Source organism: Perissodus microlepis, chromosome 4 (assembly GCF_051167445.1).
Source record: "Perissodus microlepis isolate ML-2025 ecotype Zambia chromosome 4, ASM5116744v1, whole genome shotgun sequence".
NCBI classification, from domain to species: Eukaryota; Metazoa; Chordata; class Actinopteri; order Cichliformes; family Cichlidae; genus Perissodus; species Perissodus microlepis.
This window is the reverse complement of record NC_140464.1, coordinates 32,830,613-32,974,791: the sequence shown is the minus strand read 5'-3', so window position 1 is coordinate 32,974,791 and position 144,179 is coordinate 32,830,613. Positions and strand designations below refer to the sequence as shown.

The 144,179-nt window shown below is 41.5% G+C and overlaps 5 protein-coding genes across 12 annotated transcripts in view; 1 reads left to right on the top strand and 4 right to left on the bottom strand.

Moving 5' to 3' along the window:
- The first annotated feature begins 26,815 nt into the window (after window positions 1-26,815).
- Window positions 26,816-82,298, top strand: LOC146389342 (NLR family CARD domain-containing protein 3-like). The gene is made up of 10 exons (XM_084927171.1): window positions 26,816-26,944; window positions 31,756-31,896; window positions 42,542-42,643; window positions 43,338-43,416; window positions 54,034-54,238; window positions 54,402-56,199; window positions 56,707-56,880; window positions 72,191-72,364; window positions 81,257-81,303; window positions 81,450-82,298. The coding sequence occupies exons 2-10, from the start codon at window positions 31,778-31,780 to the stop codon at window positions 81,989-81,991; spliced, it is 3,240 nt and encodes a 1,079-aa protein (XP_084783297.1). The 5' UTR covers window positions 26,816-26,944; window positions 31,756-31,777; the 3' UTR covers window positions 81,992-82,298.
- A 483-nt stretch (window positions 82,299-82,781) lies between these two features.
- Window positions 82,782-85,512, bottom strand: LOC146389341 (uncharacterized). Of its 3 annotated transcripts, XM_084927186.1 has the most exons (5): window positions 85,060-85,512; window positions 84,701-84,802; window positions 83,623-83,701; window positions 83,275-83,461; window positions 82,782-82,891 (listed from the first exon to the last, which is right to left on the bottom strand). In XM_084927186.1, the coding sequence occupies exons 1-5, from the start codon at window positions 85,176-85,178 to the stop codon at window positions 82,782-82,784; spliced, it is 597 nt and encodes a 198-aa protein (XP_084783312.1). In that variant the 5' UTR covers window positions 85,179-85,512. The 3 variants fall into 3 exon arrangements, with proteins under 3 accessions (XP_084783312.1, XP_084783314.1, XP_084783313.1); XM_084927188.1 differs by lacking the exon at window positions 84,701-84,802 and having other exon boundaries at window positions 85,060-85,510; XM_084927187.1 differs by lacking the exon at window positions 82,782-82,891 and having other exon boundaries at window positions 83,249-83,461; window positions 85,060-85,510.
- Window positions 85,513-95,344: 9,832 nt separating this feature from the next.
- On the bottom strand, window positions 95,345-102,833 carry LOC146389340 (uncharacterized). Its single transcript, XM_084927182.1, has 2 exons — window positions 96,803-102,833; window positions 95,345-96,725 (listed from the first exon to the last, which is right to left on the bottom strand). Exon 1 carries the CDS (start codon window positions 98,721-98,723, stop codon window positions 97,629-97,631), a length of 1,095 nt encoding a protein of 364 aa, XP_084783308.1. The 5' UTR covers window positions 98,724-102,833; the 3' UTR covers window positions 95,345-96,725; window positions 96,803-97,628.
- A 15,795-nt stretch (window positions 102,834-118,628) lies between these two features.
- LOC146389339 (chaperone Ric-8A) lies at window positions 118,629-137,994 on the bottom strand. Of its 2 annotated transcripts, XM_084927180.1 has the most exons (14): window positions 137,362-137,994; window positions 136,899-136,997; window positions 135,998-136,045; window positions 135,261-135,278; window positions 133,764-133,853; window positions 133,022-133,578; window positions 132,538-132,673; window positions 131,700-131,888; window positions 126,631-126,725; window positions 126,355-126,505; window positions 125,753-125,848; window positions 125,534-125,678; window positions 121,500-121,770; window positions 118,629-121,414 (listed from the first exon to the last, which is right to left on the bottom strand). In XM_084927180.1, the coding sequence occupies exons 2-14, from the start codon at window positions 136,986-136,988 to the stop codon at window positions 121,267-121,269; spliced, it is 2,034 nt and encodes a 677-aa protein (XP_084783306.1). In that variant the 5' UTR covers window positions 136,989-136,997; window positions 137,362-137,994; the 3' UTR covers window positions 118,629-121,266. The 2 variants fall into 2 exon arrangements, with proteins under 2 accessions (XP_084783306.1, XP_084783305.1); XM_084927179.1 differs by having other exon boundaries at window positions 136,899-137,994.
- A 105-nt stretch (window positions 137,995-138,099) lies between these two features.
- The window catches only part of prr12b (proline rich 12b), a 73,501-nt gene continuing 67,421 nt past the window's right edge, over window positions 138,100-144,179 (bottom strand). For 4 of the 5 annotated variants that reach the window (XM_084927165.1, XM_084927167.1, XM_084927168.1 and 1 more), the window contains 3 exons: window positions 144,094-144,179; window positions 141,173-141,268; window positions 138,100-139,165 (listed from right to left, as the gene is read on the bottom strand). The exon at window positions 144,094-144,179 is cut by the window's right edge and continues 46 nt beyond it. In XM_084927165.1, the coding sequence (XP_084783291.1) occupies window positions 139,031-139,165; window positions 141,173-141,268; window positions 144,094-144,179 (317 nt within the window). In that variant the 3' untranslated portion in view covers window positions 138,100-139,030. Of the gene's footprint in view, window positions 139,166-141,172; window positions 141,269-142,957; window positions 143,752-144,093 lie in introns of those variants that run through there. The other variant, XM_084927169.1, reaches the window with a different exon arrangement.

Sequence of the window (144,179 nt, the reverse complement as noted above, 5' to 3'; positions counted from 1 at the left end):
GGGAGGAGTCAAGAAAGCCTATAAAAGGAGGGGCAGAGAGAAGTCTCCTTCATTTGAATTTGGCCACTGATGCATGAGCACAGCCTGAAGAAGGCACAACACCGCCGAAAGCTAGCGCAAGCCATGCATCATCAATAAAAATGTTTTGTTTGTTGTTTTAGTTTGTTATTTTAGTTTGTTATTTTTGGGGGAGGTTTATTTAAATTTTATTCATTTCATGTTTATTTATGGCCTAGAAACTAATTTAAAACCTAAGATTGGGATTTCATAAAAACAACACGGAGACAAAAATCATTGGAAAGTACAAAATTTATTAAAAACACAGTCTGAATACACAATTATTAAAAACATTTAAAAACAATTGAAAACCTGAAAGAAAAATGAAAATTAGAACAATTTGATTAAAAAACAATTGAAATATGGTACTTACCTGAGAAGCCTAATTAAGGAAGGTACTTACCTGAATTTGGACCTGGAGAGTGACAGACATGGAAGACGGAGTGGCAATAACGTAGTGGGCCTTGGGAAGGGTCACAGTATGGCCCGTGCACCGCTCCTGCCCTCCTCGTGCAGGGAGGAGCTTCATATCCCTTACCTAACCCTAACCCCTAACTAACCCTAACCAGAGGGAAACCCTTAAAAAGCAAAGAAATGCAAAACGATGAAAAGAAAAGACAAGAATGTCAAACAAAAAACACAAGTACAAAGACAAGAAAGTCACAAAGAAGAAACAAAGCCAGAAAATAAGTTTAAAGAGAAAAACAAAGAATAACGTACACGAAATAACGGAAAGGACTTAAAGGAAGGGGGTGCCATAAACACAAATGGAGTGAACAAAGGACGGGATGTCAAACAAGACAGGGGGTGCCATTAAAAGACAAAGACAAACAAAGTGATGAAAGAAAACAAAGAGAAAAACAAGTGTAAACAAAGAGAACAACAGTGAGACAAACAAAGATATGAAAGAAAACAAATACAGAAAAAGAAGTGAAAGACAAAGAGAAAAAAAGTCAAAGGAAAAAGGAACCAAAGATAGAAAGCAAAGTGAAAAGACAAGTAAGTCACGAAAAAAGAAAAAGAGAAAACCCAAGAAATGGGAGGAGATAAGCAACACTATAAAAGCCAAGATGGCACACAACACAGACACACTGAGCTCGGCCTGAAGAAGGCGAAGGAACGCCGAAACGTCGCGAAGAGCTCAGTAGATGCGCATTAACCCAAGATGGGCAATTTTTGCAACTGGGGCAGGGGTACCACCATCCTGTCCCACGGTGGAGAGTGCATCTCAGGGAACCGCCAATTGCTGGTGCCCTGATCTTTTTTCAACACCCTATCCAGCCAGGTCCTCGTGGGATGGGAGGTGCCCCTGCCCTGTCTAACAGACACAGCCACAGCATCGGACTTTTAACAATAATTTATTCACAGCAATGGTGCCACGGTTCTGGGTCAGTTTTGACCCAGTATTTTGAGTTTCTCGTGTCTTGGTTTAATTTTGTATTTTGGATTGCATTTTGATTCTTTTACATTGTTGACCATTATGAGAATTATAGGTTTCTGTTTATTCATGTTTTAGGATGTGCTTCTTGGTTGTGTTCTCATGTTTATTGCAGGTTTAGTTCAGTGTCTAGTCTGTCTCTCAGTGTCGTGTCTGCGTCTTTGTTTAATGATTCATGTTTCCTGTTTTATTGTGAAAGTCTATGTCTTATGTTAGTGTGCGCAGCTTTGCTCCCCCTGTCTCGTTAGTCCAATCCCTCCCAGCTGTGTCTCCCTCCTGTTGCCCATTTCCTGATTACCACCCTGTGTATATTAGCCCTGTGTTTTCCTGTGCTCAGTGTTGCGTTGTACCATCAGATTATGCCTGTGTGTTTCTGTTCTCAGTATTCAGTGTTCACTTCATGTTTTTCTTTCATGCCAGCAATAAAGCTGAGGTTTTGAGTTGTATTCAGTGTCCGAGTCTCGCATTTGGATCCTCCTCTCCATCCGCCTGCACACAGAGCCCTGACAAATGGCACTCAGTACACGGTAGTGGGAGTGTATGATTTCAGGGTGAGCTAAGGCCAACACAACAAACAAAACCCAACCTAGGCTTCGGTTCACCTTTGACCTGTTCAAGGAAAAAAAACAAAGAAATGACACAGTCTGACCTCCCTGGTCTAACAACACAGGAAAAAACAAGGCTTCCCAAAATAATCGGCAGCTCACCCCTACTTGCTCCGCACTTCACACACATGCCCGAATTTAACTAAATAGCTATGGCTGCGGCTGCTCCGTCTGGACCGGAGGCAAGAAACAAACAAACCAACAACACACGCACGTAACAATATATATATATATATATATATATATATATATATATATATATATATATATATATATATATATATATATATATATATATATATATTTTTTTTTTTTTTTTATACAATACAGTTTTATACAATACAACTTTTTGGAGTTGTTGCATTGTAGAGGTATTCAAGGATAAAAACAATAATAAAAACAGTTGCAATGTTTTGGTTCTGTAACATTTTCTATCATTACTTTATCATGGACTAGGTGCAAAAGTTGTTAATTGTAGAGAATAATGGTGTTAAATAATAGATTAATGCGATAAATTGTGCATTTTTCTCAGATAAACAGCAAGAGAGGGTGATAATTCAGATGAGGAGATGGAAGGAGGAAACGAGGCAAAAACTGAGTCACACGTAGAGCCTAGAGACAATGTAGAGGAGAGGGCAAGCCAGGATAAAGAGGCTGGAGTGAGATAGTCAGAGAGTGAGACAGAGCCCAGAGAGGAGGAGGTGAAGCTAGTGAAGCCACAGAGAGGACATTCTCAAACCTATTTGGATTTGCACACTCAACTGATCCTGCCCATGTCATGCAATTCCACAGACAGTATGATGAGGCCTTTATTCAAATGTGTGATAATATTGGACCCTGCCAACCAGTCCTGTCATCATATTGTAAGAATGAAGAGGGACGATCGTTTCAAAAGAAGTGGTATGAGAATAATCATGGCTAGAGTATTCTCCAAGTGCTGATGCTATGTTTTTTTTCAGCTGCCGTCTTTTCTTAAATGATGAAAAGTACACAAGTCGCAAAACCTGGAAGGGTTCACTTGGTGGAGAAGGGCTTTAGGAAAGATTAAAGAGCACAGTGCCTCAGAGTCTCACATGTGTGCTATGGTGAGGTGGAACTCAGTGTAAAAACCTTGGAGGCAGCTGTTGAAGTGGCTGACCAAGTATCACAAACTGCAAAAGACAAAGAGAGAGAAACAGAGAAATGTTGTCTCGTTTGACATCACTCTTTACCTACGAAGACAGGCTATGCCTTTCAGGGGAGATGATGAGGCCTTGTCAAGTCAAAAGTGAGGAATTTATTTTAGAGTTAGCTGAGTTGTTCATCAAGTATGACGGTATGAATAAATTACACCTTGATACCATAAAAGAGCGACAGGGACCTGGAAAAAGACCTCTCGTCTCGCTCCTCTCAAACAGAAGTCAGAACGACATAATCAAAGCTTTGGCCACATCAGTAAGACGTGTCATCCAAGCAGAAATGCAACAATGTGAAACCTTTTCTATACTGATGGATGAAACCACAGATGTGTCGCACACAGAGCAGGTTTCCTTTGTTGTCTGATATGTGCACAACATGGAAATCAAGGAGCGCTTCCTTCAGGTGTGTAATGTCGAGTCAACAGATGCTCTTGAAAAGCTAGTGATGGCTCTACTGAAAGAAAATAATCTGAAGATTGACAGCATCCGGGGTCAAGGTTATGATGGGGCTACAAACACGAGCGGGCGCTTTAAGGGACTTTAGTCAAGAATACAAAAAAAAATCCAAAGGCCCTATATGTCCACTGTCAGGCACACTGCCTTAATCTGGTTTTAGTAGAGAGCGCAAACATGTGTTTTGTCAGCTTTTTCAACCTAATTGAAAAGCTTTACACTTTTGTGGCCAATCCATCTAAACGACACTCTGCATTTATTAAAATGCAGGAAATAAAAATAAAAACAAAAAAAGGAAAACTAACTAAAACTGTAACGAGTGTTCACAAAACTAACTAAAATTAACTGAATTTATAGCAAAAATGTGTTTAGTTTTCGTTGATGTGTGTGTGTCAAACAATAGTCAAGGGTGAAAATGAAGTTTAGTTTCCAGATATTTTCTTGCTGTCTCATTATGCCAGCAGGTGGCAGTACGTTAGTCGAGTCGTCTGTGTTGCTGCTCCGTCCACGCGCAGAATCATGTCAGGAAAAGTCGGGAGAAAGCGCCAGAGTCCAATTTGGGATTACTTTGAATATGACTGTGTTTTGGATAAAGCACGTGTCTTGTAGTGGAAAGAGACAAATTATGAGAGACATTTCTAAAGGGAAAACAATCCCACAAACCTTAAAGTGCACTTGAAAAGCTCACACAAGAAGGCTAACCTAGCTTACCTTGAGAAGGGAGCACACTCAACCCTCATCCCCAGAAAACAGAAGCTAACCCCAGGCAAGGCAGCGTGATGCATCCCGAGACAACAGGACGGGGACATCTACATAACTGTGTGAGTCAATTGCCTTCAAAAAGTTTATCAATTCACTTGCTGCAAGAGTTAATAGTCTCATTGGGGCCAAGATATACATTTTATAGTTGCCTGGTATCAACGGTTGTTCATCTGCCCTAATTTATTTATTTATTTATTTAAAGAACCCATAGGTGGGAATGTGAGTTGTCTGTCTCTGCGTGTTAGCCCTGCGACAGACAGGCGACCTGTGCAGGGTGCAGGGTATGGTAGCTGGAATAGCAACATACCCAAGGATAAGCAGAAGAGCATGACTGATATGATGAAACTGGGATTTTGTTACACTTAATTATTGCAAACACAACTAAAACTATAACTGAAACTAATCAAAACTAAATTGAAACTAAGGATTTTCAAAAAAATAAAAACTAAACTAAACTAGAAGACAATTGGTAAAAACTAATTAAAACTGATATAAAATTGAAAATCTGAAGTCAAAACTAAATAAAAATAAAAACTAATGAAAATTGCAAAACTATTAAAACCCTGCCCCTGCCTTTAGGACTGCAAGTATCCAGGGTCAGGAGAGGGTAAGTGGGAAGCCCACTGTTGCCACTTGGCCCTGGTTTGCCCTCATGGACGAGGTAATAGGACAGAGGCTGTCCATCAGGCCCCCTGTCCTACTGTCCACTCTCCCTGAGGACACTCCAGGGCCAAGTTCAGCAGTGGGTGACCAGAACGTAGCAGAATCTGACACTGATGACGGAGACAGTCAGCCACCGACAACAGCAAGGAAGAGGAAACGGGATCGGAATGACGAGCTGCTCAACCTCATCAGGGAGGACATGCAGCAACAAAGGGAGGCTGAGGAGAGAAGGGCGCAGGAGAGCAAGGAGCAAATGGACATTGCAGACGCTTTCCTTTAAATTATTTTGTTACATTGTGCCCTTTGTGTTGGACGTTACAAGTCTTATTTTCGCAATAAATAGAATCAAACAGTAATAGTCACTGAATCCATTTAATCAACAGGTATTGACATGATGCCAAGTCATAATTACAAATGGACATTCACTCAAAAACAGAGTACATATCAGGAACAACAAAAAAACAAAAACAAAAAAAACAAATGTGCAATGCATAAGCAGCATTTGAAGACTACAATATTTGCAGCTATGTACATGTGTTCACACAATATTAACCTGAGTGTCCTGTTCCCGGACCATTTCTTTCACAACTCCAATACATGCCAGGAAGTGTTATGTGTGGCTGTGTGCAGACAGGAATAGGACCCAAGGTGCAGACTCCGGAGACAGTCGTGAACTCAAAACAGCTTTAATATAGAACTCAAAATATAACATAACTGGAAAAACTCAAAATCAACTTAAACCGGAGGACTGACAGAACACACAGCTAAGTAAACGGTAGATCGCGACACAGACACAAAGAAACACAGGGCTTAAATACACAGAGGGCGCAATCAGGGAATGGGTAACAGGAGGGAAACACAGCTGGGGCAAATCAGAACTGACGAGACAAGGAAGCGTAAACTGAACACACTGAGATGAGACAGAGACCTTCAAAGTAAAACAGGAAACACAAAACACAGACTGAACAAAAGACAAAGACTCACATGCAGGCACTACAGAGGGAACAGAGACGTGGGACCAGGGCAAACACAGACACTGACTGGACACGGGGATATAGCAACTAAGGATACACAGAGACGCGAACTAGACAAGGGGATATAACTGACAGGGGAGACAGAGCGACTAGAGAAGACAGAGACATAAACCAAAAGACAGAACTCTAACAAAGAAACCAAAGACTAGAATTTATAAATAATAATAAACTCACAAACCCTGGGTCAACGACCCAAGCATCCTAACAGGAAGTCCCTGGCAGTGTTGCTGGATCTGCTGAAGATAGATCAGACATGGATGGGGTGCTGCAACTATGACCTGTGGTTTGTCTCGTCTAGTCAGCGAGTGGAGAATCACACAGGGTGGTCTGCAAAGAGAGCTTAAGGATGCATCCTCCCACTGCCCACTGCAACGTCCATCCACAGGTTTGCAGGGCTGGCTGAAGCGCTGGGTTCCCACACCTCGGACTGGCCTCTTGTAGGGTGTGTAGGGGGAGTGGACGTTGGAGGCATGGGTACCCTCCATCTGCGAGGATGAAATGTCCTGGAGGAGGGTAGACTGACTGTCTGTACAGTGGGCTGTGGCGGAGCACCCTGGAATCGTGCACCGAACCAGGCCAGCCCACGCAGGTGTCGATGAAGCAGCCCTGATGGTCACAAACTGCCTGCAAGATGATAGATGGAAACAGTTTCCTGTTTCTGTAGCACTGACCATCAGGGCCGCTTGGACACTTGATGCGGATGTGGCAGCCGTCGATTGCACCCACCGCTTTCAGGAAGGCTCTGTGGCGTGCCAGCCCTGCAAACCCACGGGACACTGCCTCCGGGTCCTCTGGTGTCTTTGGGAGGTGGATGACCTGGTGGCGAATGGCCACCACTTCTTCTGTGACACGGTGGACAATGGTGTGGACAGTAGAACGAGGCATCCCAAACACTCTTGACACCACCCTGTAGGATGCTCCACTTGCCAACCAGAAAATGAACACCAGGATCTCAATTGTGGCACCCCAACCATGGCGTCGATCCTGGTCCAGGAGATTTAGCAACACTGCCAGGGACTCCCTGCTTAGCCGAAAATCGGGTCTCGTGTCCTCCTGGTTGAAGAAACGGTCCAGGACAGGAACACTCAGGTTGATCCTGCAGTATACGGTTCTTGTCTGCTTGTATGAAAGGTGGAGAACTACATGTACAGTTATGGTGGAAGGGTATGGTTTCATTTATTTTGAGGGATCCAAGCATTATTCTGATTATTATGCTTATGTGACATGTACTACTGCACTGTGACAATACTTATGCTTTCATACATATACAGTTCATCTGTGTACGCATGACTGGCTATCATTCAGTTATTGACATTATCCATTGGACTTAACAGTTGATTCTGTTCATTTGGACGTCGCGTTTTCAGTGGGGGACACGTTTTGATCACTCATCCAAGTGACTTCTTCAGTCTCAGCTGACTGCTGGTTTCCCTGGCTGGGATGGCTGAGTGATTCCTAAATGTGTGTAGTTTAGGGTGGGTAATTTTACCTGGATGTGACTGGCTCTGATGAGCCTGAGGTACCACACATGCCGGCGACGTTGGTGCTGGTTTTGTAGCTCCTCTTGGATTAGCACAGTGCACATGGCACGGAGCAACATTATCCGATCCATTTTTCCAGTTTTCGCACGTGGTGTTAGCGATCGGTAAAAACCTTGAATTCAGGGCGGACTCGAACGACGGCAGGTTGTCCACAGCCATTTAGATGTTGTGACTCATTTTTTTTTGAATAAAGTTTTGACAGAGAAAAAAAAAAGGGAGCTGTCCACAACCGCTCACTTCCTGACTACCCATCCGTCTAAGGACACTACCTTGTGACATAGGTAGGTAGGGTCCTTATGAGCATCCTTCCCCTGAATTCGGACACAGCCACTAAGTCAGAGCTCAGGACGGGTCGGCCTCGTTAGTCCAGCTGTGAGTCCGTTACCGTGAACTATGGAGCAGGGTTTTAATAGTTTTGCAATTTTCATTAGTTTTTATTTTTAATTAGTTTTGACTTCAGATTTTCAATTTTATATCAGTTTTAATTAGTTTTTACCAATTGTTTGCTAGTTTAGTTTAGTTTTTATTTTTTTGAAAATCCTTAGTTTCAGTTTAGTTTTGATTAGTTTCAGTTATACAGGGTGGGCCATTTATATGGATACACCGTAATAAAATGGGAATGGTTGGTGATATTAAAGTCCTGTTTGTGGCACATTAGTATATGTGAGGGGGCAAACTCCTCAAGATGGGTGGTGACCATGGTGGCCATTTAGAAGTCGGCCATCTTGGATACAACTTGTGACACATCAAACTTATTGGTAATGTCACAAGAAAAACAATGGTGTGCTTGGTTCTAACGTAACTTTATTCTTTCATGAGTTATTTACAAGTTTCTCTTTGTACACAGCCATTGACATGTCGAAGAGGTTAACACGTGAGGAGCGGATCGAAATTGTGTTGATATCTGGTGAACGCAGTAACCGGGTCATTGCAGCAGATTTCAATGCAAGACACCCTACGAGACCACCCATCTCCCATGCTACAGTTAGCAAACTGCTCGCTACGTTTGGTGAAACTGGTTCAGTGTTGGATTTGCCAAAATGTGGATGCAAGAAAACTGTGACTAATGAAGAAACATCAGTGGCTGTCCTAGCTTCATTCAGCAAGAGCCCACAGTGTAGCACTCGCCGCATGTCACTGGAGAGTGGCATTAGTCGAACATCCCTTCGGCGGATATTAGCTACTCACAAATGGCACCCTTACAAACTCCAGCTACTGCAGCATCTCAACGAGGATGACCCAGATCGGCGCACAGAATTTGCAGAATGGGCAAAACAAAAATTGGAACAGGACCCTCAGTTCACGCAGAAGATTTTGTTTAGTGATGAGGCAAACTTTTATGTGAATGGTGAAGTTGACAAACAAAACCACCGCTATTGGTCTGACACTAACCCACATTGGATGGATCCCTCCAAGACTGTTGGAACAACAAAAGTGATGGTTTGGTGTGGTATATGGGGTACAACGATAGTGGGTCCATTCTTCATCAATGGAAACCTCAAGGCCACTGGATATTTGAAATTGCTACATGATGATGTGTTTCCCTCTTTATGCACTGAAGCTGGCACGTTCCCTGAGTTTTTCCAGCAAGATGGTGCACCACCACATTATGGGTGCCAGGTCCGAGCATTCCTAGATGAACAGTTTCCTGGACAGTGGATTGGTCGTCGTGGGCCAGTTGAATGGCCCCCAAGGTCTCTCGATCTGACCCCCTTAGACTTTTATCTTTGGGGTCATCTGAAGGCAATTGTTTATGGTGTGAAGATACGAGATGTGCAGCACCTGAAACTACGGATACTGGATGCCTGTGCTGGCATTTCTCCTGCAGTGTTGCTATCAGTGTGTGATGATTGGGAGAAGAGTGTTGCATTGACAATCCAACACAATGGGCAGCACATTGAACACATTTTATAAGTGGTCAGAAACTTGTAAATAACTCATGAAAGAATAAAGTTACGTTGAAACCAAGCACACCATTGTTTTTCTTGTGACATTACCAATAAGTTTGATGTGTCACATGGCCCTCTTCCTATTAAAAAAACAAAAGTTGTATCCAAGATGGCCGACTTCTAAATGGCCACCATGGTCACCGCCCATCTTGAGGAGTTTGCCCCCTCACATATACTAATGTGCCACAAACAGGACTTTAATATCACCAACCATTCCCATTTTATTACGGTGTATCCAGATAAATGGCCCACCCTGTACAGGCAGTCCAAGAGAAACTGCCTCTGCCATTTTCTTCTTCTTAATCTTTGATTTTTTCTCTTCACTTTCCCCATTGGGTCTGTTTAGACGCACTTTCTAGAAAGCAGCAACATTTTTTGTGCCCCACTTTTCACATTGTGCATCTTACTTCAGCTTAATGTGTTTACTGTTTTGTTTTTACACAGGTCATATTAAAAAAAAGTGTATGACATTCAAAAATCCTACCAGAGGCTCGACAAAGCTGAACTGAAAGACAACATGGGCACTAATCATAGCGGCACATAACTTAAACAACCATTGCAAGAGCTTGGCTGGCATAGCTGGCAATAAGTCGGACTCGTTTCTGGTGGGTGATGGGCTCCGCCAGGGCTGCCCTTTGTCACTGATACTGTTCATAATTTTTATGGACAGAATTTCTTGGCGCAGCCAAGTGGTGGAAGGCTTTCACCTGGGTGGTCTCAGAATCTCATCTCTGCTTTTCACGGATGATGTGGTTCTGTTGGCTTCATCGGGTGATGGAACGGTTTGCAGCCAAGTGTGAAGCGGTGGGAATGAGGGCTGTTCCTGGTTAATATTCTGTGTTTGCTAACAGTATTACAGACCCAGGCCTAATCTGTCATCTGTTAACACGTCCAATATCTCCTCATTTATTGGTGGATAATCCACTAACATGCTTTAATGCACATGTTAATGTGATTTCTGTGTGCCGATAACAATGGAAATAAAATAACTCAATGAAACCAGACGAGGCCATTTCTGGAGAAGTTGTGGTGGGATTGTTGCTCCTGCCGGACTCAGTCTGTGGCTCGCTGTTGCTAATAAAAAGTTGGAGGTAAACAGGTCGCTAAAAAAGCTGAAGGGAGATGGCTCATAAACAAGTGACCGCCACTTTATTAGGTCACAGGTGTACTGTACCTGAGACAGTGGCCACTGTGTACCTAATAAAGTGTCTGCCATGTTAAATGTGTTTCCAAGAGGAGAAAACCAGCTGGCAGCAAAGGCAGGGAGGTGTCCTTTCCAACGAAACAGAAGATATAAAGATAATGAAGGTGACAGTTTGAATCAGTCATATTTCATTCAATACAGTGATGTACTGATCTAGGATCAGTCCAATCATCAGCAGTTTGATCCACGGATGGATTGAAGTGTATCTGTGAAAATGTTGGACTGTTCCTTTATCAGTGTGTAACAGTGTGTGTGAGAGCCATGTAATGTGGAGAGAGAGAGTTTTGATACATGAGAGATTTGTGATGTTTAGCGTGTTTGGAGGCTGCAGTTAGTGTGTAGTTGGTGTGTAGTTGGTGTGTAGTGTAGTGGTTGTGTTGTGTGTCAGTTCTACTAGTGACTGTCACAGTTGCTGCCTTAAAGCCACCAAAGGCAGATTGCAGTGTAAACACTGTCTCCACATGGAAAACAGGAGTGATCCATCTCCTGCTGCCAGACCTGCAGGTTTATCCCTGTGCTGTTCTCCTCTGTCTTATAGTGACACAAACTATTTTTTGCAGCGGCACAAATCATTTGTGTGCCTTCTTATTTGATGCAGAACAGCTGATTGTTCTGTAAATAGTTTGAAATGGTTATATAAAAACCGCCTGAGGCCTCGGCTGCATTTTTATGGAAATAGTTGCAGAGTTGTTCTTTGCAAAACTTGTGCATCATTTTTAAGATGTACAAAATGATTGGTTAAACATGTTTGTGGTTTTTCCAGTAAAAATGTGACTTTTTTCTCCTCTGATATTTCCTCCAATGACTGGAGATATGGTGTTGATGAATGTGTCAGAACTAATCCAAAGATATAACCCTGTTCAGTCTGGAGTAATGGCATCATCCAGTCTGTCCTGTTTCCATCAATCACTGTCTGGTTGGCCTCAGTCATGAAGCATGACGGGGCCACACAATAAGGTCTTTAGAGAGGCTCATCTGTGCTGTCTTTCCTCCATCCAGGACCTGTAAAGGTCCAGAATGAGGGACAAACAAATCTCTGCAGACCTTTCACATCATGGAGATAAACTGTTCACATGTCTTCCTTCAGGCAGACGATACAGAGTGTTGTTGACAAAAAAAACAGACACCACAGACAATTCATTCCCCCGGGCTTTCACTTTGATGAACACTGTGAATGTTCATGTGTATGAGAGCCATGTAATGTCCATGTGTGCATGCTGACTGTGCTGCTCTGACCCCCCTCCTCCTTTCAGGGTGGAGCCTGCTGGAGTCCGATGGTTGACACCAGGTCTGAGGAAGTGTAAGTGTGTTTTTAATGGGATTCATGAAAACAAAGCAGCACACATTCAACCATCTTCATCATGTCAGGAGTCATCATCAAAGTGTCAATCAATGAACAGATGATGGATCAATAACTGCAGCTGGATTGTGTTTGTTCTCTCCATCAGATTCCTGTCAACTCACAATCGACACAAACACAGTGAACACAAAGCTCCAACTGTCTGACAACAACAGGAAGGTGACACATGTGGAGGAGGTTCAGTCATATCCTGATCATCCAGACAGATTTGATGTTTGTCAGCTGCCAGGCCCTGTGTCAGCCTTCTCTCCCCCTTTTTTTGTTTTTTCTCACAATATAATTAACTCATAACCCACCAAGTTGACAGGACAACACAGGTACATGTTAAAATTCTTAAAATCATGTTTAAAAGCACAGTAATCACTTGTATTATTCAATCAGCAGAAAACATCTCATAATTTGAGTCTCTTAACCACTAAATTTGTTGTGTCATCACTGGTTGGTCAGACCAGTCTCTTTCTTTTTGAAGTTAAGTTGTTGTCCTGCAACCCAGAGAGTTTATTTGTTAGTAGTGGATAAACTTCATCATTAAAACAACAGGTGTATGTTAATTTTTGCTGCTTTAACCTTGCTGGAAAATCTTCACGTGTTCATGAGTGTAAGCTGTTTTTTCATTTGCGTGTGTGTGCGTTTGTAGGCAGGTTAATTTTAACTTTTTCTCAAACAAGGCATTTCCCTAACAGGTGCCTTTCTCATACATTTCTCTGGTTGTGTGTGTGTTTTTTATATGTTTCTTTCGCAGTGTTTCAGACTCCTTCGCAATTCTCCAACTTAAGCCGTCAGTGTTTTTCCCAAGATTGCTAACCAAAATTTTGATTTCCCACCTTAAATAACAGCATTCCTTGTCTTCAGCCAGGAGTTAGAGCTTGCTTGTGTCAGGGACACATGGCGCTATCAACAATTCAGCCAAAAACTTGCCTGAACATTTCCAGTGATGGTAACCGATAACCGAATGAGAAATTGTCCTTTAAGCTTCTTCTCAGGGTGGGGACAAAGTGAGAGGTCAAGCTGTAATTTTGAGCCAAAGCTTGGCCTGTCTGTCATCCCAATTCTGTTAATCGATCTTTTTGCCGCTGTACTCGGGTTTCCAGGTTGAGAGAAATTCACCTGTATTAACACACTAAAACATTCACTTAGTATTTCTTTTCTTAAGACATCCTTTGGCTTCATCTGCCTAGATTTTACTCTCTCTCTCTCTGGGTGCATAGTTCACACAGTCAGGCAGTTGCCTTTTATGGGCATGCAGAGTTCCTGTCACACATACACAGCTACTCACACCCAGCAGCTGCAAAGCCATCTTCACGTTATCTATCCACACACTCAGCCACAATCCTCCACTCCTCAATATAAATGTATAAAACCAGTAGTAATTATCCCTAGAAACACACCCTGAAGAAAATTCACTGTATCTAATCATTTATTCATACTCACTGTGACATATGCATATCAAAACCCAGCCAAACATCAAACATTCACCGTAATCAATCAAAACTTTATTTGTAATGTTATAATCAGCAAAATCAGCGTCTTAATTACAAGCATGTGACAATATTTGCAATCGTGTTTATACAGCCGCTAATACTCTAAGCGTTTCACCGCCTCCTCATTTGCATTTACACACACACCGTCTAAAAATAGCCTGCAGCACTGCAGCGCGCTGTCGACACACACAGCCTCCTCTCACACCAAACTCTCTTATTTTATATTACAAAGACGTCTTATATTTACAAGCACTCTCAGGCCTGACAGCTTAGCGCCTACACAATTTCGACAAATTTAAATTAACGGTCCAACCGATAATGTCCAACTTTTTGTTGGATCGTGTCTGCCCATCTGACCACCCTCTGGACCCCGGATTTCTCCGTCCAAGCTTCCAACTCACTCCTTTAATAACTGGACGGGCCCCCAAAATGTTAAAAACGGGTTCAAATATTGAGGGAGAGTACAAAAATAACAATTGGTCCAGAAGAGTCGGTCAAACAATGATTTTAATGAACACACGCGTGGGGAGATGAACACTGCACCATCAGCATCAATCTCCGCCCAATAACACACAAGCAGTTGTTTTATAACATCAGGGTATTGTTTATGACGCCCCCTCATGCGTAAAGCAGATACAATACACGCATAAGTTTCAAAAAACACACACGTACTGTTGACAACTTTTGACACATTTAAAAGGACATCATCTTCTTCCCGAGGCCAGGTCCTTCCTGGTAATCTTCTAACTCTGCTTATCCCCTAGAACAAACTGTCCCTTATGCAAACATAATCTTACAGTTACAAGGTTTTGCAAACTATTATTTGAATATTTGAACTTTTACCTAAACATGAGTCTAACTACTGTTTGTGTGTGCGAGTGTGTCACGACCTCAGCATCCACTCGGCCTCACCCCGCCCGTTGACGCTTCTGACCTTTTGCCAGACAGAAGCTCTCTGTGCTATGTGTAATAATCTTAACTAAGACCATATGTAATCTATTGGATAAATGCTTCACCAAAATGCCACTACTCAAAGCTTAATAAAAAGGATATAAATGAATATAAGAAATACTAATGGATAACCTGATATATGTGTTTTGTAAGCGTGCTCTTTCCATAGCTCAAAGACTGAGCTTCAACTCTTCATGAAATGCAATATGTGTATACAATAATTATAGCTGCACCTGCAATAAAAATGTTAATATGAGATTATGACAATACTTGTAATACAAGTTTTAACATAAGGCCAACCGCTTCAATAAATGCTTTGATGAAATGATAATTAATGCAATGGTAATGATGATTGTGAATAGTAGCAGCAAAATATTTATCTAAACTCCACAATGTCTGGAGTCTTGATCTCCTCCATACCTGCTTCATGCCTGGAGGACGGGGCTGTGGCCCCCCCACACCCTCTAGCAGATCATTACATGAAGGAACCTTTTAAAAACAAGCGCGTCCATGCTCACAGGTGCACACACGGGTGCTCACACACACAAACTACACCCTTTTTGGCTCCTACCTCAAAGCACACTGTGCGCTGTCGATATTATGTGCTGCACAATAATGTTTAATATTTAGTATTTGCTGTCATATTCACATAGATCATCGTGATGTTGTTTATTATGTTGCTCTCTTTTTCTGCTTGTTCTCTCTTTTTTCTTTCTCAACAGGTGATCCAGGTGATTGATAGATGTATTTTTTGTCTGCTTATTTAGTTGGTTTTTGTTTTTTTGCCCTTTATCCCCGTCCCTCTTCCCCGCTGTTTTTCTTTCCTTTCTTTCTCCCCTTTCTTTTCCCCAGTCAAGTCCCGTAATTAACAAGTGAAAATAAATAAAATAAACAATAAAAGGTGAATCAAATAGACCATTACGGCAAGGCTGGGATGGTCCATTTGGTAAAGTAAATCCGTTGGGCATCTTTCTTCACCTTTAGACAATAATTCTGATGGCAAAAGAGCCTAATGGGACAGGCAAAAAAAAAAAAGAAAAAAAAAGATAAATGTAAGCAGATGTGACTTCAGATAATGGCAGTTATTATGTAAAACATGTATCTTGAAACAGGATAACATTCATTAGTAGGAAAACTTCTTTTTACCTTTGTCAGCCACTTGGCTGTGATAGTAAATGGTAGACAGACAGTAGACACTTATGTGGCTTATTGAGTCTTTTGGACTGTGTTCAGCACAATATTAATTAGCCATTAATTGGAAGAAGAGCTGTATTGCTGATTTGTCTACTCAGTCAGCAAACAAAGCAGAACCACTTCATGCTGAAGAGACAAAGAGTGAAAGCTGTTAAATAAACTCATTGCTGCAGCAAAGAGCAGCACAACAGTGAGACAGAATTTTAGCTTCAGTGTTCTTATTCTCCACTAAGTCATTGCTTCTGTCACTAATTAGCTAACATAAACTAATCTATGTCTATTAGCAATATAACCAACTCAAAGAGTTCATGTTACTAACAGCTCACCTCTCTGCAGCAGACACAGGCTGGACTTTAAAATCAATGGGATGATCTTTAGACTGGTCACTCTGTAAGGACACAGAGCTGGGTGGAGGTCCAGGCTGGTTCCTGTGAATAATGATGGAGCAGTGATGTGAGTGCTGAGCTGTGACATGGAGAAGAGTCGTGGACAGTTAGAAATGGTCATCTCACCTCTGAGCTTTGGTCTGGCTCTCATGTTCCCCACACAGAGTGGTTTTAGAGGGAGGGGCTCCCTCCTCTCTGTCCTCACACTGATCCATGCTGCTCAATTCACATCAGCTCACACACACTTTCTACCTTCACCTGCAGAGGAAACACAAATCATTCATGTGCACATCAACTGAAATCCTCCTTTCCATCATGTGTGCTGTCCAAATATCAGCTGCTTCTTTCCTGCTTCATCTCAGTGTCAGCTGAATGCAGTCAGACAGCAGTGTGAGGCAGAGGAAGCTGCCATCAGTGCTCTACTATCAGTCCACTAGATGGAGCCTGAAGCACACACGATGCATTCACTGACACACACTGATTCACTGTGACTGGAAGCCTCAGTCAGTCCAACACGTGTGAACAACATTTGAAACATTTCAGCTGATCCATGATTCAAAGAGGATCAGCAGAGTTAAAGCTTCACACTAATTCTTCCTGCTGAGTTTGCAGAGAACTGCACACACACTGATTTACTGCTGATGAGAAGCTTCTTCCATCCAGTGATGATGTTTCAGGAGTAATGTGGACAGACCATAGAGCTAAACATTGCTTTCTATTTTTGTGTGGAATTTATCTTCTAGACAGTTTTTTCCATCAAATATCAGTTAGATGTTAAATACATATTAAATATCTAATATTTGTGTGTGAATGTGTTCAGCAGCTGAATGCATTCAGTTTAGTGTCATGAACAAGAAAAATCCATTAAACTGTGAAAGCAGAAATGATTTTACTAAAGGACAAAAGAACCTCGCCGACTTATTTTTGACCTGCTTCTGCGTCTAAGGGTTAATGGAGAGATGACGGTTTTGTTCCTGGAAATACAAACACACGCATTTTTTTGTTTGAAGAAATCAAACATGAGCTGAACAAACAGTAAAGTTCCTAAAGACAAACTGTTAAAGGAGGAAACAAAGCAAACTTACAGTTTTTTCACACACATAGACACCAACAAAAAGCTCCACTCCACACCTGGACACTAAACATGGACACACAGGTGAGCTGCTTTCTGGAAGGAGGTGGTATTCCACCTGAAGCAGGACAGGTGGGAGGGCAGAGGAAGGGCAGCAGTTATGTTCATTTATCAACATCGTTAAAACTCCTGAACTGATTTAAATTGTGAAAAGTGAAGCTTATCTCTGGCATCCTTTCACCATGACCTGTGAGCTTGTTTCTGGTACGACTCTGAGATCTGACTGTAAACACTGAAACCTGATGTTCCAGTTTGAGGATCATGAACCCTGAAGGTGATTGTTTTTCTTACTTTTTCACTGCCATATACAAAGTTACCTATGTACCTACTACAACTTTAACACTTCAATTCTGAAGTGAGTGAGTCACTCTTAGAAGCTTCTTCCTGCTCCTGGTGCTGTGTGATCTACTTGTTCATGCCCCCTAAGTTTAATTCCATACTGCAGTTTGTCTCAGGTCCCTGAAGCATATACTCAGTCTTTATTACAAACATGTTCACTAACATAAGTGAAGTGCAGCTGTGATGAAGTTCACTTATTAACATGATACCTTGTACCTTCAGCCGTGTTGTGTAAACCACTGGAAGTCCCAGGCTTTTCTAACCCTCTGTCAGCCAAGTGGAAGCTAAATTGGCTAGTCTTTTAGCATCAATTCATATGTAAATTATACCTGAGAAGTGGGGGAGTGTGAATGATTGCTGATTTCTAACTGCCAACTGCCTCTTTGTTTGTGTGTGGGGGTGGGGAGCTGCTAAAAGCTGTGAACTTCCTTTTGTGTTGAGGTGGATGCAATTGTCATCTTGCGGGGGGTTACTAGGGTTCCATCACTACATGACTGCTGGTCAGCAAACCTGGGAAACCCACAGATCATTGGAACTATGCCGCGAAACCGCTTCCAAGACATCATGCAACACCTACGCTTTGATGACAAGTCCACCCGCAGTGATCGAGCAAAGACTGATAAGTTCGCTGCAATTTCCAGTGTGTGGGGATCATTTGTCACCAACTGCATCACGTGCTACAACCCTGGTCTACATATCACCGTTGATGAACAGCTTTTCCCATCAAAGACCCGGTGCTGTTTCCTGCAGTATATTGCAAGTAAACCTGACCAGTTTGGGATGAAGTTTTGGGTGGCTTGCGACCTAAAATCCAAGTACATTTGCAATGTCTTCCCATATCTTGGCAAGGACCCCAATCGTCCCAGTGGGGAGAGACTGTCTGAAAATGTAGTGATGAGGCTGATGGAACCATTCCTAGACAAGGGCAGAAATGTTACCACGGACAATTTCTTCACATCACTTTCACTTGCGCAAAAACTTCTTAGACGGAAAACCACCATCCTCGGCACAGTCAACAAGAGTCGCCGGGAAATGCGATGTGTTCACTGCTACAGATACACATGTGGTAAATGCAGACTACAGATACCATGGCAGTGCCAGGATTGTGAGGGATTGCTGAAAATGTTGAAATGTACTCACTCACTTTTTATTATTATTTGTAAATATGTGTACAAATGGTTGGGGTTTTTTTGTACTGTTTTTATCAATAAATCTTAGCAACAAAGGAAATACACCCATGTGTGTTGATTTCTCCCTAAGATGGTAAACTGAAACACAAGTTTCCTTGTGGCTCAGGAAACTAACCACTCCAAGTTGGTGACTTTTGGAGATTTATTTTCCTGGATGATTGAGAATGCATCAAGACGAACACAAAAGGAAGTTCACAGCTTTTAGCAGCCCCCCCCCCCCAGACAAACAAAGAGGCAGTTGGCAGTTAGAATTCTCAGGTAACAACCTAATTTACATATAAATTGATGACTAGCCAATTTAGCTTCCACTTGGCTGAAGCTAAAGCCTAGCTAAAAGCCTACCAGCCATTTGGCTGGAAGGCGGGTTTTAAAAGGTAGAAAAGCCAAATGGCTGCTCTCTGGGACTCTAAGTGGTAAACAAGCAGAGAAACTGAACTCACAGTTTGTTTATGGTACAGCTCCAATATTTGACTGTAAACACTGAAACCTGATGTTCCAGTTTGAAGATCCTGAACCCTGAAGATGATTCTTACTTTTTTCTGTCAGATACAAAGACAACAAACTAACATTCTTCTACAGTTATCAATAGTGTTTTTAACAGAAGAATACAGTTAGTCGCTCGTATATGTTTCTTCCTTTTCCTGCACTCAGCTCAAAGGCACAGTGGGATTGACTCATTGATGTCCCCTGAGTTTAATTCTATATTGCAGTTTTTCTCAGGTCCCTGCTGCATACACTCAGTCTGTATTAGAGACATGTTTTCAAACTTAACCAACCAGAGTGCAGCCGTGATGAATCCAATCTGCTACCTTACTCCTTTCTCAGTGGTTGCAGCTCAAGTGGTTGAGCAGGTCAGCTGCTAATCAGAGTGTTGGTGGTTCATCCTCGTCTGTTTCAGTCTTCATGCAAATCTCTTTGGGCAAAATACTAAACTCACCAAGCTGCTCTCTGATGCATCATGGTGTGTTTTTGGTTTAATTCTGAATGTACTTCATTAATCTGACTTTTAGAAATTTCACAGATTATTAACTTTCTCACACACATTAAAAAACATAAGTCATCTGTACTCCACCTCATGATTCAAAAACAACAAACACTTTATTAAGTTATGGCTCACAGTTTCTCCAACTAAAACAAGTCATCATATCACAGTATTTATGGAAAGTAAAAACAATTAATGGAGAATTATTAAATCAGTCTGACATGTTTAATGGTTTACGATCACCTACAGACTTTACTGTGTAGAAACAGATCTTTGGTTTTATAATTTAATGTTAGTCTGACTGCAGCTTCTGACCCTCATCAGTGTGTTTGACTTAAGGCTGGTTCAGACAGAAGTTCACTTGTTAACATGAAACCTTGTTGTTTGCTTTGTTTGGAACAAAACTTTTTAGGGATCTGAAATCACATGAGATGTTAGTGGTGCTCACTTGAATCCTGTGATGAAAGATTTATTTCACTGAATGTTTCTTCAAAGCTCATTTCAACCTGTTGAAGTCATGAATGAAAGTGCAGACTGAGAGTGGATCACATGTTTAAGGTGTGTCATATGACATGTTCAGTATTGTCACACGTGTCTAGATTGTCCCTGATATCATAACTGCTCAAACACTGATGATTATATTTGAAGAATTATTACTGATGGCAGCAAAGTTTGAATGGAGCTCTCTGTCTGTGCTGATTTGTCGTCCTCTGGAGGTCAAAACACAAACTGCATGATGTCACTGAAACCACCAGTTACAGGAAGTGTTTTTAAATGACTGAAACACTGAAATGATGCTAACGGCTCACTGAGTGCAGTGCTGATGTGTTCATGTCAAACACTGGCTCAGGTCAGACGCCTTCATCCTTCTCCAACGTGAGGCCGCCCTCAGACCCACAGGAGCTCTGACCTTTGACCTCCTGTACACAGCTCGTTCTCTAAACTCCATTTATAACTCAAATATATTTCAGATTTCTGAGCTCTGCTTTGAATCTGTGCCAGTATTCACTGACATCACAAAGTTCTCATAAGACTCGACACAAGAAATAATCCTGATTTAATCCTTATTTAAGACTCAGAACATGAGACAAAGTTCAGCCAACAGCACTGAGACCTGATCCTGAACCATGAAGCCCTGCAACTCATTTCATCGCCACCTGAAAACAAAATCCTACATTTGTGAGCCGGTGCGAGAAAATCCAACGGCACAAACTGAGAATCCAGGCTGTGCACAAAAACAGCCATACAAGGACACAATTAAGGACAAGAGGACTTTGCAGCATCATGTCTATTAGCTGGGATTCTTAAATGAAATGATGGACGTGGACCCGTCTCAGCAAGCAGCTTCTTCCCTCATGGATGTCCACAAGCATCAGTCCAGCTGCTTTAGCCTCAGGGCCCAGCAGGTGGAGCTGTTGTAATGCTGGCAGAGGGTGTGTCTTAGTAACTCTGTGAGGTAGAACTGGATCAAACATTGTGGATGTGTTGATGTTGGAGCCATTAAGATTCTCGGGCCACACTGTAGGATTTCCCTTTGATTCACTGCGGGGGCATTTTGGAGTCTGTCAATGAAACTCTTCATATTTGTGTTTGACACCAGTTTATAGAAACAGAGAAATGTGTCATGCTTTACACACATTTGTTCATTGGTTGGACTTTTTGTAAGGAGACACATTGAAAACCATGTTAATAAGATCTAGTTGTTTCCTGTGGATCCGACACAGAGAGTGGACTTCAGACAGAAACCGTGGAAGAGATTTTAGAGGCCGTGTGTGGCAACAGGAAGTTTCTGTATGTTTGCTGATCTTACATGTGGAAAACAACATGTGATGTTTGTGAAGTTCTACAATGATCATTGTTCTCACAGCATTTTGAGTGGGAACAGTTCAAACTGAGAGTCGTGGGAGTTATTTACTGATTGAAACAAGCTGAATGTTTCTGTGACGATGAAGATCAGCAGCTCAGCTGATCAATGAATTGACATCTATCAGTCATTTCATGAGATGAAGTCATCAGCAGACATTTGTTCTAACTGTGTGATAAATGTCAGAACGTCAGGGCTCTGCTTTAGTCACTGCTTGATGATCATTGGCTCATTGTTGAATCCAGTGGCCCAGTCTGACCTCTGACCCTTTGCTGCAGGTCTTCTGTGTTATCTCCACTTTCATGTCTGATCTTCTGCTGTATCGTCCAAAATAAACATCTGAATCATTTCCAACACTTCAGCAGATCTTTAGTTTGGGCAGTACAGTACAAAATAACACATATTGTACTATACTGCCCACTTCCTGATCTTATTGGGTCTGTGTGTGAGGTTGGTGAAGGAAACACATGTTTACTGAGTGAATCGCTGCCATTAGGAACTAGTTTTTATATCACAGCCTAGAAATCACACAGGACCATTTCTGCAGGTGCAAAGTCCTAATTGGAGGAAAATAATTGTAGAGTTTGTGCGACTCTTGTTTGTAAATGAAGAATTGTCCCAACTACATGTGCTGCTGACCTTTGACCTTTTCTTTAGGTGCACAGAGGAGTCTGTGGAAACATCCAGAACTGAGGCAGTGCTACAGATGTCTTCAAATAAAGTGGTGTATTATCCATGTTTCCTATGGATCACATCCAGTATCCTGATCTAACGAGCCCCCTTTTTGTGGATTTTAGAGCCTCTGACTTTTGCTGCGTCTGCGTCTCATTTCAAGCACAAGAGCAAGAAGTGGATGAAGAAATGGGGCGAGTGGGGTCAGTGTGGTGCATGTCAGCTGTGCTCACACATGCTTTCACAAAGAACATGTGTGTTCATTGGCAGCATTAAGGTGCACTTTAGTCTTCATAATAATAAAGTATTCTGACTTTATTATTGTGAATCCTCACAGTCATGTTGCAGCTCTGCTTTGCTTTAAGAAAATGTTCTACCAGGATGTTACTTTCCTAAACGTGTTCTCCAAATGTTCCCAAAGACTTTGTTCTAAGTGGTTCTACATGATGAAACATTCACACTAAGTTTAAGAAGGACACACAAACACCATCTGTCCTTTCATCATGTGTGCAAACGTGTTCAGATGTCAAATGTACCGTGAATGGATGCAAATGTGGATCGTTCCAATAAAATGAGACAGTTTTGTAAGTGGATCACAGTTTGAAGTTCATTGAAACCTATAAGAACATGTTATTCAAACCAACTTTATCCAACAGGAAGCAGCATCAGGGGAACAGGAAACACTCAAACATGTTTACTGTAAGAACTGCACAAAGGAAGGAAAACAATCCTACACACGACCACTTTAAAATGGACATTTAGCTTTTCAAACATCAGGGAGTGCTGCAATAACAACACTGTGCCCATTCTGATCAGATTGAAAGATTTATAGAGATTTATCCATGTGCTGGAAAAGGATTTGATATCAACATATATGCAGATTAGTAGGAGCATTTTCTTCATATTGATTTAGAGTTCAGTACCAGGAATATGTAGAATTAACATCTGAGTACATGATGAGTGATGAAGATTCAAAGTCAGGCTTTCAAAGGACGTCAGAATTGGAGTCTCTACCTGTGACTGTCCCAGAGGAACCTACCTGAGGATTATTAAAGATCTGTCTATCTAGAAAGACTTGCATTGATTCACAGTGTACAATTCTTTCTAATCTATTAACATGCTCTGTAACTGGAAATGGTCACATTCATCTGATGCTGCTTTGGATTTATCTTCTGTTTTAGATCAACTTTGATCACTTCGAGCCATCTTAAGTCTGTTTGTTCTAACTTCTCACTCACTAACATCTCATATGATTTCAGATCCCTGCTGTTCCCCACCTGCCCTGTAGGTGGCCTCAGTGTGCCTCAAACCATTTACAGGTGATTACGTGTCGTTCACAGTTCATATTTAAATAGAAGACGTGGGACGTTGAAGCAGTTTAAACACGTCCATCCATCCATGAACATGTAAGAAATCAAAATAAAGGTTTGCTTCATGTCTGAAATATGTAGAAAATATTCTGGCTGTAACAGTTTGGGTCAAAGTGCAGATGTTCCAGATGTTCTGCAGTCTCTCTGTGTTTCATGTTGGACCAAAGTGAAGCTTTTTGATGAGACAGCAGGAATGTGAAGTGTAACTCTGAGCTCTAGGAAGTGAAACTAAATGGACTTTTTCTCCTTTATTTATAGGAAAGTGTAGGAGAGCAACAGATGAACAAGTGTTACTGTAACAGGAAACACAAACACGTCATCAGAGGATCTTTATGTTCATCATTATCACTGTTTCCTTGTTCTGTCCATCACAAACAGACAACACTTCCTGCTCTCTCTCTGATGGATCTCATTGGCTGTTTCATTCACAGGAGGTCAGGACGTCACACAAACAGCTTTAACTGCACAGCGACACACTTTAAATCATCTACAGACAAACCTGTGTGTTTGATTTGTGAAGAAATAATAAAGAAATGTCTACAGCTGTCCATAAAGCAGCTTCTCACACAAACTCTGACACGTCAGTCACTTTAATTCCTGCAAAGCTGCGTAATAAAGAGCTGTGACTGCTATGAACTGCTTATGATGACTGCATGAAGCTCTCAGCTGAAGCTTCTTTCATTTCATTGGGCGACCGTGGCTCAGGGGGTTGGGAAACGCATCTGTAACCGGAAGGTCGCTGGCTTGATCCCAGGGCTCTCTGTCCTGGTCGTTGTGTCCTTGGGCAAGACACTTTACCCTCCCGCCTACTGGTGTTGGCCAGAGGGGCCGATGGCGCGATATGGCAGCCTCGCTTCTGTCAGTCTGTCCCAGGGCAGCTGTGGCTACAACTGTAGCTGCCTCCACCAGTGTGTGAATGTGAGAGTGAATGAATAGTGGCATTGAAAAGCGCTATATAAATGCAATCCATTATTATTATTATTATTTATTTTAATGTTAATGTCGCCTTTTTAAGTCTGTTTGAGGATTTTAATGACACACATTAAAGGAGCTTCTTTGATTTGAACCAAATTCATGTTGATTTTCAGCCTAAAATGATAAAAACTTTAATAATTCTGTTTATAATCATCAACCTGGAGACTAATGAAAAGTATAATAGTAATAAAACGGCTTTATTATTTGAGTAATGCCTGAATCTGCTCAGAGACAGAGACAGCACAGAGCTGTTGATGACAGTTAACATTAACTGAATTAAAAACAAAGTGCTATTATTGTGAAAATCTGCCTCCTGCTTGCTTCAAATCATTTTTATTAATTTTTTAATCTGACAGTGAAACATTGAGGCATTAATCTGACACAGTTTCATCAGCAGCTGTGTTTTCACTGACGTTTCACTTTGATTTGTTCAGACTGAGCAGAGAGGAGTGGCTCTCTGTGTGCGCACTGCTGAGAAAAAGAAGCTCATTTATGCTCTGTTTCATGAAAACAGTGTCATGGAGGAACAAGAAGTTCAGCCTCTAAACTCTCAGCGTGAGGACTGAGTGAAGAGTTTCAGAGTTTTGGCTCACAGCTTTTAGCGTCTACACAAAGAGACGATTACGCACTCGTTCTGAGAACATCTCCACCTCCTACAAACAAACTCTCCTACTAGCAGCTGTCACAACCACAACAAGCAGAAGACTGGATTTCTTCAGGTCAGATTTCATGCAGTTTGCAGTAAATTGTGTGTCACAGACTTTGTAGTTCACATTTGTGTGACTCGTTTAAATCTTCTCCTCCTGAAAGTGAAACTCTTACAAACACATCAGGCCACAACCTGCTGCAGGTTAATGATTGATCTAAAGACAGCTGACCTTTGAGCAGTTTGCCTTATTTCTCTAAATGAACACTATTCCACTTTATCAGAAATGAATGAAATTTACTGGGATCCAGTGTAAAGTGACACATGGAAGACTGGGTTTGTTTTTTACGACTTAAAACACGGTTTCAAAAGCACACCAGAAGCCCAAATGTTGCACCTGAACACACAGAGTACAGAAATGATGGAGGAATCATTTAGTTCCCCCTCAGAAATATGAACGTCAAGTTAATCAGACGATGGACTGAAGACGAATCAGACACTATTACCAATATAAAACACTCTGTTTATCCTTCTTAATCATTCACTCAAAAAAGAGAAACTGGATGCTTTTTACATTTACCAGAGTTTGAACAATAATGTTTCTAGAATGAACATAATTAAATCATATACAATCTGCAAGAAATTTAACTACTTAACACATCTTAGTTCATGTTGAGATGATACGATACAATCTAGTAACAGTGGTTTGTTGCCTTAAAGGCAGATGACTCGCAATATCACAAGATCAGGTGAGACTTCAGACCAAGGGAAAATCACTGGGGTTCTTTTGGGAAGAGGCATAAAAGCATAGATGTGGTGCACCTTATGGTCATTTTGAAAAGGTAAGAATGAATCTGTCTTCATTCATCTACATGGAAATATATAAACAACAACCAAACCAATACAACCAAATCACTCCCAGTTTATTTACAACATTTGAAACATAGTGTAGCTGAGTCAGAACACCCCAAGGCCAAGTGCTGAGAGGGAAAAGATGATGATTAATGATTTATTTAAACTCATAACTGGGTGCAGCAGCTCAGCTTTGTGAGCTGCAATTTTAAGCCTCTTTTATGGTTCAGTGTTTAATGTGTAAACTGTTTATGGCTGCAAAGATGTCCACAGTCAGGTTGTATACTGTTGAATTCTTATATACAGTATGGCAGCTGACCTTTAACCTGTTTGATAGTGTGAAGTGTTTAATGCTCATCTACTGAAGCTTGCCGACCCACCCACATCATCTGATTTGTTCTCAGGGTTGTTCAGTGTGTTGGAGTTGGAGCAGAAACTTGCTGCAGGTTAATTATTGATCAAATTAATATCACATAAGGTGCAGCAGCTGACCTTTGACCTGTGAGCTTCAGACTCTTTGCTGGTGTGAAGTGTTTAATGTGACGCAGCCTGCAGACACAGAGGACTGATGACGGAGAAGAAGCAGAGGATTTTCTCTCTTTCTACACAGACCTGGTCCAGACAGCAGAGAGCTGCAGAGTGAAGAAGTTCATGGGAAGAAGCTGAGTAAGTGCAATGTCCTCTTTGAATCCTGGATCAGGAAGTAAAGCTGGTTAATATTTGATGTTTAAATAAGGTTTCTCTCTTTGACTTAGTCTGCTGTCACAGTGATGTGTCGGTTGCGAACGAAATGGCTCTTAGAGCCGGATCTTTGAAGTGAACGACGCGAGCCGGCTCCTTATCGGGAGCCGTGGGTTTTTTTTCTTTCTCTCACCCTCTCTCTCTCTCGCACTTTTTTTCCGCTTCACTCCACACGCGAGCCTTGTGCTTTGCGCTAGGAAGAGGGGGGGAGGGGCGGTAGTTACACTCCCTGTAGCACAGGAACAGCGGGAGGGAGGGAGAGAGAAAGAGAGCCAGGGACAACAACGTCACATTAGAAAGGTATAGTAATCATCCACAACTATTTTCAGTTGATGATAAAGGATTCAGAAAGTTTATTCATGCAGGCCCATAGTAGTAGTGCATCTTCTTTTTGTTTTCATATTTTAATTTATATTTAATTGTGTTGTGGTTTGCAGTGTTTTGTGTTGTTTCACTTTAAATTTGTTTAAAAGGAAAAAGCTGAAAATATAAACAGTTAAAAGTTGAAATGTAAATAGTTGTTGTTTGTATTTTATAATTTATTCACTACATTTTATGTGGAGTGAATAAATAAAAGTATATTTACAGTGGCCCCTAGAGACAAAGCACGTAAAAACTCCAGGTGCTCCAGGATGCTAGGGGCAGTGTTGAGCTTTTGTTACCTAGTGGCTACACAAGCCAGCAAGTACCAACGCCCAGATTTGGTGTGTGGTAGTAACAGGTAAATTAACTTTTTTTTAAATTATTTGAATATTCAATTCAATAAAACTTTATTGATCCTGAAGGTTGACCCCGAAGAAAATTGGGTTAAGGCTGCCGACCTTTGCCAGCGCCATCTTACCCTCCGACCATACATACATTACACAAAACATCACATGGGGAAGACAGGTCAGAGAGGTATAACAATGGAAAATGCACAACATGAGGAAAGATAAGGAGAAAAAAAATAACTCCCCCCAGACTGATCTCCGACAGGGAGATCAGTTTGAGAACAGAAAAAAAAACACCTCTGCACATAGCACATGAAAAAAACTCTTAATACACCAAAGAAACACATGACAAGCAACAGGGGTGGGTAAAGGGTGAGAGACAGCCAGTGTAGACAGCACATCCGGGCCTGCAGCCTATGCGCTGGTCTCCTTGATCCACCGTCAGCATCGGAGGGGAATAAGCGTCGAAGGCGTTTGGAGGGGGAGGGGGGATGAGTGTACATCTGCATGTGTAAGTATGTCTGTGTGCGTGTGTGTGTATATGTCCAGAGTTCAGCTGAGACAGTGTCCTTCACGCTGCCAGGCTAAGTAAACAGTCTTCCAGCCAACCCAGGTGGCCTTGCATAGAATGGGAAGAACGTTATTCAATTCAATTCAATTTTATTTATATAGCGCCAAATCACAACAAAAGTCGCCTCAAGGCGCTTCATAGATACAGAGAAAAACCCAACAATCATATGGCCCCCTATGAGCAAGCACTTTGGCGACAGTGGGAAGGAAAAACTCCCTTTTAACAGGAAGAAACCTCCAGCAGAACCAGGCTCAGGGAGGGACGGGGCCATCTGCTGCGACCGGTTGGGGTGAGAGAAGGAAGACAGGATAAAAGACATGCTGTGGAAGAGAGACAGAGGTTAATAACAGATATGATTCAATGCAGAGAGGTCTACTAATACATAGTGAGTGAGAAAGGTGACTGGAAAGGAAAAACTCAATGCATCATGGGAATCCCCGGCAGCCTACCTCTATTGCAGCATAACTAAGGGAGGATTCAGGGTCACCTGGTCCAGCCCTAACTATATGCTTTAGCAAAAAGGAAAGTTTGAAGCCTAATCTTGAAAGTAGAGATAGTGTCTGTCTCCTGAATCCAAACTGGAAGCTGGTTCCACAGAAGAGGGGCCTGAAAACTGAAGGCTCTGCCTCCCATTCTACTTTTAAATACTATAGGAACAACAAGTAAGCTTGCAGAGCGAGAGCGAAGTGCTCTAATAGGGTGATATGGTACTACAAGGTCATTAAGATAAGATGGGGCCTGATTATTTAAGACCTTGTATGTGAGGAGCAGGATTTTGAATTCTGGATTTAACAGGAAGCCAATGAAGGGAAGCCAAAACAGGAGAAATCTGCTCTCTCTTTCTAGTCCCTGTCAGGACTCTTGCTGCAGCATTTTGGATTAACTGAAGGCTTTTCAGGGAGTTACCTGTAATACCTACAGCATGTTCTAATCGCTCTAATAGGATATTATGGTCAACAGTATCGAACGCTGCACTGAGGTCTAGCAGGACAAGCACAGAGATGAGTCCACTGTCAGAGGCCATAAGAAGATCATTTGTAACCTTCACTAAAGCTGTTTCTGTGCTGTGATGAGCTCTGAAACCTGACTGAAACTCTTCCAATAAGCCATTCCTCTGCAGATGATCTGTTAGCTGTTTGACAACTACTCTTTCAAGGATGTTTGATATGAAAGGAAGGTTGGAGATTGGCCTATAATTAGCTAAGACTGCTGGGTCTAGAGATGCTTTTTAAGTAAAGGTTTAACTACAGCCAGCTTGAAGGCCTGTGGTACATAGCCGATTATTAGAGATAGGTTGATCATATTTAAGATTGAAGAATTAATTAATGGCAGGACTTCTTTGAGCAGTTTTGTAGGAATGGGGTCTAAAAGACACGTTGATGGTTTGGAGGAAGTAATTATTGAAGTTAACTCAGAAAGATCAATTGGAGAAAAAGAGTCTAACTTAACATCAATGGTACTAAGAGTAGCTGTAGATAATATTACATCTGTGGGACGATTATTGGTAATTTTTTCTCTAATGATAAAAATTTTATTTGTGAAGAAGTTCATGAAGTCATTACTAGTTAATGTTAAAGGGATGGTTGGCTCAACAGAGCTCTGACTGTTTGTCAGCCTGGCTACAGAGCTGAAGAGAAACCTGGGGTTGTTCTTATTTTCTTCAATCAGTGATGAATAGTAAGATGTTCTGGCTTTGCGGAGTGCTTTCTTATAAAGCAGCAAACTATTTCTCCAGGCTAAATGATGATCCTCTAAATTTGTGACACGCCATTTCCTCTCCAGCTTACGAGTCATCTGCTTTAGGCTACGTGTTTGAGAATTATACCACGGAGTCAGGTACTTCTGATTTGAGACCTTAGTTTTCACCGGAGCTACAGTATCCAGAGTCATACGTAGTGAGGAGGTAAAATTATTAACAAGATGATCGACCTCTGTTGGAGTAGCGTTCAGGTAGCTGCTCTGCTCTATGTTGGTACAAGGCATTGAAGATGATAACAGTGGGTGGATTACATTCTTAAACTTAGTTACAGCAGTTTCAGAAAGACATCTACTGTGATAAAGTCTACTCTCCACTGCTGTGTAATCAATTATTGTAAATGTAAATGTTATCAGGAAATGATCAGACAGGAGAGGGTTTTCAGGAAACACTGTTAAATGTTCATTTTCTATGCCATATGTTAAAACAAGATCTAGAGTGTGATTAAAGTGGTGGGTGGGTTCTTTTACAGTTTGAGTGAAGCCAATTGAGTCTAATAACAGATTAAATGCCATGTTGAGGCTGTCATTTTTAGCATCTACGTGGATGTTAAAATCACCCACAATAATTATTTTATCTGAGCTCAGAACTAAATCAGATAAAAAGTCTGAGAAATCAGACAGAAACTCTGTGTAAGGCCCAGGTGGATGATAGATGATAACAAGTAGGACTGGTTTCTGAGTTTTACAGCTGGGGTGGACGAGGCTCAGCATCAGGCTTTCAAATGAATTAAAAGTCTGTCTGGGTCTTTGGTTGATTAATAGGCTGGTGTGAAAAATTGCTGCCACACCGCCCCCTCGGCCTGTGCTTCGAGGGTTCTGGTAGTTAGAATGACTCGGGGGTGTTGATTCATTTAAACTAACATAATCATCCTGCTGCAACCAGGTTTCTGTAAGGCAGAGTAAATTGATTTGTTGATCAATTATTAAGTCATGTACTAACAGAGACTTGGAGGAGAGAGACCTAATATTTAATAATCCACATTTCACTGTTTTACTCTTTGGTTCAGATGTGGATACTGTATTGTTCTTTCTTTGTGATTGTTTATGTTTAAGTTGTTTATTGCTGGTTTTTAGTTTGTTTTTTGTCTTTTTGGGAGCTGACACAGTCTCTGTGGAGATGGGATTTTGGGGGGGGTAGCAGGGTGTTGTTGTTCAGCTCCAGCCCTGAAATTGCAGCTGGCGCCAAAGGGGTATCCGCATGAAGTGATGGTGGTTTTTACTTTAGTGCGAACAACTCATATGAATTTCAAAGCTGTTCTAACAGTCCGACACTGGTCTCTCGATCTCCCGTTGGAGAGCCGTGAGCTTCTCCATGATGTTATCAAACTTACGCTCCGTGTTTTTGTCATTCTTGTGGTCAAAGAGACAATTCTGAGAACTCACGACCGCAGTGAGCTTCTCCACTGCGTATGAGTGCTTGTGTATAAATACACAAACAATACATATATGCTTTCGACTGTGTAATTTAAGTTATCTTGGTAGCTCTGTGGAATTTGTAAGTGCTTCTGAGTTTGTACATGCTTTGTTTATGTTTCATGGTTTACACAACAGAAAATTCATAAGAAGGATCAGGAAAGGAAATCAGAATCTAACAATTAGAACTTTGGCCAAAACACAGACACTTAAACCTGCCAACAGTCAGACTAAGTTACTCCTGTTAATGTGAACTCACTGAGTGTTTGTGGTTTACCTCTCAGACTGACTGAAGTCCACAAGAAGATGATGATGGAGGAAGAGGAGGACAGAGCAGAGTCTGCAGGATCCAGCTGTCCGTCTGTGAGGAGTGACCAGTCCAAAGGTCATGTTCCAGACTTCAGTGGTGAACCTGGACCAACGAGGTCAGAGAGCTGAACTCACTGAGTAACAGAAATAATTCTCCACTGACATTATAATTAGTGTTGATTCTGGTTGATTTTCTGACTGTGTTTGTGAGCTGAGAGGAAATGAAAATGAATTTGTAACAAAATTCAGTTTTTTAAAAGGTTCCTTCATGTAATGATCTGCTAGAGGGTGTGGGGGGCCACTGCCCCGTCCTCCAGGGCATGAAGCAGGTATGGAGGAGATCAAAACTCCAGACATCCAGAGGCCCCCAGAACACAAGAGACCAAGGAAGACCAACAGAGGGGCAGCTGCGCCACTATCCCAGAAAGAGCTGAGGAGAGTCCCAGATGAGGGGTCACTCAGCAGCTGTGGAGCAGAAGCCAGGGGGGGTTGCAGTGACGTCCCCGTGAGCTCCGCCGGCAGCCAGCTGTGCCTGAGTGACCGAGCCCCAGGCCGAGAGGCCGAGGGCACCCCACCTCCGAAGTGGCCCGAGCGAGCCCCAGGCTCCAGGCCCCGATAAGCAGCCGCCAAGGAGTGAGCCGGTGTGTACCTGGACTCCCATCCCCGGACACAAAGAACCACCAACGCACCGATGTCTGAGGGAGTCCGCCACCGGCAGGGGAAGTGGTGGGGGGAGATAGGCCTCCAAACCTTGGAGGGCCTGAGATGTCCCCAGAGAGGTGGCGTCTGATACCCAACCTGACATATAGACACAGACATAAAGGCACACACAGATACAAACATCTATTCCCACCCTCATGCTCTCATAGGCAATTACTCCACACTCAACCAACGTGGAGACAGACATAAAGAGACACTGTACACACAATCACACTCCCCAAGCGTACTCTACGAACCGGGTCTAGGTACCCTTGCCCCTGGAGGGGGGAACTGCACCCAGACCCAGGTGGTTTTACCCTTTTCCCTGCGGTGGGGAGAAGCAGACCGCCCCGACTCCGCAGCGCAGGGAGGCCCCACATTCCAGACCCCAGTCGGAGGGCCAACTCCTCCTCCTAGCCCCCCCGCTCCAGCAGGCCGCAGAGAACGGGGGTGAGAGAAGACTCCAAACCTCCCTCCACCCGCTCATTGTAGTGTTTATGTATGTGTGTTCTAAGGTGCATTTAAAACCCAGGAGGGCATGGAGCTACCTGCCAGAGAGCAGCAGGTAAGCGCATAGCCCCTCCTGCTAGCCCTCAATGTCTACGTGTATTTAAAATTGAGAGGTGGGCAACGACGCCAGGGGTGAGGTGTACATCCTGATGGTAATTTGGATTCCGTGTAGCGTGCCCACCCCCAAGAGCCTATATGTATGTGTAATGAGAGTGTGAGTAATGTGAATGTCTAAGTTGTGGGATAAAATTGAGGCAGAGGCAGCCAGAAGGGGACGGAGGGGGGGATGCCTCCTCTGCACCCTGGTGACACACCCCTACTCCAAGGCCCTGCATGTGTGGGTGGTTGTGGTGGAGCGGGAAGAGGGAGGCAGCTGGAGATGGGGAGGGAAGGAAGGGAAGGGCAAGTGACCCCTCCCTGGGGCCAGCTCCCCCGCTGACCCCAGTAGGCATCCCCATACTCCGCGACCCGCCAGGGAAAGGGGGCCCAGGCCCATCCGGACCGGGGCCCAGTGCAGCAGCGCCGCCCGGCCCCACAGAGCCCAGGACAGTCCACCCAATCCCACCACAGAGAAAACTGCACCCACCCCATCATCCACTCATCTTCCAGACTACATAAGACAATAGACGCCCAGGCTGAGATCTTCCTCCACCTCTCCTGTATCTCCCCCTCCTGCAGAGAGAGTTCCTGAAGAGAGGAAAGCTCCTGCAAGATGTGACAACCTCCCTCACCAGTTGAAGAGCCCCCCAGGTGGCTCGATGCACCGGCGGCACCCTGCGCTAGGGCTGGGCCCCCATACACCCACCCGCCCACAACCCCGGCAACACACCAACCAGGACCGAAGCCCCCGAGGCCCGGCCAGGGCCCCAGCCCAGAGCCGGAGCGCCCCCAGAAGCTCACGCCTGTCCCGGACCCACCCAGGGGCAGCCAGGCTACCAGGTCAGTAACCCACGTCCGTCAGCACAGACCCTCCCCTAGCCCTGCTGCACACAGCCACGAGGAAACCGTCACCTAAGAGCCAACAGAGCCCCTAATTGGCCATGACCGCTACCCCGGGTTGAGCCCTCCAAGGAAGATGCTCCTGGGGAACCCCCCAACGCCCTAAGCCTGTCCCTACCCCCACACCAATCACAACTATGACCCCCCCACCCCCACTAGGTGATGGAGCTGATCAAAGGAGCCCAGAGCAATTGATCTGATGTGGTGGCAGAGGCTGTATCAAGACTAATGTAATCTAATAGATAATTTCTATATTGGTTAGAATTAAGATTATTTTTATTTTTCCAGTTCATGAGGACTGTTTTCTTGGCTATGCATAGGGCAGTGAAAACCATATGGGCTATATTCTTATCTGTAGTGACATTATCTAAGCTGCCCAACAAACACACTAAGGGGGAAGTTGGAATGTTACATTTCAGACACTTTGATAAGTCTTCACATATCTCGCGCCAAAACTTCTGAACTGGTGGACAGAACCAAAGAGCGTGGATATAATTGTCTGGTGAATTGGTTTGGCAGTGTGAGCAGTTGTTGGTAGACGTAAAGCCCATCTTGAACATCCGATGACCTGTATAGTGCATTCTATGTAATATTTTGTATTGAATTAATTGAAGACTGGGATTTCTGATTAGATGAAATTCAAGAGATCTGATCTCTTGGTGGCGCTGTCACTTGGTGTTCGCTCGCTCTCCGGTAGAGTATCACTTCCTGTTCCTGCTCAAACACAGTGGTGTTTCTGAGTAGCTTATTTGCTTAGCAATTTAATTAACAACTTTTAAATACATTCTTCTTTCATAGTATAATCTTCACGTGCTTCATCCGAAGCACACTTTCTGTGTACTCACTACCTAATTTATAGCCAAAGTATTCACTCACTGTCTCTGTACTGTTTCGCTAGCTTAGCTTAGCTCGTAGCCGACTCGTTAGCACCATGGCTACTTCACCTGTCCCTCCTGCACTTTCTTGCTCATTGTGTCAGATGTTTAGTTACTCCTCGGCCTCCTTTAGCAGTAATGATATCTGTAACAAATGTAGCATATTTGCAGCTCTGGAGGCCAGGATTACTGAATTGGAGACTCGGCTTCGCACCCTTCATTCACCCGTAGCTAGCCAGGCCCCTGTAGCTGGTGCAGCTGAAGATAGCGTAGGCCCCGCTAGCTGTTCCCCGGCAGACCCCAAGCAGCTGGGGAAAGAGGGCAGCTGGGACACGGTGAGGAGGAAGCATAGTCCTAAACAGAAGCCCCAGGTACACCACCAACCCGTTCATGTGTCTAACCGTTTTTCCCCACTCGGTGACACACCCACCGGGGGTCAAACTCTGGTAATTGGTGATTCTGTTCTCAGACATGTGAAGCTAGAGACACCGGCAACCATAGTCAATTGTCTTCCAGGGGCCAGAGCAGGCGACATTGAAGGAAATTTAAAACTGCTGGCTAAGGGTAAACGTAAATTCAGTAAAATCATAATTCACGTCGGCAGTAATGACACCCGGTTACGCCAATCGGAGGTCACTAAAATCAATATTGAATCGATGTGCAACTTTGCTAAAACAATGTCGGACTCTGTAGTTTTCTCTGGTCCCCTCCCCAATCAGACCAGGAGTGACATGTTTAGCCGCATGTTCTCCTTAAATTGCTGGCTGTCTGAGTGGTGTCCCAGAAACGATGTGGGCTTCATAGATAATTGGCAAACCTTCTGGAGGAAACCTGGTCTTGTTAGGAGAGATGGCATCCATCCCACTTTGGATGGAGCAGCTCTCATTTCTAGAAATATGGACAAATTTATTAAACCCCCCAAAATATGACTATCCAGAGTTGGGACCAGGAAGCAGAGTTGCAGTCTTACACGCCTCTCTGCAGCTTCTCTCCTCCTGCTACCCCCCCAAAAACCCATCTCCATAGAGACTGTGTCAGCTTCCAAAAAGACAAAAAACAAACTAAAAACCAGCAACAAACAACTTAAACATAAACAATCAAAAAGAAAGAACAATACAGTATCCACATCTGAACCAAAGAGTAAAACAGTGAAATGTGGATTATTAAATATTAGGTCTCTCTCCTCCAAGTCTCTGTTAGTACATGACTTAATAATTGATCAACAAATTGATTTACTCTGCCTTACAGAAACCTGGTTGCAGCAGGATGATTATGTTAGTTTAAATGAATCAACACCCCCGAGTCATTCTAACTACCAGAAACCTCGAAGCACAGGCCGAGGGGGCGGTGTGGCAGCAATTTTTCACACCAGCCTATTAATTAATGAACGACCAAGACAGACTTTTAATTCATTTGAAAGCCTGATGCTGAGCCTCGTCCACCCCAGCTGTGAAACTCAGAAACCAGTCTTACTTGTTATCATCTATCGTCCACCTGGGCCTTACACAGAGTTTCTGTCTGATTTCTCAGACTTTATATCTAATTTAGTTCTGAGCTCAAATAAAATAATTATTGTGGGTGATTTTAACATCCGTGTAGATGCTAAAAATGACAGCCTCAACATGGCATTTAGTCTGTTATTAGACTCAATTGGCTTCTCTCAAAATGTAAAAGAACCCACCCACCACTTTAATCACACTCTAGATCTTGTTTTAACATATGGCATAGAAACTGAACATTTAACAGTGTTTCCTGAAAACCCTCTCGTGTCTGATCATTTCCTGATAACATTTACATTTACAATAATTGATTACACAGCGGTGGAGAGTAGATTTTATCAAAGTAGATGTCTTTCTGAAAGCGCTGTAACTAAGTTTAAGAATATAATCCACCCACTGTTATCATCTTCAATGCCCTGTACCAACACAGAGCAGAGCAGCTATCTGAACGCTACCCCAACAGAGGTTGATTATCTTGTTAATAATTTCACCTCCTCACTACGTACGACTCTGGATACTGTAGCTCCAGTGAAAACTATGGTCTCTAATCAGAAGTACCTGACTCCGTGGTATAATTCTCAAACACGTACCCTAAAGCAGATGACTCGTAATCTGGAGAGGAAATGGCGTGTCACAAATTTAGAGGATCATCATTTAGCCTGGAGAAATAGTTTGCTGCTTTAATGACTTCATGAACTTCTTCACAAATAAAATTTTTATCATTAGAGAAAAAATTACCAGTAATCATCCCACAGATGTAATATTATCTACAGCTACTCTTGGTACCATTGATGTTAAGTTAGACTCTTTTTCTCCAATTGATCTTTCTGAGTTAACTTCAATAATTACTTCCTCCAAACCATCAACGTGTCTTTTAGACCCCATTCCTACAAAACTGCTCAAAGAAGTCCTGCCATTAATTAATTCTTCAATCTTAAATATGATCAACCTATCTCTAATAATCGGCTATGTACCACAGGCCTTCAAGCTGGCTGTAGTTAAACCTTTACTTAAAAAGCATCTCTAGACCCAGCAGTCTTAGCTAATTATAGGCCAATCTCCAACCTTCCTTTCATATCAAAAATCCTTGAAAGAGTAGTTGTCAAACAGCTAACAGATCATCTGCAGAGGAATGGTTTATTTGAAGAGTTTCAGTCAGGTTTCAGAGCTCATCACAGCACAGAAACAGCTTTAGTGAAGGTTACAAATGATCTTCTTATGGCCTCTGACAGTGGACTCATCTCTGTGCTTGTCCTGCTAGACCTCAGTGCAGCGTTCGATACTGTCGACCATAATATCCTATTAGAGCGATTAGAACATGCTGTAGGTATTACAGGTACTGCACTGCAGTGGTTTGTATCATATCTATCTAATAGACTCCAATTTGTGCATGTAAATGGAGAGTCCTCTTCACACACTGAGGTTAATTATGGAGTTCCACAGGGTTCAGTGCTAGGACCAATTCTGTTTACATTATACATGCTTCCCTTAGGCAGCATCATTAGAAGACATAGCATACATTTTCACTGCTATGCAGATGACACCCAGCTCTATCTGTCCATGAAGCCAGATAACACACACCAATTAGTTAAACTGCAGGAATGTCTTAAAGACATAAAGACCTGGATGGCCGCTAACTTTCTGCTTCTTAATTCAGATAAAACTGAGGTTATTGTACTCGGCCCTGAAAATCTTAGAAATATGGTATCAAAGCAGATTGATACTCTGGATGGCATTACCTTGGCCTCCAGTAACGCTGTGAGGAACCTTGGAGTCATTTTTGACCAGGACATGTCCTTCAACGCACATATTAAACAAATATGTAAGACTGCTTTCTTCCATTTGCGCAACATCTCTAAAATTAGAAATATCCTGTCTCAGAGTGACGCTGAAAAACTAGTTCATGCATTTATTACTTCCAGGCTGGACTACTGTAATTCATTATTATCAGGATGTCCAAAAAACTCACTGAAAAGCCTTCAGCTGATCCAAAATGCTGCAGCAAGAGTCCTGACAGGGACTAGAAAGAGAGAGCATATTTCTCCTGTTTTGGCTTCCCTTCATTGGCTTCCTGTTAAGTCCAGAATTGAATTCAAAATCCTGCTCCTCACATACAAGGTCTTAAATAATCAGGCCCCATCTTATCTTAATGACCTTGTAGTACCATATCACCGTATTAGAGCACTTCGCTCTCGCTCTGCAGGCCTACTTGTTGTTCCTAGAGTATTTAAAAGTAGAATGGGAGGCAGAGCCTTCAGTTTTCAGGCCCCTCTTCTGTGGAACCAGCTTCCAGTTTGGATTCGGGAGACAGAAACTATCTCTACTTTTAAGATTAGGCTTAAAACTTTCCTTTTTGCTAAAGCATATAGTTAGGGCTGGACCAGGTGACCCTGAATCCTCCCTTAGTTATGTTGCAATAGACGTAGGCTGCCGGGGGATTCCCAAGATGCATTGAGTTTTTCCTTTCCAGTCACCTTTCTCACTCACTATGTATTAATAGACCTCTCTGCATTGAATCATATCTGTTATTAACCTCTGTCTCTCTTCCACAGCATGTCTTTTATCCTGTCTTCCTTCTCTCACCCCAACCGGTCGCAGCAGATGGCCGCCCCTCCCTGAGCCTGGTTCTGCCGGAGGTTTCTTCCTGTTAAAAGGGAGTTTTTCCTTCCCACTGTCGCCAAAGTGCTTGCTCATAGGGGGTCATATGATTGTTGGGTTTTTCTCTGTATCTATGAAGCGCCTTGAGGTGACTTTTGTTGTGATTTGGCGCTATATAAATAAAATTGAATTGAATTGAATTGAATGAAAGGTTTTTAAGCAAGTCTGAGACCAGAAGTTTTGGTCTAAGTTAACTGATAAATCCGCTTCCCATTTTGCAATAGGAAGTGATATTGATTCATCTGTTTTAGAAAGCATTCTGTATATTTTGGAAAGTAATTTGGGGGTTTTAAGAGTAAGAAATTGAACCACACTTGGTGGTGTTTGTAGTTCAACCTGACCCGGTTTAAATTTCTTTTTTATTATGGATTTAATTTCTTGATATTCTAAAAATCTTTTCTTGTTGATCCCATATTGTGTAACTAGTCTGTCAAATGAAATAAATTCTGTTCCTTCTAGTATATGTTCTAAGTATTTGATTCCTTTACCACTCCAATCTGAAAAGTTTATCATATTATTGTTTTGTAATATGTCAGGGTTGTTTCAGATAGGTGTACGTTTGCATGGGATTAATGAAGACTCCCTCAATTTTAGAAACTCCCACCATGCTGTCAGAGAAGAGCTGATGTTGACGCTTTTGAAGCATTCATGTTGTTGGATGTTTGAGCTGATAAATGGTAGATCTGAAATCTCTAGATTATTGCAAAGTGCTTGTTCTACATCTAGCCAAGGTTCATCTAAGAGGGTATGTTTTAGCCATCCTGAGATAAACTGAAGCCTGTTGGCTAAGAAGTAGTGCTGAAAGTTAGGTAGTTCTAATCCTCCTTTATCCTTGGTCTTTTGTAGTGTTTTTAAGCTTATACGTGGGGGCTTATTTTTCCAAAGGAATTTGGACATGTATGAATCTAGAGATCTGAACCAATCTTGCGGCGGTTTAGTTGGGATCATTGAGAATAAATAATTTATTTTTGGTAAGACCATCATTTTTATAGCGGCAACCCTTCCCATGAGTGATATGGGTAGACATTTCCACCTAGCCAGATCGCCTTCTACCTTCTTTAAAAGTGGGATATGGTTTAATTTAGTTAGAGCTGCAAGCTTGGGAGAAACATTAATACCTAAATATTTTATATTTCCCGATTGCAGTGGAGTAGAAGAGGAATTATGGAAGGAGCAATTAATCGGAAGGACTGTAGATTTTGACCAGTTAATTGAGTAATCTGATATTCTTGCAAAAGAGTTTATCAATTCAATCACCCCAGAGATATTGGTTTGTGAATTTTGGAGAAAGAGTAACACATCATCCCCATAAAGGCTGATTTTATGTTCCACGTTCTTGCATTTTATGCCATTAATTGCTGAATTCTGTCTAATTGCTGCTGCTAGTCGTTCAATAAAAATTACAAACCGTGAAGGGGAGAGTGGGCATCCCTGCCTGGTGCCCCTCAGGAGACAGAAGCTGGAGGATGTCTGGTCATTTGTTCTGACACAAGCTGTTGGGGAATTATATAATATTTTTAACCAGTTTATGAAAGAGGATCCAAAACCAAATTTGTGTAAAATTGCAAATAGAAATTTCCAGTTAACTCTGTCAAACACTTTTTCTGCATCTAAAGAAAATATTGTAGTTTCAAGGTTTTTACTGTATGAGTAGTCTATCAAATTAAGTAATCTACGTGTATTTGTTGATGAGTGCCTACCTTTTATGAAACCAGTTTGGTCAGGATGAATTAAGAGGGGGGTTATTTTCTCTAGTCTCTTCGAGAGAGCTTTGCAGATTATTTTGAGGTCTACATTTATAAGGGACGATAGCTTGAGGGATATACAGGGTCTTTGCCTGGTTTTAGCAGGAGATTAATGTTTGCAGAATTCATATTTGATGGAAGTCTGCCCTTTTCTTTGATTTCCAACAACGTTCTGTAGAAAACTGGTGCTAGAATCGTCAAGAATTCTTTGTAGAATTCTGCAGGAAAGCCGTCTGGACCTGGAGCCTTATTATTGGGCATACTTATCAGGGCTTCCTGGAGTTCACCTGATGTCAGTGGCGAATCCAGTGCCATTGCTTGAGTGTCTAATAATTTCGGGAGAGTTATGTTGTCCAAAAACTGATCAATTTCCTTTTTAGATGGTTTATTTGTGGTGAATACAACGTTTTATAGAAATCCCTGAAAATGTTGTTTATTTGTTTCGGTTCATATACTGTGTTCCCAGATGAATCTTGAACAGCACATATAGTTGTTTTTTCTTTATTTATTTTTAGCTGGTTTGCTAGAAATTGACCGGATTTTTTACTATGTTCATAATTTTGTAAGCGTAGTCTTTGTACTAAGAATTTTGTTTTTTTTATCAATTATCTCATTTAATTCTAGTTTTGTTTTGCGTATTTTGTTCAATGTTTCCTGATCTTGGTGGGACGCGTAGGCTTCTTCTAGTGATTTGATGGTTTTTTCTAATTCCTGAATATTTTTGTTTTCTTTTTTCTTTTTATGTGATGAGAAAGAAATTATTTTACCTCTCATCACAGCTTTCCCTGCTTCCCATAAAACAGAAGCTGATGTTCCGGGAGTGTCATTATAGTCTAAATATGAAGTCCACTCTTTTTTAAAATATTTAATAAAGTCTTCATCTTTAAGCAGTGATGTATTAAATCTCCAGTTTTTACTTGCCGTAGTATTATTCTTGTGCATTAGTGTTAAAGATGCAGGAGCATGATCGCTGACAGCTATAGGGTGAATCTCAGTGTCTGAAATGTCACTCAGCAGTGAGCTGCTGACCAAAAAATAATCCAGACGAGAGTAGGAGTGATGGACATGTGAGAAAAAAGTATTTTATATTATATTATTTTTATATTTTAAAAAACAAGCATGTCCATGCTCACAGGTGTACACACGGGTGCTCACACACACAAATGACACCCTTTTTGGCTCCTACCTCAAAGCACACTGTGTGCTGTCAATCTTACGTGCTGCACAATAATGTTTAATATTTAGTATTTACTGTTATATTCCCATATATCATTGTGATGTTGTTTATTCTATTACTCTCATTTTCTTCTGCTTGTTTTCTTTTTTCTTTCTCAACAGGTGATCCAGGTGATCGATATATGTATTATTTTTTTTTGTCTGCTTATTCTGTTGGTTTTTGTTTTTTGTCCTTCTCCCCCATCCCTCTTCTCAGCTGTTTTTCTTTCCCTCTTTCTTTCTCCCCTTCTTTCCCCCAGTCACGTCTGTCCCGTATTCAGCAAGTGAAAATAAAATAAACAATAAAAGGTGAATCAAATGGACCATTTGGTAAAGTAAATCCGTTGGGCATCTTTCTTCGCCTTTAGACAATAATTCTGATGGCAAAAGAACCAAACGGGACAGGCAAAAAAAATAAATAAATTTCAGTTTTGTCCAGTTTTCCTGAAAAAAGCTGAACTCTAATCTAAAAGGACTGTTACTGACAGGAAACAGCTGCATTATCTGCAGTCTGTGTGATCACAGCTGCTTCAATCACTTTCATCATGTTTGTGTCTGCAGAGGTCAGAGGTCACAGTCAGCAGGGTCCAGCTGTCCATCTGTGAGGAGTGACTGGTCCAAAGGTGACCCTCCAGACTTATGTGCTGAACCTGGACCAACGAGGTCAGAGAGCTGTGATGACTCCTTTACATGTTTGTGTTTCCTGGATAAATATGACCTGAAACATCCTCAGATTGTTACAAAGATTCATTAAAAAGAAAACGATGAAAGAGAAAAGATCCAAATGTTAGACTTGGTCATTTGCTGTTTGAGGACAGTGATGCTCATATCTGTGGGGAAAGTGTGACCTGAGTGGGTTCATGTTTGTCTTTAAAGAACAGAGCTGCTCTGATTCTCTTTGTGTCTGATCTGTTAAACAGTCTGAGAGGTCACAAAGAGACCCAGCAGCTAAAGCCTGGATCATACTGGCTGCTGTTAATGAGACTCCATCAGGACAACACTGAACCACAGTGGTGTTCATGGAAATCAATCAATAAATTCAGTGCAACTTTACACTGTATTACCAAAAGTACTGACTCGTCTGCCTTCACGCACATGTAAACTCTAGTGACATCATATTCTGAATCCACAACATTTAATATGATGTCAGCCAAGAGTTCTACATATAACAGCTTAAACTGTTCTTTAGGTTTAAACGTGTTTATGGGAATTTTTAACGGTCTTTCAGAAGCACATACGTGAGGTCAGACACAGGGAAGCAGCAAAACTGATTGAACACAGCTTTTAGAGGCTAAATTCACATTTTAATAATGAATGAGGCTTCATGTGTGTGTGTGTGTCCATGGTTCCTCCACAGAGTGGACCAGCAGAGCTCAGAGGTTCCCAGTGGTCACTCTGCCCAGCAGCATCAAACACAGCTGGACTCCATATTTATGGTCTGTACATGTACAACAACTACTTTTATTATCAATATTAATAATAATACATTTATTTATAGGTCCCTTTCAGAACACCAAGGACTCTGTGGACTAAATGACGAAAAGAAACAAACTTTGAAATTAGACGGTGCAAATGTGATCACAGGGAATGTTCCCTCTAAGCTGCACGCGTGCGCAATTGCGCACTGCTGGCACGGTCTCTGTGCACAGAAAATCTGCGTTGCGCACAAAAAAATCCACCTGAATTGAAATTAAAGTAAATAGGTTAACAATTCTGTTTTGCAATGTTAGTCAGCAAGTGACTGGCTGCTCCTGTATGGGATTAGAACGATGCCACCTTATCCCATAGTCCAGCCAATAATGCGATTCACATTCGTAAATACGCAGCTAATCAACGTGGTTGACAGGCTATGACAGCGTCCTTGTGTGCCGACACCGGTGTTTTAGCAAGCAAAGCGGCGTGGCTGATGTGGAGTGAAGCCACGTTAATGACAATGTGTACAACCATTGGAGTTGGTTTGGTTGTTTGGTTTTCTTCCTGAACAATATTGTTGTTTATATTTACTGCGGGAAGAAATGGTAAAAACTGCCTTTTAGGGGGGGCGCTAGTGAGCAGCGGTAGGATGTAGACGTGCTTTTCGGAGCTCTCCACCAAAACTCGGATTTTTACTGAACACCACCATAAATTCTTACACAGGCGGATATTTTCTGCGGGTGAATGTTTCCAGGCTGATCTACGCTGTCCATTTTTGCGCAATGAGACCGAAAACGAACCCTCCGAGCAAGAATAAAACCATCGAGGGCTATGTTAGCAACACCGCTAGCAGGGCTAATGCTAGCACCAGTAGCCCTACTGAACCAGAGGCTGGCCCCCACGAAGACAGAACCTACACCCTATGCAAGGAGATGTGTCGGGAAATGGCCACGTCTATAATGGGGAAGATTGATGAGCGGTTTCATATTTTTGAGGCTAGATTTCAGTCGCTCCTTTCAGAGCAGAAAGAGATGAAAAACCGCATGGAAAGTCAAGAACAAGCGACGTGTGCCTTGGACGAGCGCGTAGAAGCGCTAGAAGCCAAATGTTCGGACCTAACTCAGCACGCCAACCAACTCAAAATCAAACTCCAGGACTTAGAGGCCCGCTCTCGCAGACACAATATCAAAATTGTCGGCATACCTGAGGATGAGGAAAAGGGTATGCCCACTGACTTTGTTTCTAGGCTTATCCCGGAGTTGCTGGGAAAGGAGCACTTTCCACATCCGATAAAAGTTGATCGTGCACACCGCGCACTACAAGCGAAACCAACTGCTGGTGCTAAACCACGCACTATCCTGGCCCGCATTCATCATTTTCAGGAGAAGGAGCTGATCCTGCGTCGCTGCAGGATGCAAAAAGGCTGCGAGTATAAAGGAAACAAGGTGATGATATTTCCGGACTACACCAACGAAGTGTACCAGCGTCGCGCTTTTAATGGTGTGATGCAAACCCTGCGCAGTGATGGAATCTAGCACACACTACGTTACCCGGCAAGGCTCTATGTATACTGGCGTGACGGACAAGCACCGTCAATCTTCAACGACGCAGATGAGGCGGCACGCTGCATTAAAGGACGCGGGTCGACTATGAGAAATTAAGGTCTCAGTGTAAGGTAACTGTAGTGGTTCTGACTGCAGGAATGCCTGAGCAATATTAAGACTTCTAACTTTAAAAGACACCATGCTGAGAACTGGCTTTGGACTTTCAAGTACAACATTATACCAACAACTTTAGATGAGACATCCTTACTGGTGTAACATGTTCTCAGTGAATGATGTTTGCTTTTTCTATTTCATGGTGGTGGTAATTCACAGCACTTTTATGTTTTTATTCTGAGTGGTGGGTGTGAAGATATCTTGCCATTTGCCCGGCAGCTCCCTTCGAAGTGAAGAGGGGACGTTATGCGTCAGGTTCCGGGGGACGCGTTTTTGGTGGAGAGGGTGGGTTATGTTTTGATTTGTTCTTGTTCTACAGCTCAGGTGCACTAGTTTCATTACTGCCAGTTTACGACTTTCTGTCATTTTGTATGAACAATGTCACTCCTTATCATTTTTCTTTTTTTCATTTTTCCCCACTATAATGGCTAGGTCACAGGCTAGTATACAAATGGGAAACAGGGATTTGCAGCTTGTATCATGGAATGTTAGAGGGCTTGGTTCAGTTGTTAAAAGGGGTAAAGTATTTAAACATTTGAAATCTCTATGGGCAGATGTAATTTTTCTGCAAGAAACCCACATAAAATCTACAATGCGGCATGTTTTAAAATGTAACTGGATATCTCAAATATATCAGTCACCCTTTACATCACATGCCAGGGGGGTAGCTATACTATTTAAGAAAAATGTCCCATTCCAACTACAATCTGTAATCAACGATCCTCAGGGACGATACATAATGGTTTCAGGGATGATAGCTTCTCTCCCATTAACCCTACTAAATATTTACGGTCCAAATACAGATGAGCCTATGTTTTTCAGAAAGGTGTTTGACTTGCTACCTGATGATACTGACTCAAATATAGTAATAGCAGGAGATTGGAACTGCTATTTAGACCCTTACCTTGATCGGCTGTCAACTCACCCTCCCCCAGAGATTGCCTCTGTGCGGCTTCTGAATAATCTTTCTAAAGCTAGAAATTTAGTGGACATTTGGAGACTTCAACATCCCACTGATAAAGATTACTCCTTTTACTCTGGCGTCCACAAATCCTACAGAATTGATAATTTTTTGGTCAGTTCAAGCCTTATTTCTCAAATTTCAAATTCCAGATATCATAATATTTTGATTTCTGATCACCACATCTATATCACTGAGTCTTAGTTTGCCTAAAGTGAACTATTCCTGGCATTTCAATCCAACCCTTCTCAGTGACGAAAAGTTTATTAAATATATTACACCCAAACTCAAGGACTTTCTTGACTCAAATGACAACGGAGAGGTCTCTGATTCAACACTGTCTGCCTTGAATGACTTTTTTGATTCTCTCAGTCTGCCTAGGCTAAATGAAGCTGCCAGAGATCAACTTGATTCAGACTTTACATTGCAAGAAGTGGTAGCTGCTATTAAGTCATTTGCATCTGGGAAGGCTTCGGGCCCTGACGGTTTTGGCATAGAATTTAATAAGAAATTTTGTGATGGTCTTGCTCCATTCTTGCTTAGGATGATGCGTGATTCTAAAAACAGGGGCGTACTACCCCAAACTCTGTATGAAGCAAATATTTCGTTAATCTTGAAGAAAGGCAGAGATGACTCAGATCCTGCTAACTTCAGGCCAATTGCTCTTCAAAATTTTGATCGAAAGGTGATAACCAAAATTTTAGCAACTAGACTGAACAAGTACTTGACCTCCATTATTCACCCTGCTCAAACAGGATTTATCCCTGGCAGACTTTCTTTCTTCAACGTTAGGCGTCTTCTCAACACCATCTATTCTGACCATGGTAGTTCGGGAGGAGCAGCAATTTTAGTTCTTGATGCACACAAAGCCTTTGATCAGGTTGAGTGGTTTTATATGTTCGAGTCATTACGGAAGTTTGGGTTTGGTGAAATATTTATATCTTGGGTAAAATTAGTATACGCAAATCCAATCTGTTCAGTTCTCACAAATGGAGAGAGGTCGGCGCCATTTCCTTTGCAGCGCTCTGTTCAGCAGGGCTGCCCCCTGTCCCCTGCTCTATTTGCTCTGGCATTAGAGCCCCTTGCGATTAAGATAAGAGCACATCCAAAAATACAAGGGCTCTTGGTCGGAGGGGTTGAAACTGTTATTAGTTTGTACGCAGACGACGTACTATTATACCTGCGCAATGCAGAAGACTCTGTACCATCCCTTCTTTATCTGGTCACCTCATTTGGCAAAATTTCAGGATATACAATTAACTGGGTTAAAAGTGAACTTATGCCTTTATCTAAAACCGGTTCGCCGAGTTTTCTTTGTAATGTTCCATTCAAAATAGTTAACGACCATCTCACATACCTTGGATTAACTGTTCCTAAAGATCCCAAATTAATTTTTAGCTTGAACTTTGCTGAATTCTTATCAACATTAAAGCATAACATCGAGTCATGGAAAATTCTTCCCCTATCTATGGTCGATCGTATAAATTCCATAAAAATGGTCTGTCTTCCTAGATTTCTGTATCTTTGCCAAAATCGTCCTATTTATCTCACTTCCTCTTTCTTTAAGGAGTTGGACTCAATTATTACTCCTTACATATGGAACAACAAGAATCCTAGGATTTCAAAACTACATCTACAAAAATCCAAATTGGAGGGAGGTCTGAGTTTACCAATATTTAAACATTATTACTGGGCTGCAAATCTAAGAGCCTTGACCTTCTGGCGACAGACATCCGCAGATCTTGGTGATTTCAACATCCCCCTTTGGGTTAAAATGGAGGCTGGCATTGTAAGGGACTCCTCTCTAGAGGCCCTGTTTTTCTCAAAAGTAGGGAGGGCTGAGAGTCTTAAGAAACTGGGGTTTGTTCCGAAACAATCTGTGTGGATTTTAAACCAAGTTAGAGGTTTTTTTGAACTACCAAACTCCTCTGTGCAGGCACCAATATGTGATAACCATGCCTTTTTGCCTCCTTGGGATGATAAATCCTACTATGTTTGGAAGGGGTAGGGCTTAATCAAATTCAGAGATCTTTATATAGATGGAAAATTTGCATCATTTAATCAGCTTAAGCAAAAATTTGATTTACCGCATTCACATTTTTACCGTTACCTACAAGTCAGGCATTTTATGCAATCCAATATGAAGAATTACCAAGATGTTCCACATGAACATAACCTTTTTAAGGTGTTCCTAAGCCCTCCTTACTCCAAACACTTGATTTCTACAATTGTACATTTGTTTGATGACAGCGTTGAAGTGCAGACTACGAGGATAAGAGACGCTTGGAGGGAGGAATTGGGCATAGAAATATCAGAATCAATGTGGGACAAATGCCTATCAAAGATTCATTCCTGCTCTGTTAACAGCAGACATCAATTAATACAATTTAAAATTGTCCATCGGCTACATTATTCCAAAGTTTGGCTACACAAAATTTATCCTTCAACTTCCCCCATATGTGACAGATGTAAAACATCAGAGAGCACATTGGCTCACGCTTTCTGGCATTGCCCCTCATTGACCAATTTTTGGTCCAAAATATTTGATTGGTACTCTAAAGCTTATGGGATCTCCATCTCACCCAATCCAGGTGCCAATCGACCTCGGAATGATGATTGTGAAAAGACTTATTCTAAAGGAATGGAAGTCCGCTGCTCCTCCCTCCTTCAATGTCTGGCTCAAAGTGTCTGACTTATCAGTCATTCAACTGGAAAAAGTTCGATACCTGCAAACACCTGTAGCAAATGTTTTCTCAAAATCCTGGACTCCGTTTTGTACTCACCTTGAGAAAGCTCACGTTGTATAAACATGTACCATGGCACTGCAATTTCCCTGTTTATTACATATTCATGACATTTAATTCATTATGGATACTGGTAGTTTATAATTTTAATGTTTTCTTTCTTTTTTTCTTTTGTCTTTCCCTATTGATTATTATTATTGTGCTATTTCTTGTCCTATCATCTCAGCGCCTGAGCTGTATTTGTTTGTTGATGGGGTTTTCTATGCTGAAAAAATTAAAATAAAATATTGAAAAAAAAACAACAACTGCCTTTTATAAGGAAAATGCTCGAAAGCCTGTGAGCAAAAACAAAACCAAAACACCCCCCACCCTTCCCTATTGGTAGGAAAAAAGTACCATGTCGACCAATCAAAACAGGGCATTTAGTTGTTAAGAAATGGGAGGAAGTTTTAGGAGTGACGGCGGTGTTTTGAGATGTGAGAGATTTGCGACGTTTAGCGCAAATCTTGTGTAGTTAGTGTGTAGTTAGTGTGTAGTTAGTGTGTAGTGTAGTCAATAGTTTTGTTGTGTGTGTCAGAACAATGAGGCGACTGCTGAATGTTACAGGTGTTACAGCAATGATACATCTCCTGTTGTCAGGCCTGCAGGTATCAGGCTGTTGTTCTCCTTCATCTCATAGTGGACAGAAATTATTCTTTGGAGTGGTACAAATAATTTGTGTGGCATCAGATTTGATGCAGAACAGCTGATTGTTCTGTAAATAGTTTGAAATGTTTATTTAAAAAACACCCTGGCTGCATTTTTAGGTAAACAGCTGCAAAAAACTGTGTTTTACCTTTTTGAAGAAGTAACTATATAATTAATTGCCCAACATTGGTCATTATATACTGTATTTTGCATCCAGAGTTACAGGACTCTCTCCCAGACCACAGACTCATAATACAAGTCAGAGCTTAATAATAAATAAAAAATATAAATAAAGTTGCGTTTTCAAAATTTCAAAAGTTCAAGTTATTTTTTACTTCCAATAGTGTTAACATAAAACAGTTTTTTCTCAAAAACAGTTTTTACCACCAAGCCATACGACACCTCAACCACAACACTTAAACACACACAACACAGCACTCAGAAGCTACCCTGCAGCTTCACAAGTACTCTGTTTAATCTGCACTGGTCACTTCACTATATTGTTATTGATATTTATATTTAAAAGTGCAATACTGTAATTTTCTGCTGCTCATTCCTGTGCAATATCCCATCTGCCCTCCCGTCATATTTTTTTTCAAGATTTTCTTATTTAATCACTAGTGTACATATATTTATATTTATAGATACATATATATTTAGTCATCTTTTCTCTTTTACCATGTCTCTCTAATATTTTGCTCCTTACTATTTTTCTATTTTTTTATTATTTTATTTTATTATATTTTATTATATTTTCTCCTACTGTATCATGCTGCTGAGTGACTGCTGCTCGTCAAAAACATTTCATTGCAATGTTGACCCTGTGCTAACTTGCATATGACAAATAAAACTGAAAACTGAAAACTGAAACTGAAAACTGAACTGAAAACATACTACACAGGTCAATAACAAGATTTTTTTAATTTTCATTGTAAGTGGGCTAAAGCAGTTAATTAAAAGTAGTCTAACATAAATGCTGTAATTTGATTATTTTAATAAACCATGTAACTTGGATGGATTCGATGCTGGCGTGACCAGCTGGCTGTTGCTCACAGTGGTCCAAGGGACCGCTCAGGGAGTTTGTGTGTTCGCTCAGACACATGAAACATTAGAGGGAACATTGGTCACAGGGAAACATTTGAAACATCGAGGCTTTAAACAAAAACCAAAGTGAAACAGTTTGTAGTTGATATCAGTGGGAATGAAGCTGAATAACTGTTTCTTCAATAACTTTGTCAATGACAAATATGATGGAAATTAGCAGCATTAGCATTTACTAATGATGTGAGTTGACACTGGGCTGTATTGAGACGACCACATTAGGTGGTCCTCAACTGTAATGGAAACCAGTGGATCCAGTTCAGTCGTGGCGACCTGTGGTGAGTCGATGTGAGCAGCTACTAATGGAAACGGGGCCATAGATGTGTTTGTGCTTAATAACAATGAATCACAGGATTTTTACATTACTGTTAAAATCTCATGTTGTTGTTAAAGTGTGCAGTTCAGGGTGTGTTACTGAAACTGTGGTTTGCTCACTTTCCAAAGACCCAGCCCCCATAAAAACAGCCCAAACAGCTTCTAAGAGTTACACACCCACGCATATCTATCAAGTTAACTCTGGTCTAATACACTTGGATTTAGCTTGAAGAATGTTCCTGTACGAGGACTGAAAATGATTTAAAAAGCTCCATCTGCTGGTGGCCCTCTGCAGGTGCATGAAAGGGGCATGTTTATAGTGAAAGTAGTAGAGAGGAGGGAGGACTCTCAGCGGCTGACTTCCAGCTCATATTCAGACATTTGACTTCTTCTTTGGCTCTCGGAGGAGGCGGACGCACTTTTTCTCCTCTCCCTTATCTTCCCTGCTTATGTCCTCGTCTAGTCTCGTGGTTTTTTTTGTATTTTCCCTGGAACATTCTCTCACAGTCTGTTCTCTAAAACCTAAAAGAGGAATTATGGATTGGATCAACTGGTCCCTAAATGCAATTGACACCCCTTTCTCAACGAGAAGTTTGGGCTTGGGTGAGCCTGAGTGCTGAAGATATCTACCTATTCGGAACCATGGTAACAGGGTTCTGGCTGATCGGAGCTGGCTTGGCCCTGGCTTATCGAAGAATTAAGAAAGCGGAACCGGCTGTTCAAACCCCCCACAAGGCTGCCCGCTGGGATTGGAACGATGGGAGAGGCGTGAGTTTCTCAAAATGGGCTCATTGAGTCAGCACGGATAAGATCTTGGAGAGGCTACGGCTGCTGTGAATACTCAGAATAAGATCTCTGACTGCAGACTGGATACATCTCGGAAGGGCTAGCCCGGAATAACATCTCTGGGCACAAAATTGGATGACATCTCGGGGAGGCACACTGCCGTGAGTTCTCAGAGATTGGCTCCTTGAGCACAAGAAATGACAACATCACAGAACGCAAGTATGGCAAAGCTCGCGGCTCTCCAACGGGAGATTGAGAGACCAGTGTTGGACTGTAGAACTGCTTTGAAATTCATATGAGCTATTCGCACTAAAGTAAAAAATAACATCACTTATGCGGATACCCCTTCGGCGCCAGCTACAAGGCCGGAGCTGAACAAAACACCCTGATAACGACTGTGTTGAGTCTGTTCCTTCCCATTCCATGCAAGGCCACCTGGGTTGGCTGGAAGACTGTTTACTTAGCCTGGCAGGGCGAAGGACACTGTCTCAGCTGAACTATGGACACGCACACACATACATATACTGATACTGATAAGCACTCACTGACGCATCACCCTCCCTACCCCGGATCCAACGCCACCTCCAACGCTTACCTCCCCTCTGATGTGGACATCGGGTCAGTTGGAGGCGCAGTCGAAGATTGCAGCGGTCCCAGATCAGATGTACACACTGGAACTCTTTCCCATGTTGCTTGTCTGTGTTTATTGTGCTATGGTGTGTTGATATCTGTGCATTCCTGTATTATCCTTCTGTGTTACACATTTCGAGGCTACCTAGCCTGACCTGTCTCCCCAATGTGATGTTTGTGTATTGTATGTACGGTCGGCAAGGTCTGTCATCTCGGTTGTGGGCAAAAGACCTGCAACTGACAAATAAAGGCTATCTCTCTCTCTCTCTCTCTCACTGAAAGCAGCAAGTTTGAGTGTTTGTACCTTAATTAAAAGAAATAACATGACAATAGTAATTAGAGTTGATTGAGCAATGCTGTCCTTGTAATGTAGTTTATGATTTTTATACATCTTTTTGTGGACAAGTCCAGTTTTTCTGTAGAGCCTCTCAAGTTGGTGACAGCAGCAGTGGAAGTTCACGTGTAAACCAGAGCAGCAAATCAGGTCCAAATGTGTTGTTCACAGTGAGTGGGATCATGAGTGTGCTGCTATGTTAACCTCCTGCAGCAGGATTTGTTTGGTCAGAGAATGGATAGATCACTAAGTCATTGTTGAGTTTAGGGGAATGGTAGACAGTTGGAGTAGGTTCAGCCAGTTGACACACAGTAGATTAAAAATAACTGAAGGCAGGAGCAGACACCTGTATGACTTTCCACCTCTCACATAGATTATTGTCCCTGGGCAGCGCCACAGGGCTGGTAGATGTAAACAAAGCTAGAGGAGAGGATTTATTCATCTGAGAAAAGTCACAGAGTTGTGTCTTGATGCTCAATCATCCAGGTACGTAAATCCCAAAAAAGTTGATTCTGTTCATCTCGATGTTTTCAGTGGGAGAAACGTTTCATCATCATCAGGTGACTTCTTCAGTCTCAGCTGACTGCAGGTTTCCAACCTTATAAACAGAACAATGACTGAAACCAGCCCACTGAAGGAACAATGGGCTGGGCGGTCAGTTCCTTGATCATTGGTACGCATATTGTCAGGACCATTGATCAACAATCACTGATCAAAGACCATGAGCCCCATTCACAGAGAGCTGGGGAATGGCTGCAATCACACCATTGTAAGATGGTGACAGCTGTACCCGTAGGCCCCCTCCTCCATTCAGAGATGGTCTTTCCCCTTTCACATAAATGGCCTCCTTGACTCCGCCCTCAAACCAGTGTTCACATTTACTCAGGGCCTTCTTGATGTGAAGTTCTTCTGCCTCCCTGTCTGCTGTGTCTGTGGGGATGGTGTTTGTTCTGTGTTGTAGCGTCCTGATGACGCCCAGTTTGTGCCCCAGTGGATGATGAGAGTCAAACCTTAAATACTGATCTGTATGCATAAACAGAGTGAACCTTTAAGACCAGTTGTCTGTATGATCAACTCAGTCACCTGAAACATCTCCAAGTTTCTGGCTTCGATCATCAACCCGTTGGTAGTTCAGCTCTGAACACCAGTGAAATGTTTCTCCCACTGAAATCACTGCATTCATATGAACAAAATCAACGTTTTGGGATCATGGAGTTGTGGACAAAGTCTCAGTTAATCAGATAAAGTCAAACTTATAATTAGTGAAGAGATTGTGGATGATATGTCCCTTGATCGCAAAGAAGTGGATGTTGTGTAGACTGAAGTTCAGAGTGGTGGGTCATTCATAAAGTATTCTGTTCCAGCTGCTGGAGGACAACATCATCACTTTTGTGAAGAATGAGCTGAAGAAGATCCAGAAGGCTCTGAATCCAAATAAGCCCCAGTGCTTGAAGTTTCAGAGGGAGGATGATGAGCAGAGGAGACACAGCAGAGAGGCATTTGTGAAGATCACAGTGGACTTCCTGAGGAGAATGAAGCAGGAGGAGCTGGCTGACTGTCTGCAGAGACGTAAGAGGATTTCTATAAAGATTTATGCTGCTGTATAAACGAGACACTCATGACACCAGTGTGTTCAGTCATTTCTCAGTGTTGAAGTTGTATTGTTATTATTATTATTATTATTATTATTATTATTATTTATTTATTTAGTTATTTATTTATTTTTACTCAGAACTTCCTGCTGCAGTTTGTCATCCTAAACTTAAATCTGCTCTGAAGAAGAAGTTCCAGTGTGTGTTTGAGGGGATCGCTAAAGCAGGAAACCCAACCCTTCTGAATCAGATCTACACAGAGCTCTACATCACAGAGGGAGGGACTGCAGAGGTCAATGATGAACATGAGGTCAGACAGATTGAAACAGCATCCAGGAAACCAGACAGACCAGAAACAACAATCAGACAAGAAGACATCTTTAAAGCCTCACCTGGAAGAGATGAACCAATCAGAACTGTGCTGACAAAGGGAGTGGCTGGCATTGGGAAAACAGTCTTAACACAGAAATACAGCCTGGACTGGGCTGAAGACAAAGCCAACCAGGACATCCAGTTCATATTTCCATTCACTTTCAGAGAGCTGAATGTGCTGAAAGAGGAAAAGTTCAGCTTGGTGGAACTTGTTCATCACTTCTTTACTGAAACCAAAGAAGCAGGAATCTGCAGCTTTGAAGACTTCCAGGTTGTGTTCATCTTTGATGGTCTGGATGAGTGTCGACTTCCTCTGGACTTCCACAAAACTTCAATCCTAACTGACCCTAGAAAGTCCACCTCAGTGGATGTGCTGCTGATAAACCTCATCAGGGGGAAACTGCTTCCCTCTGCTCACCTCTGGATAACCACACGACCTGCAGCAGCCAATCAGATCCCTCCTGACTGTGTCAGCATGGTGACAGAGGTCAGAGGGTTCACTGACCCACAGAAGGACGAGTACTTCAGGAAGAGATTCAGAGATGAGGAGCAGACCAGCAGGATCATCTCCCACATCAAGACATCACGAAGCCTTCACATCATGTGCCACATCCCAGTCTTCTGCTGGATCACTGCTACAGTTCTGGAGGATGCGCTGGAAACCAGAGAGGGAGGACAGCTGCCCAAGACCCTGACTGAGATGTACATCCACTTCCTGGTGGTTCAGGCCAAAGTGAAGAACGTCAAGTATGATGGAGGAGCTGAGACAGATCCACACTGGAGTCCAGAGAGCAGGAAGATGATGGAGTCTCTGGGAAAACTGGCTTTTGATCAGCTGCAGAAAGGAAACCTGATCTTCTATGAATCAGACCTGACAGAGTGTGGCATCGATATCAGAGCAGCCTCAGTGTACTCAGGAGTGTTCACACAGATCTTTAAAGAGGAGAGAGGACTGTACCAGGACAAGGTGTTCTGCTTCATCCATCTGAGTGTTCAGGAGTTTCTGGCTGCTCTTCATGTCCATCTGACCTTCATCAACTCTGGACACAATCTGCTGGAACAACAACAAAAAACCTCCCAGAAGTCTGAAACAGGAGAATCTGCAGAGACACACTTCTACCAAAGTGCTGTGAACAAGGCCTTCCAGAGTCCAAATGGACACCTGGACTTGTTCCTCCGCTTCCTCCTGGGTCTTTCACTGCAGACCAATCAGACTCTCCTACATGGTCTGCTGACACAGACAGGAAGTACCTCGCAGACCAATCAGGAAACAGTCCAGTACATCAAGGAGAAGCTCAGTGAGAATCTGTCTGCAGAGAAAAGCATCAATCTGTTCCACTGTCTGAATGAACTGAATGATTGTTCTCTATTGGAGGAGATCCAACAGTCCCTGAGATCAGGAAGTCTCTCCACAGATAAACTGTCTCCTGCTCAGTGGTCAGCTCTGGTCTTCATCTTACTGTCATCAGAAAAAGATCTGGATGTGTTTGACCTGAAGAAATACTCTGCTTCAGAGGAGGCTCTTCTGAGGCTGCTGCCAGTGGTCAAAGCCTCCAACAAAGCTCTGTGAGTACATTTGTACTTATATCCTTTTTGACAAAAAGCAGGTAGATCAACTAAAACAACTAACAAAATAACCCCCCAAAACACAGTAATGAGTGCTGGCATCTGAAAAATCTATAAAACTATTAAGTGATAATCAGTACTCACTTTGTTCAATACTGAATACATGTCGGCATTCCTGAAAATTTTCTGGGTGTAACTGTAATCAAAGTTCCATCTAGACCTGGCCTTCAGTTGTTATCTAAGTCATCATGAACTCTTCTGAAACGATTACAAAATAAAGAGATGTGACACATTTTGTTGATACCAAAAGCACATTGAACTATCCAGTGTTCTTTTACTCCTCTGTTCTCTCTTCACTTCTCTCTTTTCTCTCTGATTGTCTCCACATGTTGCTCGTTAGTGCTCACTTTCCTGGCAAAAAGAGAATGGAATATTCCTAAATGTTATATAATCGTATTACACTTGATCAAAAGTAATTTTTTTAATTTTTTTTATGTTATTTTTCAGACTGAGTCTGTGTAACCTGTCAGAGAGAAGTTGTGAAGCTCTGTCCTCAGGTCTCAGCTCTCCGTCCTTTAATCTGATAGAGCTGGACCTGAGTAACAATAACCTGCGGGATTCAGGCGTGAAGATTCTGTCTGAAGGACTGAAGAATCCACACTGGAAACTGGAAACTCTCAGGTGAGATCAAGCATTTTTTAATTAACTGACAGAATTAGCAAATTAATAATGAGGTAATCCTTTAATAAGAGGAGATGTGGAGGTGTTCTGATGTGCAAAGTACTCTTATGTTGTAAGATTCTAAAACAAGACGTAGTGCCTGGGAACTGCTTTCTGTTTTGTTGCTGTCTAAGCTGAAACTTGATGATGAAAATAGTGATGAGTTTGCAGAGTTGAATCCACAGCACACAACACAAATATTCTCACACCCAACAATATGTACATTGTCACGGTGTTGGTTGCTGAAGATCATAATTAGAAATTTAAATTATAAATTTCTTCAAATGGATATTTATGCGTGTGACACTCATTCAGACCATGAGCTGTGGCTCTGCGCTAAATACAGACATTTCTGCATCCCTGCCATTCAAAGGCACTTTGTTATATATAGTTTATATATGTAGTATTCAAAACTGGACTGTAATCTTGGTGTTTTTAAAGGAAGCAATTTTAATTCAGTGTTTTCCTTAGTCTTAATTTTATGCATTTACTACCACTAAGAAGAGAACGGGCATGACCTTAAGGCCTGGACAAGTTTGAAACCTTTTGTGCTTCACAATGGAAAATGGGTATCACTTTATCCAGCTTCTAATTCATAAATTCTGCACTCAGCTTTGCCTTCTCCAATATCACTGAAATTCAGCTAGATGCTGCTCATTTTATGTTTTCACTTTGTCCTGACACGCTTGCTTTTAAACCTGTGTCTGTGTGTACCTGGCCCGTACCACTACAGTTGCTTTCTTCTGAACATTTGTCCCCATCCCTTTCTTTAAATAGTGGCATGATCCCACTCTGTCTCTTAATGTGATTGGCCACATGATGTGTCCATCAGAATAAAGTCCCAGCCCTGTTGGCATGGAATATCAGCAAGCCTGAAAATTCTTTAATAACTGACATATGAAATTATCTCAGGAGCCGAATTTGGCCGACGGGCCATATGTTTGACACCCCTGGTGTAGACAGTTTAGCATTCTATGTACTACTGAGTTAACTCCAAGCTAATTAGCAAATCAGCTATCTGCAGCCACAAGCTGCGACTGGTTTTCTTTGTGGATGGTGATGTATTCTCACACTGATCCTTCATGGTGATGCTGCCATTGACCCACTGCTCCTGGATTCACATCTTCACAGTGTTGGGAAGGTTACTTTTAAAATGTATTCCACTACAGATTACAGATTACATGCCCCAAAATTCTTAACATATTCTGTTACGTTACTCAGTGAGAGTAACGTAACAGAATACTTTGGATTATTTAATATATTATCATGCTTTTTACAACTACATGAATGTCCTATTGCTGTGTGATTTATTACAATTTATTACAATTACTGAAGGTTACTCGCCATACCAATACCAACTAGATTTTTAAATCTTAATATAAAATGAGTAACAGTAGGTGGACATTAGGTAAGGCTGCACTTTTTGCAGTGATCTCGTATAGAAAACTATTCTGCGCGTATATAAAACAGGTCCGCGGATCCGAACCGTAGTAAAGGGACCTCTGGCTAATACGTCGGGTTCGTGTCGGGCTCGTAGCTGAAAACTAGCTTTACTTTGTTGTCTGGGTCAACTTTGCTAGCGATAGACAGAGAGAGGCGTTGAAAGGCTGCTCCAACGGAAGTTATTTTTTTGGAGGAAATCACGAACACAGTGTACAGTCGAGTCTTAATAGCTTACTTACAACTGGGCTTGTCAGGCACTCTTTTTGCCTGCAGTAGTTATTATTATATTTACATGCTTCCAGCTCCTGTTTTGGCTCAGTAACAGCTCGTACTTTTCCACTCTCCTTTTTCTCCCTACTTAATATATTATCATGCTTTTTACAACTACATGAACTGACTATTGCTGTGTGATTTATTAGTATTACTGAAGACTACTCTCCATACAGTGGTTATTATTATATTTACCTGCTTCCAGCTCCCGTTTCTACTCAGTGACGACTCGTACTTTTTAACTCTTCTTTTTCTCCCTCCCTTGCTCACAGATACATAACGAGTATGGCAGTCCATTCTCCCTGCAGCACGGACTACACTGCCAATGAGGCTACATTCTTTGGGGCAATGCCTGTAACACTGCCTATTGCCTTCACATTAAATAATTCTTTGAATATTATTTTTTTAAAATATGTCTTCACGTCATTAATGTGGGCCGCGAGGAGAGGTGACGAGGTTGAGACACAGGCTTTAGAGCCTCTTAATGCATGTTTTGTTTGGGTTTCCATGGTGTGGAATTACCAAAAATAGAGAGAGCATAGTCTAACATATGAATCAAGAAAAGACCGCCATGTAATCCATTCATTTCAACAAAGTAACTGTATTCTGAATACCACCTTTTTAAACGGTAACTGTAACGGAATACAGTTACTCATATTTTGTATTTTGAATACATATTGCCGATACATGTATAAGCTTTATTTTTTCATTTTTAAATTGGAAAACAAACAAAAAGAAACAAACAAACAAAGCAAACAAACAAACAAACAGAAAGCTTACAACTATGGGACAGAGCAAGTATCAACAAATAACCACAACATGACAGGCCATTGTGACCACAGAAGCACTCCCAGGTGCACACTCTTGTATCTGTGCCTTTCAAGGATAACCTCAGACATCCGAAAACCAAACACAGAAAATACAAGCATAATAATAATAATAATAATAATAATAATAATAATAATAATAATAATAATAACATACCAACATTGATCATTACAGAAAGAATTTTAAAAACAAACAAACAAACAAAGAACTCAAAAAAAAAAAAGTGAGTAAAACAGACAACACAGAACACATCATGTGAACCCCTCCCACCATCCCTCCACCCCTTTACCCCTGTATGGCTCTCAACCTCATCACATTCGTGTATCCAGACAACCCATATTTACACCTCTCATGCACAGGAATCAACATCCCCCATGATAAAACTGCATAAAACTGCAGCTAACACCTCTATGATCTGTTAGGTCCAGAGACTGTAGTACTGACAGGAAGGGGCCCCAGATTTTTTCAAAGGTTCCATATTTCCCTTTTACACTATGCGATATCTTCTCAGGTGTGCAGTAGGACGCTAGCTCATTAATCCAGTGTCTCAATGTTGGGGAATTTTCAGATTTCCATTGTAGCAGAATACATTTTTTCACTGCAGTACTCGCAAGTAAAATAAAATATTTCTTATGGTAATTTACATTGATAGAACCTGTGTCACCTAGAATCCATAGTTTTGGGTCCAATGCAATTTGGATCCCCATTACCCTTGAGATTATTTCAATGGCCCGTCTCCAAAACTCTTCTATCACTGGGCAATTCCACAGCATGTGCAGGAGATCACCATCTCTCACCTTACATCTCCAGCATTTGGGGGAATAATTATTATCGTAACCTGTAATGGGTGTAATATATCCTATGAAGTATATTAAATTGCATTTGCCTGTGTTTTGTAGAAATTAACATTGTCTGTGCCTGTTCCAATAAATGGTGCCATTCTACCTCTTCATAGACATGGCCCAGGTCTGTTTCCCATTTTCTTTTTATAGACATTTTGTTATATTCAGGTAACTTTTTATTGATAATAGCATATATAGAAGATGCTATTCCTTTTATTGACTTCCATGGTTTAGTTCAGAGATGGATTTCAAGAGGAGTTTCTTTTGGTATCTCGGGGAATAACCCTTTGGATTTCTCTTTGACCCAATCTCTTATTTGTAGGAATTTGAAGAAACTTTGTCCTGGGAGTTTGAATTTTTCCTTTAGTTGTTGAAAGTCAATAAATGTATCATTATTATATAAGTCAGCAACAGTTCGAATATTTCTGTCCTTCCATCCCCGCAATATTGGGTCAGCAATATGATAAGAGAGATCAGGATTGCCCCATAGGGGTGTCCTTCTGAGAAAAGAGATATTTATTTTCAGAAGTGAGTGGGATTCCTGCCAGTCGCAGGAACATGTATTCCATTACTCCCCAACACTGCTTATGAAAAACAGTATATAAAACAGCTAGTACTGCTGGGACTTTATATTTTCACAAGCTAACATGAGCCAATCAGTGAAAAGTCTAGCCATGAGAGTTGTATGTTGCTGTGAGAAGAGTGGGGCTACATGCAGTGATGCTAGTGTTAGCCATGTTAGCATGTTAGCTTCAGCAGGTGGTCAGTGTGAGACCAGGAGAGCGTCTGCATCAGCAGGGCTCTATTTCACTGCAGTGTCACATTCTTCATATGTCCATGCTGGACACTTGAATAGACTGAATATGTCACAGGCCCAGGTTTGGTGTTTTTGTACTTTAGACTTATTGTTTATTTTTAGCTGCTCTGTTTGGTTGCTTTAGGGTGTCTTAGTTTAGTTTTCCTGTTAGGTTTTATTTTCAGTTATTTCTTAGTATTCTGAGCCTTCAGCTCCCATTAGTTTTAGTTACTGTCTGTATTTTTGAGTTTATTTACCTCCCTCAGTGTTCCTCTACATCCCTTTACTAAGTTCACACAGGTGTTCACCTCATGATTGTTATTAACTTTCTGTTTATTTTGGTAGAAATCATCTCTGGTGTCAAAGGTTTAGTTTTACTTCCTCCCCTGACATTGTCTACATGAGTTTTAGTTGTACAAGGTTTTATTGAGTGTTTATTGATTTGATGCTTCTTTTTATTTGACTATTATTGTTGACTTCTAAACAATTGTTAAAAAGTATTTTCATTGAAATATCAAATAATTTATTACTTTATCAGCTAATTCATTATACTTATAGTATGCCTGTGTGGGTTGTCTTCAGGTACTCTCCTTCCTCCCAGAGTCCAAAAACATGCATGCTGGGTTAACTGGAGATGTGTGATTGTGAGCATAAATGTTTGTCTGTCTCTGTCTAGCTCTGTGTTTACCTGGCTACATCACCATGGTTACTGATGCTGAACCTATAACCTGGTCTGGAGCAGGTTATGTTCAGAGTTTGTGTTTAAAATCAACTGAAGTGCCTCGTTTTCACTGATTCTTTATTTACAGAAAGCTTTAAGTGTGATAAAAATTCAGTCATATCTGACTAATGTCAGTGAATGAGGCCCAGCTGTAAAGTCACAACAGTCACACTGTATGTGTCTCATTGTCACTGGAGTTTAGGCTCCATGCATTCAGCTGGTGCTGCAAAAAAGTAGAAATGTTTCTGTTTGGTTCTAATGCTGAGTCTCTTTTACAAAGATAGAACTACAGCTAATCGTGCTCACGTAGCCAGTTAGTAAAAACCCAAATCATTGTCAGACACAGCAGACATTTAGTGATGATCTCACTGTATGTGGTCTTTTAGCACCTCCTAGTGGTGAACTTGTGGAGTGGTGTTAGTCTGGGTGACGAGTGTAACTGTTGAGTTAGAGAGACCGAGCCTGCATGCTGGTAGCACCTGAGGTACCAAATCAATTTATTGGAAAACAATGTTGCATCAAATACTGAGACAGAAGTGGAGGATGATATCAAGCCAAGTGACAGTGTTTCAAATGTTGAAAGCCACAAAACTTCTTCATCAAGATCTTCAACTTCATCTGTTCGTATGAAAGCTAAAGCAGAGTTGGCAGCTTTAATGATAAAGCACAAATGATTGGATGAAAAACAAGTTCTGGAAGAAGAGGAGAAACGTCTTCATAAAAGAAAGGAAAGGCTACAGTTGGACACTGAAATTGCTGAAAAAATGGCAACAATAAATGTCCTTAAAGCTCAAAGCATAAAAAGTAAGAAAGGATCTTCAAAAGTTTCAGATGGAATGAATTCCTACATTTCCAATGAAAGATCTAAACAAACCCTTAATGTTGATGCATTGGAATTTATACCTCACATTTCTGCAAAACAAAATTCATTGAATAATGCTGAAACTCAAAACAGGAGAAGAAGGAAAAACCCAGGAATGTGTCATGCAACAAGCAGTGTTGACTGAATCTTCTCAAAATAATCATCCTCAAGAATATTCAGTTATTTCTTCAAACTCATCTGATGCAAATGGACAAAATAACTGTCATACAAATGGTATGGTGGAACTGGAACCACAAAATGATGTTTTTGTTCATTTTGATGGAGATCCACTTCAATATTATTCATTTATTAAAGCATTTGAGAGTGCAGTTGAGTGCAATACAAAAAATAACAGTGATCGTTTATATTTTTTGGAAGGAATTGGTGAGAAGCTGTCAACAAATGAACTCAGATCGCAGTTATCGGAAAGCAAAATCATTGTTAAAGGAGCACTATGGTGATGAACAGAAGGTCGCAGTTGCATATCTGGACAAGGCACTTTCATGGCCCTCAATTAAAACAGAGGAAGTAAAAGCTCTTCAGAACTACAGTTTGTTCCTCAGGGGATGCTGTAATGCAATGGAGGAGGTGCAGCATCTGAGTGATTTGGACATGCCTTCCAATATAGTGAACATTATTAAAAAATTGCAATATAAATTCATGGACACACTTCTGGAGCTGCCAAAAGTGTACACACAGGAGTCCATGCCTGTAAATAAAAGAAATATTACAATGCCAGGAGATATAAAAGAATGGTCACATTTAAAACACATAAACTTGCCTCAAATAAATGCAGGAATCGAATTTCTGATTGGACCAAACATTCCTAAAGCCTTGGAACCTCTGGAAGTGGTGTGTAGTGTTGATGGAGGACTGTATGCCGTGAGGACAAGGCTTGGCTGGACCATCAATGACTTTCCTGAGAGCAAAGTTGATGAGCAGGTTGGATTGTCAAGAGAGGATCAGAGATTTCTGGAAGTAGTGACTAACTCTGCCAAATATGTGGGTGGTCATATCCAGATTGCATTACCTTTCCGGAATGCCAGTATCAGTATGCCAAACAATAAGAAAGTTGTTCAACAACGTCTGCGCTTTCTAAAAAAGAGATTTGAGAGAGACGCAGTGTTTCATACCGAGTATAAAGTCTTCATGAATGAGCTCCTGGCTAAAGGTTATGCTGAAAATGGCAAGTTTACCATCCTACCAAGAAGAAACTCAGAGTTGTGTTTAACTGTGGAGTGACTTATCATGGAACATCTTTAAACTCCCAACTTTTACAAGGACCTGATCTTACAAGCTCATTAATAGGAGTGATCACAAGATTCAGGAAGGAGCCAGTTGTGATCATGGGAGATACTGAATCCATGTTCCACCAAGTCATGGTTCCAGCTAAAGATAAAGATCTATTGAGATTTCTTTGGTGGCCTAAAGGTGATCTGGAACAACCAACATCTGAATACAGGATGAATGTACATCTCTTCGGGGCAACTTCATCACCAAGTTGCGCCAACTTTGCACTTAGAAAGTGTGCAGATGACTTTGGATATCTCTACAGTGAGGAAGCTGTGAAGGCATTGTTGCACTGTTTTTATGTCAACGATTGTCTTCTGCCCGTTGGAACTGATGAGGAAGCAGTGTTAATGTACCAAGAGTTGGTTTCTTTGTGTGCCAAAGGAGGATTTCCACTTAAAAAGTGGATCACCAACAAGCCTGGGGTGCTGGAAGCCATTCCTGAAAGTCACAGAGCAACAGGCATGAAAGAGTTGAACATGGAATTGGATTCCTCAATAACCAAGCGAGTTTTGGGTGTGGAGTGGTGCATAAAATCAGACTCCTTTAAGTTCAAGATTGTGCTCAAGGACAGACCCCTCACCAAAAGAGGAATCCTTTCAAGTGTCAGTTCTATCTATGATCCTCTTGGAATGCTAAGTCCTGTGGTCTTAACTGCTAAGAAAATCCCAAAAGATCTATACAAGGAACGAATCGACTGGGATGATAATGTACCAGATCTGTTTTCCAAAAGATGGTTAACATGGCTCCAGCAGCTCCAGCTATTGAGCAAGTTCGAAGTGAGTCGATGTCTGAAACCTGATGGATTTGGAGAAATCACGAGAGCTCAGTTGCACCATTTCTAGTAAAAAGTAAGTAAAAGTAAAATTTATTTATATAGCACATTTCACAGATAAAAATCACAAAGTGCTTTACAATAAGATCAGACATACATATTTCTGTGATGCCAGTGAGGATGGGTATGGAACAGTGACCTATCTGCTGATTGAAAACATCTGTTCAGAACGACACTGTGCGTTTGTTATGGGAAAGGCTCATGTTGCTCCTCTTAAATCCTTTACCATCCCGAGAATGGAGCTCATTGCAGCAACCATGGCCAGTCGAATAGATGTACTCTGAAGGAAAGAGCTGCAGATGGAGCTTCAGGATTCTGTGTTTTGGACAGCAGTGCTTCTGTTCTTAAATACATCAGGAGTGAGACTTCAAGATTCAAGGTTTTTGTGGCCAACAGAGTTTCACAAATCTTAAGAGTTTCATCTTCCTCGCAATGGAGATATGTGGACACAGCCAGTAATCCAGCAGATATGGCCTCAAGAGGAGTGAAAGTCAATGTTTTTATGAAGAATACAAAATGGTTGTCTGGGCCTCAGTATCTTCTACAATCTAGGAGTGAATGGCCTGTCCACCAAGATGACGTCAGTCTGCTTTCATCTGATGATCCTGAGGTAAAAACTGTTCCCACAGTGAGTGTTGAGCAAGCTGGAGAAAATTCTGTTGCTCGTTTGTTTAACCATTTTTCCACCTGGACACGTCTTAAGAAGTCAGTGGCATGGCTGTTGAAATTCAAGGACTTGCTTCTTTCCTTTGTGAAGAAAAGGAGAAAATTGTGTTTACCACAGTCGAAGGTCAGCAAAGAGCAACAGAAATCATTTCTGGAAGAGAAGCTGAGGAATTTCAAGAGGACATCTGTGATTAAGAATCTTACAGTGGGGGTGGGGTGCCCTCGGCCTCTCGGTCACTCTGGCGCAGCTGGCTGCCGGCGGAGCTCACGACACGTCACTGCAACCCCCCCCTGGCTTCTGCTCCGCGGCTGCTGAGTGACCCCTCATCTGGGACTCTCCTCAGCTCTTTCTAGGATAGTGGCGCGGCTGCCCCTCTGTTGGTCTTCCTTGGTCTCTTGTGTTCTGGGGGCCTCTGGATGTCTGGAGTTTTGATCTCCTCCATACCTGCTTCATGCCCTGGAGGACGGGGCTGTGGCCCCCCCACACCCTCTAGCAGATCATTACATGAAGGAACCTTTTAAAAACAAATGCATCCATGCTCACAGGTGTACACACGGGTGCTCACACACACAAACTACACCCTTTTTGGCTCCTACCTCAAAGCACACTGTGCGCTGTCGATCTTACGTGCTGCACAATAATGTTTAATATTTAGTATTTACCGTTGTATTCCCATATATCATCGTGATGTTGTTTATTGTATTGCTCTCGTTTTCTTATGCTTGTTTTCTTTTTTCTTTCTCAACAGGTGATCCAGGTGATTGATAGATGTATTTTTTTTTTGTCTGCTTATTTAGTTGGTTTTTGTTTTTTTGCCCTTTATCCCCGTCCCTCTTCTCCGCTGTTTTTCCCCCTCTTCCTTTCTCCCTTTTCTTTTCCTCATTCAAGTCTGTCCCGTATCTAGCAAGTTAAAATAAAAAAATAAATAAAATAAACAATAAAAGGTGAATCAAATAGACCATTACGACAAGGCTGGAATGGTCCATTTGGTAAAGTAAATCCGTTGGGCATCTTTCTTCGCCTTTAGACAATAATTCTGATGGCAAAAGAGCCAAACGGGACAGGCAACAACAAAAAAAGAAATACAGGAAATGATTGACGTTTTTCTGCATGTTTTATGTCTCCTACTTGGTTAATTATGGGTAATTATTAGAAGGGATCCTAATAATTAGGAGCTGGTGTGTAGCAGCCATAACTAAATGTATTGAATTTTGATGATCACTGGGTTTTCATTTGTTTGGTTGCTATGGTGATGTGTAACAGGAGTCACGTGAGTGCTAGTGATGACATTAAGAGGGCGTTGTCAGTCTGTCATTCACTGGTTTGATTTTGACAGAGAGGAGGGCTGGGTAGCCGTAGTTTTTGTTGACCGCTGCACAACGAGTTTCCCCTTGTTGCATTAGAGCCTGTGATGTTTTAAGAGTCGATCACATTACTCTGTAAACTTTCAAAGCACTTTAATAAACAAGCAAGCAATTCCACCTCTTGTATTATTGTGTACAGTTGACAGCGTGTCAGGCAAATAGGCAGGCTCCATCCCCGGCCTCTAGCGACTGTGGAAGTCGCTACATTATTATGCATGACTGTCCATAATTGTGATGGACACGTGTTTTGAAGAAACGCCCTCCCTCCTTCTGCTCAGTTTTCCGCTGTTCCACTCAAGGTTGTTCATTATAACCTGTTTTATTTTGGTAAGTATGGTCTCTGGTGTCAGACGTTGTCTAGATGAGTTTCAGCTGTGTCACATGACCCTCCTGTGATGACCTCAGGTGTGTAAATGGCTCTGTCCTTTCCTCAGTCTTTATGTCAGTGTCAGTTTCTCCTCCTCATGTGCTGCTGGCCTCTTTTAGATTCTCTTCAGTTTGTTCCTCGTGTCCTTTTATTCCTCAGTTTAAGACACCAAACTCATCAAAGGTTCAGTCTGCCTCCTGAAACACATTTGTGCTGTCTTGAACAGTGTTGGGACTAACGCGTTATTAAGTAACGCGTTACAGTAACTACGTTATTATTGTGGTAACGAGCACGGTAACTAGTTATTATGCCAAAACCGGGAACGCGTTACTCGTTACTGGGATTTAAATAGGCTCGTTATTCGTTACTTCGTGTGGTGGCTATCGCGGAGCTTCCACAGATTCAATAACATTAGCAAGTGGTGGAAGCCAGCAGGTGGATGAAGGAAAAGGGAGGCAAGAGGAGAGACCCAAAGTGGCCGCTGGTCCGAGAGTGTCAGGTGAACTGAACTTCAGGTAAAAACTTATGACCTGCAGTCTCTCTGGGTCAGATATGAACCAAGTTTAGGTGGAGTTTATTTTCGTTATGCTGACTTTTTCGTACTGCGTGCTAGCTAGCATGACGGAGTTTCTATACAGCTGGGTGGGTGCTATATTACTGATGTTGAACTTTATTTTGTTCATACGGTTAATTATTAGAGTTGCCAACCGTCCCGTAAAAAACAGAATCGTCTCGAATTCAGAGAAAATATCACGCGTTTCGTATTGTTTCTACTTCAATCATAAAACTGATCAGTGATCAGCTGATCGGCTTTTCTCTCATTTGTTTATCGCCCACTGTGTGCCAGAAAGAGGAAACCAGTGGATGTCGCACTAAACAACAGCAGCACGTTTAAGCTTGATCAGCTGATGTTAGAATTTATTTAATATTAATTTCTAGTCTCAGCTGATGTTTGCTGGAGCCACAGCTGTAAAGCTGCTGGTCATGATGTCGGTTTGGATATGTGGTGAGAGGGAAACATGAAGATGAAACCAGGAGATGTCCTTACTGAATCATCAGAGCTGAACAGGTGATGGAGAAACAGGTTTACCTTTTAGGTGACATGAATGAGTTGAAGGGAAGTTATGAACTGTTTCTGAGAGACAAATAACACCAGGATCCTTTTCTAAGTAGCTGACAGCTGGTAACTGTGCAGGGGCGGGTCTAGCAAAGTTTTGTCAGGGGTCCATGTAGGGCATTAACAGGGAGAGGGGGGCACAAAGAAATACTTTTCTTTCTTATTCTCATTTAAAATGTCTCACTTTTAAAAAAATAATTATCTTAATCTTACAACAAACGGTTGATAGATTGATACATATATACCATCAGAACAGTGTACATCACTGTCACAACAGTGTTTGTTTTCATTCAAAGTCTTTATGATTTTTCCTATAATGGTGGGCCGGTCTCTAGTCAAATTCCCCGGGACGATTTTTTTTTGTCCCAGTCCAGCCCTGTATGCAACTCATCTGCAGCCTGGTGTTACCTACCTCTTCCTATCCGATCATTCAGTCTGACGTCACTAGCCGTGTCTGGGCCTAAACTCTGCTGCAGGTCCATATATCAAACGATCACTGTGGCATTACTGAGAGTTGAAAAACTGTCTAAAGTCTTTCATCTTTAATAAAATGATCAGCGTTCTGCTCTACCAGGTGTAACAACTGAGTTTAACATCCAGGCATCCATGAAAATGGAATTTATGACATTTAACGGAGTTAGAAGTTAGCAGGAAGTTAGCTCGCTAGCTTCTATCTAAATACAATATAGCATGTCCTGACTGCGGGGTTTTGGAAACAAATTAAAACATACAGCTCTGTTATCACTTCCAACATAAATGAAGACAGAAAACTAAACAGCAGTGACATTTGTAGGGTTACTGAAGTTTGGCTAGCTGGTATTTAATGATGTGCTACGTGACTGCTAGCGACACAGCTATGTTAGCATAATACAAACAAGCTAACTTTTTTCCTCTCGATAAAAGTTAACGTGAGTGTTCTCGGTGGTCAGGAACAAATGTAATCGCATGGCAGGATGCTGTAAAAGGACCAAACTTCAGCCAGGAGAACAACTGAGATAATCCATCCACAATACGAGGTTAGTCATTCATATACTGCTGCATGGGCTGGGCTGTAGTTACATCCTAAGGTTTTAAAAACTGAGCTTAAATAAATGATTAGTGGTAATAAAAGCCGAGGGAGGTCAAAGGTGATCACTGACTTTTTTTAGGAGCTTTTTGAGATTAAATAGAAGAAAATACATAGCATTAAACATGTTAACAACACAAAAGCCATATTAAATGCAGACTACTTTAGGCCCGGAAGTAGGATTCGTCACGTCATCACTTAATAATCGGATTCAGAAGGCAGAATTTCCGAGTTCTGAGCACCACGACTGCAGTTTTTGTGTTGGATGTAAAAAGCAGGCTAGAATCATGGCGGTGAACAACGACGGTCCTGGCGTGGGATTTCTCTCGTGGAAATGTGCACATTATTTTTTTCCTTTCTGTTGGTAGGTGGCACAGTGCACTTGTGGCAAGTAAGCAAGCTAGAAGACTGGCAAACTTGCTGGGTATCCAGTTACGGAAGCAACACATTAACAAGAGAATTCTGAGTAAAACCAAAGTTACTTTCCCTAGTAACTAGTTACTCTGAAAGTAACGAGTAACTTGAAGTAACTGAGTTACTTTTGATAGAAGTAACTAGTAATGTAACTAAGTTACTAATTTAAAGTAACTTACCCAACACTGGTCTTGAAGATGCTGTTCTGTGAAACGGGGACACAGACGAGCCCAGCACAGTTCACAACACAACTACAGACACACAAAAAGGTTTAGTCAAACAGAACAGACTACTGTGTTTACTGTAATAGGCACACAGGTTTACAGCTGTTTCTTGGCCTCATGTTTTGCTCCCAGCCGTGAAACTTTGGATGCATTATGTTGATTTTGAGGTTTTCTGGGAGTTTGTGTCATCAGTTCTACACACTGTCAATCAAAGCTAGAAGCTGGCATGGCGTTAGCTTTGATTTGGAATCACTGTTAAAAAAATAGATTTCCATGAAAAGGCTAAATGTGTTTTCTTTCTTTATACAAAGTTTGTCCCATTTCACAGGCTCATGCTGACCAATTAGAAGCGTCCATTTCACGCACATCTTTAAGTCGTCCTCTGCTGAACATCTTCTGAAGCATGAAGAAAGTTTCCTGAACTTTATCTTCTAACACTGGCCTGATGTTTCACTGTCAGTCTGGAGTTTGGCTCATAGTGAACCTGCACAAGTCCTGTTGGATTGGACAGACTCACAATAGAAGCGTCAGTGGAAATCAAAAGGGAAAATAGGGCCTGGAATCAATCAATGTGTTTTTCTACCTTTCCTTTTTATAGGATCAATATTTTCTTTATTTCTATACACAGTGTGAAGTGAGTAACGGCTGACAGTGAGGATGATATCCCGGAATGCAGTACATCCTATTTTCTGTTTACAGTAGAAAAAAGTAGAGCGCAGACAGAGCTGAAAACTGGTGCCTGTTTGATTTAGTCCTTGAAGCAGAGGTGGTGTTTTTACTGAGATCTTCTAATGATCTTACAGACAGTGTGTGGCTCTCTCTCTGCTGATAGGACTGAATGTGTGTGGAATAAACTGAAGCAGTGCTATAAAAGCATCATTCAGTCATTACAAGGCCCAGTCCAAAACACCAGCCAATCAAAAATGGGAATTCCTGAGCCTGGCAATGCCTGGAAGCAGCAGGTATGCCACCTGTGGCAGCTGAGGTCACGTGATCTTAGTGTTTGAACCACGCGTTGGAGCAGCATTTCCAAACATCTGCACTTCAGAAGCTCCAAAGTGTGGAAACATCACTGTGGAGCGTTTCATCGCTATCTAAGAGATTTTCTTGCCTCTGCAAAGCAAAGCTTGCAAACAGCACCATAGTTTGTGAATCCAAACTAATCAGAGCGCTCCTTATGTCACGTCACATGACTCGTGTGTTTTCCTCTTTGATTAGCACCCAAAGAACTAAAGAAAGGCTAAAAGGACGTTCAGCCAATCAAATCCCTCCTAGGAACAGGAAGTCTAGAGAGGAAATGGAGCAGAGAAGGAGAATCACCAGTTTAAATGTCTGAGTTTTAAACTGGTGACCTTCTAAAGAGGCTTTTATTGACTCTTTCTGTTTTCTTTACAGTTGTTTTCACCATTTCAACTGTTTAATATCAGATTTAGAAATAACTTTTGGACAGTTTTTCTACATTTCCACTGAAATGTGACACAAATAATGACTTTCTGACTTTACTTTGGACTAATCTAACGACTCAGCCTGGCTATGTTGGACTTGGTGTGGAAGCAGCTCCCAGTTTGAGTTTAGGAGACAGACACACTCTCTACTTTAAAGATCAGCTTCAAACTTTCCTTTTTGATAAAGCTTATGGTTAGAGCTGGATCAGGTGACCCTGAACCATCCCTTAGTTATGCTGCTATAGGCTCAGGCTGTTGCTGGACTTCCCATGATGCTCTGCTTTCTTCTCCGCTCCCCTCTTTTCACTCCTGATGCTTTTATATGTCACTGCTGCATGTCCTTAACTTTTGTCTCCTCTCTCCTTAGTTTGTGTTTTGTTCTTGTCTATCTGAGCTCATCTCTTCGCTTTCCCCTCACCCTGCAACCAGTCATGGTAGATGCTCCTCCTGGAGCCTGTTTTCACTGGGAGGATCTTTGTGTCAAAGGGAGTTCTTCCTTCCCACCATCACCAAGTGCTGCTCACAGTGGATTGTCTGATGTTTGGGGCTTTCTCTCTAATATTGGAGGCTGTTACCTTACACTGTTAAACAGCTTCAGATGACTGTTTGAATTGTCACTTATAAATAAAGTTACATTGAATGGATGCAAATGGATAGATGTTATTGTGACAAAGAGAAAATGATTGTTGACAGATAGATTGTTGTTTTGTGTGTCTGCAGGCTGTCAGGCTGTCTGATCACAGAGGAAGGCTGTACTTCTCTGGCCTCAGCTCTGAGCTCCAACCCCTCCCATCTGAGAGAGCTGGACCTGAGCTACAATCATCAAGGTGACTCAGGAATTAAGCTGCTGTCGGCTGGACTGAAGGATCCAGGCTGGAGACTGGACACTCTCAGGTATGGAGAGAATGTCTGATAGAGGAGGAAGAGCTGGAAACATTTCCTGTGTCCTTCACTCACTTCCTGTTTGTTTCCTGCAGATGTGACATGAACAATCACACATGCAGGAATATTTTCAGGGACAGACACACTAGTCTAGCTGGATAGTACATGGATATTTATGTAGGGGATCTCCAAGGAGTCTGTTTGCAGGAACATTAATGATAACTGATAAGTCATGTTGAGAGTTTCATTAAAAGTAGACCTACAGTTAGGTCCATAAATATTTGGACACAGACAACATTTTGTAACTTTAGATACACTTTATTAGGTCACAGGTGTACTGTACCTGACACAGTGACCACTGTATACCTAATAAAGTGTCGGCCATGTGTATGTTTCCCATGCTGTATGTCCACAGTCACAGTGACAGTCAGTGACACTGACAGAAGGATGAAACAAGGCTGTGAATCATTTCAGTCTGTGTGTGTGACAAAGAGGCAGACAGGAGCAGCTAACATTTGGAAATGGAAGCTTAAACACTGGAAACCCTGATAAGCTAATGCCGCTAATTGGCCGTGTTAAAATCAATATTTCATTCTCATTCTGTTGTTTGACAACAATAACAGAAAAATATGTACTTGAGAACACATTTATTGTTGATTCAGCTCTGAATGTAGAGTTTGTCAGAATATATCATGGTCAGCATACTTAGCATTAACTCCTCACATTGTTGTAACCCAAGGGAAGAGAGTATTAGTATTAGCTACTATCATCGTTAAAAAGTAAGAGAAAATAGTGTTAGCATTATTGGATAATGCTAACTCACATTAGATTAGCATTACCTATTAACAACAGCCTACTTAGCATTAGCCACTCACGTTGTTAAAAAGTAAGGAAAAACAGTGTTAACATTAAGATAAAATACCTTTATTAGTCCCACAAGGGGAAATTTCATTTTAAGCGTATAATGCTAATTCATGTCAAATTAGCATTAGTTAATAATGGCGGCCTACTTAGCATTAGCTGCTCACATTTTTATAATGTAAGGGAAAATAGTGTTCTGTTAGCTTTAGCTACTCACATTGTTAAAAAGTAAGGGTAAACAATGTTAGAATTAGCGCATGATGCTAATTCACGTCAAAGTAGCATTAGTTAATAACAGCAGCCTACTTAGCATTAACTGCTCACTAATATAATGCTAATTCACATCAAATTAGCATTAGCTCCTCACATTGCTATAAGGAAAGAGAAAACGGTATTAGCATAGGCTGCTAATAATTATTCACCCCTAATTAGAATTAGCCGCTAATGGCAGCCTACTTAGCATTAACTCCTCACATCATTATAATGCAGGGAAAAAGAGTTAGCATTATTGGATAATGCTAATTCACATCAAATTAGCATTAGTAAATAACGGTAGACTTTGTATCATTAGCTACTGTCATTCTTACAAAGCAAAGGAAAATGGTATGAGCATTAGCTGCTAATGCTTATTCACCTAAAATTAGAATTAGCCACTAATGGCATCCTACTTAGCATTAACTCTTCATATCGCAGGGGAAAAGTTCAAATTGAATGAAAAATAGTGTTAGCATTAGCTACTCATATTGTTAAAAAGTATTAAGAAAACACTGTTAGCATAAGCGGATAATGCTAATTCACCTCAAATTAGTAATAGCTAATACTACTAATTCTTAACTAATATAATGCTAATACACATCAAATTAGCATTAGTTAATGACGGCAACCTACTCGTTATTAGCCGCTCACATTGTTAAAATTGAACGAAAAATTGTGTTAGGATTAGCTACTCATATTGTTAAAAAGTAAGAAAAGACATTGTTAGCCTTAGCGGATGAATTAGCATTAGCTAATAATGGCAACCTACTTAGCATTAGCTGCTCACATTGTTATAAATCAAGAGAATATGGTATTAGCATTAGCTACTAATGCTTATTCACCTCACATTAGCATTAGCCACTAATCCTAGCCTATTTAGCATTAACTTCTTAATGCTATATGAAGTTAATTAATGCTAAATAGGCTTAACTGAAGGGAAAGTAGTGTTAGCATTAGCTGCTGATCAGAGGTGGAAAGTAACGAATTACATTTACTTGCGTTACTGTAATTGAGTAGTTTTTTTGTGTATTTGTACTTTTTAAAGTCATTTTTCAAGTCTGTAATTTTACTTTTACTTAAGTATATTTTTTAAAAAGTATTGTAGTTCGCTACGTTTTCAATCACACCCATTACTGAGTAAATTAAAATTTAAAAAAAACATTGCGCTTTGGAAATACTGCAGGGAATGATGGGTAGTAGAACACTAAGGTGGCACTAAGGTCACGTTAAAGATGGAGTCTGACATCGGTGTTACGGATCCAGCGAAAAAAGAAGCCCCATCGAATTCTGCTGACCCTGAACTCGAAGAAACGGATGTGAACCCCTGGCCGTATTTAAGGGACCATTTCGGCTTCAAGTGCAAGAAAGGCAACAGCTTCATTATGCAGTGTAAGCTGTGTTTGGCCAGAGAGACCGAGTTAGCAGCTTTTAAAAATTCCACATCAAACCTGCGCAAGCATGTAGAGGTAAGTTAAATACAACTCGTACCGTTATGGTAGCAAAAAGGCTGTGTTCAAATTAATCACATTAAGTTAAGACCTCTGTGAAGAACACAGATAACGTTGGTTGGTACTAGCAACTTGCTGTAATCGGGCACGTTGTTGTCCACGCAACTTACATTTCTTTTACTGGGTTGGTAAATTGCTAAAAGAAAATGTGTTTACCTACGTTTTTCCTGTTTGTTAATAATAATAATTTATTTAAAAAAATAATTAAATTAAAGACAGAAGCGGCTACTTTCTTACTTAACCCACACATGTTCACACTGCAGGCAAAAGAATAACAGAGCGCTCACTTACCTTAGATTAGTCAAAGACAGCTGACTTCTGTTACTTGTTAATTAGCACTTGCAACCTCCCGTTAACTAGCCTGTTACTGTCCAATAAAAAAAAAATGCGAGGTATATTGGTATAATTTACCAGCGGTAGCTATGTAATGCATTGATGTCTTATTAGGGACGTCAAAAAACTTTCTCTCAAACTTAACACTGGCCTGCCTGCCTCAGCTGCCTTCGAGCGTCTCTTTAGCTGTGCTGGACTACTGTTCACTGCAAAGTGAGCAAGGATGAACTCTACTCAGTGTTGCCAACTCCTCAGTAAGGAAAATCGCTATTGGTTGTCCTAAAAGTCGCTAGAAGTCGCTAAATGACGTCATTGCCTAATTTGCATAATTGGTCATGCTAATCTAATTGTAACCTATGTTGTTGGAAAGAGAAATAACATCGTGGAAGAGACATAAAGTGAGTAAAAAACGTCCTAAATGCATTTAGAGTTTATTTAGAACTACAAATTAAATTTCTTTTAGCAATTATTGTTTTTTTTAATGTCACAATTCCAACCCTGCTCCTTTACCCGGGCTTGGACCGGCAAAAGTGACCCGAAATAGGCACTCTGGTGGAGTTACTTTGTGTGTGTGTTTATAAGTAGTTTTAAACCTTGTGATCCACAAAACAGCATAAGAGTAAAAGAAGAACTGACTGCGTTACAGCACCCGCTGCTTTTTGAGAGTAAAAGCGATATGCGCTTTCACGTCTTTTTTTAAGGGGTCTGAAATCTCGCTAAATATAGCGACAAAGTCGCTAAGTTGGCAACACTGACTCTACTAACTTTGAAAATCAACTGCTCCTCAAATTTAACAGGAAGTTCAGAGAGTAACACTCTAGGATGGATACAAAGGAACTTTATTCTAGAGGTACAGTAGGGCAGGGCCAAGTTTAAAAAATTCAAAAACATTTTTGAAGCAGCTGCCGTTCAGTTCAGTACTTGTTCTCTTATTTGACAGTTTAGAACACATTCTCATGTGAAAGAATGATATGGTTTTGTATTGAAAACACTGTGATACTGTGAAATGGGACGGTTTAGCCTTCAGATCTGCGTCACCACTGTGTCGGTGGAGTTTAATAAACTCAGCCGTCTGCTCCTTGCTGTCTAAAATATAACAGGACACTGGAGTAAATTCTCGACCGTCTCACACTTCTGTTTAATCAGTTTTCTGTTTGACGTTTATTCAGCTGTATGAAAATCCTGGAGGAACCCACCTGATGGATTAATAAAGTTTTATTTAATCTAATAACTTTGATCTCAGCCAAACCAATTTACTCCGGAACAAATACAACACCGAAAAAAGGCAAACAATTACATTTTTATGTTATCCGAGTGTGAAGAGAAAACTATTAGGAGGCAAAGAAACACAGACTCAGAGATTTTACATGTACATGGACGATGCCCGGTCACAGAGGGAATCGCGCGGGGCTCTCAGTACAGCCTTTATTTATACTCAAACAAGCTTTCACAGAAATAGGTGTGGCATGTGTAGAACTTCAAATAACATCTCCTTAAAAGGAGAGACCGTTAACTTATCTGTTGTAACCGGAGCTTATCTGTTGAAACAGGAGGTAACTGTTTAGCTGACACAGCACATATTTTCTGCACACAGTGTCTTACTCCCTTTTCCTGCAATTGTTCAATTCACAAGCTCTTCTTCCTTTAAATGAAGCTACAAATAAACATAACACAAAACTCAAAATCTCTCAACATTCCCTCCTGTTGGTAGCGAATTTAAAAGATACATCAATGTGTTTCAGACAGACCCTACATTGTGAGTGCTTTCAGTCTTGTCATCATAAAATGTGTATCATTCAAACATAATCATTCATCATATTAGTTTCATACTCATCGTCTTCTCCTTCTTCCTCGTCTGGCCTGTTGAATGTTTCTAAGTATTTGTAGAGCATTTGTCATGTTGTCAGAATGCACATTATCTGGAATATAAGTGCAACAAGTTGTATTAAACAAAACACACAGTCCGCCCTTTTCTGCCACGATCATGTCCAGGGCAACTCGGTGTTGCATAACAGTTATTCTTATGGCATCAATTTCCTGATTTTGCTCTTTGTTGATGCTGGTCGATGCATTTAAAAACAGCCCAAAACGATAGTCCAATAGTCAGGGGGTCGCTGTGGTTTAGGACAATTCCTGAATATTGATAACCTAGACTGGCAAAGCTTGCTGCGCATTTCACTTGGGTCATGTTCATAGGTCTGCCATATAATGTAGCATACTGTGTTGTAGCAGGCATGTGTGAGCATATATAACAATCTTTGCCTTCTGTGCGATTATATATGTATCTATACCAGGCGTTGTTCATCCAGGGATGGATGTGGTCCTGTGTCACTTCAGTCAGGTGTGAGTTGTCATATGTCCATGCTCTTCTATGCAAGTTGACTTCTTGATCCATTAAGTGCATCAGGGTCCATGCTGTAAGCAGCAGGGCCAAAGTGGTAAGCAGAATAATCTTCATGATGACCAGACACACCGATTTGCTCTGGTGAGTAGACTACAGGCGAGAAGTAGAAGGCGGGATATACCCAATCAGCCCTCCCTTCACCTGTAGATCACCAAAGAGTCGGGGTGGTGGTGTCTTTAGGTTGTGCTGTCACTCACTTCCACCTTTTTGCAATGGCTCTGGTGGATCCAAGAGGGCCTCTCAGCGATTTTGCAAGCTGTTGGTGTCGTTAGGAGTACTTGGTATGGACCTGATCGCCTGGTTGTAATCTGCAAAAGACTGGAGAAGCGTCACATGGCAGTTCAAAACAATATCCCTATTTTCTACTAGTTTTGCCATTCATTCTACTAAAGTTGTCTTTCTAACAGATTTATCTATTGGTTCACTTGCATCAATTCATGCATCTTTTCACTGAGGTCTGATTCAAACTATCTTACTTCTGATTCTTTCCAAAAATAATTTCACATGTAACAATTTGTATATGTGTGTTTTCTATTTTTGTTTACCTCTTTGTTGTGATCTGGTGGACATCTCTAAACACCATCATGCGTTCAGGCTTCAATTTCAACCCAATTATACTCCTCTGGGCTTCACCTTCCCACTGGCCCCTGTACCCTTTTCAAAGTGTCCTTTGTTGTCTTGAATCTCCAACAAACACAATCTGTTTCTTCTCTGTTTCTTTTCAGTATTTTCCTTTTAGATTAAGTCCCAGCCAGGCAAAATATCACATTCAGTGCCTTTAAACAGTTATGTCACACTGTTCTTACCAGCCTGCTGTTAATTCTTCAAGTCCACGATGTTCTGTTGGTCTTCATCAGGAGATTGACTGTCCTTTGAGCTTCTTCTCAGGATCAGGACAAGTGGGAGGTCAAGCTGTAAAATTTTAAGCCAAACTCTGGCCTGTTTTCTCCCAATTATGTTAATCTATGGTTTGAGAAAAGTCCACCTTTATTTATTTGTGACCTGTATTGACACACTAAACCATACCATTAATATCATTTTCATTTCTTTTCTTAAAACCTCCATTTGCTTCATCTGGCTAGAGTCTGTTTCTTCTGTTTTTCTCTCTGGGTGCTCACTTGACAGTGACTCTCCTTTTATGGGCATGCAAAGGTCCTGTCACACACACACTTCCTGTTACTCTCTTTTGTGTTTCTACAGGCTAATCAAACTCATTTTGTATTTACAATCTACAAACCCTCTGTAATTCTACTAACTTTTAATCTAAAATGTAGCATCATTCACACAATAATTTCATAATCCTCTCACACACACTGCCTTTTAAATTTTTTAAATTTTATGGTGCCGTTAGTTCTCTCTACTAACCCTGCACTCCATAGATGATAAGCACAGTGATTCCTTATGCTGAATCCTAGTGCTTCAGAGACCTTACTGATCACATCATTGACAAAATGTGTCCCATTGTCTGATCTTATCAGAGAAGGGATACCATATGTTGGAATAAAATAATTACATAGACATTTTGCAACTGAGATTGCATCTGCTTTTTTCACTGGATAAATCTCTGGCCAGTTTGAAAACACATCTATGATCACTAAGGCATATTTTGATCCTTCATTCAATTCAATAAAATCCATGTGGATGGTGTGGAATGGATGAGGTGGTGTGGGGAACTGGCCTCTCTTAGGTCTTAAGTTTCCTTGTGAGTTGTGTTTTTGACAGAATAGGCATGTTCTTACAAATTTTTTTTTTTGCTGAAGTTTCAAAATTTGTAGTGTAAAAGTGTGTATTGATTATCTATACATCCCTCCTGTTGACACATGTGTTACTCCATGTGTCACTACAGCCGCTGTCCTGTGTAACGACTCTGGTAATATTGGTTTTCCATCACAGACCATTAAGTCATCTTTCAGTTGTGCTCCACATTTCAGCCACTTGTTCTGTTCAGTGGTTGTTGCAGCTTTTGTTCAGTTTTTAGTACGTCAAGTGGTATTTGTGCACAGTGTTCGGATGTTAGAAGCGTTGTTGTTTGTTGTGCAGCCTGTTTTGCTGTTTAATCTACAAAGTTATTTCCTTTTATGACAATAGAGTTGTCTTTTTAATGTGCTGCACATTTGCAAAGTGCCAATTGTTTTGGCAGGGTGATCACTTCTAATAAGGTTTTCAATAAGCTGCCGTGTTGCATTGGGTTACCCGTAGAGGTGACCATACCTCTGTTATGCCAAATTTTTGCAAAGTGGTGCACTGCTGAAAAAACATACTGGCTGTCAGTGTATATATTTATATTTTGGCCTGCGTACAATTCACATGCACATATGGCTGCATACGTGCAGCTGACTTTTTTACTGCCTCTGCTGCGGCTACACAGGCTTGCACATGCAGGCAGGCCTGACGCAACAGAGTCTAATTTACACGAGTCTAAGTTTCACCAGGGATGCTAACAGGCGTTATTTTTCTCCAAATGCCTGTGTTATCACAGCTTTCATATAACCTGCTCCTCCATCTACACGTAAGTAAAAAGGCTTATCATAGTCAGGCAATGCTAAAACTGTATTTGTCTGTAATGCCTATTTTTAAAATAACTGAATGCTTCTTCTTTCTTCTCTATAGATGCAACATTACATTTTCACTTAAGGCATTTTTAGATAATTTCTAGTTTTTCAAAGAATTCACACATCTCACACATCTTACATATTTCAAACTTTGAAGTTAGGGTTTTTTATACATATATATATATATATATATATATATATATATATATATATATATATTTTTTTTTTTTTTTTTTTTTTTTTTTTAAACTTTGCATTGCTTACAGCTCATAGCTCACAGCTCTAAAACTAGGCATTTGTAAATTATATGCCTAATCACTATGTGTCACTGTGATCCACAAGTATGGTCACAAATTCGTTTCCAAATCAACAAAATAAAATAATCAAACAAAACAAAACACATACATGAGTCAGGAAACAATCGAGCTGGTGGGTAACAGACGTCTCCGAAAACGTCGGCACACTTTTGCAAATATACGATGTCTTGATAAACCAAGCAGGTATTTGTAATTTACACAGCTACTTTCTCGCCTTAAAATATGTTAAAAGTTTATTTTGTGACCCAGAAAGATTAATAAGAGTAATTTTAAAATTTAGTAGCGGCCGCCATTGTTGGCAGCTGAAATTTGGCTGGGCCGCGCTATGAATTCTGGGATATGGTGGGCCACGAAGGACACACCCGACCCATCCTTCAAATTCGGGGAAATGAAGGACGCATTTGTCAGCCGCGTCTGAAGGAGTCGACGAATTGGGACAGCCTTCGTCGCCTGGCTGTAACGTAATCGGCCTTCAAATGCGGCCTCCGGAGGATGCAGCCGACGTTTTGGGACACAGCTAGAGTGTTGTTAACAAAAAAAACAGACACCACAGACAATTCATTCCCCTGGGCTTTCACTTTGATGAACACTGTGAATGTTCATGTGTATGAGAGCCATGTAATGTCCATGTGTGCATGCTTACTGTGCTGCTCTGACCCCCCTCCTCCTTTCAGGGTGGAGCCTGCTGGAGTCCGATGGTTGACACCAGGTCTGAGGAAGTGTAAGTGTGTTTTTAATGGGATTCATGAAAACAAAGCAGCACACATTCAACCATCTTCATCATGTCAGGAGTCATCATCAAAGTGTCAATCAATGAACAGATGATGGATCAATAACTGCAGCTGGATTGTGTGTTCTCTCCATCAGATTCCTGTCAACTCACAATCGACACAAACACAGTGAACACAAAGCTCCAACTGTCTGACAACAACAGGAAGGTGACACATGTGGACGAGGTTCAGTCATATCCTGATCATCCAGACAGATTTGATGTTCATGAACAGCTGCTGTGTAGAAATGGTCTGACTGGTCGCTGTTACTGGGAGGTCGAGTGGAGAGGACACATTTCTATATCAGTGAGTTACAGAAGCATCAGAAGGAAAGGAGGCAGTGACTGTGTGTTTGGATACAATGATCAGTCCTGGTGTCTGAGATGCTCTGATGATGGTCCGTGTCATGTCTGGCACAATAACAGAAAAACATCCATCTCCTCCTCCTCCTCCTCCTCCTCTGTCTCTAACAGAGCAGCAGTGTATGTGGACTGTCCTGCTGGCACTCTGTCCTTCTACAGAGTCTCCTCTGACACTCTGATCCACCTCCACACCTTCAACACCACATTCACTCAAACTCTTTATCCTGGGTTTAGGTTCAGTTACTTGTCTCCTCGTTCTTCAGTGTCCCTGTGCTGAGTGGAGTGTAAAGAGTGTCTCCTGTTAGAGAAACACTCTGACTGTTGAACAGATAGTTCAGTCTGTACATGTCTGTCTCTTTCACTCACAAACACGTTTTCAGATTCATGGATTCAATCAGTTGATGTTTGAAACTCTTCTGAATGATTCCTTGTAAACTTCTTCCTCTTCAATCCTTTAAAGATGGAAGCTCAAATTATTCCAGGATCCACATGTTGTTTTTCTGTCTTTTTCCACTCAAAGCTTCACAGTGAATCTCAGTATGTTGTGTTTCTCTGAAGCTCAGTTCACAACCAGCTCTGCATTTTCAACAAGTCTGAGCTCATTAAAATGAATACAAATGTTTGATTTCTCTTTCTTAATGAGATGTTTCCATCATGGCTGAATAAGTGGACATCCAATAGTACTTAGTGTATCAAATATTAAAGACATTCAGCATCTCTCATGTTTCTGTCATTCTATAAAAAAAAAGCTGCTTTAAAAACTGATCCAATCACAGAAACACGAACTTCCATATTGATCAGATCAATACGTACAGCTCTGATGTCACTAACATCTCCTTGAACTCTTCATTGATGGTGATTTCTGGCCCTCTGCTGGTGAGAAGATGAAATGCATGATGTGAGTTTAATGAGCACAGATGACATGAAGTGTTTTTAAATCTGTTTTTTCCTAATTGTTCAGGGTCCTGCTCCAGGAAACAGCTTCAACAAACTCTGGCTTTCAAAATAAGACCTCAGTCTAAGTTTTCAAAAAAGCTCTTATTTTGAAAGGAGCTGACATTTAATCTTCATGTTATCAGTCCATCAATGGGCTCTCTCAGGTATGGAGAGAATGTCTGATAGAGGAGGAAGAGCTGGAAACATTTCCTGTGTCCTTCACTCACTTCCTGTTTGTTTCCTGCAGATGAGACATGAACAATCACACATGCAGGAATATTTTCAGGTACAGACACACTAGTCTAGCTGGATAGTACATGGATATTTATGTAGGGGTCTCGAAGGAGTCTGTTTGCAGGAACATTAATGATAACTGATAAGTCATGTTGAGAGTTTCATTAAAAGTAGACCTACAGTTAGGTCCATAAATATTTGGACACAGACAACATTTTGTAACTTTAGATACACTTTATTAGGTCACAGGTGTACTGTACCTGAGACAGTGACCACTGTATACCTAATAAAGTGTCAGCCATGTGTATGTTTCCCATATCCCATATATTTGAAAGATTAATAAATTTTCCCTTTATCCAGCAGCTTAAATCTTTAGAGAAATCCTCTTACTGCTCTGCAGACGGTCAGCCAGCTCCTCCTGCTTCATTCTCCTCAGGAAGTCCACTGTGACCTTCACAAATGCCTCTCTGCTGCTGCTCCTCTGACTCTCTAAGCATTCTGGGTAATCTGGACTCAGAAACTTCTGGATCTTCTTCAGCTCGTTCTTCACAAAAGTGATGATGTTGTCCTCCAGCAGCTGGAACAGAATATTTATGAATGAGCCAATCAGACTGAAATCATGGAGCCAAACATCAGATCCATGTTGGACACACTGACAATCCACTGGTCTACAAAGAGCAGCATGGAGATGACTGTGAACACAACAGATGTAACAGTAGTTGTTGTACATGTACAGACCATAAATATGGAGTCCAGCTGTGTTTGATGCTGCTGGGCAGACTGACCACTGGGAACCTCTGAGCTCTGCTGGTCCACTCTGTGGAGGAACCATGAAGGATTAGATCAACACAGGATGAAGATCCAGGAGTTTCTGCTCAAATAGCTTCATCTGAATCAAGTCTGTCAAGTTTTAAACTCTCAGATTGTGAACATATCAGTAATTTTCAGTCTGTTTTCATGGACGTCCTTTCAGTGGTGATGTCAGGGATGATTTTGAAGAAGCTCATCAAACTGAACCATCAGGAGATCACTGCTCCAAAACCAGAACATGATCCGAGGTCTCCCTCCACCACCAGAACACCAGCTTTACTAACGTGGTAGATCAGTGTAGTACAGATCAATAACTGATGAGTCATTTGATCAAAATCACTGAGTGCTTCACATCTGACCCTCTGATGCTTCTGTAGACATTTTGCATATTTAATGAATGTCTGACAGTTTTACATTCATTCTATGAATACAGTGGAAATGTTGTGTTATAGTCTCCATGTTTTTTCCAGCATCATAAATTCTTAAGTTCAGAAAATTAGATTCTTTCTTCACAGGTGAAAAACAACAACATTTATTCTCTATTGAAATCTGCATCGTCCACTCCAAAGGTCACAATCTGAAGGTAACATCTGGTTTTGTTCCCTGTGATTAAATCTGAGCATCAGTATGGTGGGATTTATCCACTACATCCACACCACTGTGGTTCAGTGTTGTCCTGATGGAGTCTCATTAACAGCAGCCAGTATGATCCAGGCTTTAGCTGCTGGGTCTCTTTGTGACCTCTCAGACTGTTTAACAGATCAGACACAAAGAGAATCAGAGCAGCACTGTTCTTTAAAGACAAACATGAACCCACTCAGGTCACACTTTCCCCACAGATATGAGCATCACTGTCCTCAAACAGCAAATGACCAAGTCTAACATTTGGATCTTTTCTCTTTCATTGTTTTCTTTTTAATGAATCTTTGTAACAATCTGAGGATGTTTCAGGTCATATTTATCCAGGAAACACAAACATGTAAAGGAGTCATCACAGCTCTCTGACCTCGTTGGTCCAGGTTCACCACTGAACAATGGAGGTTGACCTTCGGACCGGTCACTCCTCATAGTGGGACAGCTGGACCCTGCTGACTGTGACCTCTGACCTCTGCAGACACAAACATGATTGAAGCAGCTGTGATGACACAGACTGCAGATAATGCAGCTGTTTCCTGTCAGTAACAGTCCTCTTAGATTAGAGTTCAGCTTTTTACAGGAAAACTGGACAAAACTGATTTTTGTTACAAACTCATTTTCATTTCCTCTCAGCTCACAAACACAGTCAGACAATCAACCAGAATCAACACTGATTATAATGTCAGTGCAGAATTATTTCTGTTAACTCAGTGAGTTCAGCTCTCTGACCTCGTTGGTCCAGGTTCAGCACTGAAGTCTGGATTTAGATCTTTAGACCGGTCACTCCTCACAGACGGACAGCTGGACCCTGCAGACTCTGCTCTGTCCTCCTCTTCCTCCATCATCATCTTCAGTCAGTCTGAGAGGTAAACCACAAACACTCAGTCACACTGTTAAAAAAAACATCCTAAAACAACGGTAATATTCCGGCAGCTGGGGCGCCAAAATACGACCGTGAAATAACAGAAAATAACTCCCCATAAAAATACGGTTATTTCCAGTAATGAAAATACAATTAGTTGCGCTAATTTGACATGGGATCTCGCCTTTTTCAAGTGCCGCTAAACATTAAATCAGGAACACGTTAATGTGATTAAACAATGAAATCATCTATAAATAGGAAAAAAAACATCTGAAAAAAACGGTAATATTCCGGCAGCTGGGGCGCCAAAATGCGACCGTAAAATAACAGAAAATAACTGTCCCATAAAAATACAGTTATTTTCAGTAATGAAAATAGAGTTTGTTGCACTAATTTGACATGGGATTCTGCCTTTTCCAAGTGCTTTTAGACATTAAATTAGGAACATTTTTACGTGATCAAACAATGAAATTACCTATAAACAAGGTCACTGAATGTGGAAATATGAATCATAATACGTAAATGTACAGTAATATACAGTTAACAGTTGGTTTAAATAATAATTGATTGCATGCCCTGGGACAGACTGACAGAGGAGAGGCTGCCATATCGCACCATCGGCCCCTTTGGCCATCACTAGTAGGCGGCAGGTGAAGAGTCTTGACCACGGCCACAATGACGGAGAGTGTCCGAGCCGGGGCTCGAACCGGCAACCTTCTGATCACAAGGCGAACTGCCAACTCTTGAGCCACGATCGCCCTAAATAGCAATGATAATAATACTTGTGTGATGTAACACAAGCTTATAGGAATCATGTTATATACTTTTCCATAGCATTACATTTGAATTCAACAGTTCAATCTTTCAAATAACGGACAGATATTTGTGAAATCATGATACATTTGTGAATGTATTAAATATGCATATGTACAGACAGATACATTTTATAACCATGAAAATTATGTTTTATTACATTACAGTGATTTAACGTTAATTTACATTCAAAATGTGAAGTCAAAGTCTATTTACGTAACTTTAATGATATTCTAGAAGAACAGAACATTACTATAAAATGCACAGTAAAATACCTTCATATTAGGGTTTTTTCCTACGGTCGCAGCGTTACCCGCGACCTTGTTGTTAGTTCACATTCATTGGCCGATGCTTAGCGTCATGTTATTTATATTAATTGCAATTCCTACCTCTATATTTCTTTTTCAAAATATATAATTAGCACAGCATGTCCGTGCAATGTTTTACATTGTGGCATGCAGAGGAATCTTAACAAAGAAGCTCACAGAGAGAGATTGAGTTTGTTATTTAACCCCAAGCTGGTAGGGGGAACTCTTTATTAAAACACTTGCTGGTGCTACAATGTGCCTCAAGGTTCAACAACAGCACAACAGAAGTCACTCATGGTACAGCACTCTCTCTACAAAACAACAACTGTCAGCGACGCTGCACCACGGCGTAAACACAACATTCAAGATAACAGTTAAAAGTAACGTAACCATAAACAATAAAACAAGAACATCTAAACAGCAGCACATGTCCCAAGGCATGATGGGAGACATTTCTGGATGTATTTTTACAATCTAAATATGCATATGTACAACAAAATATATTTAACAAACAAGTAAATTGTGTTTTATTACATTTACAGTGATGTTATGTTATTTTACATTTGACGTGTCAGATCACAGTCTACTTATGTAAATGTAATGATATTCTAGAAAAACAGTACATGTGAGGAGTCACATGATCAATGGTGGGTCAACAATATAAACACTTGTTTCGAGGAGGAGACCTACTACAGCCGGGAGGAACACCGCTTTCCCGGCACATCGTGCCTCGACCTCCCGGTCGGCTTCGAGCCGGCGTCCGAAGAATGCGGCTAAAACTTTTGCGAGATCTCGCAAAAGTTTTGCGAGATCCCGAGTTTGTTTTGCGAGATCTCGCAAAAGTTTTGCGAGATCCCGAGTTTGTTTTGCGAGAGCTCGCAAAAGTTTTGCGAGATCCCGAGTTTGTTTTGCGAGAGCTCGCAAAAGTTTTGCGAGATCCCGAGTTTGTTTTGCGAGAGCTCGCAAAAGTTTTGCGAGATCCCGAGTTAGTTTTGCGAGATCTCGCAAAAGTCCGTCTTAATTTTTTTTTTCTCCCATGTCCCCTGCGGGGCTCCGTAACATACATAGTGCCGGGTGGAGGTAAGCTACACCTGCGCTTGTAATGGAAAAGAAGAGTGACTTCCTATTGCCTGTAGAGAACCATTTCTTTAAATAGTATTTTATTTTCTTAATAAAAAACCTTTAAGATTATCAGCCTAGCAACAAATTGCATTTTTATAGAGTGGGGTGGAGGCAGGCTACACCATCGCTTGTAATGAAAAGAAGAACTTTCTATCTGCTTGTAACCTACAGGTGGCAGCGCAATGGACGCATAGTCACTGAGCTCTGCTTCAACTGATCTAAATTACGGCCTCCAGACTCGAAAGTAATAACGTCAGCTCTTTCAATAAGGTATGAAAAAGGGAAAATCTAAAAGAGGACAGAAAAATACTAACCAGTCGAAGATTGAGGAGGCAAAGATCCAAGAAAGAATGGAACCACAAGACAAGGAAGACGGCGGCTGCTTGCCACTTAGCCACGAGCCAGCGTTGTCTGAGTCTGGGGGAGATAACATTATCCTCCGGGAGATCGCAAAAGTGTCCAAGGAGCTTGGCATCTTTAAAGACAAAGTCCAAGAATCATTGTTGGGACTCAAGGAGGACATTGGCAAAAAGCTGGCAGACGAGTTGGCAGTGTTTAAACAGGAACTAAACCAAAAGCTACTCGAATGTGCAGCCACACAGCAGTCACAGGGTAAGACCATTGCGGAGGCAGAGGGACGTATAGCCGAGATAGAGGAGAGTGGAATGGTGACGAAAGAGGCCCTACTCGTTTTATTGAAAGGACAACGCGAGCTTCGAGAAAAGGTTATTGACTTGGAGAGCAGATCCAGGAGGAACAATATTCGAATTCACGGCGTACCCGTGGACTCAGAGGGCGAGTCAATAATTGCCTTCGTACAAGATCTGCTTCAGAAAGAACTGCCTCTACCCGAAGGTATGCCCCTCCAGATCCAGCGAGCGCATAGAGCCCTGTCATGTAAGCCTGGGCCAGACGCGACACCGAGATCTATAATCATCAACTTCCTTCAGTTCGATGTAAAAGAGATGGTCCTTAGGCTTGCCTGGAAGAAAAAAGTGTTGCTGGGAAACAAGCAGATTTTCTTCGACCATGACTACGCCTATGAAGTCATGGAGAAACGCAAATCTTACATGGGAATAAAAAAGGCACTAAAAGAGAGGAACATTCGGTTCCAAATGCCCTTCGTGTGGATCCGTATCTACTGGAGCACCGGTCCACGGTCTTACGAGGACGCAGAGGACGCAGCGGAGGAACTGAGAGCACGGGGCATAGAGGTGGTCCCCACACGCACAAACTTGGGACCCAGCACCGAAGAGAAAGTATGTAACGCATTTTCATGGCACGGAGTGGATATGGAGAGAGACAGAGGGCCACGAATGGAAACTCGAGTCCGACGCAAACTGTGGGAATATAGAAGAGACTACTAAATATGAATGACAAGGAGGATAGGAGCTACACTCACAGGCAAGCAGTCTAAATAAGAAGGTAATATGCTCTATTTGGTTTCATTGTGTCCAAGTCGGTATGTTGATAGTTCAGTTGATCAGATTTAAAAGTTACCATATATGTTGGACTCATCTAGTGTAAGTGGGATGTACCAGTTGGACAGTCGCCACAACACTAGGGAGAGCCCCCACCGTATGGTGGGTCCTTTCTCTCCTCTCTCCAACAGGGACCTAAAGGGGTCGAATGATCCTGAGTATATGGGCGACTCTATATTGGTTCTATTGTTTTTGTGTACTTATCTTAGTTTTGTGTTAACAGTGGGGGCACAATGTTTTATTTCAGTGACATTTGGAATGCACATTCATGGTTCTGTCTGGCGTTATAATAAAGCCAAATGTTAAAGGTACTCTCACTTAATGTAAATGGACTCCAAAGCCCGACAAAGCAGGGAAAAATTCTTAGTAAACTGAAAAGAGAGGATATTGATGTGGCATTTCTACAAGAGACACATTTGGTGGGCCTTGAGCACGAGACACTTAGGAGACAAGGTTTCTGTCATGGTCCCCGCACCTCGCCAGCTGACAGCAGTCAGGCGCTTTGTTTTGTTTATTCTCCTCTGCTCTCCCTTTCTCTCTCGTCCTCTCCCACTCTCTCTTTCTCCTGCCGGGGCGGAGCTCAGTATGGGCTCCTGCTCCTGGCCCACGCACCTGGAGATGATCAGCACACCTGCCGCTGATTATGAGAATTGGAGTCCTACTTAAGATGGCGAGTCTGCTCTACTCGTCGCTGGATCGTTGAGCCATCAGCGTCAGTCGTCCTGCACTCTGCAAAGTTTGTTCGTGAGTACGTCTGAACCAGGAGACTAACTGTTTCTCTGTGTATAGATTTCCCCTGGACCTGTTTTCCCTGTGCACGGTGACTGAGCGTGAGCAAGAATGATAGAGGAAAGAAGAGGAGCTGTGTGTGGTTGCGAGGGCTGTATGGAAATCTCCCCTCCCTGGACTCCTGCCCCTTTCACTCCCGGACCCTGGAACCCCGGCCCCTTTTCCCCAGACACCGTTGTGTGTGTATATATATTTCACCGTGGAGAACACTGTAAATAAATTCACTTTTGATTTGAAGAAACTTGTGGTCTGCGCCTGAGTCCGCTCCACTAATCGTGACAGTTTCAAGCACGCTTATTACTCTTCAAATTGTTTAAGACATACGAAAGGGGTGGTTATTTTAATATCAGGGAGGGTCATTTTTGAACACTTTGCTACAATTAGGGATAGAGAAGGCAGATTTATCCTGGTACAGGGCAAATTGGATGGGGAATTGATCATGTTCTATAATGTTTATATTCCTCCAGCTTCCACATTTGATTTCTATAGGCAAGTACTCAAGAAAGTAGTGACAGAGGCACAGGGATTACTTGTCTGTGGAGGAGACCTTAATATTACATTAAAACCACATTTGGACGCATCGGGGAAGAGAATATCTCAATCACAAAAACTAACTAGAAAACTGAACCTTCTGATAGAGGAGATGGGATTGGTGGATACTTGAAGGCATCTTAATCCAACGGCAAGGAACTATACTTACTATTCATCTCCACATGCAACTTATTCGAGAATCGACTACTTCCTCACTTTTGGTACTGATATGAACAGAATACATGAGTGCCATATTGGGCCAATGGACTTTTCTGATCACTGCCCTCTATATTTATCTTTAAACTCTACTCAAAGGAGAAAAATAACCAACTGGAAATTAAATTCTAGTATACTGAATGAACGGACATGTGAACAGTTGACAAAAGACATTGCTGAATACATGGAATTCAATGATAAAGATGAGTTACCCCCACTGATTTTATGGGATGCGTGCAAAGCAGTGATGAGAGGAAAAGTTATTGCTATAACCTCCAATATTAAAAAAAACAAAGTTGTAAGATTCCAGAAGTTGTAGTCGGAACTATTACAATTAGAGGCCACACATAAAAATACTATTGATACTAAGACAAAATTAGAAATGGCAAAGAAGAGAAGTCTAATTAATGAGATATACACTCATGACATCCAAACTAAATTAATGTTGACCAAACAAAGATATTATGAGGGGGGAACTAAATATATGAATCAATTGGCATATAGATTAAGAAAACAACAAGCAGACAGAACAATATACAGGATAAGGGACCCAGAAACTAAAATGGAAATGCAGGGTATAGAGGAAATTAAGGATTGCTTTAAGAGATACTATGAAAAACTATATTCACAACCACCCACAAACGACGATGATCGAATGGAGAGTTTGCTTGACATGTTACACCTCCCTAAACTTACAGTAGAAGAAAACAAATCATTAGTGAAGCAAATTACAAGGGAAGAACTTCACTTGGCGATTGGAAAACTTAAGGCAAACAAATCTCCAGGTACAGATGGTTTTACTGCGGAGTGGTACAAGAAATTAAGGGAACCTCTGACTCCGGTCTTACTTAAAACATTTAATTGGCTACTTACGAAGGGAGAAGCACCCTCCTCATGGAACCAAGCCATAATTTCTGTTATACCTAAAGATGATAAAGACAAACTAGAATGTTCCAACTACAGGCCAATAAGAGTATTAAATGTAGATTACAAATTGTTTACGTCAATCATAAGACGGAGACTTGAAGGGATCATCCCAAGGATAATAAACCTAGATCAAACTGGATTTGTTAGGTTGCGCCAAACCCATGATAGTGTTAAGAGAACTCTCCAAATTATTAGACATATTAATTTAAATAAAATACCAGCTATATTATTGAGTCTAGATGCTGAAAAAGCTTTCGACTCTGTGAGATGGGAATTTTTATTCCAAGCAATGCTTAGATTTGGGTCTAATGGGTCCATCATCACTATATTGAGGGCCTTGTATAATAGCCCAACTGCAAAAATAAAGATTAACGGTGAACTTTCAGATGCTTTTAAACTTGAAAGGTCCACAAGACAAGGATGCCCACTGAGTCCACTCTTATTTGCTATTTTTATAGAGCCATTGGCTCAAAGGATTAGGCAGAAAGGTAACATAAAAGGGATTAATATTGCTGGAAGTGAGCAGAAATTGGCCTTGTTTGCAGATGATAGTTTGGTTTACTTATCAAAACCTACTGAATCACTTATGGAGCTCATGTCAGTGTTAAAGGAGTATGGGCTATACTCGGGATATAAATTGAATATACAAAAAACGCAAGTCTGGGCATAAACTTATCAATGGATATAACCAGTTTGGAAGAAATCAACTACCCCCTACTTAAAAAAGATATCATGCTAGATATTAGCAGATGGTCATTGATCCCTTATCTAAGCATCTCTTCTAGAGTGGACATCATAAAAAATGAATATGCTCCCAAAGATACTGTACTTATTCCAGTCTGTTTCTATAGAAAACCCTGATAGATACTTTGTAGAGTGGGATAGGATCCTCTCAAGATTTATATGGGCGGGTAAAACAGCCAAGAGTTAAGTTCAAAACACTTCAGCTTCCCAAAGATAAAGGAGAGGATTAGGCCTCCCTTGCCTACAGGACTACTACAGGGCAACACAAATAAGAAATCTGGTGGGCTGGTGTAAACCCGGATACTGTTCAAGATGGAAGGAAGTGGAATTGTCCTTGGGAGGTAACTTCCCTGTCGGGGCACTGATAGGAGATCCTTCAGAGTTACGACTCCTGGGAGACCCGGGCAACCCTTGGATAGTAAGTTCAATAAAAATATGGGACGGGGACTTATAAAACTAATACAGTGTTTTACATCTTGTGCACTTGGGCACACTTCAATGAAACTCGAAAAGTGGGACACACAATATAGAGATGATGACTTGGCATTTGTTAGGGAGGAGTGAAAGTATAGAGAGGAGGAATTCCCATTCATGTACTCTGCAATGTGCATTGTGTCCTTGTAACGTGTTTTACTTTTTTCTAAATAAATAGCTGAGAAAAAACCCATCAAAGTTGAGGTAAGTATTCACCACAGTATCGTGTTTTTTTATTATTAGGGTCAAATTTCTCTTTGTGTAAAAAAATTAAGCCAACATCCAAGTGTCAAAGGTCAGTTCTAAAAAACAAGTCAGTCCCTGAAGCCTATTTGTGCCACAGATGCTTATACAGCGACTGCGTGTAAGGAATGTTTTGCGACCTGTCTGATCTTAAAAAACTAACTTTGTTGTTACATTACAGCAATATTGAGGAAAGTGTTAACAGCTGATCATGGAGCAGGATGAAGGTCAAAGGGAAACTCGCTGCCACGCTTCCGGTTATGCTTCCATCCGGCGTAGTCATCCAGCCGGTCTGTGCTATATCGCCCCCCTGGCCCGGAGTGGTATAACGTGTTGTAGAAAAGTTTGATCGATTCTCTCTCTCTCTCTCTCTCTCTCCCTCTTACCAAAATAATGGGGTTTTTTTCTCATACGCTTATGGTACGAGACGGAGGAAGCATCCTAATCTCTCGGAGGCAATTTACCGGGATGAATCGGCGGTCGTCTGACTCCTTGTTGCCGTGCGTAAAATAAGGTCGTTTTCTTTGAGGGTTTCTGTCTATTGAGAGAACCTGTTGTAAAAGTAGCTCAAAATAATGAAGAAAAACTCTTTACTTTTGGTCTGATAAGGAGTGGCTGCACAAAACCAAAATACCTCATCAGGGTGTTTTAATACAAATATTTGGGATTTGGGAGTTCTGAATACGGGCGCGATGCTTTTTTCCACTAAGGCTTCCTTTACACATACGATGTGGGCGCACTGTAGGTTATAAGCATTAAGAAATACTGATAATAATTAGAGCGGTTTGTTGACTCCTTCTTGACCCGCGATGTGTGTGTGTAAAACAAGACCATCCGAGGGTGTTTTAATTTTTTAAGTAAGACCGAGTTCTGAGAATAATTGGATTTTTGGGCTGGGGTAATAAAATAACGAAATACATTCGAAATACAGTCGAGTCGATCTTACTAGGCAAAAATTCTGGGTCATATGCAAACCATTTAAGGAATCTGGCCCTCTGGTTTAATTGGTACTTTTTAAGTACTCTTTCCCATATTTTTATTGAACTTACTATCCAAGGGTTGCCCGGGTCTCCCAGGAGTCGTAACTCTGAAGGATCTCCTATCAGTGCCCCGACAGGGAAGTTACCTCCCAAGGACAATTCCACTTCCTTCCATCTTGAACAGTATCCGGGTTTACACCAGCCCACCAGATTTCTTATTTGTGTTGCCCTGTAGTAGTCCTGTAGGCAAGGGAGGCCTAATCCTCTCCTTTATCTTTGGGAAGCTGAAGTGTTTTGAACTTAACTCTTGGCTGTTTTACCCGCCCATATAAATCTTGAGAGGATCCTATCCCACTCTACAAAGTATCTATCGGGGTTTTCTATAGAAACAGACTGGAATAAGTACAGTATCTTTGGGAGCATATTCATTTTTTATGATGTCCACTCTAGAAGAGATGCTTAGATAAGGGATCAATGACCATCTGCTAATATCTAGCATGATATCTTTTTTAAGTAGGGGGTAGTTGATTTCTTCCAAACTGGTTATATCCATTGATAAGTTTATGCCCAGACTTGCGTTTTTTGTATATTCAATTTATATCCCGAGTATAGCCCATACTCCTTTAACACTGACATGAGCTCCATAAGTGATTCAGTAGGTTTTGATAAGTAAACCAAACTATCATCTGCAAACAAGGCCAATTTCTGCTCACTTCCAGCAATATTAATCCCTTTTATGTTACCTTTCTGCCTAATCCTTTGAGCCAATGGCTCTATAAAAATAGCAAATAAGAGTGGACCCAGTGGGCATCCTTGTCTTGTGGACCTTTCAAGTTTAAAAGCATCTGAAAGTTCACCGTTAATCTTTATTTTTGCAGTTGGGCTATTATACAAGGCCCTCAATATAGTGATGATGGACCCATTAGACCCAAATCTAAGCATTGCTTGGAATAAAAATTCCCATCTCACAGAGTCGAAAGCTTTTTCAGCATCTAGACTCAATAATATAGCTGGTATTTTATTTAAATTAATATGTCTAATAATTTGGAGAGTTCTCTTAACACTATCATGGGTTTGGCGCAACCTAACAAATCCAGTTTGATCTAGGTTTATTATCCTTGGGATGATCCCTTCAAGTCTCCGTCTTATGATTGACGTAAACAATTTGTAATCTACATTTAATACTCTTATTGGCCTGTAGTTGGAACATTCTAGTTTGTCTTTATCATCTTTAGGTATAACAGAAATTATGGCTTGGTTCCATGAGGAGGGTGCTTCTCCCTTCGTAAGTAGCCAATTAAATGTTTTAAGTAAGACCGGAGTCAGAGGTTCCCTTAATTTCTTGTACCACTCCGCAGTAAAACCATCTGTACCTGGAGATTTGTTTGCCTTAAGTTTTCCAATCGCCAAGTGAAGTTCTTCCCTTGTAATTTGCTTCACTAATGATTTGTTTTCTTCTACTGTAAGTTTAGGGAGGTGTAACATGTCAAGCAAACTCTCCATTCGATCATCGTCGTTTGTGGGTGGTTGTGAATATAGTTTTTCATAGTATCTCTTAAAGCAATCCTTAATTTCCTCTATACCCTGCATTTCCATTTTAGTTTCTGGGTCCCTTATCCTGTATATTGTTCTGTCTGCTTGTTGTTTTCTTAATCTATATGCCAATTGATTCATATATTTAGTTCCCCCCTCATAATATCTTTGTTTGGTCAACATTAATTTAGTTTGGATGTCATGAGTGTATATCTCATTAATTAGATTTCTCTTCTTTGCCATTTCTAATTTTGTCTTAGTATCAATAGTATTTTTATGTGTGGCCTCTAATTGTAATAGTTCCGACTACAACTTCTGGAATCTTACAACTTTGTTTTTTTTAATATTGGAGGTTATAGCAATAACTTTTCCTCTCATCACTGCTTTGCACGCATCCCATAAAATCGGTGGGGGTAACTCATCTTTATCATTGAATTCCATGTATTCAGCAATGTCTTTTGTCAACTGTTCACATGTCCGTTCATTCAGTATACTAGAATTTAATTTCCAGTTGGTTATTTTTCTCCTTTGAGTAGAGTTTAAAGATAAATATAGAGGGCAGTGATCAGAAAAGTCCATTGGCCCAATATGGCACTCATGTATTCTGTTCATATCAGTACCAAAAGTGAGGAAGTAGTCGATTCTCGAATAAGTTGCATGTGGAGATGAATAGTAAGTATAGTTCCTTGCCGTTGGATTAAGATGCCTCCAAGTATCCACCAATCCCATCTCCTCTATCAGAAGGTTCAGTTTTCTAGTTAGTTTTTGTGATTGAGATATTCTCTTCCCCGATGCGTCCAAATGTGGTTTTAATGTAATATTAAGGTCTCCTCCACAGACAAGTAATCCCTGTGCCTCTGTCACTACTTTCTTGAGTACTTGCCTATAGAAATCAAATGTGGAAGCTGGAGGAATATAAACATTATAGAACATGATCAATTCCCCATCCAATTTGCCCTGTACCAGGATAAATCTGCCTTCTCTATCCCTAATTGTAGCAAAGTGTTCAAAAATGACCCTCCCTGATATTAAAATAACCACCCCTTTCGTATGTCTTAAACAATTTGAAGAGTAATAAGCGTGCTTGAAACTGTCACGATTAGTGGAGCGGACTCAGGCGCAGACCACAAGTTTCTTCAAATCAAAAGTGAATTTATTTACAGTGTTCTCCACGGTGAAATATATATACACACACAACGGTGTCTGGGGAAAAGGGGCCGGGGTTCCAGGGTCCGGGAGTGAAAGGGGCAGGAGTCCAGGGAGGGGAGATTTCCATACAGCCCTCGCAACCACACACAGCTCCTCTTCTTTCCTCTATCACTCTTGCTCACGCTCAGTCACCGTGCACAGGGAAAACAGGTCCAGGGGAAATCTATACACAGAGAAACAGTTAGTCTCCTGGTTCAGACGTACTCACGAACAAACTTTGCAGAGTGCAGGACGACTGACGCTGATGGCTCAACGATCCAGCGACGAGTAGAGCAGACTCGCCATCTTAAGTAGGACTCCAATTCTCATAATCAGCGGCAGGTGTGCTGATCATCTCCAGGTGCGTGGGCCAGGAGCAGGAGCCCATACTGAGCTCCGCCCCGGCAGGAGAAAGAGAGAGTGGGAGAGGACGAGAGAGAAAGGGAGAGCAGAGGAGAATAAACAAAACAAAGCGCCTGACTGCTGTCAGCTGGCGAGGTGCGGGGACCATGACAGAAACCTTGTCTCCTAAGTGTCTCGTGCTCAAGGCCCACCAAATGTGTCTCTTGTAGAAATGCCACATCAATATCCTCTCTTTTCAGTTTACTAAGAATTTTTCCCTGCTTTGTCGGGCTTTGGAGTCCATTTACATTAAGTGAGAGTACCTTTAACATTTGGCTTTATTATAACGCCAGACAGAACCATGAATGTGCATTCCAAATGTCACTGAAATAAAACATTGTGCCCCCACTGTTAACACAAAACTAAGATAAGTACACAAAAACAATAGAACCAATATAGAGTCGCCCATATACTCAGGATCATTCGACCCCTTTAGGTCCCTGTTGGAGAGAGGAGAGAAAGGACCCACCATACGGTGGGGGCTCTCCCTAGTGTTGTGGCGACTGTCCAACTGGTACATCCCACTTACACTAGATGAGTCCAACATATATGGTAACTTTTAAATCTGATCAACTGAACTATCAACATACCGACTTGGACACAATGAAACCAAATAGAGCATATTACCTTCTTATTTAGACTGCTTGCCTGTGAGTGTAGCTCCTATCCTCCTTGTCATTCATATTTAGTAGTCTCTTCTATATTCCCACAGTTTGCGTCGGACTCGAGTTTCCATTCGTGGCCCTCTGTCCCTCTCCATATCCACTCCGTGCCATGAAAATGCGTTACATACTTTCTCTTCGGTGCTGGGTCCCAAGTTTGCGCGTGTGGGGACCACCTCTATGCCCCGTGCTCTCAGTTCCTCCGCTGCGTCCTCTGCGTCCTCGTAAGACCGTGGACCGGTGCTCCAGTAGATACGGATCCACACGAAGGGCATTTGGAACCGAATGTTCCTCTCTTTTAGTGCCTTTTTTATTCCCATGTAAGATTTGCGTTTCTCCATGACTTCATAGGCGTAGTCATGGTCGAAGAAAATCTGCTTGTTTCCCAGCAACACTTTTTTCTTCCAGGCAAGCCTAAGGACCATCTCTTTTACATCGAACTGAAGGAAGTTGATGATTATAGATCTCGGTGTCGCGTCTGGCCCAGGCTTACGTGACAGGGCTCTATGCGCTCGCTGGATCTGGAGGGGCATACCTTCGGGTAGAGGCAGTTCTTTCTGAAGCAGATCTTGTACGAAGGCAATTATTGACTCGCCCTCTGAGTCCACGGGTACGCCGTGAATTCGAATATTGTTCCTCCTGGATCTGCTCTCCAAGTCAATAACCTTTTCTCGAAGCTCGCGTTGTCCTTTCAATAAAACGAGTAGGGCCTCTTTCGTCACCATTCCACTCTCCTCTATCTCGGCTATACGTCCCTCTGCCTCCGCAATGGTCTTACCCTGTGACTGCTGTGTGGCTGCACATTCGAGTAGCTTTTGGTTTAGTTCCTGTTTAAACACTGCCAACTCGTCTGCCAGCTTTTTGCCAATGTCCTCCTTGAGTCCCAACAATGATTCTTGGACTTTGTCTTTAAAGATGCCAAGCTCCTTGGACACTTTTGCGATCTCCCGGAGGATAATGTTATCTCCCCCAGACTCAGACAACGCTGGCTCGTGGCTAAGTGGCAAGCAGCCGCCGTCTTCCTTGTCTTGTGGTTCCATTCTTTCTTGGATCTTTGCCTCCTCAATCTTCGACTGGTTAGTATTTTTCTGTCCTCTTTTAGATTTTCCCTTTTTCATACCTTATTGAAAGAGCTGACGTTATTACTTTCGAGTCTGGAGGCCGTAATTTAGATCAGTTGAAGCAGAGCTCAGTGACTATGCGTCCATTGCGCTGCCACCTGTAGGTTACAAGCAGATAGAAAGTTCTTCTTTTCATTACAAGCGATGGTGTAGCCTGCCTCCACCCCACTCTATAAAAATGCAATTTGTTGCTAGGCTGATAATCTTAAAGGTTTTTTATTAAGAAAATAAAATACTATTTAAAGAAATGGTTCTCTACAGGCAATAGGAAGTCACTCTTCTTTTCCATTACAAGCGCAGGTGTAGCTTACCTCCACCCGGCACTATGTATGTTACGGAGCCCCGCAGGGGACATGGGAGAAAAAAAAAATTAAGACGGACTTTTGCGAGATCTCGCAAAACTAACTCGGGATCTCGCAAAACTTTTGCGAGCTCTCGCAAAACAAACTCGGGATCTCGCAAAACTTTTGCGAGCTCTCGCAAAACAAACTCGGGATCTCGCAAAACTTTTGCGAGATCTCGCAAAACAAACTCGGGATCTCGCAAAACTTTTGCGAGATCTCGCAAAAGTTTTAGCCGCATTCTTCGGACGCCGGCTCGAAGCCGACCGGGAGGTCGAGGCACGATGTGCCGGGAAAGCGGTGTTCCTCCCGGCTGTAGTAGGTCTCGACCTCCCATTAGCTCGAAGCTAACGGAAAGAATGCGGCTAAAACTTTTGCGAGATCTCGCAAAAGATATGTAATCCATTACTAGTTGGATAATCTTAAAAGTTTTATTTTATTGTGCCTGTAATATAAGAAAGTAAAATTACATCCGCTATTGTAAAAACAAATAGTTCTTTACTGAGAAAATTGTCGTAATATATAAACAGAATTCAAACTATGAGTTTTCTGTGGAAAACTAACTTCCGCTCTGTCTCTCTATACAGCACTGACTCAACAGAAATCTGCTGAGTCACCCCCATGCCTCACGAACCCCTCCCTCTCTGATCCCCCCAGGAACCATACCCCTCCCCTCATGCTTATGGAACATATTACACACGTCTGAAAACGACTAGACACTTCCGGAGTATTTCTGGTAGAGTCAGAAGGTCTAGGCTGAGGCCTTCAATCATAAATATGTCATATTTGAAGACGTAGCCCCACTTTCCACACCCCTCGAATGGTAGAGGCCATTCTCCCTGCAAGCTCCTCGGAGCCGGTATCTGGCTGCGGAACATGAAGACGCTCTTGTTTCTCCCTTCTTTCCGCGGAGCATTGGTTGCTTCTGATCTGGTACTGTAGACAGTGACGGGGGTGTCACTAATAGCCGATGAGGACCACTCGCCGCTGCTGCCTCCCATGCTTACGGCCTCGGGAGAGCAGATCTCTTCCCCGTCCAAGTACAGAGGAACGCAGGGCTGCAGAATGAAAGGCTCCATGTTGTCTGTGCATAGAAAAGTGCTGGCCCTCCCCGTTTTTTATTCTCCTCCCTCCACAGACCCCCCTCCCTCTAAGGGAGAAAACAATTTTTTTCACACAGGACGTGATTAGTCACACATATGGAATCCGATACACACTTCCGGAGTACTTCCGTTATACACTCACCCATATTAGGAAGAACATAATAATCCCTCATCAAGTGAAAAACTAGAGATCAAAGTAGTTTAAAGTAGTTTAAAAAGGGTTGGAAACAGACCCGACTGAATAGATATAAATACAAGAAGAACAAAATAAAATACACAAAAGGCAAAATTAAATTAGAGCTTATCTTTAATGTATTCAAACTAATAATAGGAAGGATAACAACCTGTAAACTGGTATTAACAATGAAACATAGTTGGGATGACGTCCATGCTCAGAATGAATAGAATGAATGAAAGCAGATAATTCACATGAAAATATATTAAATGAAATGTGAGATGCATAAGGTATATTAAGGTTGTGTCATTGTTCAGCCAAGGAAAGTGTGTGAAAAGGGAAATGTCTCCAGCTTGGGAAAGGGTGAAACTGCAGATCACCCGCAGCCCTTGATGGATACATAATAAAATATAAATGAAATATTATAATAAGTTGTTGTATATTAGTAGTGTAGTGGTATACACTAAAAAATATTATAATATACTATTGCTGTTATATAAAAAAAAGATGATAACATTAGTAATGACATAATATTAATATGAAGAGGCACCTTAGTCAGTTATGATGTGAGGTGGATAATTGTTAAGAAGTAGTCTGCGTCAAGCTTAAGGTTTGCTCAAATTCAGTATAATGACATATGAGATGAAGAAAATATCTAAACTAATCAGGTGCATAGAGGCACTTGACCTGGTAGAAAACCTGTCATCCTAGATGAGACATTGCTGAGATATAGAGCACACCTATAATAACAACTAATAAGCTAAACACTGTATACAACAGCTAAAGCTACAAGATTGAGAAGCTGAATTAAATATGTCGACACTACTAAGCTGATGAGCATGTTACACATTTTTTTTATTTGTTTTTTGGAGCAGAAGCTGCATGATATTAAAAGCTCACACATGCAGCTGTCTGTGAGCTCAGTTTTTTTCCTCACACTTCTGCTTTGTTTTTGACAGCAGCTTTTTTCTTTTTGTGTCCTGACTCATGTGTGTAAAGCGTTCATGCCATCAGCAACTTGTTTTTTGTTTTTGTTTGTTTGTTTTGTTGGTTTGAAAAACAAATTTGTGATCATACTTGTGGATCACAGTGACACATAATGATTAGGCATATGATTTACTAATGCCTAGTTTTAGAGCTGTGAGCTGTGAGCTGTAAGAAATGCAAAGTTTTTTTCCTAACTTAAAAGTTTGAAATATGTAAGATGTGTGACATGTATGAATTCTTTGAAAAAATAGAAATTGCCTAAAATGCCTTAAGTAAAAATGTAGTGTTGCATCTACAAAGAAATAACACAGAAAAAGCATTCAGTAACTTGAAAATAGCCTTTCTACTTACATGTGCAAATTAGACACTGTTGTGTCAGGCCTTCCCACGTATGTGCAAGCCTGTGCAGCCGCAGCAGAGGCAGTAAAAAAGTCAGCTGACATTGTTTTAGGGCACACTTTAATCATCAGAGTACCACACGCGGTAACTTCAACTTTACTCCAAGCCAATCTGTCCTACCTCACACATACGAGACAACTCTCATATGTTGGAATCTTACTGTCGCAATCACACATTAAAATCGAGAAGTGTGGTCAGCCGAACCCAAGCACACTTTTGGCCTCACCCGAAGAAGGTCATCCACACTGCTGTATGCAAAAATTAGACGAGGAAACAAAGCCACGTGCTGACATTCACAGCACACCACAACCTGGTTTCGCTGACATTTTTGCCTAGGACAAAACTGTGTAGGTTATGCAGTAACTACAGCAGACAGAGTCATAGAAGCGAAACCGCTCACATCCTCATACTCAGCTCAAAGTGCAGAACTCAAAGCAGTAATACGTGCATGTGAACTGCACGCAGGCCAAGATATAAATATATACACAGACAGTTAGTATGTTTTTTCAGCAGTACATCAATTTGGCAGAACAGAGGAATGATTACATTTACTGGACACCCAATACAACACGGAAATCTTCTGAAGACACTATTAGAAGTAATAATATTGCCAAAACAGTTAGCATTATGTAAATGTGCTGCACATCAGAAAGATAAATCAGAAATAACTAAAGGTAATAACTTTGCAGATCAAGCAGCTAAGTTAGCCGCACAACAAACTGTAGACACATTAATGTCTGCATCCACCATGCAAATACCACTTGACGTACTTAAGGATGAACAAAAAGCAGCACCAACCACAGAACAGAAGAAATGGTTAAGGTGTGGAGAACAACTAAAAAATACAGATCATTAATACACACTTTTACACTCTAAATTTCGAAACTTCAGTAAAAGAATTTGTGAGAACATGCATGATCTGTCAGAAACACAATTCACAAGGCAGTCTGAGGACAAAAAGAGGTCAGTACGCCCCAGGGCAGCTGTGGCTACAATGTAGCTTGCCATTGCCAGTGTGTGAATGTGTGTGTGAATGGGTGAATGACTGAATGTAGTGTGAAGCGCTTTGGAGTCCTTAGGGACTAGAAAAGCGCTATACAAATGCAGGTGTTGAAAACTCGTTCGATTTGGGCAAGAGAAGTAAGCAGACTGAGTCCAGGTAGGTGCCAAAAATAGTGATCTTTATTTACACACTTGCGCAGAGTGTGGGAAGAAACTTGCAACAACAATCTTACAATCTTCAACGAGCAGACCGCTCCCCATCCTTATATTACCCTGATGACGTCACAGCTAGATCTTACTGGAAATGATAACAGTTCCAAAGTTCTCCTTATATAGGCATCCAATACTACTTTCGAGACAAACAAGTGTGTGATATGTTGTGCAGTTTTGTGAGACTGTGTGTCCAACCGAGAGATTGTCCTGAGACGACCTCCCTGTTCTTAGTACGTGCAGGAGTGAACGTGCGTACTTTCCATGACTCTCTATGTGCATGTTGGTGTAGGCCTGAATATGTGTGTAAGTGAATGTAGAAGGCCCTACTGGACCCACAGCTTCGAGAGGTGTGGATACAATGATATGGATACCATTTGCAACAGCTTAAGCAGATAGAATAATAGAGAACAACAATAGACTAATTAAAGTGATGATAATATGCATACATTAATATTTTGGTCAGATTACCATAGATATAATTCAGAGATTATTCTGTCAACTGGTTCAACAATGATGAATGATTGATCAATGATAGTTCTGATTATAAATTGTCACCATGAGAATACCAAATAAAATATCTCTTGTCCACACTCCTCCTCTTTGGCCATCGGCCAACCTTTACCCGAATTTGTTTCACTCCTCCGTCCAGGCGGCTTCTCGCAACGGCATCATATACCCCGGACCAGCTGAACCAGCTGAACCAGAGTCTAGGGCCCTGCTTACCAGTTTTACCAACACTCGCCTTACCAGAGGAATGAGACAACATCCGATCATCAATATACCTAGAAAAACTATAAGAGAAAACATGGCAGACATAAACACACCCTTCCATTGCCCAAAGACAGATGTGATCCAGTCTCCCAGCCCCGTGTTCACACCTGATTGCTCATGCATGGTTCTAGATAACGTTTTCAGATTCTCCAGCGCCCGAGTGACCGTTCCGTCTGGAGCAGTATTGTTGGGAATAAAGGTGCAGCACATGTCACCAAACATTGCACATACTCCACCCTTCTCAGCCAACAACATGTCCAGAGCCATTCGATTTTGGACTCCCATCAAAGACGTCGGACCTAATTGTTCCGCAAGGCCTTCCACTGCGTCCCTAGTAAGATTAGAGAGTCTCAGCACATTATAATGCACATAATTAATGCGATCAACATTTTTATTTGGAGTTATCCATAAAAACACACTTTCAAAGCCGGCCGCTATCTGATTAACTAACTTATACTCATCTGGAACTCCCCTGGGTACTCCTATTGAGTCAATCCAGGTTGGCGAGTCCCATCTTGGGTCATATTTGTGCGTACCCCTTGTATCTCTCCTACGTCTGGCTGTCAACACACCCGTGTCCTGCTGTGAAACTGTTTCTACTCTACTTCCTATAAGCATCAACGGTGCACCTAGGCGCACCAGAGCACATGTTCCCACACTCCCCAGGGGAACCTGCACCAAAAGGGTGTACTGCCCACAATAATAATATAGCCCACCCCTTGCCCAGGTGCCTATGATTGTGGTTGGGTCACTTACATTATTAGTAGTCCTACCTGGGATCGTCCTCTGACACCAGCTTGGATCAATCCTTCCTAACGTATATCTCACGCTGTCTGTAGAGAACTCAAAACATGTATAATTATCTCGTTTAGGTGTGAATGAACCTGGTTGTGTACGTTTATCAATTGGCGGATATAAACCTGACAAAGTGGTGCAGTTACCTGTGTTCACCGCCTCTCTAGTTAATCTCAGCATACAACTATAACCCCACTCATCCTCTGGATACAGAGGAGCGGGTTCAGTGAACAGACGAGGTCGAGCTGTAGCACAAGCAACACAATCAACCACTTCCTGCTCTTTAGCATTTTGAGCCACCCAATCTAACCAAAGATTCCTATCACCAAAACCTGTGGCCCGCTCTATTAACTCTTGGGGTTTTAATCTAGTGTAATCTGTGGCAACAAGCCATGTCTCTTCTGAATCCTTGTAAGTAGCTGTCTCTAGGGGGTCCATTTGCTCTATGAGATTCATTGCAGTGTCGTTCCCTATCGGTTTAGGTCTTGGATTGAATAAGTTCACCCGAATTATCCCTACTGGATCTGTCCCTGCTTTATCTACCCCTATGACTAGATAAAACGCACCCCCGTCATACCCCGCTTCAGGGAGTTCACTCCATGGTCCCAGGGAAAGAGTGACAGGGTTCTGTGTAACAGAATAATCTCTCTGAATGGCTATCCCTTGCAGGGCCTGTGGCACTGTTGGCCGCCATCCTACCCCTGTCCAAGCAACCACATCCTGCCAAGAACACCACTGATCTGTTATATAAGTGTAAATGTCTCCTTCCATTGATGGACCCCACACCGACTTAGGGTAACATACCATAGGGTGATAACAAATCCACACATCATATGTTCTCCAGCTGCTACCGTCTCCTGGGCATCTAATTACCTCACACAAATCGAATGTGAAGGCTGTCGTGGACCCATTAACATACCCAAACTCAACTCCCCCACTGGCTGTGAGACACCCATCGTTCCCACCTGAGCCAACCTCGCGCTTGAATTTCCTTGATGACTTGATCGGTTTGGACTCTGGAGCGGATAGACCTCTGCGTCTGGGCAATTCACCTGTCTGCCAATAAACAAACAAACACATTATAATACTTATTATCCCCAACATCCCCGTTATTTTCCAATTTTCCCACAACTTCATGATCACTGTTCCCAGGCTCGTTTTACTTTTACTTTAAACTTCGTAATAAGAGTATAACGTTATGAGTATAAAAGTATGCGATTATCGTACAAAACTATTACGACTCCTTTAAACTATAAAATACTTTAGACTAGAGCCCTAGCCTATTAGGAGCCTGAAATGAATTAATACTTGGCATGTGACGCTCCTCTTCTTTCTTCGTCTCCCCAGGTAGACTACTGGGGAGAACCGCGGCACAGGGGGAGAGGATTATTCTGCCTCTATGTTCCCCCCTGTGTTACTTGGGGTGGAGCTTATCTCGAGTAAGCTCTCATCGGCCACGGCACATTGAGACCAATGGAACCAGGTCTCACCCTTTCCCTTCAGCCGAACCGCACTGGTAGTTCGAGCCGTCACCTCGAATGGCCCCGTCCACCTTGGATCTCTCCACTTTCGCTTAATGACCTTCAGCCACACCGCCTTGGCGTCGGGTACGGACCTGTCCTCCGCATTCACCCCCTCTCCAACCTGTTGTGTGAAACTAGACACAAGAGCTTTTAATTCTTTCCAACATTCATTATGGTTTCTGTTACTTTTTATACTTTCTTCCGCCGGGACTGTTGTCCAAGGACCTGGAAACTGTCGTCCTGTCAACAGCTCATATGGTGTGAAACCTGTGGATTGATTAACACAACATCTTATTATCATCAATGCAATTGGCAGGGCTGCCACCCAATTTAGCCCCGTCTGAGCAGAAATTTTAGCGATTTTATTTTTCAGGTTTAGATTCATTCTTTCTACTTTCCCCTGCGACTGGGGATGATATACAGTGCCAAATCTGTGTTGCAACCCCAGCTTCTGTTCTACCTCTGCCAAATCTTTGTTTTTGAAATGAGTCCCATTGTCTGACCTAATTCTCTTAGGAAAACCATGCCGGGGGATGTAATGATTGATTAAACACTTAATCACACTTTTTGCATCCTCCCTCTTTGTTGGCCACGCTTCGGGCCATCCCGTCAGAGCATCTACACTTACCAGTAGATATCGAACTCCTCCTGGCCCTGGATCAATCATGTCAGTGAAGTCGATCACAATCTCTTCACCTGGTCTCTCTGGGATGGGAAATTTTCCTGCCTCTGGCTTAATTACTGGTTTTGGATTGTGCCTCCCACAGATCAGACACGTCCTGGCTTTCTCCTTGATCATATCCTTCAAAAAGGGATGCCACCAATGGCACAGATGTCTTCCCATCTGGGCCACACCTACATGGCCAAGCCCATGCGCTTCGGCAATCTTCTGTTTTGCCAGGTTGGCCGTCAACACTGGTCGTCCGTCAGGTCCTCGCCAGAGACCTCCTTCTTCCCAAGCTCCTCGACTCTTCCAGACCCCCTTTTCTTCCGGGGCCGCCTCCTCTTGGGCCTTCCTGGCCTCCTCTAGCATGTTGACTCCTACTTCTTCCTCCGCGGTTATCTGCACCATCTGTCGTAGTGCTTTATAGCCTGCTGCCTCCTTGGCCGCTCGATCAGCTTCCTGATTTCCCCTGGCCACCATGCCAGTCCCTGAGGAGTGACCTTTGCATTTTATAATGCTCACCTCCTCTGGATCTCCCAAGGCCTGCTCAAGTTCCTCCATTTCCTTCTTGTGGCAGATTGGTGCATTATCTGCTGTCCTGAATCCTGCTCTTCTCCATTGGGCCAGCTCCACGTGAGCTGCTCCAAAGGCATAAGCTGAGTCCGTGTAAATGTTGACTCTTTTTCCTTTTGCAAGTCTCAGAGCTCGACTTAGAGCAATTACTTCTGCTCTTTGGGCTGACTGCTGCCCTTCAAGTCTTTCAGCCTCCTTCACTTCAAACTCAGCCCCTTTTCTGCAAACTACCGCGTAGCCTGCTTTCAATCCTTCCTCATCTCTGTAGCAGCATCCATCTGTGAACCAATCTTCAGCTCCCAGTACAGGTTCCGCTTTCAAGTCTTCTCTTATCTTCTCGTCGACTTCAGCTCTCTTTGCACAGTCGTGCGGCTCTCCTGACCCCATTAAATCTGCCATATTGATTCCTTCGTGTGTGAAGGTCAAGTTGGGAGCGTCTAAAACTTTACTCACTCTCTGTTGTGTCAATGGTGTCATGGTGAAGGCTTGTGAGTTAACATATGCCACCACACTGTGGGTGGTCAGCACCTTCAACGGATGGTCCCTCACTATATGTGCTGTCTTTTGTATAATCTTTGACACCCCAATGGCATGCTGTGTGCATCCCGGGTGCCTTGTCTCTAATGGATCCAGTCTGACGCTGACGTACATGAGTACATCTCTCCCTCCCCCTTTTTTCTGAAACAACACCCCATTAACTATCCCGTGTGTTTCTGAAACATCAAGATAGAAGGGTTCATCATAATTAGGGATGGCAAGATCAGCCGATCTTGACAAGTCCTGTTTTAATGCGATGAACGCCGACTCAGTGGCCGATGTCCATGGCAGTTCAGCCTTCAGGTTACGGACACCCACTGTTTTCACCAAATCCCTCAAAAGGGCTGTTTTCCCTGCATAATTTGGAATGAAGTGACGGCTGTATCCTGTTACACCTAAGAATGAGAGCAACTCCTTAACCGTACGCGGTTTTGGATGTGTCAAAATCTGATCGCGATGGGTGTTTAGCAATCCCACTGATTTGTGAGCAATGACACGGCCCAGAAATGTTACTTCTGGTCGGACCAACTGCAACTTTTCTTTACTCACTTTGAAACCGCACTCAGCGAGTCTCTTCAGTATGGTAAGTGAAGCTGCCGTACAGGCCGAAGCAGACGGAGCCGCAATGAGCAAATCATCAACATATTGCACCAGTGAACACCCCTCTGGTAGGTGGCATGGCGATAGAGCTTCTTTCAACACTTGGTTGAAAATGCCCGGGGAGAGTGCAAACCCTTGTGGCAACCGTGTGTATCTATACTGTTGCCCCCTGTATGTGAATGAAAAAATGTCTCTCAGAGACTCATGTAATGGGAGACAGAAAAATGCATTTGCTAGATCAATACATGTAAACCACTTCTGTTCTGGTGTTAATGCCGTCAATGCCGTGTAGGGATTTGGGACAGGCACCGTGTCAGTACGTAAAATGGCATTAATGGCTCTTAAGTCATGTGCCATTCTGTACTTTCCTGTCCCGTGTTTTTCTACTGGCAAAATAGGAGTGTTCCAGTAAGATTGAGAGGGCTCAAGCACCCCTACTTTCAATAGCCCTTCAATGGTTTCTGCAATTCCCTCTTCAGCTGCTCTCTTTTGCCTATACTGCGGTTTCCAAATTGGCGTTTCAGACTTCAGCTGGAACAAAACAGGCGAGCAAGTTGCCAGGCCCACATCTGTAGACCCAGCTGACCATAAGGTGCCAGGAAGAGTCGCAAGTGCGGCAACTGCATCCGCATGGTCTATTCTTTCTCTCCCATGGATTCTTGAGATTTGTTCATGCTCCAATATCACTGTGTCCTCTGATAGACAAGTGATACGGTAAATTTTGCATTTTGGCGAGTACCAAACGTCTGGAATCTGAGTAGCTTGCCAGCCCGGTTCATCGAGGGCTCTCTTGACCATTGTTCCCAGCTCCTTCGCCTGATGACCCTCATGGACCGCCAATGTAATATGGGGCACTGAATCAGGTCCCATTTTGAACCAAGGCCGTTGTTCTTCGGTTAAATTTACTCCTGCAGCGACGCCTTCAGGACCAACATAGATGTTCTGAGAGCGTATGTTCCAAGTCTGACCCTCAAGTTCAGTCTGGAACTGGTCCCTATAAATTTCATCCTCGTTCTTATCATAATAGAGGGTCACGTGGCATGGATCTCGCGGAGAAGAATAGACAGCCAAGGCCATAATCCAAGGTTTCCACAGCTGATACAGTCTCAAAATGCCTTCATCCACCAACCGACCCCAGTAAATGTCAGCTGTAGGTTGTTCACAGTCTTTCAGCAAATACTGGTTCTTTGAAATTGTCCCCAGGCACAGAAACTCTTTTCCTCCTGGAAGTGTAACTGTTAATCCATCAGCTGAGCACATGACAGTGGCTCCCAATTTAATGAGCAGGTCCCTGCCCATCAAATTCACTGGCACCTGAGGAGACACCACATAACTGTGCTTCAATGTCTGATTTCCCAGCACCGTCCGGGCTGGATTGGTTATTGGCAGAGTCATTGGAACCCCAGAGAAACCCACCACACTAACCGTGTGTTCGGAAAGTGTGACACTGCTTGGTCTTTGTCTCAGCGTTGAGTAAGTAGCTCCAGTGTCCACTAGGAAGGTCATTTCAGTCCCTTCCACACTCATTGACAACATCGGATCTGCCATTCCCATGTCGTCTTGTCTCTGTGGGTCCCGTCAGTACAGCTCCTCCTCTCCGCCCCAGTAGGCCAGGGGATACTGAGCCACCGGCGCCATGCTTGGGTTTGGAGCTTGATGTCCCCTTGTCTGGACCACTCTGCCTCGAAGAGCTCCCTGTGCCTGGGGTGGAGATGGATAACCAAGTTCTAACTGTCGTGGTGTAGGACAATCACGAGCCCAATGTCCTCGTCCTCCACACCTTCTGCATACATTCGGGTCCAGCATAGGTCCCCCCAGACCACGGCCCCTTGGTCCGCCTCCTCTTTGAGATCCACCACGCCCCCTCAACGACCTAGTAGCCCCCCAATTCCCCGCGGGTCTTCCTTGCCTTGGTCCATTGGCGGGCCATCGGTCATCAGGGTACAGAACCGGATCCAGATCTGGCCAATCAGGCTCCGGATTGCCCTGTGGCTGCGCCACCAGCATCTTCTTAGCTCCATCTTTGTTTTCCTTTTTCTTTTCGTTTAGTTTTTCTCTCGCCTCAGCCAATTTCAATTTTACTAACTGCCCTTGCGCCTCCTCCAACTCCTGTTTTTTCTTGTTCACCTCGTCTCTTTCCAGCTCAAGTCGATGTATGATATGCCTCTCCCATTTTGCTGAATCCGCCACCGCAAAGTCTGGATTCTTCTGTAGATCTGCTCTCACTCGTTCTGGCAGACCTGCTAACACCGCACATCGGAACCACGCCCGAGGTTCCCCATCTTGCCCAGGATGCTCCCCAGTTTGGAGAATCCACTGTTCTTTTGCGTGCTCTATAAACTCTCTAGGGGAATGTTCTGGGCTCCAAACAATCCTAGGTGTAGTGCCAATATTATGGGTCGGATACTTCTCACGCACTGCATCAGAGAGAGCATTTCGCACCCTTGCATAGGGGACATCGTTTGGTTGGCATACAGTTCTTGCTATCTCTTCCACGTCTGCGAGGCCTCCACCTCTGAAGGTCCTCCCACCGATAGCACGAAAATCTCCCAGGGCAAGTTCTTCTCCTTCTGTAAGACTTCCTAGTCTTCTCAACCAAGCCGCTCCTCCCTCTGTAATCGGGGGCAGCTGCTTCACCAGAGCCTCAAGATCTCTGATATTATAGGGATGGTAGACTGGTTCGCCCTGTGAACCCGTCAGTAAAGGCATAGTGAGGGGCAATTCCTCCTCTATGTCACACTGCCCTTCTCCGGTTTGCAATGCAACGCTCTGCTTCCGATTCTTTTCAAAGATCGACGGTCTTTTGTCTCTTACTTCTTCCAGAACCCTCCCAGAGCGAAGCGTCTTCACTCCTGGGAGACCCTGAAACTTTGGGGCGAGTCCTCCCATTTCCAGGTTCGACACTTCTCTAGATTTTCTTGATTGTCTTACAGAGGTCGCCAAGTCCTTTTCCAATGCCTCAAGCGTTTGTGCTAATAGCCGTGGTGTTGCTACGCCTTCTTCCTCCAGTCTTTTCAAGGTCTGTTCCAACTTTATCACGGCCTCCCGGTTGTCAGATATTTTCCCAACAACATGGCCCTGCCACTGTTCTTCCTCAGGGTTGTCAACCTTTGACCTCTGACTGGTTTTTTGGTTCGCCTTTAATGGCTGCCTCTGAAACTGCAGTGAAGGTGAATCTTCCTCTGAAGTCCAGACCTCCTGGGATGCATTTCCCTGGGTGGGCTGTTGCGGTGTCACCTGACCTGTACTCATGGAAGCCACAGGTTGAGCTTCTTCTGTAGCTCCATCTGGGCTGAAAAGAGAGGGAGGGATCAAGATCACCCCCCGTGTAGTAATTCCTTGTGATGCCCCAGCAGCTGGGTGGGGCTGACTCACCTCTGATGCAGCTGCCACTGATTGAGGCTGCATCACTTTTTGTGTAGGTGCCACTGATTGAGGCTGCGCCACTCTTGTGTCTGCCTCCTCTATGCCCCGAGCAGATGTCGATGGTATAGGATTCTCCTGTACTTCCACAATTCCTCCCTTAACTGTTCCTGTTTTTCCTCCCGGCCCCCACAGGGTGCCACCCTCCAAAGTCACCACTGGACAGATATAAGGAGGGGGTGGGGCACTCAGGAATTCCTTCAGGCTGGGATATAATATTCCCTCAGCCTCGGCTTCTTTTATTAAGACTGGTTTGGTGTCATTCACTTCCTCTTGCATCCAGTGAGAAACGCCTTGGGAGACAATCATAAGCTTGCAATACTTATTTTGTTTTCCAATCATGAGCTTCTTTTCTGCCTTCACTTTTCTCCCTTGAAAACGTCCCAAGTGTTCCTCTTCAAGCTCTTTGATTCTCTTCTCACATTTCTCACCTTCAACTTGGAAGATGGAGTGAAGAGGAGTTCTGTCCTCCAATGTCTTCTGTTGATTTTCACATAATTCCTTCACTTCTCTTTCCAGATCTTGACACTGGCGGGCAATCTCCTTTGAAGTCCCCTCAGCAGTAATTTTAATTGCTTTCTTCAATTGCTGTATTTGGTCCTTCAGTGGCTTGTATCTCTTTCCCCCATCAGGGGTCACCTTTTCCTCTTCAGCCATTTTGCTTTTCGACCTCACTTACCTTTACCAAAATGGCCGCTCTTAGGCTCCTCCCTTTGGGGTTGCCTCACTGTAGTTCCCCTTTCGGCAGTCAGAATCCCACAAGCTGGTCAAGCTTAACCTCCGCTAGGCTCTAGCCGGGGAGAGACCGCCCACAGACACACATACACACACACACACACACACACACTCTCTAATGCTCCTTTCAAGACAACACTTCACAAACGTCTACTGCAACAATTTAAGCACCCTAAGCCAGCAAAAATTCACTCTCACATTCACTTCCCTAACAACTACAAAGTTTTCACACATGAGAATAATCCAGTCAATCTACTATGCACGCCGTTTCCCTCCTTATAGCGAGAGACTCACCCGATCTTTAAAAGACTTTATATACACTAGGAAATCACAAACACAAGACTACAAGATTTAGTTTATTTAATATATTGAAATCCTTTCACCACACTTCTGAAACACACCTTCACCTACCCAAAAAGAAAACTGAGAAGCAGAGAAATGGAGAAGTAGGGAGATGGAACAAAGCCAGCAAGTACACACACACACAGAGCTCCCCACAGAGCCCCCTCTCCTCCTCTCAGAGAGAGAAAAGAAAAGAGTTTTCCTTTTTTCACTCTGCAACCACACAGGAGAAATTCAACAGACAGTTTATACCGCTAATTTACACTTTATTTACACATTATTTACACATGGGCCCATATAAACGTATGAAAACACCATATGCCAGAACAACTTATCTTCTTTATTTCTCTACCGATATTCCTAAGTTTTTTGACTAATTTAAAAGCATCTTTCAGCCCAGGGCCGCGCCTTGCTAATCAATTAAACCCGCCTCGAGGACGCCCCCGCCGAGAGCGGTCAGATTCCTAAGCCCTACTTAATTTATAACTGCTCCCCGCCAGGCAACAAGGACCTCCACCAGCCACGTGAAATATCCCAGTTCACGCTTTTGGCTTTACTTAAAGTTCACAAGTCCCCGACGTTAAATAGTCACAGCCGGGTCGCACCCTGTCACTCAAACAGCGCAGTAAGGAAAGTGATCCCCTTGACCACTTTAGTTTTTAAGGGGGGCTCGAAATCCCCCGGGTACCACCCGAGCTTTTAACCTGACCGTGCGTCCACGATCAGGGGTCGCCGCCACCCGCTGAGCAACTGCGCTCTTAGGGGCCGCGCCCCAGTCCTAAGACAATTTATTCAAGTGTATTATAAGCATCACTCCCGGGTCTTAGCCCGCGGTTATTTCGACGCCCGAACCGCGTTCTGCTGATCAATCAGACCGAATACCCTAAACTACTGGTTGGCTGGCTGGCCTCCCCAGTCAACCCACATCACTTTAAACACACACCGTATTGACTTAAACACATAACCTCTTAACTCAAAAATTCCCCCCAAAATAAACAGCAATAAATTTAGTCAGTCCAATATTCCCTGCTTTTAGCACTAATTACCCCAAAATCACTATGGACAGACACCAGAAGCCCATACTGAGTGAATATTATTAAATTTAGTTTTAACTTCCAATTTAGCGCCTTTGGATAAAAATCAACAGGTGGCACTCACCTTCTAGTTCGCCTGGCGTGTCACTCAGATAAGCTGCTGGCCTTCCGTCCCTTTGGCACCTCCAAGCCGCACGCTCCTCTCTTCCCCAACCAGGTTTCGGCACCAAGAATTGTTGAAAACTCGTTCGATTTGGGCAAGAGAAGTAAGCAGACTGAGTCCAGGTAGGTGCCAAAAATAGTGATCTTTATTTACACACTTGCGCAGAGTGTGGGAAGAAACTTGCAACAACAATCTTACAATCTTCAACGAGCAGACCGCTCCCCATCCTTATATTACCCTGATGACGTCACAGCTAGATCTTACTGGAAATGATAACAGTTCCAAAGTTCTCCTTATATAGGCATCCAATACTACTTTCGAGACAAACAAGTGTGTGATATGTTGTGCAGTTTTGTGAGACTGTGTGTCCAACCGAGAGATTGTCCTGAGACGACCTCCCTGTTCTTAGTACGTGCAGGAGTGAACGTGCGTACTTTCCATGACTCTCTATGTGCATGTTGGTGTAGGCCTGAATATGTGTGTAAGTGAATGTAGAAGGCCCTACTGGACCCACAGCTTCGAGAGGTGTGGATACAATGATATGGATACCATTTGCAACAGCTTAAGCAGATAGAATAATAGAGAACAACAATAGACTAATTAAAGTGATGATAATATGCATACATTAATATTTTGGTCAGATTACCATAGATATAATTCAGAGATTATTCTGTCAACTGGTTCAACAATGATGAATGATTGATCAATGATAGTTCTGATTATAAATTGTCACCATGAGAATACCAAATAAAATATCTCTTGTCCACACAGGCCATTTACCATTTACCATTTCCCCACACCACCTCATCCATTTCACACCATTCATATGGACTTTATTTAATTAAGTGAAAGTCAAGGCTCAAAATATGCTCTAGTGATTATAGACGTATTCTCAAAATGGCCAGAGATTTATCCAGTGAAAAAAGCAGACGCAATCTCAGTTGCAAAATGTCTATGTAATCATTTCATCCCAACATATGGCATCCCTACTCAGACAATGGGACACATTTTGTCAATGATGTGATCAGTAAAGTCTCTGAAGCACTAGGATTCAGCATAAGAAACCATTGTGCTTATCACCCACAAAGTGCAGGGTTAGTGGAGAGAACTAACGGCACCATAAAACAGAGACTCAGAAAATGCATGGAAGAAACAGGAAGACCGTGGCCTGAAGGCATAGGCCTAGTAAAAATGTGGATGAGATTAACACAAGGCTCTCAAAAATTTACACCATTTGAGGTTGTTCATGGGAGACCTTTTCCACTACCAGTGACAAGTGAACCTCTAGACAAATCTGTCAGAGAAACAACTCTGGCAGAATGGATGGCAAAACTGTTAGAAAATAAGGATATTGTTTTGAACAATAAACTGCCGTACGACTCTTCTCCAGTCTCTTGCAGGTTGAAACCAGGCGATTGGGTCCTAATACGGGTACTCCAGAGGAAAAATTGGAGAAGGACCATACCAAGTGTTATTGACCACACCCACAGCCTGTAAAATTGCAGAGACCCTCCTGGATACATCAGAGCCACTGCAAAAAGGTTGGGCAGCCAGGTGACAGGGTGTGACGGACCTGTGTGCAACCATGGGACGGGGAACCCTCCTGGTTACCTTAACTGCAAAGCTCACCATACAAGACCACAGCTGATGCCAACAACAGCTGAGCCACGAGGCAGACAGAGAAGATGGACGCACGACAACTCCCACCTAATAGACATGACACAAGACCACATCCATTCTTGGATGAACAATGCCTGATACAGATACGTGTTTAACAGAGCCACAGAGAAAGACTGTTACGTCTGCTCGCACATGCCGAGCACATCAACACACCCAATCATATATGGGAAACACACTGGAACATGTGCACCAATTCTGATCTCCGATCACACCTTCAGAATGACTTGTGTAAAGTGCACATCAACATCACCATCCTCATCCAGGAAGAAACGCTCAACTTCAACAGTCAGACCACATGACTCAATCTGGGGAACTGACGTACCTGAAGAATTCAAACTCTGGACAACTGGACAAAAGGTACTAAACTCACTCTTCCCATGGGTAGGAGTTGGAAAACATGCTCTCAGAAGTGAGACACTGGACTATAGATTCGGCTTGTTCCTCAATGCATCCTGAAAGGTCAACGAGGGACAAAACCAAGAAATAGACGCTCTCAGAATTGCTGTAATGCAACATCGTGTAGCACTGGACATGATCCTGGCTGAGAAAGGAGGATTGTGTGTCTTATTCAACACCACAAGTGGCACCTACATACCAGATAATGTACATTCTTTAAACATGGCTTCAGATTCTAAAGAGACTGTTGCTCGGCATTGGAGTTTCCCTGGTTTTATTTTGCTTTTCTTTACTTGTGTTATTCCTTGTTTAAAAGCTGTAATTTCACAGATGATAAGTTTATCACTTACAGCATATGCAGATGTACCACAAACCGATGAAGATCATGAAGAGTTCTTTTCCTATTTGTTTAATGAAGATGAAGTGCAACTAATTATGTAGTAACTGAAAATGTGAAAGACAAGTAGTTACTTACTGATAAAATGTACATTTCATTTCGTGATAAACAGGAGGGAATGTCAGAAGAAAATTGTATATAGTGTGATCAGCTACATGAAATGTATTATTTTATTGATCACTAAGAAAATGTCTACGTGACTTTTGACATGAACTTTTGTGTGATAAACAACTAACAGCTTCCTCTTTCTGTAAGAACATACAGATTTAGAAAAAGGGGAACCTCAGCTCAGAGTTCTTAGAATAACTCTGTTATCTTTGTACACACACAAGCTTGTATAAATAAAGCACGCAGACTGTGATGAGACGCAGGTCCTGCGTCCATGACTGCCCTCGCGAGTAAAGACAACTGCAGTGTTTGTGTTTTCTAACTCAGGTGTCTTAGCTGAAGAACTGCGGGATGATTTTTAGAAATCCCCTGTCAGGTCAAAAGGTCAAGGCTAGGTCCATCAATCAAATTGGAGACATAAGTCGTAGTGTTATTTTTTTGCTGGGATGGACAAGGCTAAGCATCAGACTTTCAAATGAATTAAAAGTCTGTCTGGGTTTTTGGTTGATTAATAGGCTGGTGTGAAAAAATTTCCTTTATAAATCCTTTGTAAGGTATACCTGGTCGTTGCTTTAGTTAAGGTCACACAAAGTACGTAACAATTAGTGGATGGTATGTACATAGCCCTGGTGTATGAAGATAGGAACACAGACTGTAAGCTGTGTTCAAGGTCATGAACCACTTTGTGTCCCTTTATTATCAGACTGGTGTCTATGTGACCGAGTAACTGTGGGAATGTTTTTCTTGGAAGTAAAGATGAGCAGGGATTTATCAGTCTGCAAGAAAACTGCATCTAGAAATTGTGAAACATATTCCTCAATCTAAAATTGCCAAGACAATATCTTATCGGGTACATCACATAATATCATTTCTGAGAATGTGGTGAAATATCTGTGTGCAAGGACCAAGAACTGCACTGCACAGCCTCAGGAACACTTTTGGAAATCAATGTCTGGGAACACAGTTCACCGTGACATCCACAAATCCAAGCTGAGGCTCTATCATGCAAAGCTCCTTATATGTAAACATGATGCAGACACACCACAGTCTTCCCTGAAAAGGACATCATCTGTATTAAAGCATTTTACACTGTGTCCAAACCCTTTTGGGACTGGGACTGTTTGTTTTTTGTTTGTTTTTTATTTGGGGCCTGATTTTGACCTTGTATTTTGTGATGGCCAAACCCATGGCTACACTCTAAAGTCGCTAGCTCTTGTGTATTTTCATTCCTTTATTTGAACACAATAACACACTTTACTTTCCAATAAGTTTGATGACTGGTTTGGATACATTTGTTCTATTTGTAAGCGTGCACATTTAGTTTACTTATGTATTCACACTAGTTCATTAACTTGATTTTTGACTAACCTTTGTTTCTTTTACTTCTTACCTGCCATGATCCCTGGAAGTTGCCAGACAAAAGATGGTGAACAGGTTTTGAAGCTGTTAAATACAAAAAGGGATAACTGGACCGCACTACCACTTCCTGCTGAATGGGAGAATGTGTGTTTTCTTTAATTAACAACAAAGTAGTTGTACTTAATTAAATATTTGAGATTAGGGTTCAGTATTTTTGATTTTTTTTCTTTGGTGTTTAGTTTATTAACAAACCAGACTATACTGCATTGTTTGTTGTTTACAATTGTGTTTTGTTTAGTTACCCCTCGTGTGTCATAGTGGTCTGATCAGCCTTGTGTGTCATTTCATGTTTAGGTCAGTTATGTTTGTTTGGGAAGTCATTTGGTTTATTAAGTTTGCAGTTCAGTTTTGTTTCTTTGACCTCTTTTATGAGCTCAAATTTATTAGTTTTGTAAATATAATTTTTGTAATAATTCCGGTGACGACTCCTGCTTTTGCAGGTCCATCACATATTTGAAGAAAAAGATTTTAAATTCAATATTAGATGTGTCAGCAGTGCAGCAGAATCACAAAACTATGGCCATTTGTTTATGTATTTATTATTATTTATTTTGTATTTCAGCAAAGTATTCAAAGGAAGAGGTTAGCAAACAAATGTGGGGGAGTCAGGGAGATGAAAAAAGTAGACAGGAGTGTTGTAATGCTGGGTGTGCAGCAAAGGAGGAGGCTTATAGTGAGTAATGAGCACTACAGATGCAATGTTTGTTTTGAGAGAGTGCTCAAAACAAACAAGTGGAGAAGTATAGAGAAGGTCAGAGGTAGCATCACTGTGACTTTGTGGATTTAAAGAAAGCATATGATAGGAACTACATGAGGAAGCCAGGAGGGGCAGAGGTATGTGTGGCTGGTATAGGACATGTATAAGGAGAGTGGGACGTTGGTGAGGTGTCCAGCAAGAGTGACAGATTGGTTCAAAGTGGGGAGCAATTACATCAGGGATTATCTTTGAGCCCTTCCTATTTGCAATGGTGATGAATAGGTTGGCAGATGATGTAAAGTTGATGTAAAGATGATGTACATATAGTCTCCATAGACTATATGTAATTGAAACATAACATACATAATTTCCTTAATAATAATTAATAATAACTAATAAAGTATTCCAATTCTGAAACCTGGACAAGTGAAAGTATGCTACATTTTCATTTCTCTTGTCTAAGAGAGGAGGAATGAAAGTCAACAGAGCCAGACAGAATACTGGTGAGTGAGAATGATGATGTGAAGGGCACAGGTGTAACAGCAAAGCTACAACAAGTAGTGGCAGTTATGGTAGATGAGTTTAAATTCCTGGTCTCCCATCCAAAGCAAGGGACTGTGCCCAAGAGATGAAGGAGAGACGCAGGCATGCAGGGTTGAGTGGATGGAGATGACATCAGGGGCATTCAGGACCTGCTACAATGTATGGTTTGGAGATTGTGACACTGACCAAAGAAGGTGCTGGAGGTGGAAGAGCTGAAGATGTTTTTGTTGAGAGTGATCAGGAGGACAAAATCAGTATATCAGATGGACAGCTCAGGTTGAGCGGTTTGGTGACAAAGTAAGAGAAGCAAAACTGAGATTGTCTGGATATGTTCAGAGGAGGGATAGTGGATATATTGGACAAAGGATCCATGCAGGAAGCAAAGAGAAAGCCTTCATAGGAGGTTAGGGATGTAGTGGATGTAGGAGGACAGGCAAAGGGTTTGTGTGACAGAAAAGTATGCTAGGGATCAGGTGGCATAAAGGGAGATGATCTACTGGGTCAACCGCTAAAGGGAATAGCCAAAAAAAGACGAAGAAAGAAAAGAGACATGACAGCATTGTATATTTATACACTCATCATTGAGTACAGCTAATCTAAGATACTTCATGTGCCTTTTAGAATCCAAACAATACTTCAACTGTTAGGATGCAAACCTTCTATAAATGGATCAGATGCTGCAGTTCTGCATGTGTACTAACTGTAATGATTTCTACAGTATTATAGGATGATACAGAAAACGCTTTCATTTTATAAGCTTACATTACACAATTTCCACATTCAATAACACATTACCATGTTCTACAAAAAAAACTATATTTTTACAAAGCTGCTAACAGGGTTACTATAAAATAGTAAAATACAAAGTAACATAGGAAACAAATTCAGCTCACTTGCCATCTAGTGACTGATACCCTTCACTTTATGGATTATCTCTCTTTAACAATGATCTTCAACACAGATATGTGCAGTGTTGGGGAGTGCTGGGGAGTAATGGAATACATGTACCGGCGTTACGTATTTAAAATACAAAATATGAGTAACTGTATTCCATTACAGTTACCGTTTAAAAGGTGATAATTAGAATGCAGTTCCTTTGTTGAAATAAATGGATTACATAGCAGTCTTTTCCTGTTTCATATGTTAGGCTATCCCCTCTCTAATTCTCCAACAAAACACACAATTAGAGGCTCTAATGTAAGTGTCCTGTTAATGTTGGTGGTCTCAGTTACACAATGGACCCGGAGCCAACGCAATCACCAATTTACAGTTAGAGAAGAAAGGGATGGGTGAAATCTGAGCATGCAATGCAAACTTTGTTTGCCAGCAACCAATCTGTTCTCAGCGTCAAAAGACTCCAACCTAAAGAAACATCTGGAAGTAAGTTATTTTTTAAAAAAAACTAACATTAGCCTACTGCAGCTAGCTTGTTTTAGTTCTGGTCGCTACCTGGATTATGTGCCACTTTAGTATCTTCGATGTACTATTGCTGTGTGATTTACTACTATTACTGAAGGCTATTCGTCACCAAGCTAACATTGTTAGCTGGCGTTATCTGAGGTTAGTTCATAGACAGTTAGACTTGCTGGATAGCATTAACAACCTGCTAGCTGCAAATGTGCACTTCTGAATGCAGTCTATGAACTAACCCCAGCTAATGCCAGCTAGCAATGTTAGCTCGTTTGCGAGTAGCCTTCAGTAATAGTACATTTACGTAGTTGTAAAAAGCATGACAATATTATGTAATCCAAAGTACTTAGAATACATTACTCACACTGAGTAACTTAATAGAATACATTGCAAACAACATTTTGGGGCATGTATCCTGTAATCTGTAGTGGAGTACATTTCAAAAGTAACCTTCCCAACACTGGATATACGTGTGTTAGCATCTCTGCCTCGCTCTTTGTTTACATCATCCTATTCCATCTGACTGTCTTTGCCCCCCTCTGGCATGAGATTCAATTCTTCCTCTTCCTCTTCTTCCAGCGTGCAGTCACTCATTTGGCCCCAAAGTGGAGCCAGTCTGCCCTCTGCTGTCACACCCATTGGCTGAATGATTTGTTCGCTGAGTCAGAAACAGTATATACATTATTATAAATGAAAGCTTCTCTTTAACCATACTGTGTGTTCTGCATTATTAACACACTCACCGTGACAGTCTGTTGATCATACTGATGAGGTGACGTGCCTCCACTTCTTTCTCTTCGTCCGTCATGCCCTCCATTGGATCAGGCTGGTCTGCTTCTACCCGGCCAGTCACCAGGTTAATCTTGGCTTTGGCCTCTCGGTACTCTTCTGTGTCTGAGTCTGAGTCGCTGGAGTACTGGCTGTTACTAGAACTCATTCTACCATTAAGCAGTCCCCGAGCTGCCAACAGCCCTGCAGCATTGCCATATCCAGTATATTTGACAAATCGGCTGACTGTGAAGGGAACACAGAAGAAAGTGTTTCCATATGAAATAATTTCCTACTGTGCAGTGAGTGTTTCCATGTATATTTCTGAAATGTGTTTTATCTTTTGTCATATTTATTTATTTCTTTTTAATTCACTTTCAATTCTAAAGTGTTCCCTTGTTTTGTGTTCTCCCTTCTTCTGTTATTAGTGTTTGCATTCCTGGCTCCTTTCCAGCCTTGTTAGTATTTCTATTGGTTTTACCTGTGAGTGCCAACAATAAAGCTGCCCTTTGAGCTACTTCCTGTATTATGTATGCTTTATTAGGTGTTAATAGGTATTAACAGAAGAGTGGAAGTGAAAGACATATGATTGAAAAATTAAAGTTATTACAGTTTTCATCTTTTGTTTGTTTGTTTGTTTGTTTGTTTAGATCAGGATATCAGGGACAAGATTATAGATCTGCACAAGGCTGGAATCGGATACAAGACCATTAGCAAGAAGCTTGGTGAGGAGGTAACAACTGCTGGTGCAATTAAATGGAAATGGGAGAAATATTAAAGACCATCAATTACCCTCAGTCTGGTGCAAGAGCTTGCTCCATGAGAAAGTTGGTGGATTAGACCAAAAGTACAGGGTGGACCATTTATATGGATACACCGTAATAACATGGGAATGGTTGGTGATATTAAAGTCCTGTTTGTGGCACATTAGTATATGTGAGGGGGCAAACTCCTCAAGATGGGTGGTGACCATGGTGGCCATTTAGAAGTCGGCCATCTTGGATACAACTTTTGTTTTTTCAATAGGAAGAGGGCCATGTGACACATCAAACTTATTGGTAATGTCACAAGAAAAACAATGGTGTGCTTGGTTTCAACGTAACTTTATTCTTTCATGAGTTATGTACAAGTTTCTGACCACTTATAAAATGTGTTCAATGTGCTGCCCATTGTGTTGGATTGTCAATGCAACCCTCTTCTTCCACTCTTCACACACTGATAGCAACACCGCAGGAGAAATGCCAGCACAGGCATCCAGTATCCGTAGTTTCAGGTGCTGCACATCTCGTATCTTCACACCATAGACAATTGCCTTCAGATGACCCCAAAGATAAAAGTCTAAGGGGGTCAGATCGGGAGACTTGGGGGCCATTCAACTGGCCCACGACGACCAATCCACTTTCCAGGAAACTGTTCATCTAGGAATGCTCGGACCTGGCACCCATAATGTGGTGGTGCACCATCTTGCTGGAAAAACTCAGGGAACGTGCCAGCTTCAGTGCATAAAGAGGGAAACACATCATCATGTAGCAATTTCAAATATCCAGTGGCCTTGAGGTTTCCATTGATGAAGAATGGACCCACTATCGTTGTACCCCATATACCACACCAAACCATCACTTTTGTTGTGCCAACAGTCTTGGAGGGATCCATCCAATGTGGGTTAGTGTCGGACCAATAGCGGTGGTTTTGTTTGTTAACTTCACCATTCACATAAAAGTTTGCCTCATCACTGAACAAAATCTTCTGCGTGAACTGAGGGTCCTGTTCCAATTTTTGTTTTGCCCATTCTGCAAATTCTGTGCGCCGATCTGGGTCATCCTCGTTGAGATGCTGCAGTAGCTGGAGTTTGTAAGGGTGCCATTTGTGAGTAGCTAATATCCGCTGAAGGGATGTTCGACTAATGCCACTCTCCAGTGACATGCGGCGAGTGCTACGCTGTTTCTTCATTAGTGACAGTTTTCTTGCGTCCACATTTTGGCAAATCCAACACTGAACCAGTTTCACGAAACTTAGCAAGCAGTTTGCTAACTGTAGCATGGGAGATGGGTGGTCTTCTAGGGTGTCTTGCATTGAAATCTGCTACAATGACCCGGTTACTGCGTTCACCAGATATCAACACAATTTCGATCCGCTCCTCACGTGTTAACCTCTTCGACATGTCAATGGCTGTGAACAAAGAGAAACTTGTAAATAACTCATCAAAGAATAAAGTTACGTTGAAACCAAGCACACCATTGTTTTTCTTGTGACATTACCAATAAGTTTGATGTGTCACATGGCCCTCTTCCTATTGAAAAAACAAAAGTTGTATCCAAGACTAAATGGCCACCATGGTCACCACCCATCTTGAGGAAAATGGCCCACCCTGTACTTAAGAGGAGCACCAAGGTCTTAGAGAAGACCTCAAGAAGATGTGGAGGGTGAGGGTAACAGTGGTCCCAGTGGTAATCGGAGCACTTGGAGCTAGGTGAGCGGATCCAGCAGATCCCAGGAACAAGTTTGGAGATCTCTGTCCAGAAGAGTGCAGTCCTAGGAACAGCTAACCTACTGCACAGGACCCTCAGCCTCCCAGGCCTTTGGTAGAGGACACAAGCTTGAAGGATAGACTGCCCGCAGGGGCGAGACGGGAATTAAAGAAAGAAAATATATATATCACAGTGGTAGGCATCCAAGAACAGGTCTCCAGTAAAAAGAGTTAGATATAACCAGGCCCCAGATGTTCAGGTACTCCATCAGCATCTGGCAGCACAAATGACCCAGCTGCTAATGGATGAGACACCCAGAATGGCTAACTGAAGGCCACAGTCCTGTTACCCAAGGACCTCCAAAAGGGACCAAATACCAATAGCCTGCCTCAGTACCACATGGAAGCTCCTGTCAGGCACCATACTGGCTAAGATGAACAGGCACATGGCTCTCAATACATAAGCGGGGCATTGAAAGGGATAGGCAGAAACACCAGAGGGGCCAGACATGAGCTGCTGGTAGACCGAGCAGTCGTCCTAGACTGCAATACCAGACTGAACTGTGCACTGCCTGGACCGACTACAAGACAGCCTATGACTCAATGGCCCACACATGAATCCCAGCATTTCAACTTTATTTAGTTATTTATCTAATTTTGTACTTTTCCGAGTGTTTTGATATTATTAGGATGATTTAAGTTTAACGAGTTAGTTCTGAGTTCATTCTTGCCACATCTCTGAGTTTGCCCGTCAGTCAATCCAGCACATAACAGCAGGGTGCAAGAAGCTAGCAGGCAGGGCATACATTGAATGCCATAACCAAGTGGCCGGCATAGTATACAGAAACATCTGTGCCGAATATGGCCTGGAAGTCCTGAGGACAAAACGGTGGTGGAGAATGGTCGAGCTAAGATCCTGTTGGACTTCCAGAAACAGACGGACAAAATGGTGGTGGCTAACCAACCGGACATAGTGGTGGAAGACAGAAGAAAACGGCCATAGTGATCGATGTAGCGGTTCAGAATGACAGTAATATCAGGAGGAAGAAACACAAGAAGCTGGAGAAATACCAGGGGCTCTTTTTTTTTCCAGAGAAGACATTTTCACCTGTCAGCCATTCCATACATAACTGCTTACATCTAATAGTATTGTCTGCTGTTATTGTACTGCTAATTTTAACATTTAACATGTTAACTGAGGCCTGTAAGATCTGAGATGTAGCTCCTCGGTTTTTCTGGAATTTCTCAAAGCTTGTCTGACCTTGGGGTAAATTGGATAGAATGTCAGCTCTTGGGAAGAATAATTCAATTCAATTCAATTCAATTTTATTTATATAGCGCCAAATCACAACAACAGTCGCCTCAAGGCGCTTTATATTGTACAGTAGATTGTACAATAAATAATAATAATAATCTGCTCTAAGATTACTGCTGATGTTTGTTCTTCTTGGCACTGTGTTAACTCGCACCTGACTGTATAGAGTCCTTTGAAAACTTGACTTTTCCCATCACTACAGTTAGTCTTGCAAACTGCAACTATACCATTTTCTTTGCAGAGCACAAACAGCAGTTCAGCAGCACAATCCTTCACATCTGTGTCAACGTGGGTCATTAGGCGGACCAACTGGCCTCTGAGGGAGCTGTCCTGCTCAGGTCTGATGGCAACATCCCTCAGTGGAGGTAGGATCTATTCCAAATGTTGAGGTTAGATAAAAAATTGCTGATACAGTTTCCATTTTGTACCTTTTTTTTTTTTTTTACCTTTTGCCGTAAGTAGTGACGCGTCTCCCTGTGTACCCGAGAACTCTCAGTCAGTAGATTCAGTACAGGTGTTAGTTTCTCCTTCAGCTTTTGGCCCTGTGTACAATTAAACAGCTTACATATGTCACTAAAGATGAATAAAAACTGGGTAACACTATATAATAATATAGTGTTAATAGTGTGATAACACTATTAAGCAATAGTAAGGAATTAGTAAGTGCTTATCATCACCTCATCATCATTACCTTTATTTATAAAGCACTTTAAAACAACCACAGCTGACACAAAGTGCTGTACAGTAAGAGCAACGACTGACTGACCCCCACATAGAGTGAGTTACAGTCGTCCAGGCAGGAAGAAATAAAAGCATGGATCACCGTTTCAAAGTGCTGCCTCGAAAGAAAGGATTTTACTCCTGCCAGTTGCCTTAAATGATAAAAACTGGATTTTACCACTGCTCTGATTTGGTTGTCCAATTTAAAATCACTGTCCAACTTAAAACCAAGGTCGATAACAACAGGTTTAAAATAGACTTCCAGGGGTCCCAAATCAACAGAGGAGGACACAACAACATGTGTTTCCTTCACCACATATTCACTTGCCCTGTTTAGCCGTCTGTTCATAAAGAGCAACAATTTGTGGACACAGTCCATGTTGACCCCCTCGCACTTATGGGATGCTTGGTCCACCTGGACAGACACCAGGACATCCAGACATGTCAGTGGCAATGCCGACAGGACATTCACCGTGTGCCTGTGGACAGAAATCATAACACTTTTTAGATCAACTGTAAGAATGTCATCTAGGTTATCAATAATCACTCCAGTATCTATTATTTTAGCCAAAACCTTCTAAAGCTTCAGAAATACTAGTCTGACCCTTGGAGTTCTTCTAATGTGTCTTCTCCTTCACATGACAGGAGCAGGCAATGGCGCAGCACAGCCACTAGGTGTCGATACAGGGCAGCATCTTCCTAAAACAGTTAAACATCTATAAGATGCAAAATTTATAACAACTGGGCATTGGTCACACCTCCTCCTCTCTGAACCTGAACCATGTGCATCATTTTTTCTATGTGCTAATCTAATGTTTTTTAATTGGAAAAAAAAAGTTTCCTGCAATGAATTTGTTAATATACTTTTATTATATCTTCCTTTTTCACTGGATTTACAGATAATATAGGACTGAAAATATTTCTTTTGTTTTGTTTTTAGCAGGATTTATGTTTTTTCTGATTTCCCCTTCTAATGACTAAACCAGGGGTAACAGACCTAGAGCAGCAAGGCTTACTGCTAAATGGCACAGATGTCAAAATGCCCAAAGTTACAGTGAGATTGTTTGGGGAACATTCTCAAATTTACTTTCACATTTGCTCTTAATATTTATATACTTTATTTATTTCAGACAGGTTTAGTCTATGTGATAAACAAGAAGAAAAATGTATATTGAATTTGTAAAGGCCAACAGTTTCAAAGGGAACCATAGAGGCAGAGTAGCAACACCTTTGTATTTTCTGTTTGTCAGTTATAGAGCTTAAACAGTTTACTTGCCATAGTTAACACACTGTATGCTTTTGTTGCCTCTGCAAGAACTTTGAATAAACAACCCTGATAATGTGAAAGTGGCATCATCAGGCTTCAGTGTTGGACAACAAATTTCTATCTAAAGCCTGTTATAAGTTTTTTCGATGGCTGAAGCACAAATCACACAGCAGAAATGTAATTCTCACCACTCTAAATGCAGTTCTCAAATCAGTAACACATTTCCACACACGCTTCACTACCAAAGACATTTTTACTGTGTTGATGCACCTCTCACTTAAATCTCACAACACATTAGAACTGCAGTGTGAGATATGTAACTGAAGTCATACCGACTTAACAAGGTCGGCGTCAGGTGTTGAAGGACCAGAACACTCTGACTATTTTCTCAGATTGTGCATATTTCTGTTTTCTGATTCATATAGTTTCACAAGCATCAATTTTGTAAAGTTTCAAATAAATCCTTCACATTTCTTTTTTCTCTGAACAGTTTTTAACCCACATTAGCACTATTTTCAAAGTCAGTAAGGCTTTAATAAAAGGAAAAAGCAACTCAGTATCAACGTCCTGAAATGGTGGTAAAAGGTTTTACACAAGGTTGAAATGATTGACTGACTTTACACATTTTGACATATGTGAAAAAGATCTTGATTTTTTGGTTGTCTTTGCACAGATGAGTCTGCGTTAGGAAAAATGCCTGAACTGTTTTAAAATTTGTGTAAAGAGTGGTGAGAATTACATTCCTGCTGAGGACAAATCGATCAAGAAAAACTGTAAAGAGTAGATGTGTCTGTGAAGGTTCTCAGTCATCCAGGTCATCGTAGTCAAAGGAGCTTGCAAAGAAAAGCGTCTGGACTTCTTTAAGTTACTTGAAGACGTTTCACCTCTCATCCGAGAAGCTTCTTCAGTTCTAAGGTCAAATGGTGGAGAGTCCCAGATATAAACCTAGTGGGAGTATCCCCCCACAGAGGGACAAAAGGACCCCCTGATGATCCTCTAATCGCCTGAGCCAAGGTGTGAAACTGGGTGTGGGTCCCAATCAGCCAGCCAGCTCTTTCGAGGATGCCAATGTTCACATTTTGGACAGAGAGGACAGATGGTTTGAAAGAGGAGTGAAAGAAGCCATCTATGTCCACTGTGAGCGACCATCTTTGAACAGAGGCGGGGGTTTACGACACCAACTCTCTGCCATCTATAATCCAGTTTTGAGATCCCTTCCCAGACGCCTTAACGCCCACTCACATCCTGGGCCATCTGACCTCAGGAATTCGCATGATAAGGTGGGGCCAGGTTTCACAATGAACACACCCGAAACTCTGGCTGATTGGGACCCACACCCAGGCAGAGCAAAAATAGGGACTAAGGTGTTGGCTCTGGCTCAAAGACCGGAGCTAGCGAGGCCACTCAGGCACAGAAACATGATCAAGGAACACGGGCACCATGACAGGAACTAGAGGGGTCAGCTCTGGTTCTGGACTAGCCAGACCAAGAAAACTAGCTGCTGTGACAATCAACACTGACTCAGTTTCTGGGAAAACCACTAGAAGCCACCAGATTCTAAATTTGTGCAACGTCCAATTTATAATGCTAATTAATTGTGTCTAATATATTAATGCAAAGTCACTTTTTAAATAAGAAGAAACCTGAACCAGGCAATGGCGCAGCACAGCCACTAGGTGTCGATACAGGGCAGCATCTTCCTAAAACAGTTAAACATCTATAAGATGCAAAATTTATAACAACTGGGCATTGGTCACACCTCCTCCTCTCTGAACCTGAACCATGTGCATCATTTTTTCTATGTGCTAATCTAATGTTTTTTAATTGGAAAAAAAAAGTTTCCTGCAATGAATTTGTTAATATACTTTTATTATATCTTCCTTATTCACTGGATTTACAGATAATATAGGACTGAAAATATTTCTTTTGTTTTGTTTTTAGCAGGATTTATGTTTTTTCTGATTTCCCCTTCTAATGACTAAACCAGGGGTAACAGACCTAGAGCAGCAAGGCTTACTGCTAAATGGCACAGATGTCAAAATGCCCAAAGTTACAGTGAGATTGTTTGGGGAACATTCTCAAATTTACTTTCACATTTGCTCTTAATATTTATATACTTTATTTATTTCAGACAGGTTTAGTCTATGTGATAAACAAGAAGAAAAATGTATATTGAATTTGTAAAGGCCAACAGTTTCAAAGGGAACCATAGAGGCAGAGTAGCAACACCTTTGTATTTTCTGTTTGTCAGTTATAGAGCTTAAACAGTTTACTTGCCATAGTTAACACACTGTATGCTTTTGTTGCCTCTGCAAGAACTTTGAATAAACAACCCTGATAATGTGAAAGTGGCATCATCAGGCTTCAGTGTTGGACAACAAATTTCTATCTAAAGCCTGTTATAAGTTTTTTCGATGGCTGAAGCACAAATCACACAGCAGAAATGTAATTCTCACCACTCTAAATGCAGTTCTCAAATCAGTAACACATTTCCACACACGCTTCACTACCAAAGACATTTTTACTGTGTTGATGCACCTCTCACTTAAATCTCACAACACATTAGAACTGCAGTGTGAGATATGTAACTGAAGCCATACCGACTTAACAAGGTCGGCGTCAGGTGTTGAAGGACCAGAACACTCTGACTATTTTCTCAGATTGTGCATATTTCTGTTTTCTGATTCATATAGTTTCACAAGCATCAATTTTGTAAAGTTTCAAATAAATCCTTCACATTTCTTTTTTCTCTGAACAGTTTTTAACCCACATTAGCACTATTTTCAAAGTCAGTAAGGCTTTAATAAAAGGAAAAAGCAACTCAGTATCAACGTCCTGAAATGGTGGTAAAAGGTTTTACACAAGGTTGAAATGATTGACTGACTTTACACATTTTGACATATGTGAAAAAGATCTTGATTTTTTGGTTGTCTTTGCACAGATGAGTCTGCATTAGGAAAAATGCCTGAACTGTTTTAAAATTTGTGTAAAGAGTGGTGAGAATTACATTCCTGCTGAGGACAAATCGATCAAGAAAAACTGTAAAGAGTAGATGTGTCTGTGAAGGTTCTCAGTCATCCAGGTCATCGTAGTCAAAGGAGCTTGCAAAGAAAAGCGTCTGGACTTCTTTAAGTTACTTGAAGACGTTTCACCTCTCATCCGAGAAGCTTCTTCAGTTCTAAGGTCAAATGGTGGAGAGTCCCAGATATAAACCTAGTGGGAGTATCCCCCCACAGAGGGACAAAAGGACCCCCTGATGATCCTCTAATCGCCTGAGCCAAGGTGTGAAACTGGGTGTGGGTCCCAATCAGCCAGCCAGCTCTTTCGAGGATGCCAATGTTCACATTTTGGACAGAGAGGACAGATGGTTTGAAAGAGGAGTGAAAGAAGCCATCTATGTCCACTGTGAGCGACCATCTTTGAACAGAGGCGGGGGTTTACGACACCAACTCTCTGCCATCTATAATCCAGTTTTGAGATCCCTTCCCAGACGCCTTAACGCCCACTCACATCCTGGGCCATCTGACCTCAGGAATTCGCATGATAAGGTGGGGCCAGGTTTCACAATGAACACACCCGAAACTCTGGCTGATTGGGACCCACACCCAGTTTCACACCTTGGCTCAGGCGATTAGAGGATCATCAGGGGGTCCTTTTGTCCCTCTGTGGGGGGATACTCCCACTAGGTTTATATCTGGGACTCTCCACCATTTGACCTTAGAACTGAAGAAGCTTCTCGGATGAGAGGTGAAACGTCTTCAAGTAACTTAAAGAAGTCCAGACGCTTTTCTTTGCAAGCTCCTTTGACAAAGAGTAGATGTGTAATACTCCGGAAATATATATAAATAAGCTCAATGAAAGATTACCTAACTACATTACAGGAAGGCAGAGTTGACAGACTGAGGGACAAGGTTGGAGATTTGGGGCGTGTCCTGACTGGGCTCAACTTATGTTGAACTGCTGATCAGTTAAATATGATTCAGTTCCAGCCTGTTGCCTTGGTCTACCTCCCGGACCAAACTGAAGCTCTGCTACTGGACGTTCAAAGCTTATTTATCAGTGACGGCAAAAGAAAAGAATGCAACACGTGCCCCTGCCCAACTTATTTTTTTGGCATGGCTTTCAATTAAAGCTTTCAGTGATTTGCAAATCAACTAACAGCAAAGTAAATGGCAGCAATAATAATGTATTACACATTTTTTAAAATCCCATTAAGAGACAAAACCTAGACATTGGTCACCTCTGAAAAAAAATATAGGATTATCTTAAAGTGGACACGGTATTGTAAACAAAATAATTTAGTGATAATACCTGAACAAACATTTAGATGTTAGCAATATGATGTTAGTTTCTTTGATTTAGTTATTAAGCTCCAGCTAAATTGGAGGAATCCCCCAGCTAATCACCTCATCAGGCTCCTGCCTGTGGAACATGTGAGTGATGTTGAAGAGTGTCTTGAGGATCTCAATGACCTTCTGGGACACCTCCATGGAAATGGGAGGTTGTTTACTGTCGGTAAGCACCTCATATTCCACACCCCAGCTCACAGCCAGGCACTGCTCCAAGGCTTTGGTCAGCACTGACACTCCCCGCTCCTGACAAGAACAAACAAAGCACTGAGCTTTAAGGCAGATGTGAAGCACGGTTCTTTGACACTCTTTTGATTTCAGGAGACCAGAAAACATGCATTTGTGGTTTGTCCTGATCAGCATATAAGGCCTATAAGGGCTTGGAGGTGGTGTGACTGTCTGTTTGTCTAATTGTGTAGGCTTTGTAGGTTTAGTTATGATGAAGAAATACTTAATCAAATCTTAATTTTATTATTATTTGATTTTAATGTGGCAACAATCTACAGTCAGCTGACAAGCGCGACATCCACTGCTCTGACACTCTATTGTAAAATGATATCTAAATAAAATGCTAAAAAGTTTTGGTCCACTTTCAGTATAACTGGAATATTAAATGGCTCCTGTAAATCAACAGTATCATATCTAACAATGTCATAGGACATTTTGAGAGACTTCATGTGTTTGAAGCAATCATGGTCACTTTAGATTGTCCAACACGAAAAGCCTGTCACAGATGTCCCTTGTCAACTCATAGCTTGTTGCTCATAAATGAATACCATACACACCCAGGATAAAGAAAGTGTGACTGCATTTAGTTTCTCAAGATCACCTTTTTTATTACTAGAAAGCAATGATACCATGTAATTCCATCCTTGATAGGTTAGAAATCATTTACCTGTTGCAGCTGCAGCCTGAGTTCAGGTCTTAGGGCTGTCAGTAAGAAGAGTAGCCTCAGCTTGTAAAAGTGGCAGCTGAGTGGCACTTTACTCCAGATCTCCTCCTTCAGACTCTCCCACAAACCTTGCAATAGCCTTTCATGAATATAGGAATCACATTTTCAGGCAAGCAGTTGAGCTGATTAGCGTCACATCCTTGTATATAAAGAATAAACAGTATTTGAATATAACTAGAAAAATATAGTTGCAAAGATTGTAAATGATTTAGGAGAAAATAAGTGACAGCCAAGAATGGTTTTCATATGAGTATTTTGACATTGCATCCTGTAAAATGTCTCAAATGTATCATTCTGATGTTTTTGTTTGCCTTCATTTGACCTTTTTATTGAGACTTTATTGCTAATCGTTTTCTTAGCAGAGAATGAAACTTGTAGCTTGGAACGCAACTTTACGACCAAGTCGACACATTTTTAAAAATGTCACCTTAGTGCACTGGCTCTCTCCTGTGCTCGGGGGCTGTTGTAGATGACATTACACAAGACTTTCAAGGCTTCCTTCCTGCACACCTCTCCATCCTCCTCCTTCTCTTGTTCCTCACTGTTATCTTGTTGGGTGTCTTTTTTGCCACGGGAGAGCGTCACATGCTCTCCATCATGTTTTTGCTGATAGCAGTGATTCACTGAACCACGTGTGGCTGGAGAGACAGCTCCTTCAGCAAGAACAGAAAATGAAACCACAGAGCACCCAGACGGGGCAGTGCCAGCTTCTGCACCCTGCTCACAACTACTCACAGCTCTAATATGGGTTGTGCTGCATGATCTGCCCACGTGATCTTCAGCTTCCTTATTTTCTTGCTGTAGGGATGTCTGTGGTATGGCGATGCCTCCCATGTGTGCTAATGTGAGAAGGGCACTATCAGTGACCATGTGCCCCAGGGCCCTACGGTCACGGGACAGGATACGCAGTGTATGCAGGCAAACCCGTAAAACCGCCGGCTGTAGCTGACTACCAATGAAGCACAACAGGGCTGCAGACAGATCCTGAAAAAGTAGTCAGGGGGGAGATGTTACAGTGAAGAAGGTTTAGAATAATGAACTGCAAGGAGAAAAGACAAAGAATGCAAAATGTGCAAATACAGGGATGAGTGTGGCAGACTTGTGTTAGCATACACAGGTACATGTAGCCATGAGAGTAGACACACAGGGGTATATAATCACTGGCCTACCTGCCGGAGCAGAAGCTCTGCATTCTCATCATCTGAGTCAATGTCAGAGTCAGAAGCAGGAGCACAGTCCCTGAATTTTTTCTTCCTGAACTAATTACCCAAGAGAGAGAAATAGCACGAATCACTGCAAAGTCTGTTTAATGCAACACAAGAAACTCAGCATGTTTTATAGTTTGAACATTCATTCAGGCTTCATCTGAGATTCACTGTTGAGGGAGCAGTGCTGACTGAGTGATGATTATGACATGGCTGTATAATGATAAAGACAAGTACACATGACCACTTTTTTAGTTATGCTGTATTTGGATATTTGGATATTTACATCCTCTTCACTTTATATCCTGCAGCACTTGCACTACAGTACTACACTAAAGTTATAATACCAAAAAGCACTGAAGTACTTAAGACAAATACCACATCCTTTTATTGTGGTAGTTGTATGTAAGTTTAGAACATTTTAGGTGGTTTCACTGAAAACTACAAGATTTTTTAAGCAAATATCTCGATGACATTAATTTGCAGCGTACGGAGAGTGTAGAGGAAAAAGAATAGTTTGTGTAGCTCTAGCATGTCTGCACAGTGAAGGTCAGCGCTGCTAATGCTTAGTCATGAGGTGTTCAAGCAGCTTTGAGAACATGCTGCTCTAAATATAATTAGCAATCGGTTTTGGAACTCACATGCACACACTGGTATTATTTTGGATTACTGTTATACCGAGTCAGCACTCTCTCACTCACTCTCTCTGTCTCTCTATCTAATTATAATTAACTTTAAAGGTTCTTTATTCGCATGAGAGTTCCTAAAAACAATATTGCCAAAACGTCAAAATATAATTTTTTTAATAAATGTTAAAGGTATGTTGATATATACTTGTGTGGTAGTAGTATACTAGTGATGTATAATACAGTGCTGTTCTAAGCTTGATCGGGGTGTGTTTGAAAGGAGCCAGTTAGTCTCAGCACCAGCTGACATACAGGACTCCTTTGGGGGAAAGCAAGGAGGCTGGATTTAAGGTGATTTAAAAAAACGAAGTGCTTTCTTTTGAACTATAATTATCAGTGGGTATATGCCTGGTTGGTGGTTTGCACTGTGCATACTGCATGTAGAGGGAACCCCATGCTCGACTACCATACAGTGCAATGGCCAATATATTTTAATTGGAATTTGGAAGTTTTAAAATTTCTCCCTAATACTATTTGTTGCATTATTTATTTATTTTTTTTCTTGATGGTGATACGAAGGTAGATACAGTCCACACTGTGTTTAGTGATTTGATTACTTAGAGTGAACTGGACTTTGTTTTCTTGCCATCAGGAGATGGCAGCATTTTCCTACCACATCTAGTCAGAAATATTGCAACCCTTCAGAAACTCCTTGTATCTAGATAAAGAAATCAGTTTGTTTGCGTCCAGTTTTAAGATCACACCAACATGCATATCCTATCAATTTTCTATCTAGTGTACATGTTTGCTAATTAAAAAAATCAATGCCCCAAACCTCTTCCAGTTGTTGCTGCTGCAGCCAGATAGTCCATGAACAGTGACAGAAATACATGTAAAAAGTAGAATTGATATTTAAGCATTAGAAACAGATGAAGACTGAGGTGGAGGAGGACAGCAGAATCAGGACAGATGAGCTGGAAAGAAATTCCTTTGAGATGGACCTGTTAATCATTCAGGTTCAAATTTTACCTTTATTAACTGCAGTTCATAAAAATTGAGGGCTGCTAAAACGTGAGGATGAAAAACAAACTGAAAATAATAAATAGGAACTTTGTCAAAGGGTACACAACAGACCAGAATTCCCAGCAGTTAATAGTCTGTTTTTTTGCCCTTTTCTTGTTTTTTAGTTTGGCAGAAGAACCCCTCACAGAAGCAGCAAGAGAAATTCAAGAAAACTGAAAATCTGCAGAAATAATCCAAGAAGACTTTTTTGTCTATTCCAGTTCATCTAACATATTCCTAAGCCTCTGTTTGTTGGTGGGTTGGGATAATCACTGAGCACTTGGAAAATCATGTGCTATGAAGATAGGCAAACTTTTCTAAAAACAAACAGCAAAGAATCAAAATACTCCAGTGACTGCTATAAGCATGCTTTATAATATATATTTAGAGATCACGCTAAGAGTCAAAACACAACTGACAGGGTGCTGACATGAGAGTGGCTGAAGGCCATGGCAAAGGAAATATAGACGAAAAGAATGAAACTACTGGAGAGAAACACACAAAGCTGACCTTTCGCCTCTCCTGTGCCTCAGTGTTGAAAAAGAAGCACTCTGCATACTGTGGAGAAATGAAAGAATACAAGCAGTTAGGAAAACGGAGAAAAGCTAGATCACAGATTTGCACTGACAAAGTGTCCTAGAATATAGGAACATCAATCAAACTGCGATTTGATAACGGCAGTGCCAATTTAATTTCAGAAAAACAATATTTTAAGGATACTCATTTTTCATATCATTTCTTATTAATTCATATTCATTTTTTTCTTTCTTTTTTCAGAGAATAGCAGGTTCACAACATAGATAGATATATAGATAATACATATTTTTAATAATGACATACACTATTAAAAGAGCAATTGGAAAAACTGTTTAAACTGTATTTTGTCAAAGGTTGAATGATTGAACCAGAATTCCTTCAGCAATGCAGCATCATACAGGTGGATCCTGCTGGAGGCAGAGCAAAAATAGGGACTAAGGTGTTGGCTCTGGCTCAAAGACCGGAGCTAGCGAGGCCACTCAGGCACAGAAACATGATCAAGGAACACGGGCACCATGACAGGAACTAGAGGGGTCAGCTCTGGTTCTGGACTAGCCAGACCAAGAAAACTAGCTGCTGTGACAATCAACACTGACTCAGTTTCTGGGAAAACCACTAGAAGCCACCAGATTCTAAATTTGTGCAACGTCCAATTTATAATGCTAATTAATTGTGTCTAATATATTAATGCAAAGTCACTTTTTAAATAAGAAGAAACCTGATTTTTTTGCTGAAGTGCTGTAATGATTATATGATGATAAGTAATATTTAAAATTTTTAGCTTACAGTGTCGAAGGTACAGAAAAACTGTTTCCATTGTTGCATAAATAAATACTTCTATAGCAACACAGTAATTGTAACAAAGAATAGTGACCTGTGTGTTGTAGCTGTTGAGCAGAAGCTGCACGCTGTCCTGGTCTCTGCGGACGATGCTCTCAATAATTCTCTCTATGTCTGGAACCATGCTTCAAGCCTAAGCACAAAACAGGATGAAATCAAAGCCAAATGCAAATACAACTAAAAGACGATCAGACAGGACAGAAATTTATCACCAAAAATAAGTTTCAAATAAAAAGTTTTAACTAAGTATTTTAATGAACTTTGATAATGAACTAACTTAATTCAAATATTATCTGAGATAAAGTACAATCATTAAAGCACATGTCAAATTTGACAGAACAATATCTATTAAAAAATTCAGTGCTTGTATAAATACATTTGCACAATAACCATATACTGGATTTTCTTTTTTTGTTGTTGTTGTATCTATGAAGTGCTGAACGACACTGAAGTTTCCTCTTAGTTTTACAACAGTAACCAAGACATCTTTCACTCACCTGCTGGTGTAATAAAGAGAAGTACACACAACCACTGGCAGCTTCTTATCACCGAAGAAACCTTTGAAGCAGCTAATCTTCTTTCTCTTCTCTCTGTCCTAACCCCACCCCTAATTTCTATAAGCTTTGGATTTACAGCACTACAACCACACAGCACACTGATGAACTGTGTCATTCTCTCTCTACTACACACTTACACCCTACAGTTTGGTCTTCCCATTAGTGCTTGATTCGGTCGGTGTTCCCAAAAAGGTTTGCCATATCCTTTTCTCTCTCGCTGACCTGGTACGAGCTTTGTATTCATTTGCATATTGTGGACTGCTTAGGTTTAATGTCCTTGTGTATCATATTTAGAGAAACAGATTACAAAATAATCCTTACTATGACTCTATGCTGAATTGGATTTGCATCACACAATTCCTGCTTGAGATACAAAGTTCCTGAGAGGAAGATAAATAAACTGTACTCCACCCTATGCTTTCGAATGTCTGATGGATGAACTATTCTGTTGTTAGAGCTCTCAACAAAGAGTAAGGCTAAATTACAGAAAAAGAAGGAACACTGCTGCCTTGTACAGCACAACTGAACAGTTGTTTTAAAGTGATGCTATCTACAGTAAACTTAAATACATCAATTCAAACTTTTGGGCAGTGCCTTTGTATTAGCTAAAATCCACTTAGCTATGATGCAAACATTCTTGAAAAGACTTCAGCTCAAGGCTATTGATTCATTGGGGCATTTGTTATTTTCAGAGTTTTAATACAGTATGTCCAATACAGCAATTGCATGTACTGAAGAGCCACTGGAAACTAGAGGATGAAGTAGCTGTACAATATTTACAAATCAAACTCTGCAAGAATATCCTCAGAGAGTTCAACTTATAGGAAAACTCAGCAACAAACAGATAAAAAATATGACATTAAATACTGATATTAAGGGTTTATCATCATTTTAACTCATACTTCCTTTAAGAAAGCAGTACTTCATTTTTTTGTATTCTTCTTCATTAAGGGAATTAATCCCAATCATTCAATATCTCCTGAAGAACAAACAGAAACATCATGATTTGGTTTTAAATATATTATCTTCCTGCTTTTTTCTGATGCAGATAGAAAGAAAAGACATTCACACTGTCTTTTTAAACCTCACTTTTATCTCACTAAACCATTCGTTTTAGCTTAGCTTTGCATACGGGCCATTTGGTTTTACACCTATAAAACATTTTTCAAAAATGTGAACTGCAAACAATTCCATCTGAGAAAAGTACATTTTAAAAATGGATTTGTGTAAATTATACAAACCACATTAAATACATATTTTACTTACATACTTACATAAAAGACAGCTTGCACATATATATCCATGTTGTGTAACTCCTGACAAAAGTCACCTTTGTAGTTCTAATCAAATAATCTTTCATTGACTTTTGGGGAAATCCATTGCTTTCCAATAGTTCACTAGCCTTCATAATTTGGTACAATAGTTGGATACAGCAATAAAGCAAATACTTACAATGGTAACCTTCCCTTTAAAAAAAAATAGGGGCCACTCTCGTTGCATTTCTGGCATCCAGTTTCTGATTGCTTTGTTTCACACATTCTGAACACCTCCACCTACTTAATACTGCAGGTGGATGTTTGTTTTTGGAGGCAGAGGTTGTGATCGTCCTTTAGGTCTTTGCACTAAGAGTAAGCAGTTCCATGAAAGAACTGAAGAGGCTCTCAAGCCAGCCTTGGTTCGCCATACACTGCTGCACCACCTCCTCCTGGCCAGGGTCCTCCGCTGCCTGCTCAATATTGTCTGTCTAGTCAGAAAACAACAATTATGTTAAGTACCTACATACAGTATCATGGCTAATGATAATTTCTATACAGTGTGTGTGTTCACACTTATACATCAGTGTTGTCACTCTGTAGCTCCAAAGAAGCTACAAAGGACTGGGGAGCTTTTAAAGTCATGCTGTTAGTAAGTAAGTCAAATTTATTTATTAGGGGTGCAACGATACTCGTATCGATATTGAACCGTTCGATACAGTGCTTTCGGTTCGGTACGCATATGTATCGAACAATACAAAATTTGTAATTTATTTTATCAACTTTCCTTCTGACGATGCTGTCTGTGTTGAGCGCTCAGTGAATCTGCGTTCGACTACTCCGCCTAGGCTGCACTGTCGAGCGCAGAGCCACTGAGCGCTCAACACAGACAGCATCGTCAGAAGGAAGAGCGCAGGGCAAGCTAGCGAGACAGAAGTTAAGCTCTCCTTGCAACATGGCAAATTGAACCTCCCCCACCCTCATTCAGATCTGGCGTTTGGAACTATTTTGGTTTTCATGTGACATATGACCCTGAAGGTAAGCGCGTCATGGACTAAAGTAAAACAGTATGTTGGATGTGCCACGCAATGCTCAATTACATGGGTGGGAACTAGTGTGTTAGCGCAGTTAGCTCGTTAACGTGTTGGCCGTGTTGTGGCATTAAGGTCATTTCAACGAGATTAACCTGAAAGCACTAGTGGGAACACAACGAATATGACTGCACATTTACGCCGACATCATCCTAGTGCAAAGACAAGTGGAAGCAGACAAAAACAACAAGCACGCATGCTACAAACTTTACCCGAGTCATTTAGACAGCCGTTAGCACATGATTCTCCTTATGGGGACCTGATATGTTTAATATGCTGCTGAGAATATAGCCCAGAAGAAGCGTATAGTATAGCTTTTATTTTGGAAAGAGACATTTCTCTGTAATAAACTCTCTTTTCCAAAGATGAGTGATTCCTCAATCAGATACAGGGCTCGCAATATCGCTAGCCCGACGTCCCGGGGCTAGCGATTTTTCCAGTCGGGCTACCAAAATCTATCTCTGCCCTGCCCGTCGGGCTATCGTAGGAAGGAAAAATATATGTCAATGCTTTTGCATTCTTTCGGAAATGTAGCTGGGTAATTATGTCATTGGCATCGGTGAGCCACTGTCAATATGTGACATATTGAAATCGCGTTTGAATTTGCGCTTGTTTTTTTGCAATCGCGCGAACTGTGAACTGAGAGCGACAGTACTGATTGGTGAGTGACGATAATTTGCGCACCAATTCCTCTGACATCGTCTTATCAATCGTTAGCTTACTATGCAAACATGACAAGTGAAATCTCCCGCAGCTTAAACATGTGAGAGGTTGATCGCGCAGAGAATCGCTGAGCTTACCACAAAACGGAAAAGTTATGACAAATCAGACTATAAGGCAAAAAGAAAGTGTCAAAATAAAAAACACGCACAAGGGTTAGGGTTAGGGTTAAATTTAAAAACTGTACTGTTGAGTTAAAATATATATTTATAATTTTAATAAATGACAAATTAAAAAGGCATGAACATTTTTTTTTGTATCGAAAAAATATCGAATCGTGACACCAAAGTATCGAACCGAACCGAACCGTGAATTTTGTGTATCGTTGCACCCCTAATATTTATATAGCACTTTTCACAGATAAAGATCACAAAGTGCTTAACAGTCAAATCAGAAATACAAATAATAATATAACACAATGATCAAATTAAATAAAAGTTTGTTCGTATAGAAATGTCTTCAGCTGCTTTTTAAGAGTCAACGGAGTCTGGACAGTGTAAAGACAATGGAAGAGAGCTCCACAGGCTTGGTGCCTGAAAGCTCCGATCCCCGTGTGCACGTGGGACCAACAGGAACTTCAGTAACTTTGTTAAACCAGCCATATAGGTGGTTTATGTTATATCATTTATTGTATCCCTAATATAATACACACTGGGTATTATAGCAACAGTGCAGCAAAATCCTTACCTCCTTCTTGCAATGCAGGAAGGTGTGATATTTGTAGTGGTGAAGAGAATGATACAGACTGTATATCCGGCAAATGTCAATCGAAAGTTTCATATCCTGAAAATGGTGATAGAAAAAGAATTGAGTTTCTTTCTACTAAAGTCTTTCATCTTAGTAATTACAGTATTATTTGAAAAAGTACAATTAATGATCAAAGCAACACAAGATTATTATTAGATATTATTATTAGACTCAATTGGCTTCTGTCAAAATGTAAAAGAACCCACCCACCACTTTAATCACACTCTAGATCTTGTTTTAACATATGGCATAGAAACTGAACATTTAACAGTGTTTCCTGAAAACCCTCTCCTGTCTGATCATTTCCTGATAACATTTACATTTACAATAACTGATTACACAGCAGTGGAGAGTAGACTTTATCACAGTAGATGTCTTTCTGAAAGCGCTGTAACTAAGTTTAAGAATATAATCCACCCACTGTTATCATCTTCAATGGCCTGTACCAACATAGAGCAGAGCAGCTATCTGAACGCTACTCCAACAGAGGTCGATTATCTTGTTAATAATTTTACCTCCTCACTACGTACGACTCTGGATACTGTAGCTCCGGTGAAAACTAAGGTCTCAAATCAGAAGTACCTGACTACCTAAAACTCCCTGAAAAGCCTTCAGTGAATCCAAAATGCTGCAGCAAGAGTCCTGACAGGGACTAGAAAGAGAGAGCAGATTTCTCCTGTATTGGCTTCCCTTCATTGGCTTCCTGTTAAATCCAGAATTCAAAATCCTGCTCCTCATATACAAGGTCTTAAATAATCAGGCCCCATCTTATCTTAATGACCTTGTAGTACCATATCACCCTATTAGAGCACTTCGCTCTCGCTCTGCAGGCCTACTTGTTGTTCCTAGAGTATTTAAAAGTAGAATGGGAGGCAGAGCCTTCAGTTTTCAGGCCCCTCTTCTGTGGAACCAGCTCCCAGTTTGGATTCAGGAGACAGACACTATCTCTACTTTCAAGATTAGGCTTCAAACTTTCCTTTTTTCTAAAGCATATAGTTAGGGCTGGACCAGGTGACCCTGAATCCTCCCTTAGTTATGCTGCAATAGACGTAGGCTGCCGGGGATTCCCATGATGCATTGAGTTTTTCCTTTCCAGTCACCTTTCTCACTCACTATGTATTAATAGACCTCTCTGCACTGAATCATATCTGTTATTAACCTCTGTCTCTCTTCCACAGCATGTCTTTTGTCCTTCCTTCTTCCCCTCACCCCAACCAGTCTCAGCAGATGGCCCCGCCCCTCCCTGAGCCTGGTTCTGCTGGAGGTTTCTTCCTGTTAAAAGGGAGTTTTTCCTTCCCACTGTCGCCAAAGTACTTGCTCATAGGGGGTCATATGATTGTTGGGTTTTTCTCTGTATGTATTCTTGTAGGGTCTACTGTACAATATAAAGCGCCTTGAGGCGACTGTTGTTGTGATTTGGAGCTGTATAAATAAAATTGAATTGAACTGAACTGAATTAAAGAAAGTTGTACACATAGTAGGTAACCTAAATATTTAACAAAAATGTGATGGTTCTTAACCCTTGAGGTGATGTTGTGTTTAATTCAATTCAATTCAGTTTTATTTATATTGCACCAAAGAAATAAAACTGAAGGTGAAACTCAAGGTGCTTTATAATGTAAGGTAAACACCCCACAATACCACAGACAAAACCCCAACAATTGTATGAACTCCTATAGACAAGCACTTTGGTGACAGTGGGAAGAAAAATCCCTTTTAGCAGAAACAAACCTCCGGCAAAACCAGGCTCAGGGAGGGATAGCTACCGCTACCAGCTGAGGGTGAGGGGAGGAAGGCAGGACATAAGATTCATGTTTACTTTTTACAAAAAATGTTTCTTTCATTAAAATTTAAAAAAAGGTCCCTCTGGTGATGGTGAAGGGTTTTATAGTTAACAAAAACTCAATTAAAAACTAAACCTAAACGTGTTAAACTATTTATTTAGTTAAAATAAAAATAAAAACTATAATTTTGAAAAAAGATTTAAACTAACAAAAAAATGTTTGTGAAAAAGTAAATAGAAATATCCTTAGTTTCTACAAAAGGTTATATGCTTTTCTTCTACTGATTGTAATTGTACTGACTGTACTGAACTGTGTGGATTTTTCTAAATCTTGCCTCTGACATATGCCCTGCACATAATAATTTTTAAAAAGATTCAGACTAACTGGTGTGATGATGTACTCATGTAGTGTGCAAAAGTTTTGACTCCATTATTTCTTTATGGTTAGGAAAATGGGAAATGCATTATATAAGGTAAAACCAGAGTTTGTACAATTCTAAAGAGCTTGACAGTCTGTAAATATTTGGTTATGACCACCTTTATTCTTCAACACAGCCTCACAACACAACTCTCTTAGGCAAGCTTCCCTGTATTTCTTTTAAGTCGTCTTCAGGAATGACTCTCCAGGCTTCTTGAAGGACATTCAAAGTTCTTCTTTGGATGTTGGCTGCGTTTTGTTCAGGTCTCTTTCAAGACCATTACACACTGCCTCAGTAATGTTGAAGTCACTGTCATGCTGAAAAATAAAGCTGTTGCCAATAAGTTGCATTCCAGATGGTAATGTATGGTGGATGAAAATCTGACTGTAGGTTTATGGTTTCATTATTTCGTCAATTTTGACAAGATCCCCCAAACCACTGGCTTAAATCCCTTTTTATACTTGAATGATCCATAGGTCAGTGTTCCACAACCAAAAAAATATTTCCTCTAAAAATGGACTAAAAGTGAGTGAAAAAGCTTTGAAAAACCTTCAGAGCGATTAGACAGCTGTTGGATAACAACAGATTGCCTTTCAGCTTGTAACACCAGGCACAGGGTATTGACTACATAAATGTGCAATGTCATAGCTTTTTCTCACCTGCTGCTTAGGAATGCTCCTCTTGATTCGGTTGAGAGTCTTGCGGTTGTAGCCCTCCCCACCAAGGTGAACTTTGACAACTCCAG

What these genes read in the sequence shown, in the direction of transcription:
- LOC146389342 (XM_084927171.1), top strand. Translation starts at nt 31,778, where the DNA reads ATGATGATGGAGGAAGAGGAGGACAGAGCAGAGTCTGCAGGATCCAGC. An exon ending in GCTGAACCTGGACCAACGAG is followed by an intron (nt 42,644 to 43,337) that starts GTCAGAGAGCTG and finishes GTTCCTCCACAG; the next exon opens with AGTGGACCAGCAGAGCTCAG. An exon ending in AAAGCCTCCAACAAAGCTCT is followed by an intron (nt 56,200 to 56,706) that starts GTGAGTACATTT and finishes GTTATTTTTCAG; the next exon opens with ACTGAGTCTGTGTAACCTGT.
- LOC146389341 (XM_084927186.1), bottom strand. Translation starts at nt 85,178, where the DNA reads ATGATGATGGAGGAAGAGGAGGACAGAGCAGAGTCTGCAGGGTCCAGC. An exon ending in GGTGAACCTGGACCAACGAG is followed by an intron (nt 83,702 to 84,700) that starts GTCAGAGAGCTG and finishes GTTCCTCCACAG; the next exon opens with AGTGGACCAGCAGAGCTCAG. An exon ending in GGCTGACCGTCTGCAGAGCA is followed by an intron (nt 82,892 to 83,274) that starts GTAAGAGGATTT and finishes TCTCATCTGCAG; the next exon opens with GAAACAAACAGGAAGTGAGT.
- LOC146389340 (XM_084927182.1), bottom strand. Translation starts at nt 98,723, where the DNA reads ATGAAAAAGGGAAAATCTAAAAGAGGACAGAAAAATACTAACCAGTCG.
- LOC146389339 (XM_084927179.1), bottom strand. Translation starts at nt 136,988, where the DNA reads ATGGTTCCAGACATAGAGAGAATTATTGAGAGCATCGTCCGCAGAGAC. An exon ending in ACATTAGAAGAACTCCAAGG is followed by an intron (nt 126,506 to 126,630) that starts GTCAGACTAGTA and finishes TTCTGTCCACAG; the next exon opens with GCACACGGTGAATGTCCTGT. An exon ending in GTCACTACTTACGGCAAAAG is followed by an intron (nt 125,679 to 125,752) that starts GTAAAAAAAAAA and finishes CATTTGGAATAG; the next exon opens with ATCCTACCTCCACTGAGGGA.